Raw genomic sequence first — 129,222 nt, 5'->3', positions numbered from 1 at the left:
TCTTCTTTTATTAGTTTTGAAGTTAAAATGGATCTATGCTAGTTTCAAGCAACACACTAATAAAACGTTTGACTATAAGAGTTTTTGTGTTTTCTATGTGATTTATATAATATATACATAGTTGAGATTGAAATATTTTATTTGTAATTAACATTCTCCACATTAAAATGTTAATACATGTCATATTTGAAAATAGAAAACATATATCTATAGAATTTCCTCTCTTTATTATTATATATACCAAAAAGGAAATTAATATTTCTTTTCTTTTTTTTCAAGTACTTTATCTTTCTCATATTGGGTTGTAGAGTGCCTCTCAACTCAATCGCATAATATTAATAATATTATTTTTACATGTCATCTATTTTTTTATTTTTTAATTATGTCGATAAGCATATCTATTTTGGATTATGGCTTCCAGAATTTTAATTTAGTTATCAATAATTATTAAGTGTATGGTAGGTATATAACCTCTAGAGAATATTCTTAGTAGTATATTATAAAATATACTACTAAGGTTGAGATTCGTCTCCAAAGTAGTTATGTCATTTTTGTTCTTTTAATTAAATTGATTAATTAAAAATATGTGATATGAACCAGCATAGATCCATCTTAAATATACATCTAACATGAGCCGAGAGGGATCCAAGTTCTTCACGTGCAAATTTTTTTATGAGCCGGTAGTATTTAAATGTTTTGTATAGTTATTTAATTTTTTTTATTTTTAGATTTATTTTTATTTTTATTTTGGCCGACACCGGCAAAATTTCAACTTTGATGATGGAAAGACAAGGTTACACATCATACTGGGCTGTAGAATGAGCCTCTCAGCTCAACAAGTGTCATATGGAGTGAGTTATGGTTTTTTGGGCATGTGGTATTCATAAGTTATGGTATTGGACCATTGTATTGTAAAAAACACATTTACACATTAAAAATTTCTATGGTAAAGTAGGGTTAAATCTACATGGTTAAAAATCTTGTTCCATATTTTTTTAATGAGATATGGTGTTTTGAAGATGTGGTATTGATGAGCCATGGTATTCATCCATCATATTGTAACATGGTCTTTACAGATTAAGTATTTCCATGGTAAAGTGGGAGTAACTCTTTATGATTAAGAATCTTGTTACATGTGTGTGTATTTAACTTATATATCAGTTCTTTTTATAGTAATAATAATAATTCAAAATAAAGCTATAATTTAATTTAGCCCCATGGGAACAGCTCAATTAGTGATGGCTGTAAAAATGAAGTATTATGTTCCAAGTGATTATGGGTTCAAATTGCCCGAGTTTACTGATGGGCGTTTGCTAGGGCCGTGTGGTTCATCGAGGGGTTATAGTGATAGTTGTTGGAATCAACTTCATGTCACACGAGTACAAAACTAGCCTAGTTGTCAATTACTCTAGCAAAAGAAATAGTTATAATTTAATTTTGTTATTTTAACAAGGTGTATCATGAAGTGTTTTGACACTTAATATGGATAGATGCTTATAGGTGTTTACTATTCAATTTAATTTATATGGTTGTGTGAGTTTAATTGTTTATCCATAGGCATGTTTATTTTGGAATAGGCTTTCAAACTTTTAATTTGATTATCAATCATTATTAAGTGGATGATAGGGATTTAACTTCAATGGAATCTTTTATAATATTTTTAGTAAAGTCACATTTCAAAAGTTGAGATTTTTATCAAAAGTACTCATGCCCCTTCCACCCTTTTAATTAAATTGATTAATTTAAAAAAATATGCCATATGAACAAGTGTCATATAAAATGAGTTGTGGTTTTTTGAGCATGTGGTTGTATTGGCCCATAATATTGTAAGAAAGCCTATTTACAAGTTAAGAATCTCCATCGCCCCAAGGGTTATCTCAGTTGGTCGAATCTTCGTTGTTAAAGCACCTCTGTTATTGAGAGGTCACAGGTTCAATTCTCTCGAAACTCTCGAGATTACGTTGTGAGGTTGAATCGACATGAAGTGATCTCTTTAGGTGGATCTACTTGGCACAAATATTCCATAAGTGATCTCTTTAGGTGGATCTACTTGGCACAAATATTCCATAAGTGATCTCTTTAGGTGGATCTACTTGGCACAAATATTCCATGGATGTGATCTCCAAAACCATGTAAAAACAAAATTAAGAATCTTCATGGTTAAGAATCATTCCATAAGTGATCTCTTTAGATGGATCTACTTGGCACAAATATTCCATGGATGTGATCTCCAAAACCATGTAAAAACAAAATTAAGAATCTTCATGGTTAAGAATCAGCAGCATGTTTGATGTTTTGTATATTATTTCTTTTTATAATAATAATAAAGTTATAATTTAGTTAAGTATTATGACTTTTTTTTAATCTTGACAATGTGAGATGTACCGTGAAAATAGTGTTTTGATACTTACCATGGATTGATGTCTATTGGCATTTACTAGTCATTTGATTTATATTACTACACTTGTAATCATTATAGTTATTATTACTTGTTAGATGTAAATGTGTAATAATTTATCATCGATAAAAGTTAAAAATTAAAAATTAAAAAAAAAAAATGTTATAATTTACTAGTGATTTGCAAAAAGATAGATTTTCAATTTTATCATGTATTTATGAAATCATTACCATGTATTTTGATATCTTAAAAAGATAAACTTTTAACTTTTCAAAAAGAAAATTCAACTTTATTTTTTATTTTTCACATGTACAACATTGTATATTCCATATGAAGAATATACATACACTGTAAATTTTGTCAACAGAAGCTCCTCGATCAGGGTGGAAAATGGGGTGGGGTAGGGGGTTGTGGAGCAAGCCTACCACCCCACCTCCTCAAAATTCATTTCAAAGGAGGGTGGTGTGGCCAACCCCCCAAATGCAAAAGTGTGTGATGTCTAGTGCAAACCATGAATTGAAACACCAACTTCCCATTCTCATTCTTTCTCAATAGCAAGGCCTGCTCCTGTGTATACGGTCTTAACATGCATATCCCCTGCTACGGGTGGGATTTTTCGAACCTAGAAACATGGGGAGATCTGTGCATGGCGATGAAGACATTCCTGTGAAACTGCTCCAGTTAAATTGAATTGCATGATTTGAAGCATGATTGTCTTCGTTTATGGGCATGAGGTAGTCTGGGCTATCGATATGGTTACACTGATCCATGGCATATAGGTATGGTTAATCTAGAACGCTATATCTAGAAGACCCTCTGTAGGGTGGGGATTCCTCTCTAGCTTCATAATTTATGTGCACCTGTGGCACCCTCCAGACTTAGCTTTCATTTTGCGACTGGACACTATGATGTTGGCTATTTAGTTGCAACTCGAGCAAATGGCGACTCTGACAACCTCAACAATAGTAAAAAAATTGGTTTTTAATCTGCTCTCTCACCTCTCTGGAGCTTTTTACATGGTTTTTAGTTTTTGTTTGGAGTCATTTTGCATTGGTGGTTTCTAGTCAATTTCTTGGAGGGTCTGTCACAATGGTTGCCTTTATGTCTTACATGTTGGCCTCCCCTTATTTTATTGTCTCCCAGTGGTGGTTGTTTTTATTGCGCTCGCATGTTTGGGACACCCACTCCCTTTTGGTTTAATTCCTCAACTCTTTGTACTCCCTGATTTCTTCCTCTATAAATTTTGGTGCTTATTATCTAGATTTAGGTTTTATTTTTCCCTAGTCGTCATGCATCAACAACGCATGCACAACCACCAAGGAGGGGGTGGTCATGGTCGTCAAGGTAGACCACAAGCTTGGGCCCAATCTGAAGAGACAACAACAATACTACATCAGAAGTTTGGTATGGAATTCCTCACCTTGAATCTTTATATGTTGTTGGCCGACAAGCCTTTTCTTATTCTAACATCATTGATGAGGTTTCCCAATGGGTTCATGACCTTGGTAACACCAGGAGAAGACAAAAGTAATACCTCAACTTTATCACATTGCATTGGTAGTTGAAAACCATCCTAGGTTGAGTGTTAAAAGAAAAACATGTGGAACAGTGCAACATATTTGTAGCTCTAGATGATATCAAACATGCTCAGTGGAATCAACACTATTGTTTGGAGTGTTTGGATGCTCGATTAGCTCTCCTGAGAGACATATTCAATGTGAGGAGAAACACACAGTCCCCCTAAAATTTAACTCCAAAAATCATGCTCTAGTGACTTCATCTAAATTATTCATTTGATATGTATTTTTGTATTAGGTTCAATATATTTGTTTCAAATGGGACAATTTACTTATATAGAATGTTAATTTATGTTCATACTTTATCGTGGGTAGGTGATCAATATATGTGGCTTCCCAGGTGGAAGATTGAGATCACCTACGCTAGGATTAGTTTGACCATCAAAATTTTGTGGGATGTAATGATAGTTTGATTTTTGAGGCAATACAAAATTATTCCACAAAAAGAAAAAGAAAAAAAAGTAAAAAAAAATAGTAAACTCAATTGTAACAACAGCTCGGGAAAAAAAAAAAAAAAACAATCAAACAAAATATATATATATATATATATATACATATATATTGAGTTTCCATACTAGTGCCCTCGATCAGGGTGTCAATACAGTTGAACGTGTGCTACATGATTTCGAGGAGGGGGGACAAGCCCACCGTCAACTCCACAGAGGGAGGAGGAGTGGCCATACCATCCTCCACTAGACCAACATTCAAGATTGTCATGAAACTGTCTAGATGCCTCACCATGCATTCGTTTCACGATTTCATAGGGAAATCAAAGCCTCTTGAAATTGTTATGGGTGGTAAAAGGTATGGATAGGGAAGAAATCTTCCCATTCTTGCTAGAATGTGTTGACAACTTGCCGCTCAGTGTTTAGCATTTTTCGTTCTTCGTTGTTGTTTTGTTTTCCTTGTGGGGTAAAGTCTAGGTCCTCTTAACCAGGGCTTCCCATGCACTTCACTCTAAAGCCCGTTTAGGTCTACAATTCAGTAATAATTTTGAAATTCACTCGGTGGTGTTATCGATTCAAGCATGGAGGGTGGTGGATGCTCCTAGTCGTTGAAATCAACTGGTCTTCGAGAATGGGATTTGTGTTCTGGATAGGCACTCAATTGATAGGGTTGATCTCGCCGCCACCCTCAGTCAATCTTGGCACAAGGTATTTTGTCTTAATGTCTTGACCCTGGCTCAATCTAGTTTGCTTAGCGTCGTTTCTCTTGTCAATGTGTTTCATACTCTCTTTGCTTAGTCTATTTCAATGAGAAATTGCACTTTTAATCCTCCCGCTTGGGCTCCTAATATTTGTCTCCACTTTGCTTTGTCAAACTCTAAGTTTGTCCTACACTCTTCTCTGTTGGATGAGATTCCAACTCCTCTTACCGGCTTCATCTCGACATTTCCATCTTAGCTCCTACCTAGTGTCACCCATGTCAACCTCCACCCTCGTCTTGTTTCCTCAACCAATGTTGTCTCCCCTGTGTGGTTGTTCCTTGTTTCCTTTATCATCACATCCCTCCCAATCCTACCAGTCATGCCCCATCAAAGAGCAAGGAGTTTTCACAACTCAAAAAGAGCAAGAGACAGTGTTAGGGGCTGACAACAAGCTCACTCGACAACACAATGTTATCATGCCCAAACCTTGACTATATACAACTATAAATTGGCAATGCATCCTTAGAGCCCATGGATGATAGGGATGAATATACAAACATGAATATTCTTGCCTTAGATGTTGAGTGGCTCCCAAATCCTGGCCACACCCGAGGAAGTTTGAACTAATATTTATGTGTTGTGAAGTTGTATTGGCACATCAAGGCTTTTATTAGTAAAACTCTGTTGCGTAGAAACAACGCCAAAAGGGAACTATCTCTTCAATTGGATGACATATAGGTTGAGCATAAGGAAATGCCCTTGGAACATTAGGACACGACCCTTTGGCTGGCTCGAATTGAGGCCATTCTTTCCAAAGGAAAAGGCCTTGCTTCTCTTAGTACCCTTGAAGCTCCTATAGATGTTTCCACCTCTACCTAAGTTGTGTTATGGTTCTCCCCTTTGACTATGGTAGCTCTTTTTTTAACTCTTTTATGTTTTCAGTCATTATAGCTTGTGGGTAGCATAGTTGCATTTTTGTTAGGATCAAAACTATGTATTACAATAGCAAATCAAGAAATATTGATATGTCATGGCTGAGCTATGGTCATTTCCAGGATTTTATTACCTTTCAGAAGACACAGTTTTTTCATTGCTGGTTTGCTTTGCCTAACAACAACAACGACAAAAATCTAATATAAATGTATATGATGTAACACCTCTTGATTCACCAATAAAATTTGAGATTGCCAAAAAAAGTTCCCAACACTACTTACCATTTTTAAAACAAATAAACCTTCAAAGGAAAAGTCATTTCCTTAACTCCAAACTAGACACCAAAGACCTAGAAAAGGCTGCTTATTAATCCATGTCTCGCCAAGTACTATAGCATTCACCGCGCGGTCAAAGCGTGTTGAGTTGCATTGTTTTTTTGTGGTTTTGCAACTTTAACCAAAGTTTTAGGAAAATGATTAATATTTATATTTTCTCATAAATTCATAAATGTTTTTTAATATTTTGGAAATCATATTTCTAATTTTCTATTGGCTAAGCGAGCACTGATGGGAAAAAATTCCCCTAGTGGAGGGCGTTTTATTTTCGGTATTTGTCAGTGCCTCACAATACATTTTAAAATAAAATAAAATAAAAACTAATTTTGTGAGTGGCCATTCCGTCAATGAGTGTTTTAACACTGACATTGTTATGTTATTGCTCTGCACAATGATGCCAAAACTTATGCGGTTGCAGGTCTTTTATGTAGGTGGGAGGGGGGTGGTTGAACAAATTTTTAAATAATATTATTATGTTTCATTGTGAGGAGCTTCCTTGTGCAGAACTTTCACTGTGCGGAGGAAGCTTCCTCCGCACAGTGAAAGTTCTGCACACTGTGCGGAGGAAGCTTCCTCCACACAGTGAAAGCTCCACACAAGGAATTTTTCAATGACATGACTTACCTGAATGAATATTTTGTTGCTGCAGTTTTGACATATATCTAAAATGTAATGGCATATAGGAGTTGAGCTCATATTGTCCATTGTTGCAGTTGAAATGTTTGCAAATAATGATACCTTCTTGGGCTTTCAAATGTAAGTCATTTAGTCTTAGAACGATACATTCATTACAACTACTTGTAGAATATCCATTGCTCTCATAAATTATATTGATATGTGGTGCATAAGAAGCAATGTGTTACATGTATTTGTGAAATAAATGGTTCTCCTTCCATGTAAAAGAGGGCTTCCACATACTCCTCGTTAGAGCTAACGCAACATTGAGCAAAAATGTAGTATAGAACACCAAAACATTCTAGTCGTCCTTGCTATAACCATATGATGCTTATGAGTGTTGGTCAATAATGTAGCTTCTAATTTTCCTCATAAGATAATATTCTTGTAATGTCCTCCTCCCACATTTACCCAAGCTAACCGGTCCACTAGGGTAAACATGTGACAAGAGGCTACTATGATGTGATTCAACTCCCCAAGTACAGTTAAGGAAGTGGAACTGACAAAACACAACCAAACTGACCTTCCTCAGGAGCTACAGACCCTTCAGGAGGTAACCAACCCTTCCAGGTGCTTAACTCCTGATACAACTTATCCTTTTGTTGTCCTAGAGCCTTAGTCACTCCCATGACAAGGTATGCATGCGACCAAAGCCTTCAAGTTGCTCCCACAACAAGGCATGCCAACGACTGTGGACTTTTCCGGACAGTCTTGATCTAGTGACTGCGAATTCTGCGCCATATTTTAAGAGCCAGGACTCATGCCACTGTCCAAAAATTCATGAAACTTTCAGGAATGGTAAATGACACTAAAACAAAGGTACTGTTGCAAACACTTGAGTAAGGAGTTGACTGGACCCCTACTAGCCATGATAGGCATTTTGTCAAACATGTCACAAATATACAATCTACGGGTCATAATAACAAATCTAAGCATAGGGGTATCATACTTATCTGAGATTAGTAAAGAAGCATTGTTGCCTTATCACAATAGTTGAATTATCATTTATTAGGTCATATATTCATTGTACTTTCAACTACTAATCAAAACATGATGAGATCCATACATCAAGTTTGTCATAAAACATACTCATAACCAACATATAACCAACATAAATAATAAGGATATAACAACCATAAGAATCACATATGAACCAATATATTTACCTTATGAAAAACCAATGAAAAGGAACTCTTATTAATGAATGCAAAATCCAACCAGGTATGGGACTTCCACGAACCACCCAACCATAGATTGGCTGAACCAAATCTTTCTTTCAGCCAATCACCCCCGTGCCATATTCCAAGCATGAATGTGGGACTTAAAACCAAACCAAATCAGGTTTCCTCAGGCTTTACCGCAATCCCCACCGGATCACCAGGCCCTAAACAAGCATGGATGCCACCAGATTTCTCCACCTACACCGTGAGGAATTTTTCCTTCTCAACCTCTCGGCTTTATCGTATATCCTGCCATTACCGGTCAAGGGATTCCTAGGCCTACGAGGTCACCACCCTCTAGGATTTACCATGTGTTTCACCATTACTGGTCAAGCGATTCCTAGGCCCAATCAAGGGTACTCACTACTGAGATTTACAGTGTATCCCGCCATTACCAGTGAAGGGATTCCTAGGCTCAATCGAAGTATTCACATCCAGGCTTTATCGTGTATCCCATCCCGGGATTCCTAGGCATTGTGAATAATCCTGAGACCACCCCACTCAGCTTCAAGTCCATCTGACAATCCAACTCAACCAAATACAAGAGAACCCACTACACCATGGCTATCCGAAAATGTCAAGGCAAAGTTGAAGAACTTTGTCACACCTTACAAAATCCATGCCAATGACAACAAAATAACCAAAAACACACATGCATGTACCATGCATGCCAAATCTAGCAAGGAACTCACACATGCAAATCGATACCTGCAAGTAATCTCGTTGTAGCTACTTGATCCTGTTCTTCCTTACTTGATCTTTACTTCCCTTTGCCTTCTTTGTCATTCCTTTACTTTCCTTGATCAAATGCTAAAATGCTCTAAGTTTCCAAGAGCGTGGCGGAGAGAATAGAGAGAGAGAGAGAGCTCCAAAACTGAACTAACAAAAGTCTATCAATTGATCCTCAAAAGCCTTTTTATCACTAAGGCCTCTAATTTCTTCAATTTTCCATTATTTTCCTTCAATTTACTCCTCGCATGCAACCTGTGACCTTTCAACTTCATTTTCTCCTAATTTCATTTGTTTTCACAAATAAAATGCCAATTAATGCCTATTGCCTTTGTCAATTTCCTTAGCCATAATAAACCAAATGAACACCCACACTAAGATGTTTTGCCCAACACTCAGCTTGGAATACATGTCCCATGACCTTGGTTATTATTTTGCCTTTATTAACTTTATTACATGGAATTTTGACCAGGGTTGTTACAAGACCCTCCCCCTTGGGGGAACACTGTCCTCTGTGTTCAATGACACCTATAAACCAACAAACCGTTGAAAACAAAACATATTGCCTATGGAGCTTTATAACCCATCTCATTGCAGTATTTACAATGACCACTGTTGAAAACATGACAACCATATCATTTACTATAGCTCTATAACATAGGTCATTATGGTATTTACAATAGCCACCATATATACTTATGCACATTTGCTTCAACTAGCAAACAATCATATTGTCTATGGAGCTTTATAAATCCAACTCGATACAATATTTACAATGATATACACATATACATATATGCACATTTGCTCTAACCAACAAATAAAAGGATATGATGTATGCAACAAGGGAATCTAGAGGCTCACACCTCCACCCTCAAAGTAATACCAGAATTCTCCTCCTTCCCAGGAAGTTCAGAATCCACTGTCAAAATCAAATATGCATCTAATGTCCAGCGCTACAATCCTGCGTTTCTTTCCCTCTCAGTGAACAATTACCGACTCATTGTTCTAGGGCACACTCCCAATGTGCATTTGATTCCATTTGGCAATGCTAATGACCAAAACAAATACATTCCCCAACCTTCCCTTCTATGCTACATAGTCTCTCAAGAAATCCGGTCACCCCTTCTGTGCAATCACTCACCTTCGAAGTTCCCTGACATCCCCTATCCCAAGCAATCCATCCCATGGCAAGATTTCCTCGCATCAGAAGGCCCAAAAACCAAGGCATATCCTTGCCTCAAAACCATCATACCGGTCATAACATGCTCATGGAAATCAATGGACACTATTGGGTTCTAGTATCCCACAATGGCCCTGCTCCTAAAGTGCTTTACCAGCATACTGTTGCCTGTTCCAATTCCTTTTGTTGTTGCTGCTAATTTTTGTAGTCGATTTCAACCACCCAACCAGGGCATTTCATGCTTTCCTTTACCAAGCACATAATTTCCATTAGATTCAAAATAAATTGAAATAACTTTGTTTACTTCCTGTGACAACGAGTCAAACTAGTTGTTTGATCAAATCGTCATGTATAAACATATCACATCCAGATAGCTCAAAACTCAACCATCATAAAACAAAGTCATGAGTCACATGCAATCATCATAAACCAAAATCATAAATCACATGTAACCATCATAAATTAGAATCATGGATCACAAGCATAATAAAACTGAAATAAAATACGAATACTTATCCTCCAATCGATCCTTCGATTCTTCCTTTGTTCTTTTTGTACACACATCGGATTAGTTGCCGCCCAAAGCAAGCACCCAGTGCCTTTGCTTCTCTTCAATCACATACACATACACACAACGTACATCGCAACACGTATATCTACACACGGCGTACAACACCACACAATACATACACCTACACTTGATATACATCACGACACATACACCAACACTTTATATACATCACGACACATACACCTACACCCGGTGTACAACACAACACAATCCATACTCCTACATCTGATGTACAACACAATACACAAACGTACACATGGTATGACACAACGAATACACATGTCACGATACCGTGACTATACAATGCACATACATAGTACCGCATGTGCGCCACACAACATACATGACATGCACATAGTACCACATGTAGACCAGTACCCTATGTACAGAATGTACACAGTACCACCTATACACAACACCACCTGCACAATGTGTGCAAAACATCACATGTACACGAAACCACCTGCACAACGTGTACACAACACCATATGTACACAGTACGACATGCACGACATGTACATGACACCACATGTACACAACACCACATGCACGACATGTACACAACACCACTTGCACACAGCACCACATGTACAATCATGCACACAACACCATGTGTACATAAAATTGCATATACAACATGTACATAATACCATATGTACACAACACCACATATCCAACATGCGCACAACATCATATGCACACAACACTACATATCCATCATGTGCACAATACAATATGTACACAGCACCACAAATCCAACGTGCACATAACACCATCTATACCCAACGTTGGATATGCAATATACACAACACCATATATACAACAAGCACACAACATCATATGTACACAGCACTACATATGCTACATGTACACAACACCAGCACTGCACATCCTAATACCACATTGTCTCTAACAAGCAACCTTGCTTCCAATGTCTCTTCATCATCCATGCTTATCCTAGCATGTCGCGGATCATGATGTTTTCATTTTTCTTATGTATTTCTCAGCATTACTTGTTTATAACGTAAACATAGACATAGTATAAACACATAATATCAACTCATATCCACATGATATTGACCTCTTAAATTTGTCGAGGCTACTCTTCCCACTTTATTCCCCATAAGACCAGGAACCTCTTTCATTTCATTCACCTGCATAAGAAATCATTCCTCCACAAGAATGATCCTTGACAACCCTGTCAGACAGTGACATACATACATACATATATATAAACATTAGCATAAAACAATCATGATCATGTCAGACAATGACATACATACATACATATATACATATAAACATTAGCATTAAACAATCATGATTTCTAACGACCCTGTCAGACAATGACATACATGCATACATGTATACATATATAGACATCAACATAATCATGATCACAACATAATTACCAAATAGCATAAGGTCAAGGTTAAGAGAACTCCCTTTATCCATGCACAACATTCACAACATTGAGAACAACAGTTCCCAATTTAGCCAAGGCATCTAACGCCTCAAATCCATTTACTTTACCTTTCCTAATTATTTTTCTCATGATTGTCCTACCACCGTCCATTTACATCAATGGTCCCAACTAATCCAACTAGTTGTCGTACTCTTGTCTTCAACTTCCCTTATACATGCACCGAGCTTCATTTGGGCCTTACATCACTTGTTGGGTTTCATTCAGCTCTTCCCGAGCTCCATTAAATTCCTCCTTCCCAACCAATTCCCAAGGCAAAAACAAGAAACAAACAAGAAGAAAACTATGAAACACCAATAACATCACGACACCACAAACAAAGTGGAAAGGCCTTGCACCAGACGCAATCAAAACCAACATATCAACTCAACAACATATCAACTCAAACATAAATAAGGTCATGATGTCCATAACAATAACTAACTAATATGTTCACATCATAAACTCATAAACAATTGTCATTCATGCATAACAATCACATGCACAGTCAGTGTAAATTAGTATGACAAAATATCACAATATATTAATTGATACTTGAATGTCATAACCATAATCCTCTGCATAGGTCAATCCAAATTAGAACAAAACATAATAACATTAATAACTCAGCTACAACGACCATAATCATCAAGCATATTACCACAATGCATACAACAATAGGTTACTATAATTCATGACTATCTGATGCGTGCATATGACTACACTGATCAACTAGCATTTATCATACATGTAACCATAACAACAATAGAATGACAAGCATATAAGTAACCCTAATGCTTATAACAAACATTAACCACATACTTGCATGCCAAACATACAAACCTACATTATGATTTTCTCTTGCCTCGAGGTCCAGTGCTGCAACCTCGCTTTGATGATCTGCATCTCTTGCTTCATCTTAGCCAACACATTAGCATCATAACATATCAATAGCAACATGATGACATGGGACCACAACAATGACTCTCACAATGCATCTCTTACCTACTATACATGCTTAACCATGAACATGACAATGCATGCATAACAACATATAAACATTGACATGCATAACAAATGCATATACAACTGACATGCATTCCTGACAAACACATCCTAACAATAGCATCATCAACTCCTACATGGCAACACAACTGTAACAATGACCATTACCATGCATACATACAAGCACATATACAACCTACATGCATGTATGACAAACACATTTCGTCCATCTAGTCCAAGTGTTGAACCATGCTCTAATACCACTATGTAACACCCTCCTCCCACATTTACCTAAGCTAACCGGTCCACTGGGGTAAACATGTGATGAGAGGCTACTATGATGTGATTCAACTCCCTAAGTACAGTTAAGGAAGTGGAACCGACAAAACACAACCAAACTAATCTTCCCCAGGAGGTAACCAACCTTTCCAGGTGCCTAACCCCTAAGACAACTTATCTTTTTGTTGTCCTAGAGCCTCAGTCACTCCCATGACAAGACATGCATGCGACCAAAGCCTTCCAGTCACTCCCACAACAAGGCGCACCAACGTCTGTGGATTTTGCCAAACAATTATGAGCCAATGACCCTAGATTTTGTGCCACTTTTTCAGGGCACTACCCAAAACTTCATGAAACTTTCAGGAATGATAAATGACACTAAAACAAAGGTATTAATGCAAACATTTGAGTAAGGACTTGACCAGACCCCTACTAGCCATGACAGGGATTTCATCAAACATGTCACAAATATACAATTTACAGGTTATAACAACATATATGAGCATAGGGGTCTCCTACTTATCTGAGTTCGTAAAGAAGCATTATTGTCTTATCACAATAGTTGCATTATCATCTATTAGGTCATATATTCATTGTACTTTCAACTACTAATCAAAAAATGATGAGAGCCATACATCAAGTTTGTCATAAGAATAATCATAACCAACATATTACCACAGAAATAACAGAGATATAACAACCATAAGAATCACATATGAACCAATATATTTACATATGAAAAACCAATGAAAATGAACTCTTATTAATGAATGCAAAAGCCAACCAATTATGGGGCTTCCATGAACCACCCGACCATAAATTCGTTGAACCAAATCTCTCTTTCAGCCAATCACCCCTGTGCCATATTCCAAGCATGAATGTGGTACTCAAAACCAAACCAAACCAAGTTTCCTCAGGCTTTACCGCAATCTCCACCAGATCACTAGGCCCTAAACAAGCATGGATACCACCAGATTTCTCCACCTACACTGTGAGGAATTTGTCCATCTCAACCTCTTAGATTTACTATGTATCCTGCCATTACCAGTCAAGGGATTCCTAGACCTACGAGGTCACCACCCTCTGGGCTTTACCGTGTATCTCGTCATTACCAGTCAAGGGATTCCTAGGCCTAATCAAGGGTACTCACTACCAAGCTTTACCATGTAATCCACCGTTACCGATCAAAGGATTCCTAGGCTCAATCGAAGTGTTCACATCCAGGCTTTACCGTGTATCCCATCCCTGGATTCCTAGGCCTTGTGAATAATCCTGACACCACCCCACTCAGCTTTGAGTCCATCCAGTAATACAACTCAACCAAATACAAGAGAACCCACCACACTATGGCCATCTGGAAATAGCAAGGCAAGGTTGAAGAACATTGCCACACCTGGAAAAACCCATGCCAATGACAGCAAGAGAACCAAAAACACACATGCATGTACCATGCATGCCAAATCTAGGAATGAACTCACACATGCAAATCAATACCTGCAAGTAATCTCATTGTAGTTCTTGCTCTTCCTTGCTTGATCTTTGCTTCCCTTTTCCTTCTTTGTCCTTCATTTGCTTTCTTTGATCTAATGCTAGAGTGCTTCAAGAGTGCTCTAAATGTCCAAGCGTGTGAGAGAGAGAGTAGAGAGAGAGAGAGAGCTCCAAAACTGAGCTTACAAAAGTCTATGAACTGATCCTCGGAAGCCTTTTTATCAATGAGGCCTCTAATTTCTTCAATTTTCCATTATTTTCCTTCAATTTGCTCCTCACATCCAACCTGTGGCCTTTCAAGTTCCTTTTCTCCTAATTTCCTTTGTTTTCATAAATAAAATTCCAATTAATGCCTCTTTCCAAAGCCTTTGCAATTGCCTTTACCAAATTCCTTAGCCATAATAAACCAAATGAACACCCATACTAGGATGTTTTGCCCAACGCTCAGCTTGGAATATGTGTCCCATGACCTTGGTTATTATTTTGCCTTTATTAACTTTATTACATGGAATTCTGACTAGGGTTGTTACAATTCCACATGGTAAATTGATTGGGAGGTCATTGGGACTTTCTTTTTGGGTGAACTATTTATAAACTTTTCTTATTGGGGAGATGAGTTGTATCGTAATATTCTATTATGCCCGGATGATAAGATTCCACATGGAACAAAACCAATAGATAAAACATTGAGTTCTACTATAACATGTTAATGGGTTTCACAAAATTATAGCTTTATTTGCAGATGTCCTCATCGGAAAACCATTAAAATTACTTAAAACTTTTATAATTCGAACCATAAAAAATATTTAAACACGGTAAGGCTTAATCTTGGGCCACCATATGGCTGAATTACCGTGCAAAAATGTTGGCCCGATTTTTTATGACTTTGGTTATTATTTTTTTTTTCAGAGAGAAATCCTCATATGTCCGAAGCCTACAGATATTTACAATCGATATGGCCGAAGCCAGCAGAATACGGCATAGCCGTTACAAATGGCCGAAGCAAGGAGCAGAGAGAGCCACCACAGGATTCAAACACGGCTGGGGGGTGCGAAAAAAAAAAAAACATCTAAGTTAATCATTAAAGAAAACATAGAAATATGGAGTTGCAAAAAAGGCCAACATTATGAATATGAATATTTTTTGGCATTGCAAAACACTATATACCCATTTCCCAAAAACCTTTATACCCATAGTTCTAGCTACTACATTGTCAGCTACTATGCATGCCATTTCCGATATTATTGCTGACAAAACCTTATAATTTAATTTGTTACCGAAAAATATTCAGATCAATTCAAATGTGATGTCAAGCTCCTCGTGAGCAATTTGGAACAACCACATAAAAATGCTAGTGCTATATCCACATTTCCTTTGTCATTTTTGAACAACATTGAATGTCGGTAACCATTTGAATGTAAATGGGAATAACAGTAAGGTTTTTATATATATATATATAGCAACCACATGGCCCTTTGAATAACATATTAGGTTTGAATAACATATTAGGTTATGCGGACGATGTGTGTGCGTAAGTGCGTAGGAGCCCATGTCCAAAGGGGTAGAGAGCAAAGTTGCGGAGGCAAAGACGAGGGGATGAATTTTATATATATATACGAAAAAATCCACTGACCCATTCAGAAACCTCTTATAGTATTTCTCACACGACGTTACAGTAATTAAGGATCCACCCTCATCTCTCCTCCACCGATCGAATGTATGAGAAAAATCAAGGACTCTTTTGCTCTCCCTTTGGTCGAGCAAACTCATGTTTCCAAATTCACGTCTAGAGGTATTAGTGAATGTTGAGTCGGTAAACTTTAGCTCCATCGTCGTCGAACGCTGCATCTGGAAGGTCGAGTTCCCTGTCAAGCTCAATGCAAAGGAAACCAAGGATATGAGGAACAACCAATCAAATGAAATCATCCAAGCTTGCTGGAATGGCTAGGCCCACTGAAGAATTTGGTATCGTTGGGATCATTCATATATCTGGGTATCTTTTGTCTCTTAAAATGGTTGGATATATATTTGCATGCGATATTATGGTTAGTTCGCGGATCTGCACGAATTTGGATCTTGAACCGGTAAATTAAAGAGTATAACATGGAAGCGAGATTACGAGAATAATGCTCAGGTTCTATTAATCTACGAGCATTTCTATTCTCAGAAAGATATTGTGTCAGTTGTTCTATGGACATAATAAATAATACAACCTAATTATCTAGTTACATATATCCAGATTAATACGTAAAAGTGACATAGCTAATGATCGACCAACTTTGCGATATGTTCGTTCGATGCTTCAGTCAATGTGTTGTGCAGAGCCTTTCATTGTGCGGAGTTACTTCGCACAATGAAAACTTCTACTGAACCACTCATATTCCTGCTATCTAATGCTATAAAGGAGACATCATCCGTGTAAAATAGAAAACCCTCAGTGGAAGCGCATGAATAGTGATAGAAAGAAAGCGATGGGGATGTGCACAAGTGCGGCATAAATGATGGTTTTTATTTTGTTGTTTTAAAGCATTGTGCATAGTCCAATAGGAAAGGTGGAAGAAGAAGTCCTGCAACTATTTGTGTAACCTAATCAGAATCTCGTTATGAATTCTACTAACTAGAGCAATGTCGTGTTACAGAGGAAGTATCAGGCAAACTTCTTAGTATCCTGATTGCACGCTGCAAGTGGTAAGAGTAATTCGACATTCTTGAACCAATTAGTTGCAAGTGCCAAGAGTTCTTGTTGATTGAGGAGACATATTAACTCCTAGAGATCTGTTTCCTTGTTGGCTATGTGGTGGGAGGTGGCTCTGAAGCTAGTTGTAATGCCATAGGTGTTGGTTCTGCTTGAAACGTTGTTGGGCACCCACTGGTAGCTCCTCTTCACTCTCTCCTTGGCACTCTCCTCCTTTAGGACCATGTTCAACTCCGCCCTGCACATCATGACAGTTGTTGGTTTGACAACGAACTTGGTCAAACAGTTTTGTAACCGATTTAGTTTTTAGTTACGGTTAGTTTAGTTATATGTAACGGTAGCTGTTCATAGGTTATATTGAATACCATGTAATGAAATCATCATCGAATAAAACAGATTCATTTCAGTTTCTATTACTTGGTCTTCTCTCTCTGTTCTTGATTCTTTCTTTCTCTGCACAACAAGTGGTATCAGAGCCGAGCGAAGTCTGCTGCTGCGTGAAGGCTGAAAGGCGTGAAGGGTTGCTGTTGCTGTCAGAATGCCTGTGTAGATCATTGCTGCCTGCGTGAAGGCTGAAGGGCGTGAAGGGTTGCTGCCTGCGTCTGCCTGTGTAGATCATTGCTGCCTGCGTGAAGGCTGAAGGGCGTGAAGGGTTGCTGCCTGCGTCTGTTGCTGTCAGAACGCACAACTGAAGGCTGAAATTGCTCAGCAAACGTGTGTGGCTGAAGGGCGTCTGAAATTGCTCAGCAAACGTGTGTGGCTGAAGGGCGTGTTAAATTGCTCAGCGAACGTGTGTGGCTGAAGGGCGTGCTGGCCGGTGGTGCGGTGACTGTGAGCCTGCGTGGAGGAAGGGTGGTCTGCAGTGGCGTCTGCAGTGGCTGCCAGAACCTTGCCAGTTGCTGCAAGTAGGATCTGCGTGCTGGATCCGGGTATTGTTTTTTTTAAAGGAAAGATTGTTGCAGAATTTTTTTTTTAAAGACAGCAGAGAAAGAAAAGGTTGTTGTTGTGGTTTTTTACAGATTTTTTAAAGATAGCAGCAAAGTTTGTTCAGAAATGTTTTTTTAGACAGCAGAGAAAGAAAAGGTGGTTGTTTTTTTTTTCCACATATTGTAGAACAACAGAAGGGTTTTGCAATTTTTTTTTTAAAAAACAGCAGAGGTTGCAAAGGGTTGTTGTTTTTTTTTCAAATATTGGAAGAACAGCAGATTGAAAAGGTTGTTTTTTTTTATATTATAGAAGAACAAGTTGCAAAGGATTTGCACGAATGTTGTGAAACTAGAAAAACAAAAGGGTTTGCAAGAAATTAAAGGATTTGAAACCTGTCTTTCTGTTTGAATTGGGAGAGTTATTTGTTTTTTTTTAAAGACTGAAACCCTAGGAAGGAGGAAAAATGGCCAAGATGTCGAATGCAAGATTCGAGGTGGAGAAATTCACGGGAAAGAGCAATTTTGCTCTTTGGAAACTGAAGGTCAAGGATCTGCTTGTGCAACAAGGGTTGCACAAGGCATTGGATGGGGTTACTAAGAAACCCACAACCATGACTACTACAGAGTGGGAGGACTTGGATGCCCGTGCTCTCAGTACCATCCGGCTATGTCTAGCGGATGAAGTTCTCTTCAACATCGTTGAAGAAACTACGGCATCAGGTTTGTGGGGAAAACTTGAAACCCTTTATATGACAAAATCATTAACTAACAGAATTTATCTGAAACGACAATTATACAGTCTTCGAATGAAAGAAGGTTCAAGCGTTGCAGAACATTTGAATGTCTTTAATACACTAATTTGTCAATTAACAGATATGGAAGTAAAAATACAGGAAGAAGATAAAGCCATAACCTTGCTGTGTTCTCTGCCTGAATCATGGGATCACTTCGTAACCTTGATCAGCTTCAGCTCTGCTGATTCTTTGAAGTTTGAATCAGTCGTGGGAGCTCTTCTGTCTGAAGAGGTACGAAGGAAATCCAGCACTGATACAACAACATCAGAAGCCATGGTCGCTAGAGGACGCTCAAAGGAAAGAGGAGACAAACCAAGAGGGTCTTCCAGGTCGAAATCGAAGGGCAAAAAGTGTAAGGCAAAATGTTGGAACTGCGGTAAAGTTGGACACTTGAGGAAGGACTGTTGGAAACGGAAGGAATCCGAAAACCTGAAGAACGAAGCGAATCAGGCTGATTCAGGTATTGTAGACGAAGTTTTATCTGCTGAAGATTTGTGTACGATAGATGAAACTTCACCTGAATGTAATGTCTCTCATAGTTTTGATAGCTGGCTGTTAGACTCTGGTGCTTCGCATCATATGTGCCCACAAAGAAACTGGTTTACTTCGTATGAAAATGTAAACGGTAGTTCTGTGTTTATGGGTAACAATATGTCATGTCAGACTGTTGGGATGGGAGATATCAGGATTAAGATGTATGATAACACAGTTAGGACATTAACTAGTGTTAGACATGTGCCTGATTTGAAGAAAAATTTAATCTCTTTGGGAGTGTTGGATTCAGATGGTTATAAGTTTACAGGTCAGAATGGCGTTTTGAAAGTCTTCAAAGGTGCCCTTGTGGTTATGAAGGCAGAGAAGGTCGGGAATCTTTACAGGTTAAAAGGAAGTACTCAGGTCGGTGAAGCAGCGGTTGCGTCGGAAAAGGAAGAAGCAGGTACTCGTATGTGGCATCAGCGTTTGGGTCATATGAGCGAGAAAGGTCTTCACATACTGATGAAACGTAAATCTCTTCCCGGTCTGAAATCCTTGAATTTAGATTTCTGTAAACATTGTGTGTATGGGAAGCAGTGTAAACAGAGATTTAAAGTTGGTAATCATAATAGTAAAGATGTTTTAGACTACATTCATTCTGATGTGTGGGGGCCTTCCCCTGTTATGTCATATGGAGGTGCTTTGTATTTTGTAACGTTCATTGATGATTATTCTCGTAAAGTTTGGGTCTATCTGCTAAAAAGGAAAGCTGATGTATTTAATGTGTTTAAACAATTTAAAGTAATGGTAGAGAAAAGAACATGCAAATCTATTAAATGTCTAAGAACTGACAATGGCGGTGAGTTCACTTCTGTTGAATTTGAACAATACTGTAAGGATGAGGGCATTGTTAGACACAAAACTGCTGTTTATACTCCTCAGCAAAATGGTGTTGCTGAGCGTATGAATCGGACTCTTATGGAAAGAGCCAGAAGCATGATCAGCAATGCTAACTTGCAAAAGGAGTTGTGGGCAAAAGCAGTATCTACTGCTTGTTATTTGGTTAACAGATCACCTTCAGTAGCAATTGATTGTAAAATTCCTGAAGAAGTCTGGACAGGTCAGTCTTGTGACTATTCTCATTTGAGGATATTTGGCTGTGATGCTTATTCTCTTATTCCTAAAAATCAGCGTTCAAAGTTAGATCCAAAGTCGAAATGTTATGTCTTTGTTGGGTATGACTATGCAGTGAAAGGATATAGGTTGTGGGATCCTACATTGCGGAAGATAGTTATCAGTAGAGATGTAACATTTGATGAATCCTCTTTGTTAAAATCAAATGTTGAAAGAATTGAACAGGAACAGGTATCGCCGAGTCAACGAGTTCAGTTGGAGGCTAGATCTTTCGGTGACAGTCGAAAGGAAGGAGAGACTTCTGGAGACAAAGGTGTTGAAGACACAAAGGAAGCCGTTGAAGCTTCTGAACCAGAGCAAGTTTCTGAACCAGTTCAGCAACCAGTCGCTCTGAGAAGGTCTACAAGGGTGAAGAAAACTCCCAAAAGGTATGAAGATTCTGCTGCTTCATCTTTTGCTTTGGTTACTGAAGATGGGGAACCGTCTTGTTATCAGGAAGCGATAGATGATACAGATAGCGAGAAATGGAAAAAGGCTATGGAAGAAGAAATGGACTCCTTAGCCAAGAACAATACCTGGGATCTTGTAGAGCTTCCTGAAGGGAGAAGTGTTGTTGGATGTAAATGGGTCTTCAAGCTGAAACGGAAAGTTGATGGTAGTATCGAGAGGTATAAGGCGAGACTGGTAGCAAAAGGGTATTCTCAGGTTGAAGGTATAGACTTTCATGAGATTTTTTCTCCAGTTGTAAAACTTGTTTCTATACGTACTGTGTTGGCACTAACTGCGTTGCTTAATCTTGAGTTAGAACAGTTAGATGTTAAAACAGCTTTTCTACATGGTGATTTGAACGAAGAGATATATATGGAACAACCAGAAGGTTTTGTGCGAGGTCGCAGCAGAAGATTAGTTTGCAAGCTCAGGAAATCATTGTATGGTCTGAGGCAGTCTCCCAGACAATGGTACAAGAAGTTTGATTCCTTCATGGTGAGCCAGAACTTTATAAGAAGTGAGTATGATCATTGTGTGTACTTCAAAAGTTTCAATGGCATATTCATTATCTTAGCTTTGTATGTTGACGATATGCTTATTGCAAGCAAAAGCATGGAAGAGATCAACAGGTTAAAGGCTCAACTCTCTAGGGCGTTTGATATGAAGGATCTTGGAGCAGCAAAACATATCTTGGGCATGGAGATACACAGAGACAGGAAAAATGGTAAGCTTTGGTTATCACAGCAGAAGTATGTGGAGAAGGTACTTGAAAAGTTCTCTATGAATAATGTGAAACCTGTTAATGTTCCGTTAGCTTCCCATTTTAAGCTTTCTTCGGTTTTGAGTCCTAGAGATGATGAAGAAAAGCAGTATATGTCTCATGTACCATATGCAAATGCAGTAGGCAATTTAATGTATGCGATGGTATCTACAAGACCTGATATTTCACATGCAGTTGGAGTTGTCAGCAGGTTCATGGCAAATCCAGGTAAAGAACATTGGCAAGCAGTGAAATGGGTGCTTCGATATCTAAGAGGCACAAGAGATCATTGCATCGTCTTTGATGGTAGTGAAGGATCAGTCTGCGGATATGTAGATGCTGACTATGCAGGTGATTTGGACAAAAGAAGATCTACTACAGGTTACGTCTTTACTCTTGCAGGTGGAGCAATTAGTTGGATGTCAAAGCTTCAAGACACGGTTGCATTGTCCACTACCGAAGCTGAATATATAGCTGCTTCAGATGCCAGTAAAGAAGCAATCTGGTTAAAGGGTTTGCTCGATGAAATCGGAAGGACGCAGGAGAAAGTGAGTGTACTTTGTGACAGTCAAAGTGCTATTCACTTGGCCACAAATCCTGCCTATCACAGCAGAACCAAGCACATTGATGTGAGATATCATTTTCTGAGACATGTGATCGATGGTGGAAAAGTAGCTCTTAAAAAGGTCCACACACGAGAAAATTGTGCAGACATATTCACAAAGCCAGTTACAGTAGAGAAGTTGCGGTGGTGTTTAGCTTCTCTTGGCTTGCAGGAAAGATGATGAATGGGAAAGTTGTTGTCAAGGTGGAGTTTGTTGGTTTGACAACGAACTTGGTCAAACAGTTTTGTAACCGATTTAGTTTTTAGTTACGGTTAGTTTAGTTATATGTAACGGTAGCTGTTCATAGGTTATATTGAATACCATGTAATGAAATCATCATCGAATAAAACAGATTCATTTCAGTTTCTATTACTTGGTCTTCTCTCTCAGTTCTTGATTCTTTCTTTCTCTGCACAACAACAGTCACCTCTGCAACTATGAGAGAGGGCGAAGTTCCGTACTCCACACATGCATTCATAAACCAACATAGAACCATATCATTCATACTTTAACCAATGTAGAACCACAACACAATCTAATCAAGCAGTTTTCAAAAGATATCGAACTTTTTGTTTTTTACGCCAATTTAATGGCCATGACCCTATGTCAAATTTTATTCATAAATATATATCGTAACTACATCTAATCTCCCAACGACACTTTACCTAACCCTCCTTGGAATGTGTTATTCCCGAAAAAAAACCAAACCCTGTTTTAGCTTCTAGATTATAAAACTTTAATTATTAGGGTCGTAAACAAAATCGCCAAATCAAATTTTAATAAGGGCCACATGGTAGCTAGTCTGTGTGGCTTAGTTTAAATATAACTAAAATGCATGGAAATAGTTGCACACATTACCATAGCATCACTATTTTTAATATGTGAGAAAACGTGTGCGTAATCATCATGTGCATGTTGAAAAAACTTGACCATCTAAAATACTTTGTTGGTAGTTTTTAAAGCGGTGAACTTTCACTCATGCCAAATGCTTTTGGGTTTTGGGTTATTCACATGTTTTCTCACATTTGAAAAAAAGACAATCGAATAACTAATGAAAAGTAGTTTTAGATCATAATCCACTTATGGTGGTGGATGAATTCATATTTCAACAAATGAAATTAGCAATAAAGTTGTTCATACGTGCAAACAATGTATAATTACAATTTAACAATTACCTCAATTTACCAGTAAAACCTAAATTGACCATATTATAAACCTTAACACTAACTTGATTTCAATATTTTTACTTTAATTTAATTATATTTGAACTAAACTAAAAAAACTAACTACTATGTTATCTTGATGGGAAATGCTAAAATCACGTTAAATCAATGTATTGCATATACTTTAAAATAAATCCTTATAAATCATATAAATAATACTCTAATATAACAATATTTTTTATAAATAATATAAAATAACAATATGCTTGATAAATAATATAAATTATATTATTAAACCGAAAAAATTATATTATGAACCAGAAAAATAATTGTGATATTTTATTTATCATCCATATGACCGGCCTTTACTTACTATTTACATTTACTGATTTGAATATCAACTATCGTTATAACTTTTTGGAAACTAAAGTTAAAACATTTAGCAAAGATAAAATTTTATGTTAACAAACATGGAAGACAACACCTGCCTTTAGATTAAGTAGTTGTATTTAGATTTCATTGGTAGTTCCTCACGCTTAAGCCTGGAATCTTGGATTTATGAACCTGGTAAATATCTAGCATAACTGCCCCCTAAATTTATGGATTGAAAAATATATCGCCCTCAGTTTTTCTCGGCATTCGGAAAGCGAGTTCTCGGCATTCGGAAAGCGAGTTCTTCACCCAGAAGAGAAGGAAAGAGGACATACCTTTTGAATCCCTGAAACCAGTTAAGATCCCTATGCCCTCCAGTGATGGATGTGTAAAGTAATAGAATAATGTTTTGTGAATTGATTACTAGTATATTGTTATTATTATTATGTTAAGGGTTCATTAAATTAGGCAACTAACAATAACATGTTAAAACTTAATTTCTAATCAAATTATAGATAAACAAATTAAATTATTTTTTAAAAATAATAAATTCCCTTTAGATATAAAAATTTTGCAAATTTTTTTGTCAAACCCAAACTAATATGGTTTGACCAAAAACTCAATGTAATATTCACTGTCTACAACAAAGATAATAATAAAGCGGAGTTAATGTAAGTCTAATTAAGGAGCACTTACTATCTCTTGAGCATTTTTGTAGAAGTGTGGGGATGCAAGTCAATATCAACAAAACGAAAATAGTGGTTTTCTCTAACAAAATAAAACATAACCAACATAAGTTCTACTTTGAAGGCAACATTCTGGAAGAAGTTGCGGATTACAAATATCTCAGAATTGACTTCAAGAAAAATCTAAGCAGGAATGGTTGTAAAAAGAAAAGAACTTTGGGGGGTTGGAAAACATTTTATGCTTTTCAAAATAGGTGTATAGAGGCAGAGTTATCGGACTGGAAAACTACTCAAACTCTTTTTGGGCTTCTAGTGATTCCGGTGATTCTCTATGGTTGTGAACTATGGGTTAGAAATACATCCGACATGCAATGGAGACAAACTGAGAAAATTCAGAAGCGTTTGATTTTAAACAAATTCAAGATTAAAAGTGCAATTCCTTATGCTATTTTGTTAAGTGAAACAGGGACTGCTCCTATTGAAGCAATTGCTATGGTGCGAGACATAAGGTATTTAAAAAAAATTGAGCAAATGGAAGAGGGTAGATGGCCTAAAGTTGTCTTTAATGATAGATTGTGCAAGAGAAAAAATACTTGGATGCAACAAAATAACAAATGGTTTAGTAAATGTGGTATTTGCTTGAACGCGTGTCCCATAAACAACAAAGAGATAAAAGCTTTTGTTATGACAAAGTTTCACAAGCGTACTTAAGATAAGAAGCTAGGGAGAAAGAAAAGGTACTATATTGAAGTGTTTAATCCCACGCATAGTCATCAACCAAAAGCATACATAGAAGCCAATATCTCTTGGAGAGCCAAAATTCATATTTCTCAGTTAATGAATAATTCTCATCAACTCCGTTGTGAAACAAGGCGATTTAGAATGTGAGGCCTTCAAAGCTTTGTTTTAAAAAATGGCCGGCTCGAAACCGACTCGCCCGAGTTGGTCCGAGCCAGGACTAAATTATGCGACTCGGCCAAGGATTCGGTTTGGTTAGCCAAGCCCGCTCTAACTCGGTCGAGTTAGTGACAACGGCCCATATGAAACCCGAATCAACGATTAAAAAAAAAACAACAACAACAACAAAAAACTTTTTTGGGGGACTCCAAACCGGTTTTAATTTTTGCCTATTTGGTCTTTGGGGTCCATTCCCCTCTCCTAAACCCTATTTAACCCACTCAACCCCTCTCATTCTCTTACAACCATCTCATGCATTTGAGTGAGAATTTCAATGAGAGTTTGTGAGGAGTTGTTGATTTTGTTTTTGGAGCAGCAGTGAGGAGTCTTGGGCAAGCATTGTAGCTAGAGTGAGGAGCTTATTGGGCAACCATTTGGAGCAACATTGAGGAGTTGGTTTCTTGGAGCAAGCTTGAGGAGGCAATTTGTGCTTGGACGTATTTTGCTTCACTTTTTTTCTTTTGTTTTTTTGTTTTTGTTTTTTTTTTTTTGCTTTTGTTTTTGTTTTTGTTTTTGTTTTTTTTTTATCAGATTGTTTGCTTTCATTTCCAAGTCAAAAAAGGGCACCTAGAGTGAAAGATGTTGCTTGGGCGTATGTTGAAATGGTTGATAGTCAAATGCATTGCAAATTTTTCCATAGGAAAATTAAGGAAGCTTCCGGGGGCTTTAATAGGCTGAAACAACACTTGGCAGGGATTAGAGGCCAAATTACTCCATGTACCTCACCAAAAATTGGGGAGATTATGAAGGATTTGTTAGCCAACTTTGAGAAGTTTAAAGAAGATAAGGGTAGGCAAAAAGAGTTAGAGGCTGAAATTGGGAGGAAGAGGAATATACAAAAAATGCTGGCTACCAACCCCCATTTTGATTTTGAGGGTTCTTCCTCTATCCCTTGTACTGATGCATCCAACCCCTTCCGATATGTTCCTCCCTCTTTTGAGTCTATTCAAGAAAAGGGAAAGGGTAAAATGAAAAAGGGTGATATGAATATCAAAAGTTATTTCACTCCCTCCTCTCCATCAGATGCACATGGTCCTCAACCTAGTAGAAGTCATTTGCAGCCCACTTTAGATGACCATTGGAAGAAAGAATTGAGGGAGTCTACTTGTGATTACATAGCTAGATAGTGGTATGATGTTGATATCCCCTTCAATGCTTCCCGTTCACCATATTATGAGCCTATGTTTGATGCCATACATGCTACTGGAAAAGGCTTCAAAGGCCCTACTATGCATGAGCTAAGGGGATATCGTTTGCAGAAAGAAATTGCCTCCATTAATGAGTATTTGAAAGATTTCAAGGACTCATGGGCAAGAACAGGATGTACCATCATGTCAGATGGTTAGATTGATCAAAGAAACCGTACCATCATAAACTTTCTTATCTTCTGCCCACAGGGAACCATGTTTCTAAAATCAATTGATGCATCTGATAAGGTAAAAGATGAACAATTGTTGTTTCAGCTATTGGATGAGGTTGTTGAGGAGGTGGGGGTGGCTAATGTTGTTCAAGTCATCATAGGTAATGCCTCTAACTATGTTCTTGCTGGTAAACTGTTAGAGGAAAAGCACAGAACCATCTTTTGGACCCCATGTGTTGCACATTGCATAGACGTCATGCTTGAGGATATTGGCAAATTAGACTGGGTCAAAAACATTGTAGATCATGCCAAAAGCATAACACAATTTATCTACAATCATTCATGGATTTTGAGCCTGATGAGGAAATGCACAGGGGGCAGGGATATTATTATGCCTGTCATCACTAGATTTGCTACTCATTTTTTGACATTGCAATCTATGCTTTCGCAACATAGAAACTTGCAAAATATCTTTTCCAGTGAAGAATGGAATCAAAGCCAGTGGTCTCACAAACTGGAAGGCAAAGAATTGAAAAAGAAACTTAATGAAGAAATATTTTGGAGAAAGGCAGCAGGGATTGTGAAGCTTGCTGAGCCATTGGTTAAGGTGTTGCGGTTGGTGGATGGGGAAATATTGGCTATGGGCTTCATTTATGAGGCTATAGATCAAGCAAAGGAGCAAATAAAGAGGGCATACAAGGATAATGTGGCTAAGTATGGGCCCATTTGGGCAATCATTGATGAAAGATGGAACAATCAACTCCATTACCCTATACATGCAACTCGGCATTTTTTGAACCCACGGTATCATTATAAAGCTAAGGTGACAGGAGCTTTGAAGGGGGAGGTTAGAGATGGATTGATTGACTGCATTGATCGCATGATCCCATTGGAGTGTGATCAGCTGGAGATACACCAACAGGCCACAACCTTCAGCAGTGCCTCAGGTACCTTTGGGAAGAACCTAGCAAAGATTGCAAGGGAAGTAGATCAGCTAGGTAAACAAGGATTTCAATTTTCAAATTCTTAATACTTATTTCATTAAATCGTTTATAATTTGTAATTTTGTTGAATTAACTCATCACACTCCTATGTTTTTTGCAACACAATGGTGGGAGGCTTTTGGTAGCCATTGTCCTGAATTATAGAGGTTTGCAATTCGTATTTTGAGTCAAACTTGTAGTGCTACTAGGTGTGAGTGCAATTGGTCTGTCTTTGAGAGGATTCACGCAAAGAAGAGAAACCGTTTGGATAAAAAACGGTTAAATGATCTAGTCTATGTCCAATACAACCTCCGGCTCAGATGCAACCAATTGTTGAACAAAAGACCTGATTCAGATCCCTTTGTGTTGGATGACATTGGTCCAACATCAGATTGGGTAGTGGAGAGTCATCCAGCAGAGTTTGATTCTGATGAGGATCTTGATTTGGATTTACAGGTGGAGGCAACACTCGAACAAAATGTTCAGTTGAATGCAGATCCTGATCCACTTGTACCAGCCTCAGGGCCACCCCCAAGTCCTGTAGTTGCAGGCGCTTCTTCTTTGGAGCCACGACAAAAGTGCATATCTCGTCTATCTCAGCTTGCAGCGACTACACAGCTTGCTAGTGCTACCACTTCTACAGTTACAGTTGGAGATGATGATGATGAGGAGCCATGGGGCCCCCTCTCTGACTCTAATGATGATCCAGAGATTGATCCATGTGATCTCGGCTCCTCCAGCACTATCCAGTAGTACTGGACCACTGGTCAAAGTTTACTTTTGTTGTAGAGGCCATTTCTAGCCTCCTTGGTTACGTGTTTTTGTTTTGATCTCTATATCATGATCATGTATGCATTGGACAGTGCACTGGGTACCATTTTGATATTATGAATATATTCATGAGCCTACTTTGATCATATGTTGTCTTCTATCTATATTCTAATGATGTGTGTTTGGAAAAAAGAATGAAAATCTTTAAAATTATGTTTTTTTTTTTATAAAAATAAAATAAATATTTAATGTATTTTTTACAACGACCGAGTCACTGAAATTGAGCCGGTTGAGTCGATACCGAGCCAGACTCGGAGTCAGAGTCAACCCTCGACTGAGTCGGTGTCGGAGTCAGAGTTTTAAAACATTGCTTCAAAGACAACAGGGAAAATTACGCAAATATGCTGGCAACTAGCTCTTGGGATAATCTATTTAGCGAGGGGTTTGTCAAGAAACTGGGAGCATTTATTTTGAAACTTCACAGAAAAATGGTTGAATACATCAAGCAGATGAAGAAGAAGCAATATGAAGCAATCTGTCCCATAAGCTACATTTAGCTTCGTGGACGTTAAAATAATTTCTTTCTTTCTTTTTTTTCTAAGTTATAAATTGATAATTGTTCATTAGTTTTTTTTTTGCTTTTAAGCAATTTTTTTTATTACTTCATATTATTTACATCATTTATGCAGCCAATAAATGTGTTGACGGAGCATTGATGCACAAATTCGGGAGTGTGGAAAATAGTGATTTCTCCGCACTCCTACACTCGGTCAACCAACCATACAACTTGATCCATTCAATGTATATTATAAAAAAGGGTCGGGAGAGCAAAGCTCCGTAAATGCAGAGTTAGAGCAATGCCGAGGAGCTCTCCTCCGCATTGCATTATAATGCAATTTGCAATCTCAATATATCAAAAACTTATGGATAAAATTACTTATATAATAGATTTTTTTTTTTGCGACTTTCTCATGGTGAATAATATCCTCATATAACTAGCATTTTAGAGTTGAAATAACAAGTCAACCTCAACAACAGAAATCTTCAATGAGCAAGAAGGAAAGGGAAAAACATGACATGAGTGTAAGGATAAAATGAGAAGTGATTTTTCCATACAAATTTTGTTCATTCTGCAACTAAATTCAAAACTAAAATGCCCTTCCACTATGGACAAAAGCAATATTTGGCTTAGAATAATACTATCTACGAGTGTCTAGCAAACTATCTTCGATTGTCAATATCTAGGATACCCATGAGAGTTCAAATTTTTTTTAAAAGGTAAAAAGGATGATATAAATATTCAGAGTTTATTATTGGTGCAACTTGTTTCTAATTCGAAAATGTATGGAAGCTTGATCTTTAACAAAAACCATGGTGCCCTTATGTCTCTTCTAAAAGAGGAGAAAAATGTTTCCACTTATTGATGCTCTTTGTGTAAACAAATTAACACTTCAACATTTACCAAAAGAAATAAATTCATGCGAAAGGTAGAATGTTTTCATTAAAATGCATAGTTGCTAATGGACTTCTGTAACAACAGGAAAGAAAGAAAGAAAGAAATTATTTTAACGTCCACGAGGCTAAAGATAGCCTATGGGGCAAATTGCTTCTTCATTGCTTGATGTATTCGGCCCTTTTTCTGTGAAACTTCACAATAAATGCTTCCAGCTTCTCGACAAACCCCTTGCTAAATTCTAACCATAAATTGGAACCTAAAATATTAAATAGTTATCTTCCTTTTATTTCAATAATCATAGCTTTAAGCATACCAAAAACATACATTTCAAAGATCATGTGCAAGACATGACGTGGGCACATCACTCATGCTTTATCCAAAGAAAAAAAAAGCAACGATTTTTTTATCGATTTCTCTCGGCATCATAATCAATGGTGCAAACAAGGAGGCTCCCTGCATCCTATACCTAGGCTACGATCAATCAAACCATCTATCAACATTACGTTTTCCTTCACACTTTTGACAATAATGTTAACATCAAGTTCTTCAGGACGCTTAGCTTGGGTTTTAAAATATCTCCCCTTCAAAGTTTTAGGATCGCTATTGATCTGAAAATGGGGCACTTAGGCTTCTTGTCTAACTTACAAGAACCTCTCCCACTTCCAAAGCTTAAATTTTTCCCAAGTCTTTATGATTAACCAAATGTGGAATTAATAATGCTTGAAAATAGGTGTATGCTAGTCTGTTTTAAACTATTTAAATGCCTTAAATTCTGTTGTTTATGCTGATATACAAATACATATAATAGTAAATAATGCAGCAGTGAAATAAACACATAAGACAACAATTTAATTGGGAGTTCACCCAAAACTCTTGGGCTACGTCTCCGTGAGCTCTAGTCAACTCGACTAGGCTCTTTGGGATTATGGTATAAGTCATTTTACAAGCTCCTAGCTCAACTCCATTGGTTTACACAGAACACAATGGGTTTAGACACCATCTTATCCCTGGCTCTTAAAGCTCTTGGCTTTCTAGCTCTGCGCTCTGGCTCTAGCTCTCGGATCTGGCTCTAGCGCTGGCGCTGGCTCTGGCTCTTAGCTCTAGCTGTTGGCTTTGGCTCTTCGGCTCTGGCTCTTCGGCTTTTGCTTCTCTGAGCTCTCAGCAGTCCGCTTGACCTCCAAGTGACTATCCCAACAACTTTCTGCTCTCGGGTTTTCCACTTGACCTCCAAGTGACTCCAAGGCTCCCTCAGCTGCTCTGCGCTTTAGCTTTTTCCCTCGTTGCTCTCTTGCTTCTCTCAATTGAGCTCTTTGCCTCCTTTGAGGTACTTTTTCGGCTTTTCGGCTACCCCAACCATTTCTCTACATATCATCATCTCTCTGCGCCTCTGCGGCTTCCCTGCTCCTTGTCAGTTCGACTGGCCATCTGGCTCTGCGGCTCTATGGCTTCAAAATGCATCATTGCTTGTAAAAACTCCTGCTTGCAGTGTGGCATGATGATCAGGAGTAGTTACAGAAGTTTCGGGGTCTTCTCTCAGGCAAAAACCCGAAAACGGAGAAAATCCCATTACAAAGAGAATGTTTGCAAAATACACAATCGGGTGTGATTTTCGGACTTGAAATCCCATTCAATCGCCCCTAAAATCCCTATCGAGTCTACCATTAGGTGTTATATCGCATCACATTAAGTATTGGGCGAAATCCCAAATACACGGGAAAATGTGAAAAACCCGACAGAACTCTTTCTATTGGACTTGAAAATCTTTTGCATTCGCCCTATAATCACGTCAGGTCTGCCTTTGGCCGCTAGCGCAAGCCCCACCGTCGATCTACAGGATCTCCGATCCAATGGTCAATATGCAATTTCGGGTGGCTTAGGAATATGGAGGTTACCCACCCGAAAAGGCGGTTTTCCTCTCTCCTCCGCCAACCACGAATCGTTCATTGTATGGGATCGGGCAGCACCGGCCCAATATTGCTTACCACTTGAGGCCCGCCTGAAATCTCGCTTATGGAACTCAAATTTTATAAATCGCACATGTAATTCCCCTTCTAGTCTGTCTTTATCACTTTGGGCATCTTTTCTTTGTATTTCGGTTTTTACACCGAAAAGCGTTAATACACAAAAAATCCCTTTTATCAGAACTCAAATTTTATCAGGCCGGGTTTATAAAACCCATTGGGTCCGACTTGTAATTGCCCCTTTATATCATTGCAACCCGACATTGCGATGCGATATATCGCAATCACAAGTTGCATTGGCTCGGGGGTTCGTCCCTTATCTCATGCCATCGCCGATGCCGATCCGCCGATATCGGCGATCGCAATCACATTGCCCGGGGTCCCGCCATCGCACACAAGCCTATCTCCGACCCGATACATCAAAGATCGGAGATCGGGGGTCTCTCCCCTTTCCGCTTAAGTTCACCTCTTTGACCCTTCTCCGATGTGATTTCCCTTTATAAGGGTTTTTTGCCCATTTTAGGGGATTTTGCCTCTTTTTCCAAAGAACAAAGGGCATCTTCTTTCTGTGATAACTTCTGCATCCTAAGTCCATTTTTTCCCATTCAAGTTGCAGTAGATTTAGAATGAGAAGATCTCTACCATGGGGCTATTTCCAGGAAATTCCTTGGACTTTCATTTTCCTCTGTGAGGAACACTTAGACTTAGGAGTCTATCCAAAATCATTTTGGATCACACCTTCCCACTAAAGAACTTTTGGTCTCCAAAAGACTGATATATTGATATGAACAGTAAATGAGAGTAACATAACCCTCTTCTTTCAACCTCCACACACTTTCCTTGCATAGTGCCTTTGAACCAAAGCCTCTAACCACTTCCCTTCCTGGATGGGCTGGTCTTCCTGGGAAGAACTGTCTTCCTCCTTGCCTTCCTGCAGAACTCCTGTTGAAATGGTCATAGAAGGTAGTTTGAACTTTTTTGCCTTGATCATTGATCCAAGGTGGCTCAAACAATTTTGAAGTACATCTTTTCCACAAAACTTTCATTTGTACCTGCTTGACAAGCTGTCAACAACAACTGTTAACAACAACAGAAATACAGACAACAACTGGATGGCCTAAACTCCTGCTTCAACAAAAGAAACAGATTTCACATCTTGTGAACACCTCCATGTCTTACATCTGCATACAAATGATGGACTAGATAACAAGCCCACAAAACATGCCTTTAAAACAAATGACCCTTCAAGTTAAGCATGTAGAAAAAGACCATTAAGACTCTTTTTCAAAAGATGAAATACTTCATCATTATCTCCAGTTTGGAGACCAAGTTAACTTCTCCCAAGTCAACATTGCATCACATGCATGTCAAAGCAATCAACCCTTCAAGTTAATTACACATACATGTTCAAATACAAGGAAATCATCAACATCCCTGTGTTCATGCACAACATTCTCATGCATGCATTTCATCCTTCAACTTTCGCTTAAGCACATTGTACTTTCGAAGTTGAAATGAAATATAATGTTGCAGCAACAAAGTGAGTCTCCTGCTCAACTTCTCCATTCACCTACTTGGTAAAATCTTGCAACTTGCATTCCACTAACAAAGAAATGCAAATAGATGCATCAATAGACATGCAATCTTAATTGGATAAGAACTCTAATCATTCCTCACCAATCCCTTTCAAAGGTACTACCTTTGTCTACACATCAGCATCAACATGTGAATCATCCTGAAACACATCAATCATGGAATCTTCCTTTCCATTTCTGCCATCTTCTCTTTCCACTTTCTTCAACTTTTGTGGAAGCATTGCTGGATTCAGAGTCCAACACTTTTTAGCAAGATGCCCTTGCTTATGGCAGTAAGTGCACTGCATGTGCATCCTCTTGACAGCATGACTTGCCTTGTCCAATGGACCTTTGGCTTCTTGCTTCCTTTCCTTCAAAAGTTTCCTGTATGTGGCCATTCTCTTCCAACATCTAGAAACATTATGGTTATCCAAACCACAAAAGGAACAAGCAATTCTTTTCCCATATCTATGTGGAAATTTATCATGATTTGCAAAATCAAAGGAAGATGATTAGAACCAGATTTATACCTTTCTCTTTCACCTTTATTGCCTTCTTGAGGAGGTGAATCAAATGAAGAAGTGGCTCCCTTTGGAACAACATTAATCTCTTCAAGGCTTTTAGAGTTTCCACAACTCTCTGGTTCAAGTGTGTGCTTCTGAACACCTGCATCCTGCAAATGATGTTTCAAGCTATTACATTCCTCCTAAATACAATCTTCACACTCTGCAATGCAACTCCTTCTTGGAGCTATTTTAATGGCCTTCATGGCAGCTTTGGAACTTTCTCCATAAGCTTGTCCATAGCCAAGACCCAAATACTTAGGCCTTTCCTCAATTATTATTGGCTCAACAATACCTTGTGCATGTCTACCCAAGCCTTTTCCTTCATAGCCCATCTTGGACATTAGCTTGGAACCTATGCCTTTGGTATGTTTTTCAAAAGAACCGATATAAGCATTCTTAGAGGAAATCGAAGACAAACTGGAATTATTTACCTCTTCTTCAAGCTGATACTTGACCAAGGCTTCTTGTGCAACAAAAGTTGTGCCTCTAACTCATGCATCCTTTCCAAGTTCATATTTTCAATATGAAGTTGCCTCTCCATTTCCTGCAATTTGTCAGAAAGCAACTACTTATCTTCCACCACGGAATTCAACCGCTCTTTAAGTATACTGCTCTTCCTTTCATCCTCATACATTTCTCTCACCGTATCCATCATGGTGGCCAAATCTTCTTTCATGTCTTCATCAAAGACTCTTGTGAAGAAAGAAGAATTTGAGGACTCACTTGTCGAAGTTGTCATTATACCAATGAACAAAAGAACTCCAAACAAGATTAACAAAGAGCTTTACTCAACAACCTTTTGCAACAAGCTTACAATCAATCAGGCAATCAATCCTTGACTGCCCAAACACCTTTCAGACAAGCAATCTTTGCTCTGTCAATCAAGCATTCTAATATAACCTTCTTTGAAGGTAGGGTTGATCAATCTCAAGCTCTGATACCACCTGATCTGAAAATGGGGCACTTAGGCTTCTTGTCTAACTTACAAGAACCTCTCCCACTTCTAAAGCTTAAATTTTCCCCAAGTCTTTATGATTAACCAAATGAGGAATTAATAATGCTTGAAAATAGGTGTATGCTAGTATGTTTTAAATTGTTTAAATGCCTTAAATTCTGTTGTTTATGCTGATATACAAATACATATAACAATAAATAATGCAGCAGTAAAATAAACACATAAGACAACAATTTAATTAGGAGTTCACCCAAAACTCTTGGACTACGTCTCTATGAGCTCTAGTCAATTCGAGTAAGCTCTCTGGGATTATGGTATAAGTCCTTTTACAAGCTCCTGGTTTAACTCCATTGGTTTACACAGAACACAATGGGTCTAGACACCATCTTATCCCTAGCTCTTGAAGCTCTCGGCTTTTTGGCTCTGGCTCTCGGCTCTGTCTCTGGCTCTGGCTCTAGCTCTTGGCTCTGGCTCTTGGCTTTGGCTCTGGCTCTTGGCTTTGGCTCTGGCTCTTCAGCTCTGGCTCTGGCTCTGGCTTCTCTGAGCTCTCAGTAGTCCGCTTGACCTCCAAGCGACTGTCCCAACAACTTTCTGCTCTCGGGTTTTCCACTTGACCTCCGAGTGACTCCAAGGCTCCCTCAACTGCTCTGCGGTTCAGCTTTTTCCCTCGCTGCTCTCTCACCTCTCTCAATTGAGCTCTCTGCCTGCTTTGAGGTACTTTTACGGCTTTTCGGCTACCCCAGCTGTTTCTCTACGTATCATCATATCTCTGCGCCTCTGCGGCTTCCCTGCTCCTTGTTAGTTCAACCGGCCATCTGGCTCTGCGGATTCAAAATGCATCATTTCCGGTAAAATCGCCTGCTTGCAGCATGGCATGATTATTAGGAGCGGTTACAGAAGTTTCGAGGCCTTCTCTCAGGTAAAAACTCGAAAACGGAGAAAATCCCATTACACAAAGAATGTCTACAAAATACATTATCGAGTGTGATTTTCAGACTTGAAATCCCATTCAATCGCCCCTAAAATCCCCATCGGGTCCGCCATTCAATGTTAAATCGCATCGCATTAACGTATTGGGCGAGATCCCAAATACACGGGAAAACATGAAAAACCCGATGGAACTCTTTCTATCGGACTTGAAAATCTATCGCATCCGCCCTATAATCACGTAGAGTTCGCCTTTGGCCGTTAGTGCAAGCCCCATCATCAATCTACGGGATCTCCGATCCAACGGTCAATATGTGATTTCGGGTGGCTTAGGAATACAGAGGTTACCTACCTGAAAAGGCGGTTTTCCTCTCTCCTCCGCTAGCCACGCGTCGTTCATTGTATGGGATCGGGCGGAGCCGGCCCAATACCGCTTACTGCTTGAGGCCTGCCCGAAATTCCACTTATGGAACTCAAATTTTATAAATTGCGCCTGTAATTCCCCTTCGGGTCCGACTTTATCGCTTCGGGCGTCTTTTCTTTGTATTTCGATTTTTACACCGAAAAGCGTTAATACACAGAAAATCCCTTTTACATGAACTCAAATTTTATCAGGTCGGGTTTATAAAACCCATCGGGTTCGGCTTGTAATTGCACCTTTATATCGCTGCGACGCGACGTTGCGATGCGATATATCGCAATCGCAAGTCGCATTGGCCTGGGGGTCCGTCCCTTGTCTCATGCCATCGCCGATGCCGATCCGCCGATATCGGCGATCGCAATCGCATTGCCTAGGGTCCCGCCATCGCACATAGGTCTATATCCGACCCGATATATCGGAGATCGTGGGTCTCTCCGTTTCTACTTAAGTTCGCCTCTTTGACCCTTCTCCGATGCGATTTCCCTTTATAAAGGGTTTTTTGCCCATTTTACGGGATTTTGCCTCTTTTTCCAAAGAACAAAGGGCATCTTCTTTCTGCGATAACTTGTGCATCCTAAGTCCATTTTTGCCCATTCAAGTTGCAGTAGATTCAGAATGAGAAGATCTCTACCATGGGGCTATTTCCAAGAAATTCCTTGGACTTTCATTTTCCTCTGTGAGGAACACTTAGACTTACGAGTCTATCCAAAATCCATTTTGGATCAGCTATGCAATGAACTTAATGGTGTTGTCTTGCTTCGTATGGACCTCCGCGTTCTCGAACATTGAGGTAAGTTCATTTTGGAGAACTCCGTACTTCGTTGTTGCATATTTATGAGTCTTTAAACTATTGTTAAAGTTTATGCAAAGAATTTTCACTATGCGGAGAGTTTTCATTGTGCAAAGTTTTCTCTGCATTTTGCATAACCTTTAATTAATTAGTTAGTAATAGAGGCAGGGACTATGTTGCGTTAATAGTCCCCGCCTCTACCGCTAATTAATTAATTATTAATTGGGAAAATTTATTTACTTTTTCTTGCTTAGTAAATAAAGAAAAATGTAAATAGTTTTTTTAATCGTCAACAAAAAAGGTTGGGAATCATCGACATTAAACACTCCAATTATGTGTTCTACATGGATTTATGCAGAGAGTTTTGTGCAAAGAGCTTTCATTGTGCGGAGTTTTCTCCGCACTTCGCACAACCTTTAATCAATTAATTAGCACTAGATGCAGAGACTATGTTGCATTAATAGTCTGTGCCTCTGCTGCTAATTAATTAGCTATTAATTGGGAAAGTTTATTTACTTTTTTTTTTGGTAGGTAAGCACCCACGGGAGATTTGAACCAGTGACCTATCGCAAGGAGTGCCTTAACAGTGCACCCATTCACCATCAATCCAAAGCCTCGTTGGATAAGTTTATTTACTTCATCTTGCTATAAAAACAAATAAAAATGTAAATAGTTCTTTAATCATCAACAAAAAAACATTGGGAATCATTAACATTGCGGAGAGTTTTCATTGTGGACTATTTTCATTGGGGAGAGTTTTCACTGTGCAGAGTTTTCTCCGCATTTCGCATAACCTTTAATTAATTAGTTAGTAGTAGAGGCAGGGACTATGTTGCATTAATAGTCCTCGCCTCTACCGCTAATTAATTAATTATTAATTGTGAAAGTTTATTTACTTTTTCTTGCTTAGTAAATAAAGAAAAATGTAAATAGTTTTTTAATCCTCAACAAAAAAAAATTGGGAATCATCGACATTAAACACTCCAATTACGTGTTCTACATGGATTTATGCAAAGAGTTTTGTGCAAAGAGCTTTCATTGTGCGGATTTTTCTCTGCACTTCGCACAACCTTTAATCAATTAATTAGCAATAGATGCAGAGACTATGTTGCATTAATAGTCCCTGTCTCTACCACTAATTAATTAGCTATTAATTGGGAAAGTTTATTTACTTCATCTTGCTATAAAAACAAACGAAAATGTAAATAATTTTTTAATCATCAACAAAAAAAAACATTGGGAATCATCAACATTAAACACTCAAATTATGTGTTCTACGTGGATTTGAGAGGAGAAATTTCATTATGTGGAGAGTTTTATGAGGAGAACTTTCATTGTGTAGAGAGTTTTGTACAAAGAGATTTCATTGTGCAAAGTTTTCTCCACCTTCCGCACAACCTTTAATCAATTAATTAGCGGTAGAGGTAGAGACTATGTTGCATTGCGGTTATTATCCTTATTAATAATAAAGACGATTATTCAACATTTAAACATGCACATTTTTAAGTCCTTATTACGAAAAATCATGGACTTTGGTTCACATAGTTACAATTTAATTTTGTTTTTCATTTTATGCTCATGCTAGGTGGTGCAATGGTTGATTTAATGACTCCCATGTGAGGTGTTTTGGTTGACTTTAGCCGCTTCCATATAACTTATTATTTAAGATGCACAATTTTGAAATGATTGTGTTAGTCTAATTTATATTTATATTATTTTAAAATTTTTATGGTATTTTAATTAGTTAAATTATTTTTTTCCCCTAAGAAAAATCGTAATTTATTAATGAAAACAAGATTACATGTTGTAGATGCTTACAATGCATTTAATCAAGGCAACCGAAGCTGGTGTTCACAGAGACAAAAGACTACTCCAAAATGGAAGTAAACATGTTACCCTTTTCTCCATTTCTTCTTTTCTACCTTTCGTCATTCTCCTTGAGATGGAGTGGTTGTTACAAGTGCTAGTTGGGTCTCTTCATTCATTCTTGGATTTTCCTTATCTGAATCCGAACTTTCAAATACATGATGACATTTGGAACCCCTCGTCTCCTTTGCTTCAGGGATCATCTTCAACCATGATGTGTGTGCTGGAGTTCCTGAAACTTCATGATTTATTCCCCCCTTTTCTACGCTTTCTTGTGGATTATGGGTTTCTTCATTGGTAGGGGGATCCATTTCTTCATCATCCTCTTCTTCTTCAGGCAGTTGTTGTGGGAATTGCCATCCCTTGGGTTGCTTTCCTGGTTTCTTCTTCCTTTGAGGCGCTTTCTTGGCATCAAGACATGTATTTTGTAGATGTCCTGTTTGTTGGCATATTCAACATCTAAAAGTCGTGTTCTCAAAATCTAGAAATTGTGTCCAACACTGCTTGTTATGTGTCAAGAGGATATGATCTGACAATCCTTTGCTAAGGTCCACCTCCACACAGATTTTGGTGAAAGTGTAGATTATTTCTTTGACTCTTTGTGTATATATCTTTATGTATCGCCCTAAGAGGTCCCCAATGCCTTCTAGCACTTTATGGTGTTAGAAATGTAGGGGGAGATTATGCAATCTAACCCAAACTAGCATTCTTTATACCATCATTGTATTGAAATCAAATTCTAGGAACCATGGGGTGACAAAAAGACTCGCAGAACCCCAGATCCATGGGCCCTCTCGCAATATAAATTCGTGTTCCTCTGATGATGCAAATTTTACTACGAAAAAGCCCTCAGAGGAGAGGTGAATCTCACAATTATTGTCCAAGTTGTGAAAATCCAGTGGAAAAATCCATTAGTTTTGGCCAGAAACCATTGAAACTACATATAACTGCTTGAGATTAATATGTTATGCGTAGATTATTTGTTTCTGGTAGATCTACAGTCATTGCTGGGATTTGATTCAGTTGTTCCACTATATAGGGGTTGGGTATATTGTGTGTCTGATATGATATTACTGAGGCAACAAACTTCCCTTTGAGGATGTCTTTGAACGAAGGACCTCCATTTACTTGTCCTTGATTTGACTCTGTTCCTTTGGGAAGACTAGATTCGGACACGCCCCTTGCGCCCTTTGGATTGCTTGGTCCAAGAGAGCCTCCTCGAAGCCTCAAATTTAAGATGATGGTGGATGATGAAATAATGTTATAATATTGTAACCTCAGTTCATCCTGCATGGATTTTCCTTTGCAAGTAAGGCTTTGTAGGAGCATCAAAATACCCAAAATGTGCAAGATATTTTGCTTCAATTGTTTGACGCGCTTTGAGGCCCGAACCCAAAATAATATTGATTTTCCATCTAGGGTTTTAATAAAAACTTGGAAATATATCTTTGTTCCCAGATCCAGAGCCCATACTTGACAATCACACAAATCGTCAGCCGGATCTACGCAAAAGTAAGGATATGAGAGGAGTGGAAGGGGTTGTAGCGGAAAAAATGTCTTCATAAATGAAAGCCAGACCACCAAACAGGCACCCCAGATCTACATCTACTCCTCCATTTCGACAGCTTAATTTACTCAGAGAGTTGAGAACTTCCAAATCTGGTTGCTTTATAAATGAATCCATGATAATAATCGTTCAAGGTAAAAAATCCTCTTTTGAAACCGAGGGTCTACCTTCCGATCTAACCAATACTTCCCCCGTGGCAAAGAGCAGGTAGGGAATCGATCTCTGATCAAAGGTCACCACATTCCTAAACGGATCCAGACTCGGCACATGAATACGACACCCTTCACAACCATCTGAGCCATCATGAACAACAGGGGTAAGCAAAAACTCCGTGGCAAAAAGCTAGTGCGTGATACTCACGAAAACCTTGGCTATCATTCTCCTTCCCAACACAGGAAGTCGAAACCAACATTCAAACCATCCACAAGCACCCTTAATAGTTCATCGAGCAGTGTAATCTGTGATAAATAACCTCCTTCTAATCAGCAGCGGCGAGAAGTGCCGGTCTATGATCTCGAAATAGCCTTGATATCTTTCGCCCTGCCATGGCAGTGACATAAAGGTTGAATCTGAGATTTGAAAAAAACCGGCAACATAAGGGAAGCCAAGAAACTGTGAAACCCTAGCCATCGCGCTGCTCTCTTGGTATTCATTGTCCACATCAATATAACAATATTATTAACCATTTTATTAGTTAAATTATTACACACACACACATTGTAGTTTATTAAATTTAAAAGAAAAATAATTAATATTAAAAAACATAAGGAAGGCGTTTCAAATAAATTTATCAATGTAAATTTGTACACTTAACATAAGGGGATTTGAACTAGAGACGTGATGGCATGAAACTATCCAAATACACTTAGGGTTTTGAGAGCATGAATGAGCGCAAAGTTCTCAGTTAGGGCATATCATGAACAAACTCCAATTGTAATTAAGGATGAGCTACAAGACCTAGACAATGGTGTTGCGGGGGAGAGGGCAAGTTTGTCTGACTAAGAGGTTATATCAACGATGACTGCTTGGGTGCCTGACATGGGGCATACTTGCGGGTGCTAGAACTAATATCTATATACAATTGATCTTTCCTGCCATATGAAATCCGTTCTAGGCAAAGTCCCGTTAAACATGAAATATACTAAGGATGAGATATTGTTGATCATGGATGATATCATGGTACAATTGAAGAAGCAGGAGTTGTTCTAGGGCCGTGTCTTATCAGACACAACTAGTTTGGACCTGTCCCCATTGAGGTGGATGCCTCACTATCCTCTTATTCTTGTTCATGTCTATGCGCTCTTTGTTGTTTTTGCTTTTAATATTTCATAGGATGGTTGGGATAAACATAATTTTGTTTATGCCTTTATCAATGTTATAGCCCAAAATTTTGCTATTATTATTATTTATTTCCAGGCTAGACAACAAATGTTGGCTAAGATCCAACTCGTTTTGAACTTGTTAATATCTTAGACTAAAGATCACTAGTTCTTTCAATGGGCTGGTTTACCATGGGAGAATCATAACCAAATGCTATTTATATCTTTTTGACATTAATGGAAGCTTTTAACTTATTAAAAAAACAAAAAAATCAAAGCACATATAAACTTAAATGACCATCACAACACAACAAAATATAAATACAATCACACTATAATAAAAACACTAAATTTTAAAATTAAATCATCATGTTTAAAACAAATGCTAAATCCTTGCTAAATCCTTACCAACTTTCATTGCGTTGCTTTTTTATCTCTGGCCTCCATCTCCTCCCCAACCTAAAAGAGCATATAAATGTTCACAAGATTAGTTTAAATTCCATAATTTTCCCAAGCCAAGACTTTTTACGCAAAAAAAATAGTACCAACATAAAGATAACTAGCACATCCACATTGCTAATAGATTAAAAACATCAATATAAATGACAATTTTAAACATACTCAATAGTGGTTCTCCATGTTAAACCATATTTTGTAATTGGCAAACACGTTAAGTAACATCGCCTTTTCTCTTCTTCTTGACATCTTCCATGACCATTATTCTTGTGTAAAGCTCAAAAGATGACCACTATAGATTTAACCTGAATAGCCAAACAAAAGGTGAGAGCATTGGGTTTAGCAACACAAGTAATTGAACAATGGGCAATGAATTGATACCAATGGTGACAACTTATAAAATAAGCAAGTCAAGTCCAATATATATACCCATTTTTTTTTTTAAGTTAGCACTAACAGGGAATTGGAACCGGTGACCTATCACATATTGTGACTTAACAATTCACCCTTTATCGTCAAACCAAAACCGCATGAGTGACTTACCCATTCACATTGAAAGAATTGATAACTTCCCAAAAATAAATAAATAAATAAATATATTAATCAGATAACTTCTCTCCAATTTCAAAATATAATTCCAAAGTATAATCATATATATATAAAACAATAAAGTAAAATCGCCTAATAAATTTGCCCTAACCTCTTGAAAATTCTTTGAAAAAACGGAGTACAATATCTTCCAACAAATCACCTTTAAAAGCTGTTTAAAAAAAACACCCCCTAATTACCCTATATTTCTCAACTAACCATTTCCATTAATCCCTTTTCTTCAGCTTTGTGTGACCTTTTGAAATTATTTCTACAAGCTCCTCTCTAACCCACAAACTGTCCACCTTAAAAACACTACACACGAGTATAAATAAACAGCCAACATGACAGAGCATGGAGTATTTATAAAGCCGGAACAAGGGCGTTCAATCTAAACAGAAGGCAACTTGGTCGGGGAAAAATCACGAGTACAGTCCATTGTGGGGGAAAGCCATGGTTTATATACTCGCCCAGGTAAGCAATACGTGTAACATTTCTTGATTACTATTGGATATTCATCTACATAGAATTGTTTAATGGTTGGCGTTCAAAAAATGGGCGTGATGGACAGGAGCGTATTTTAGGAGCAGCCATGGGAGCTGCATTCGGAACAGGCGTGATTTTGTACCAGCAGACTCTCCTTTACAGGTCCACTGCCCAAGCCATTGAGTTTATCTCTGGAAAACCACCAGTGATCTCTCCTCCAAAGGTAGCAAATTCGACTTTCAAAAGAAAAACAAACTTTATGGCATTCCATATGATATATGATCAAACTTTAAACAGGTGGATTTGATTATTATTTGCAATTCCATATGGTTTAAAGCATCCATTCCTCGTGAATATAATCGGGGTTATATCGTTAAAGGCATAGGATTCATTAAGTTTTATATATATTGTTAAAGGCATAGAATTCATTAAGTTACATATAACTTGATTGATTGATTGTGTTGGGAAACATGTCCCCATATGTTTCACTGCAAAGAGCAGATACCCTATTCGGCTTAAGTGCAAGGTCTGACGGGAATCTATTATGAATATCTATCGGGTTTTGAGGCATATTTGAGGGCTTAAGTGCATGTTCAAGAGTTATCTATTATGAATATCACGTTATATTAGGGGGAGGATGCAACGCAATACTATCAGGCTATGTGACCAGAATACTTACTTTTTATTACTGTTTTTCTGCCCATGGTCATTCTCATTCCTGTCTTGTCTTTACCGTACAGTAGTGCATTATTAATTAATTTTATGTGCATAATATTTGTGCCAGGGAGAGGGGTTCACATTTCTTATCCCCCAAAGGCCTCTAGCTTTGTTTTCCATTTCCTATGCCATTTCATATTATCTACTTTTTGTAAATTGCGTACTAGAAGACAGATTCATGGTTTAAATTGCCCAAGTGGTTACCTCGATTCTTAACCAGTTGTTACCATGTGTTGGGCACTTGGCTGGTTCTGTATTAGCCGGTGCCTGGTTTGCAATGGTCACGCGGTTGGGGAAGTCGGCTTTTTCGCACCCCGCCCGTGATCGAATCTCATATGTTGCGCTGCGCGGCAGCCTATTATGTATCAATTGAGCATGTATATTGGTTTGAATGTGATTGATGTGATGGATCTGGCGTTTGTACATAATGTATATATTGTATATTGGGCCTAATACAAGCTTCTTAAGGGGACCTCGCCCTCCATATTTAAAAAAAAAATTCTATCCCCTAGGTTAGGTTCACTAGTTTACACTGACGAGTTTACGAGGGATTTCATCCATGAATGCGGGGAAGCTGCCGATGGGCTCCCACAAGGTTTTTCTTGGGAAAAAAGAGAAAGTTTGAGCTAAGTCCTGATGATGTAACCAAAATAGACTTGGCATTTTATCTTCAAACAATTGGATTACCTCTTGAACATCTGATAGGGAAAAATATTAGGTTCAGAAATTCAGTGAACTCTCTTTCTTAGAGAGTGAAATGCAATATGACTGATCACATCAAATCCCAACGCAAAGGTTTACAAACTTCAGAGCTTGTGCTTATTTTTGTAAAATTTATTTTCCACCAAATCGCCCAGGACTTGCACCTGGCCTCCTGCCTTTAAAGTCATGTTGTGCCATAGCAATGGGTATTTTAACACTGTCAACCTCACAAGTGAAATCAATGCATATAATTGTTCCATAGGGACATGTCCCTTAGAGTGGGGGCCATCCCCAGGGGGAGGGTGTCTGGGGAATGTAATGTCCCTGAGGGATTAATTGGCCCAAGGGACGAAGTAGCCTATCGATCCCCGCAGGCTCTATGTTAAGAAATTTACCCATGAACACAAATTAATTATGGAGAATTACTGAGAGAAACAAATATAAAAATAACCAGCAATAACCATAAACACATGAACACACATGTTTATCTGGGAAAACCCCAAATCCGAGGAAAAACCCGATTATAATGAAATTTCATTATCCTTGGCCAAAACCCTGGCCAATCCGGCCAAGTGAGCCTTCACCGCTCACCTCCAGGGCCTTGCATTACAATGAAGTCCTTCCAGCCTTTTATAGGCTCCATTACATATAATACCACGGGCAGAATACCATGGGTGCACAATACCATGTGCCCCAAAACCATCACTGTTTAACCTCCTTTGAGTCTATCCGAGTCAAGTTTACTTAACAATTCCCCCCTTAAACTTGACTTGGGGTTCTTTGACTAACTCCAGCCAAACCTGCTAAGTGAGACAATCCCGCTCACTCTAGCGCTTAACCCCCTCAGAGTTTTTACCCGGGGTATTGTTAACCCGACATCGCCCCTATCACCTAGGTCTAACCCAGACTTTACCGGTGATTACCCAGGGGTACACATGCCTTACTAGGTCTTACAGTAGTATGCCCATTTACATGCAGTAATTTTGACTTCATTTTTTTTTTTTTGTTTTGTTTATTGCTGCTGCTATTCTGACCCATTTTCTCTCAATTGCGGGCATCCTTGTTTTGTTTCTTTGCTGCCTTCTGGCCAAATTTAACTACCTTTAAATTCTGAGATGAATCCTTGAAACCCTCGCTTGGGGTGACTTCACCAGGAGGCCTTGATCTGGATCTGGAGCGTGATAACATGCGATGCTTAGCCGGCGAGCACCAGGCCACCGTCTCGGCGCCATCTGGAGCTGCTTTAGTAAAACTACCCGCCGAGGATTGACCCTTGGATCTCTCCAAACCCGCCTTCGAATCTTCTTTCTCATCTATAGACTTCTCTGCTTCGGTTTCTTTGGCGTCACCATCCTTACCATCGGATTTCTCGTTTTTCAATGCATCTGAAGAAGACACCAGAGCAGAAGCCAGGCCAATGCGCTGCATATACTCAGGCTCGTATATTTTAGCCAGCCCTTTCTCACTCTTATTCTCATCCAACTTGATCTGCTCCTCCCTTTTTTAGCTTTATGCTTGTGCTTTTTCTTTTTGCTCGCACACATTTCCTATCTTCCCGGGTCAACTCACCTTCATCTTTAACAAGCCCTTCACCTGTAAATAACTCTTCGGGAGCAAGCATAGATGCCTCTAAAATGGCCATAGGAGCTATATTAAATTTTCCACCATTGATGAGCTGTTCGTAACGGATCTCGTCCGTCCACGACCTTTGACACCTCTGGCCGCACTGATTTTCAGCTGACCGATCAAACATTTCCTTCATACCTGCCTTTGAGTAGTGCTGCCAGATCGCAGAGCTTCATTCAAGACAATCCTAGTTCGCTTGTTCATTCTCCAGCGTTGGCATAGTGGCCCATCTGAGCGTTTCTAGAACCTTGTTCTTGCTGCACTTAGATTAGATCTGCGAACAAACTATGCATCAATCTTTTCTATGTCCACCAGGCCAAATACCCTTGGCAACAAAAGCATTTTTCTGAAGCCATTACACAACCTTTGGCTCCGATACCACTTGTTAAGAAATTTACCCATGAACACAAATTAATTACGGAGAATTATTGAGAGAAACAAATATAAAAATAACCAGCAATAACCATAAACACATGAACACACATGTCTATCTGGGAAAACCCCAAATCCGAGGAAAAACCCGATCATAATGAAATTTCATTATCCTTGGCCAATCTGGCCAAGTGAGCCTTCACCGCTCACCTCGAGGCCCTTGCATTACAATGAAGTCCTTCCAGCCTTTTATAGGCTCCATTACATAAAATACCACGGGCAGAATACCATGGGTGCACAATACCATGTGCCCCAAAACCATCACTGTTTAACCTCCTTTGAGTCTATCCGAGTCAAGTTTACTTAACACTATAGTCCTTGATAAAGCGGAAAACCACAAAATACCCAATGTTTAGGCAATAGAGGGCAAGTTTTGGGGCAATTGGGCAAAAAAGCCCAAAGTTGGAATTTGGTGTGAACCCCAGTCAATTAATTAAGGAGACAAATCCCCTCAACGAAATCTCTAAATACGAGAGGGTTAGATTCATTTGATGAGGACTTGGATTGGATCATTCATCTCTGTTTTATCTCTGTTTGGTTGAGCTTGAGGCTCTGAGGGTTTAAGACCCCATTTTCTCTCTTGGACTAGTTTCGGTAGAGGTGATCCCACCCTACCTAGTCACCTTTTCTTGTTCTAGCACATGAAGCATCTATTTGAGGAAACAACAAAATCTTTCATCCTATTTTGTCTTTTGTTCATTTGTTCTAGCAACAGGGATTTAACTGTCCGAAGAATAACAAAGTTTTGGTAAATGATTTGAGGCAAATTGTCATTAATCTCTTGAGACAAATTTATTCTTTCTAAGGCAATATAGTCGAGATCCTTCTGAGGCTATGCAGATCCATTCTGGAGCAAACAGTGGAAAAATACCCAAATACAATTTGGGATTCCTGTGGAAAGGCAATCGTAATCCTTCTGAGTTCATGCAGATCTGTTATGAGGGAGAAGATCAAACCATCCTGAGGCGAAGGTGACGAGTTTTGAAGTAGACGACATCCTAAGACCAAGGTGAACTTGTGGCAGATCAACGAGAGTCTCCTGGGCCTAAACAAGGGGTTTTGGGCAGAATTGCAGTATACAGGGAGGGGCAGAAATGCAGTATACAGGGAGTAACCCTGAGGCACTTCGGCCTTTTTGAGGGCCAGTTTGGTTCCCACTCTAAAGCAAACAATTGATCGAGTTTCTAAGGTAGAACAAGATTCTATTTATGCGAAGTTACTTGGACCGAACAACGTTTTCTCTTCCTCAAGCAGTTTGAGGTATGATGAGCACATACGACATCGTGTCAAGCAAGATTGAGATCTCTTTGAGTCTATCCAATGGTTTGACTTATATTTGTAGTAGAATTCCCTGAAGCATTACAGTGGCCCTAAGACAAGTTTAGAGGAAATTACGAGGAAAGACGATGGAAGATCATGAAAAATATTCGATTGCCCTCTCACATATCCGTCCTGAAGTTATTCGGGTGCACTTTTGTCAAGGAATTATTTAGAATCTACAAAATTTGTATAGAATAACTCAAGTCTCAAATTAGGGTACCATTGTTTAGTAATAATTTTTTTTGTCAAATTTCAAGATTGTACTTGCATTGTGGAATTTGGAACTATACTAATGCTATTGAGTGGTTGAGATTATAATATTAGATTGAATGGTTTATTTTGTTGATTGAAAGAACAATGCCCTTACTAAAGTTATAATGCTTATTCATAGATATACTATTGCATGAATTATTTGTCTTTCATGAACAAAAAGGAAACTGGTGGAAACCCTAGTTACTTAAGAAACACTAGGGCAATAAGTTCCCCTAGGATATTACAATGCTATTAGAGCAAGCATCTTGTCAGCTTGTGAGCATATGAGCCTTGTATGCTTCCAGCAAATACAAGCAACATTACCATAAGGAGGAAGAGGAACACCCATCGTTAAACCATGGGAGATATAGCAGGGCAAGGAGAACAAGACCCTGATATCTTACTAAATGCCATATTCCAGGGGCAACAACAAATGACTGACATATTAATGCAAGGACAATGACAAGGACAACAATTGATTAAGGGGAAACAAGAAATAACCCGTGTATTAGTTCATAGACAACAACAATTTGCTCAACTAATGGCTCAACTCATAGGAAACCCAAACGTTGCTGGCAATAACAGAACCAACTTTGAAGGTAGCGGTAACCATAACCCTGGTCCTATTGTGCGCACTAACACCAGGGCAACTAGTGGAGGGAGCCTCAAACCCTTATTGCCACAATTTTTAAACTAACAGTAGACAGTGATCCAAGAAGCAACAAAGCAGAATAGACTCTTTGATGAATACTTTTGGGAGTATGCAACACTAAAACAGAACACACGAGTAGCCCTAACTTTCCGGGAATACAACAACATCAAATATCAAAATAGACCCATGGAACAACAGAATCCAGATTTGATGCGCAACGTAGAAAAGCTACCCATCCCCTCTTTTGATGGGGCATTAAAATGCTCAGCAAAGCCTTGGGTGCAAAAGTTGGATGCCTATTTCCGACTTAATCCCATGCAGGAAATAGATGCTATTCAATTTGCCACGCTACACCTAGAAGGAGAAGCACATGATTGGTGGTATAATGGATTGGTTATGTTGGGACATGAAAACATCACTTCTTATGTAGACTTTACGCAGTGGTTGATAGATAAATTTGATCGGAAGAACCTGGATATACACTATAGAGAGCTGGCACAACTTAAGCAAAACCGGATCGCATGAAGAGTACGTCGCAGAATTTGAATGGACTGCAGTCATGGTCACAAACATCGTTGAAGAAAGACTGATCATGTTTTTCATAGAAGGATTAGCTGAACCCTTATAGGGTTGGGGTAAGGCTTTCAAACCCGTAACCCTATAGGACTCCATCAAGAAGACTCGAGATATGGGAGGTGCAACACCAAAATCGAAGGCTCCACCCACTCCACCAGTCATTCCAAAAGACAAGGGCAAGAAGATATCTCTGGACAACGAAACCAAGAAGGATTAGTAAGATGAAGACACTCAAAACGAGCTTAGAAAAAAAAATCTTTGTTTCACATGCAAAGAGCCATGGGAACTAGATCACCGGTGTTTGGGAAAAGGTAAGATTCAATACATTGAAGAGTTGCCCAATAGCAACAGTGAGAGTGATGCAACACAACTGTCAAGCAAGGAGCTTAACATCTATGAAGAAGCACCACCCCTAAAAGCAATGACAAAGCCACTTCCGAGAATTGAAGGAAGTACTATTGCCACTCTCTTAGGAGTTCCTAAATATCACACATTCAAAATCAAGTGCACTATACAAGGGCAATGTGTCATAGCATTGATAGATGGTGGAGCAACATACAATTTTATCGATGTGGCTGTAGTGGTAAGGAGAGGCATCTCCATCCAAGAATTTGGGGGCTTTGAAGTGAGGGCAACTGATGGGTGTCATATGACATGCACCTAAGTAGTTCCACAATTGAGCGCCACTCTTTGTAAGTATACATTTACTGATGATTTTTATGTGATAGAATTGGCAGATACTAATATGTGCTGGTACTTTAGTGGTTGTACCCGCTAGGAAGAATTATGATGAACTACCAAATGATGAAAATGGAATTCTGAGACCCAAAGGGCAACAAGGTAGCTTTGAGAGGCATGACCAATGGTGGTCTCCTCGTTGTCACAACCCAACAAATGGAGGTTATACCCAAATAAAGGAGAAGTCAATTGCATGTCAGCTTGTAGAACTACACATAGTGGTGTACAATCTAATGAGGCTAGGCATGCGGAATACGAGACGTTCTTGAGAGATTAGAGAGCCCATCTCTTAGTAGACTACTCTAAGAATAAATTTTCTTGCGAAGTATTGGATGGACTCATTCATGATGACGGGTACATGGTGGAAAATGAAATCATCTTATACAAAGATGAGATATATTTTGTCCTCGAATCTACTTAAGGCTACACATAACAAACCACCTGAAGCTACAATAAGATCTCATCCACAAGACAAGGATGGATTAGACAATGAGAATTTAATTACAACAACAAGGGAAGAAAGGAATGCAGACACAATATCGAGCCAACGCCAATATTTCATATGTTGATTGGCTTGCTGTTTAACAAGTGGGGTCAAACAAGACTGCAACATCTTTACCAGGCATGATTTTGGACCAAAGAAAGCCCATTACCTACGAAGTCTATCTTGGTGTAAAGCATAGTTTATATGCTAGCAAACTTAAGGGCACAATGCAAAATATGATGCATGGGGCTGAAGATAATGGTTGTTTTTTTCTTGTTTTTTTGCATCTTGGACCACTTTGGGAGATGGTTAGGCGGAAACCTCATGGAAATTGTGTTGGAGGATATTTTTGGAAAATTGTGGAGCAAGGTGGTAGTCTAATTGAAGACATAATGGGTCATTTAATTGCTACAGAACAGGGAGAAAGATGCAGCCTACACATTGCTGAAATCACTGATGAAGAAATTTGATTGGATTGTATGTTGGCAACACGAATTTCGCATGTTGGAACCAATGAAGTTTGTGCCTCATGAAAGTGCAAAATTTGAAGCATATAAGGATCATCACTTTCAGGTAGCTAATGAAGGTATGGGCGCAGGTAGTAGAATACAACCTCTAATGAATGAAATGACATCTCGCAGTGTTGGTATGTTCAAAATGGTAACTGTCAAGTTGAAGGCAATTTTTCATGTTCAAGGGTTGATGCGAAAAAGTTGCAGCACCCAGATTTGTCATTGCTTGGGGACAAGTAATGTTGGGAAGGGGGGACTATAATGTCCCCGAGGGATTAATTGGTGCAAGGGACGAAGTAGCCTAATGATCCCCGTAGGCTATAGTCCTTGATAAAGGGGAAAACCCTAAAATACCAAATGTTTGGGCAACAAAGAGCAAGTTTTGAGGCAACTGGGGCATAAAATCCCAAAGTTGGGGTTTGGTGTGAACCTCAATTAATTAAGGAGAGAAATCCCCTCAAGCAAATCTATAAATACAAGAGGGTTAGATTCATTTGATGAGGACTTGGACTGGATCATTTATCCATGTTTTGTTGAGCTTGAGGCTCTAGGGGTGTAAGACCCCATTTTCTCTCTTGGACTTGTTTCATTGGAGGTGATCCCACCCTACCTAGTCACCTTCTATTGTTCTGGCAAAGGAAGCAATTAAGTCTTTCAACCTATTTTGTCTTTTGTTTATTTGTCTAAGGAAGCAATTAAGTCTTTCAACCTATTTTGTCTTTTGTTTATTTGTTTTGACAATAGTGATTTAACTGTTTGAAGAATAACAAAGTTTGATAAATGATCCGAGGCAAATTGTCATCAATTTCCTGAGGTAGATCGAGTCTTTCTAAGGCAATATAGTCGAGATCCTTCTGAGGCTATGCAAATCCATTCTGGAGAAAACAATGGCAAAATATCCTAATACAAGCCGACACTTCCCGTGGAAAGGCAGTCGTAATCCTTCTGAGCTCATGAGGATCTGTTATGAGGGAGAAGATCGAACCATCCTAAGGCAAAGGTGACGAGTTCTGAAGCTAACGACATCCTGAGATCAAGGTGAACCTGTGGCTGACCAATGAGAGTCTCCTGGGCATAAACAAGGGTTTCTGGGCAAAATGCGGAAGGTATATAGGGAGTAACCCTGAGGCACTTTAGCCTTTTTGAAGCAAACGACATCCTGAGACCAAGGTGAGCATGTGGCTGACCAACGAGAGTCTTCTGGGCATAAACAAGGGTTTTTGGGCAAAATGCGGAAGGTATATAGGGAGTAACCCTGAGGCACTTCAACCTTTTTGAAGCAAACGACATCCTGAGACCAAGGTGAGCATGTGGTTGACCAACGAGAGTCTTCTGGGCATAAACAAGGGTTTCTGGGCAAAATGCGGAAGGTATATAGGGAGTAACCCTGAGGCACTTCAACCTTTCTGAAGGCCAGTTCGGTTCCCACTTTGAAGCAAATTATTGACCGAATTTCTGAGGTAGAATAGGGTTCTGTTTATGTGAAGTTACCTAGACCGAACAATGTTTTCTCTTCCTCAAGCAGTCTGAGATATTATGAGCACAAACGACATTGTGTCAAGCAGGAATCGAGATCTCTTTGAGTCTATCTGATGGTTTGACTTAGATTTGTAGCACGCCGAAATTCTCTGAAGCATTATAGTGGTCCTCAGATAGAGTTCAGAGGAGATTCTGAGGAAAGACGGAGGTGGATCCTGAAAAATATTTGATTACCCTCTCACATATCCGTCTTGAAGTTATTCGGGTGCACTTATGTCAAGGAATTATTTAGAATTTGCAGAATTTGTATAGAATAGCTCAAGTCTCAAATTAGGGTACCATTGTTTAGTAATCAAAAACTCTGTTGAATTTCAAGATTGTACTTCGACCATGGAATTTGAAACTATATTGATACTATTGAATGGTTGAGATTATAATATTAATTTGAATGGTTTAATTTGTTGATTGAAAGAACAACTCCCTTACTGGAGTTATAATGCTTATTCATAGGTATATTGTTGCATGAATTATCTGTGTCTTTCTTAAACAAAAAGGAAACTGGTGGAAACCCTAGTTACTTATGAAACCCTAGGGCAATAAAATTCCCCTAGCATATTATAGGGAAACATCTTCCCACGTCCTCCCCTTTGGTGGAAACTCAGAGGAAAATCCACAACCCCCCCACCTGGTCCACCTGATTTTTTGTCCAACACCTCTTTAACATAGAAGAAATATAGGGGATAGAGTTTTGAGGAGTTTGCGACCTTGGTAATTGATGGTAATATGAATGTTATATTCTTAAGATAAAAGATCTCCTTTTACTTAAATTTAACATTACCATTAATTGTTTCAAGATGTTTCAAAGTGGTTCCAACCTCTTCAGACTTCATATGGAGAAAGTAGAATCTCATATCCCATTCAGAACTAAACAGACTTAACAGTTTCCAGGATTTAGGATTGGCAAAATTATAGCGTTTCCACTAAATTGTGCAATGATGAATCTGCTAAGGATGAATTCTTATTGTTGGGATTTTATCAATTCTATTTTTATTTTTTATAGTTTTAGAGGCAAGCACTGCTATGCTCAGGACTCCAACACCCTGATGTCTGCTTTGAATTTCCCTAAAAATTGGGTGTACTCCCACGTGTCCTCCATGTGCATCTCCCTGCTCCCACTCTACCTTGTCTCGAAAACTTGGTGGACCATTGATGCTCATTGATCCAATAGTGGTGGGTATTCATACTAGTGAATCTACCAACACTGATGAGGTCGACAGAGTGTTAAGTAGCCCATCAAGGTCTCTCTCTCTCTCTCTCTCTCTCTCTGCATGCACACACACACACCAAGGTCAAGTAAGGTTATTGGCAATGTTTCTAACATCGTCTTGGAAAATATACAGTCGAGGGTTTGGAAAACAACTTATCGACAACATTGGGGAAAATATCGACAAACCTCAAAAAATATAAAAATATATTCATTTTTTTAAACATTTGAAGAAAACTCCTCCCTCTAGGCCTCTTATGGGCAAATGTAATAGTGAGTAGCCCATTTTATTCTTAATCCCCTACTTTCCCTCTTCAAACTTAGGAAAAAGATCCAAAATTTCTTGATCTGGATGATATTTTCCCTTTTTAGGAAATATATTTTCGATATATTGCAATATATTCAAAATTGGGAAAAATCATGATTTTTTTGTGCGATATTATTGCTAAGCTAAGAGAATTGTGATGTATCACTGATATTTGCAACACTGGTTGTCAGTGATTATGAACCTTCATTAAAAGGTCAATGAACTTACCTACTTGAGCTATGAAAAGGGAAGGACCTAGAATATGGGAAACTTATTACTTACCTTCCTTTGTTGGAAGGTAAGGGACATCCTTTGGATCCAATAGAATGGGGGCAAATACTACACCCCCATCCTACAATTCACACATTACCAAGCATCCATGGGAAAGGCAGCAACGTGAAACCTTAACTTACAAGTTACCCAGTGTCTACTTTTTCTGAGAGGTATTTTAGTTGGCCTAGGTATTGATTTCAGAAAAATAGAAGTATGATAGGCTGAATTAGTAGTTTTCAATCCATTCAATCATGTTCTTAATTCAAGAATAGGAAGAAGATGATTTTGTTAGCATCCATGAATGACCAAAAGAAAAGTAGGAAGTGGGACAAAAAGTACATTGTAATGTCGTCTTCGGATTGAAGGCTAGTGAAGGACGAAATAGCCAATCCGACCCCATAGGCTATAGCCTTGTTAAAGGGGTAAAAACCCAAATTTTCCTATGCTGGGGCAACATTGGGTAAAATTTGGGCAGATTGGGGCTAAATTAGGGGTTGTACACACAACCACTCACATTATTGAAGCCCATAAATCTATAAAGAGAAGAGTGTTGAGATCAAATGAGACATCATCAATTGTAGATCAAATCATCTAATTTCTTGAGCAGGAGTTCTAAGGGTTTTAAGACCCCTTCTACAAATTTTGGTAGTGAAAGATTCCACCCTAATTAGTATTTTTGTTTGTTTGTTTGTTTGTTTTGTTTGTTTGTTTTTTTTAGTTTTTATGTTTCGGCACAGGGAAAATTCATCACAACAAGGTATCTGAAGTGAAGTTTGAAGGCTAAACAAACTCTTTGGAAACTAATCTTTGGACATGTCGTTGGTAGTTAAACCCCTGTGGAAATTTTTCTAAGCCGATCAAAATCTCTATGATTAAAAAGAATGAATAACTTTGGGCAAAGCAGATCTCCTATGGACAAATTGTAATGTTGGACAATGAATACATGAGCCTTGTATGTTTCTTGAATAAGCAAGCAACGTCACAGTAAGAAAAAAATGGAATACCCATCGTTCAACCATGGGGGATAGAACAAGTCAAGGAGAATAGGTGGCTCCACAGGATCCTAGTGTCATGCTAATAGCAATACTCTAGAGGCGAGAGCAAATGACCGATGCATTAATGCAAGGGCAACAACAAGGACAGTAGTTGATGCAGACATTGGCTCAAGGACATGAACAACATACTTAGCTAATGAGGCTGTTGACTCATCTCATAGGAAACCAAAATGTTGTTAGCAACAATAAAACCACCACTAGAGGTAGTGGGAATCATAACCTTGGTCCCCCTATACACATTAACACTAGGGCAACCAGCGGAAGATGTCACCGACCGTTACTTCCTTAATTCACAGATAATGAAGCAATGGCAAACCAAGAAGTCGTTGAACCAAATAAAATATTGAATGAATACTTTTGGGAGTATGCAACACTAGAAGAAAACATGTGAGCAACCATGAATTTCAATGAATACAGTAACTTTAAATACAAAAATAGACCCAGAGGACAACCTAATTCTAAGCTCACATGCAAGGTAAGTAAACTTTCCCTCTCCTCATTTGATGGATCATCTAAATGTTCAGAAAGAGTGTGGGTGCAAAAGTTGGACACCTACTTCAGGCTCAACCCTATGTCGGAGGCAGACGCTATCCAATTCACCACACTACATCTTGAGGGAGAAGCACATGAATGGTGGTACCATGGTCTAGTTACATTGGGGCATGCAAACATCACTTCTTATGAAGACACTACAGAAAGATTGATAGATTTGATTGAAAGAACCGAGACATATACGTTAGAGAATTGGCACAACTTAAACAAATCGGATCGCATGAAGAGTTCATTGCAGAATTCGAACGAATCACATTGATGGTGACAAATATATCTGAAGAATGATTAGTCATGCTTTTCACTGAGGCATTAACTGAACTCCTACAAGGCTGGGTCAAGGCATTCAATCTTGCAACCCTTCATGATGCCATCAAGAAGACTTGAGACATGGGAAATGCAACAACCAAAACTAAACCCTATCCAAGCCCTTCATTCCCCCAGAAGATAAGGAGAGGAAGCTCTTTGAACGTGATTGGCCATTGAAAGACAGGTTGGATGAGGAAACCCGAAGCGAACTAAGGCGGAAGAAGCTATGCTTCAATTGCAAGGTACCATGGGAACTAGGACATTGCTACTTAGGCAAGGGAAAGATTCACTACATCGAAGTGGTCTTTGATGAGGAGGAGGAAGTATAAGAACCCACTTCAAATGCTAAAGAAACCTTTCCTAATGACGAGCCTAGTAGTCCAAAGGAAAAACCACCATAGGAGGAAACTAAAAAATAGGAAAATCACAACGAGGAGAAGAAGGCCCGACCACAGGTCAAGATTGCTACTCTTTCAGGGACCCCTAGATATTACACCTTCAGGATCAGGGGAGTCTTCAAAGGACAACGCATCACAACATTGATTGATGGGGGAGCTACATACAACTTCATTGATGCAACATTAGTGGAAAAACGAGAACTTCCCACAGAAGATTTTGAAGGCCTTGACGTAATAGTTATAGATAGGTACAACTTGGATTGCACATGAGTAATTCCAGGTTTGAGCGTTACACTCAGTAATTATACTTTCACTAGTGATTTCTATGTAATAGATCTTGTAGACATCAATATGGTATTGGGGGTTCAATGGTTGTATTTGTTGGGAAAGCACACTATGGACTACCAAGCAATGGAGATGGAATTTAAAGCCCCTAATGGCAGTAAAGTAGTCTTGAGAGGCATGACAAATGGTAGCCCACAAGTTGTTTCAGCCAGAAGAATGGAGGCCATATTTAGGCATGGAGATGTAGTATATGCAACAGAATGTAGGATTACAAGCCAAAAGACTCCTAGCAGTAGCGAACCACAATACAAAACAAACATTCCATGAGTACTAGACAAGCATGGTCATTGGTCAAGTATTTGGTGATATTCTGTTAGGCCCCTATACTACTAGTGTAACCCCTTATTGTTATTAGTACAAACCACTTATTATATTGATGTACCCATGTAGTGCACATATTGTTACTATTGTGCCCCATAGAAGCCCACTATTGTTATTATTGTGCCCTTACATTATTATTGTTATGTCGGCTCTGATTATGTTATGACCCCTTAGACTCCTATGTATAGAAAGGAGGTCTTTTCATTTGTATCATCCAAGAATTGCTCATTTATGTAATGTAAAGGAGGTTGCCCCATCGAAGAGGCTGAATTCTAAGGCGTGGATCTCTCTTATCTATCTTTTTGTGCGCTGGTTTCATAACATTTGGTATCAGAGCTTTGGATTCTAGGGTTTCGCTGCTCCAAACAGGTCATCGTGGCATTTTCACTATAATTTTTTTTTTTTTGATGTTTCAGAAGCTAAAAAAAAACCCATTTGAGAAGAAATCGCGCTAAATCTCGGGTCCGAATTTTAGAGCTTTTCTCGCTATATTTGGAGAGATATGATCTGAGGAAGTTGGTCTTTTTGCAGACTTCTGAATTACATTCTAAACAGGTGACCTGGGGAAAATCGTCATAACTTTCTCTCTGAGCATCGGATTGAAATTTCGTAAGAAGGTACAGAAAGAGGACGGATTGTAGTTTCTTGTATATCTTTTTCAGATCCAAAGGTCGAAACAGTGACTCGTGGCACGTCGTACAAGTTCGCTCTACTGAACTAGTCTATAATCAGGTCATCTTGGGAGATTGTGCATAATTCTTTCTTGGAGAATCCAATTTGGATCAGACTGGTGGCATTGGAAAGAGGACACAGAGGGCTACTACAGGACGAAATTTCAGAACTTAAAGATCCGAAAGTACAGAGTTACAGTCGTTTCAAGATCGAGCTCCTAAAATCAAGAAAAAGCAAGATGAGGAAGTTTGATGGCAAGGATCCGGTAAATTGGATACTTCAGATGGAGCAATATTTTGATCTACATGGTGTACCACTATTACAAAAGGTATGTATTGCATCTTCATATTTAGAACCAGATCAATTTTTATGGTATGAAGGGCTTTGTTCTCGTAAACAACTTGTTACATGGTCAATTTTCACGGAGGAAATGATAGCACATTATGAGGATACAAAGAGCAACACCTTCTTTAGAGCAACACCACAACAATTGGGAAGAGTAAAAGGGCTTTGTGACATAGTGGAAAGCAAAATTATGGAAACCAGGAAGCATACCCCTCACAACTATAAAGATGGAAGTGTTGTTTCTCCTAGCCTTCCACAACCTACAAGGGTTACACCACAACAATTGGAAGAAAAAAGAGAAAAAGGGCTTTGTTACAATTGTGATAGCAAATGCACTAAAGGTCATAAGTGTGCTGAGAAGAAATTATTTTACATAGAATATGAAGAGGAGGAAGAAAAGGATCAAGAAACATCAAAAGAAGAAGATACACGCCAGGACCTCACCCCAGAGAAAGAAGAAATGAATAAGACCATATCTTGTAAAGCATTGGAAAGAATTACCACTCCTCAAACTCTCAAGATAGAAGGACATATCAAGAAGAAAAAGGTGCAAGAAGTGAAAGATCACATCGAGAAAGAAGAAATGAATCCAACCATATCTTGTAATTCATTGGTCGAAATTACCACTCCTCAAACTATCAAGATAGAAGGAAATATCAAGAAGAAAAATGTTCAAGAAGTGAAAGATCACATCAAGCATCAAGAAATGAATCCGACCATATCTTGTAAAGGATTGGAAGAAATTACCACTCCTCAAACTCTAGAGATAGAAGGACATATCGAGAAGAAAAAGGTTCAAGCAGTGAAAGATCACATTGAGCATCAACAACAAGTTCTCCAACTTTTAAAGGATAACGCCACTTCGGTGCAAAATCAAACGAAACAACAGGTAGATCAACATCGTAGTGAAAAATGTTTTGATGTAGGTGATTGGGTATTTTTACTGCTACATCTCAAGCAAGCTATTTATGAGAAGGAAATGTTGGCAATACTACATGCACTTAAAAAATGGTGACCTTACAAAATGGGAAGACTCTTCAAGGATGAGGATGTGGAAGCATTGTTTTGTGCTATTTCTATTATCCAACCAGATTGGATAAATGAAGTAAGGGATGAATGGAAGAAGGACGAAGAAGTATGGCCACTTATTCAAAAGTTGCAAAAGATCCCAATTCAAACAATATTGCCAGAAATTGAAGAGGAAGGAAAAATCATATTGGAAGCTGGAGCAGTCACAGAAACAAGAACTCGACAGCTACGAAATCGATCAATTTCAGAGTATCTCATCAAGTGGAAGAACTTACCCACTGAAGGTTCCACATGGGAGGACAAGAATTTTATACAAAAGCATCAAGAACTACTCAAGCTTTGAGGACAACGCTTTTTGAAGGAGAGGGGCATGTTAGGCCCCTATACTACTAGTGTAACCCCTTATTGTTATTAGTACAACCCACTTATTATATTGATGTACCCATGTAGTGCCCATATTGTTACTATTGTGCCCCATAGAAGCCCACTATTGTTATTATTGTGCCCTTACATTATTATTGTTATGTCGGCTCTGATTATGTTATGACCCCTTAGACTCCTATATATAGAAAGGAGGTATTTTCATTTGTATCATCCAAGAATTGCTCATTTATGTAATGTAAAGGAGGTTGCCCCCTCGAAGAGGCTGAATTCTAAGGCGTGGATCTCTCTTTTCTATCTTTTTGTGAGCTGGTTTCATAACATATTCCCCCGAGATCGCCACTAAAAAGAGGATTTGAATGTATTATTGAACTGAAGGAAGGAGCTAAGCCCGTAATCACCACACCATACTGACACCCAAAGAAATTTAAGGACAAGATATATCAGGAATTATTAGCGATGGGCCACACTAGACCTAGTTAAAGTCCGTTCGCTTCATTAGTGGTTTTGGTGAAGAAGGATGGCACGTGGAGAATGTGTATTGATTACTGAGCCCTCAACAAGAAGACCATCAAGAACATGTATCCTATCCCTAAGATCAATGAGGTTTTGGATGAGTTTCATGGAGCAATTTATTTTTCGAAGATTGACCTACGCTCAAGTTATCATCAAATTCGGGTTCAAGAACAAGACGCGCCAGAAACAATGTTTTAGTGCCACTATGGACACTTCGAGTTTCTGGTCATGCCATTTGGGCTAACCAGCGCTCTCGCCACTTTCCAATCTTGCATGACCAACATTTCCAACAAGTAGTTGAGGAAGTTCTTACTAGTGTTTTTTGTCGACCTTCTCATATACAAGACGTGGGATGATCACTTGGGGCATCTAGATGAAATTTTGAGCATAATGCAGGAACAATCACTTTATGCCAAGGCATCAAAATGTGAGTTTGGAATGATAAAAAAATATTTATTTGGGACATATAATTAGCACAAAGGTAGTATAAGTTCATTAAGAGAAGATTTAGGCAATATTGGATTGGCCCACACCTAAGAATCTGACAGAGTTATGAGGATTTTTCGAAATTTGCAGCTATTACTGGTGATTTGTCAAAATATCCTCTAAGTTAAGTGCACCATTAACAAACTTGACAAAGAAAGGAGCATTCAGGTGGACGGAAGAATCAGACAAGATGTTTAATAAGTTCAAAGGAGTGATGAGCTCATGTCTAGTCTTGGCCCTCCCCGACTTTAGTCAACCCTTTGTATTAGAATGTGATGCATTAGGAGAAGGAATAGGGGTTGTCTTAATGCAAAAGGGCCACCCCATTGCATTCAAAAGTCGGAAGCTACAGGATGCAAAGAGACTTTACTCCATATACGATAAGGAGATGCTGGGTATCATGCACGCTTTGGCAAAGTTCAGACAATATTTGGTGGGAAACAGGTTCGTAGTCAGGAAAAACCATAACAACCCACGTCACTTCTTGGAGCAAAAGGACCTGAACGAATGACACAAAAGTGGGTAATTAAGGTCCAAGCTTATGATTTTGATATTTAGTATGTGAAGGGAAAGAAGAATATCGTGGCCGATGCACTTTCCAGGAAACTGGTAGCATATACCCTTATGGAGCTTACAAAAGACTTGGAAGGCTCATCTCTTTGCAGAATATGCCAAAAACAAGTTTTCCTATGCACTGTCCGACATACTCATGTAAGATGGAAGGTACAAAATGGTTAATGATAATATTTACGGTAAGACAAAATATACTTGGTTCTTAAATCCACACTCAAGGAGAAGATTTTGAAGGTTACACATGACATTCCATTAGCTGGACATCAGGGGTTCTTCAAAACCTATCGACAAATTAGGGAACAATTTTTATGGAAAGGTCTCAAGGAAGATGTGATGAAATACGTCAAGGAATGCATGACATGCCAAAAAAATAAGGTCGAGCACACACATCTTGCAGTTCTTGTCCAACCTCTACCAATTCCAGAACAAAAATGGGAGAGCATCTTGATGGACTTCGTCACAGGACTACCCAAAACATAAGGCAAAGATCGTATCTATACAATGGTGGACATGTTGATGAAATTTGGACATTTCTTTGCAATCTCAACTGATTATTTGGCCAAACAAGCAACAGAATGATCCTTCAAAGAAGCCTTAAGACTCCATGGACTACCTAAAAATATAGTCAGCGATTAGGACAATAGATTTATGGGTGCATTTTGGCAGGAACTCTTCAGGCTAGTGGGAACACAATTAACCTCTAGCACTAGTTACCACCCACAAATAGATGGTTAGACAAAAATCGTGAACAAATGGATTGAAGGGTACTTATGTAATTATGTGACGGGTTAGCAAAAATCATGGATCAAATGGTTGTACCTTGGGGAGCGTTGCTACAATACCACTTACCAATTATCCATTGGGATTATGCCTTTCAAAGCACTCTATGGATATGATGCACCATCCTTTATCGACAGGATTTTTGGAGGCAACAAGGCACCCATTGCTAAAGACTGGATATAGGAAAGTTAGGACATTCTCAGGGTACTCAAGGAAAACATGTAGGTTGCTCAAAATTGGAAAAAGATGTACAAAGACTAACATCAAACAAAACACGGTTTTGAGGTAGGAGACCTCATTTTCTTGAGATTGCAGCCCTATGGACAATCTACACTCAAGAAAAATGGTGCAAAAAGGTTAAAACCAAGATTTTATAGACCTTACAAAGTTCTTCGAAGGATTGGCGAAGTGGCGTATGAATTAGAATTACTGAGCGACAACAAAATCCATAACGTCTTCCATGTGTCATGTCTTAAAAAGGCTATGGGACAACATGTCACCACCTCTATCGAATTGCCACCATTAGACAAAGAGGGACGACTAGAATTGATTCCAAAGACAATCATGGCTGTACGAGAAAAGAAGTTAAGAGGGTGAGTAATTTTAGAATATCTTATTAGATGGAAGGATCTACCAGAGGAGGATGCCACGTGGGAAGGAGAACAAATTTTACAGTGCCCAAATATGCAATTGCTTGAGGGCAAGCAATTTCGTCCAAGGGATTATAATGCCCTCTTCAAATTGAAGGCTAATGAGGGATGAAATAGCCTATTCGACCTCGTAGGCTATAGTCTTGTTAAAGGTGTAAAATCTCAATTTTTCCTATGTTGGGGCAACATTGGGTAAAAGTTGGGTCGGTTGGGGCTAAATTAGGGGTTGCACACACAACCCCTCACATAATTGAAGCCTATGGAAAATCTATAAATAGAAGAGGGTTGAGATCAAATAAGGCATCATCAATTGTGGATCAAATCATCTGATTTCTTGAGCAAGAACTCTGAGGGTTTTAAGACCCCTTCCTTCTACTAATTTTGGCGGTGAAAGATTCCACCCTAGCTAGTTTATTTTTATTTTTTTCTATTTGTTCTGGCGCAGGAAAAATTCATCACAACAAGGTATCTCAAGTGAAGTATGAAGGTTGAACGAACTCCTTGGAAACTAACATTTGGACAGATCGTTGGTAGTCAAACCAATCTAGAAATTTGTTTAAGCTTGATCGAAATCTCTATGTTTTTAAAAAGAGCGAATGACTTTGGACAAGGCAGATCTCTTGTGGACAAATTTTAATGCTGGACAGTGACAGTGCTTGAGGCTGAACCCTTTGCAAGATCAAATTATTCTCTGAAGGCTGAAACCCTCCTACAAGAGCCAAACCACTTGGAATCGGAAGCACCGAACGGTTTATTATCTGAGGCAGGGTCCGAATCAATTAAGCTGGAACAAAGCAAGATCCTTGGAATTGTTAGCTGACCGAATATCTAGACGCATATGATTATTTGCTACTCCTGCGTTAATCCACAGATTTTAAGTTTGGAAACTAAGTGCGAGTCATATACAAGAAATAAGGGCCTGTAATGCGATAGAAGAACTACCTGAGGAAGTGTGAGGACCCTGATTTGATTAGAATCGAACTGTTGCAGTGATTTGGACAGAAAGAGGGGGCACGATCCTGAGGCAAGCTAGGGTGTTAGAATTTTGTAGTATAATCTGTTTAAAATTAGATCTCTGTTATGTTGTTGAATTCATCAAGATCTATTTGGACTACATTTATTGCTCTAGTTGGTGGAATCATTGGATGATACCGTTGGGACTTTTTCATATTAAAAGTCATTATTGCTTATTGAGAATTTCATTGCTTGTATTGAATTGAATTGTTTGTATAAAAGTGAAACTTTGAACCCTAGTTATTGAAGGAAAATTAAAAACTAGGGCAAAATGTCCTTCAATATTACATACAATTTAGTAGTGACAAATTGTGGGAGTGCCAAAACAACTCGTAGAAGCTAAAATATATAATGAAATAAACTTAAGTATTGAATAAGAGAAATGGCCAAAGGCATATACCTAAATATAACATGATAAAGGGTTGCTCATCATCATTAGTAGGTGCAGCATGAGAGGGCGAAGAGGAAGCTCTAGTGACCACATTGGACATAGAATTGGAAATAGAGGACAAAGATGAAGAGATCCTTGTTGTACTGCCAACCACAAAGAAGGCCCAGTACATTGACTGACAATGTAGTCAAGGGAGAGTCCAGGGTTGAGAGAACTTGACTGTATAACCCAGGGAGGAAGGGAGCCAGATACAAACTGTCAAGACTCTCCTAACACTTGAGGCCATCGGAAAGAACACGGTGATGAAAGATTGGTTTCCCAAATGGGGAGACTGAGCAACTGGATTGCCCTCAAAATGGGAACTTCTCAAAGGCCTTAGGGGGTGGCTTAGCCAACTGAAGATGGAGATGAGATGTGTGGTCTCACTAATCTTGTGTTGGGTGTGTCATGTGTCTCTGCATGTTGCTTGTTACTACCAACAATCAGAATAGAAGGAAAAAAGGAAGTGATCCACTTGATGGGTCCATCTTGGGAAGCCTCCATAAGATTTGTTTCTTGCTTCCTAACTTCTAAGAGCTCCCTCATAAAAAAAAGCTACTCATTTTTGGTTGAGATAGAAGAAGATAGTGGAGAACCTCTCAAGTCCTAGTGCAGGCAATAAAACCTCATTCCAATTTGTTAATAAATGGGGCACTTGAAGATGAGGTGCTCTTCCTACTCAATGTCCTATAAGGGACACAATTAACAAAGCTTCTCCAACACAGAATGTGATGATTCGCCTCAATTCAACACTAGTGAGAGCCAAGCCTAAATTGTCCAAGAGGAATCCTAAGGTTATGCATCTAATGACTCTGAGTGTGTTTGTGGGTATATGATAATTTATATGTTTGTGTTACGTGATGTTGGAAATATTGAGAGGAGGGTTGAATCAATATTTCTTTATAATTGTTATATTATGCCAGTTAAGATCATTAATTAAACCAAAACACAAGATGTACAACAAAAAAATAATTTTATTAATAAAAATAATGAGGACTCCAATCCTCTTACAAACAACCAGGCTCCAACCTATACAATGAAATTCTAACTCTTTCAAGGCTCCAACCTTGGTCTCAACGAGGCTCCAACCTCTTATGATAACTCCAATCTTGAAAGACAATCCAGGCTCCACTTGGTTTCCTACAAGGCTCCAACCTTGTACGAGGACTCCAATCCAGTAGGGCTCCAACCCTCTCAATTTACTTCAATCCTTCAAGGTAGCTTCAACGCTGCTTCAAATATTCCAAATGCTTCTTCAACAAGACTTGAAAGAACTCTCCAACAATACTTGACCAATCTTCAAGGATGTCTCCAATATTGCTCCAACAATGCTTCACATATTGCTCTAAGATCTACTTCAACAAATTCTTCTAGAGCTGCTACAAATGGCCTCCAAGATACTTCAAAGTTTGGTTCAATTCAAGGTCAGCTCCAGTAAGGCTTCAAGATTCATTGAAAGTGTCTCGAACGTTCGACATGTTTTAATAGGTCCCAACAATACTCCAACAAGGTCTTCAACATGATTTACCAGGGTGTTCTTCAACAATGCTTTACAAGGGTGTTCTTCAACAATGTTCAATACTCCAAGAATATCTTCAAGAATGCTCCTAGAATGTCCTCAATGATGCTCGAAGTGTAGACAAGGATGTTTCATAAATTCTCCAAAATGTCTTCAATAATGCTTCAACAAGGCTGCTCCAAAGATGTCTTCAATAAGCTTCAACAATGCTTCAATAAGGCTTCCAAGAATAGCTCCAACAATGCTTCAACTCAACTCCAAAGGATCAACTTCAAGAACCAATTCCAATCTCTAAAAGATGCAAAGATACTGCCCTCAAAGGTTTGCTCTAAGAGTGTCTCAAATTTGCGAGCTACAAAAAGTCGCCTTTTTGCGGTCTGCGAGTTACAAAAAGTCGATTTTCTCTGAGGCCTGCAAGCTACAGAAAGTCACATTTCTGTGGTCTACGAGCTATAAAAAGTCACTTTTCTTAGATTGAATTCCTTGTCTTCTTGTCTTGGCCGAGTTGGATGGTTGAATGGAGGATGTATTGCTTCTATTTATACTCATTTGACCATAATTTGAATAGACATGTCTCTTGGGGAGGCTGACTTGAGTTCATGCACGCCAACATGAAGGGAGACAAAAAATATGGTTCTTTAACATGGAAATTCAATATCTCTTCAACAAATAAAAGTTAAAGGGTGAGTAAATACTCATTGGAAAGGGCTTGAAGTCCTCTACAAGCATATGCCACAATCTTCTCGGGATGGTGTCTCCTTTGACATCAATAACACGAATTCTTCCAACAATCTCCCCCTTTTTATTGATGGCAACAATCTCCTCATATATTGCTCCTATCATTGTGCTGCTCCCCTTGTCATTGTGCTGCTCCCCCTATCATCATGCTACACCCCTTGTCGTATTCTCCCCCTTTGACATTAATAGCAAAGGGATGCTCATTTTGACCTGTCAACTTCTCCCCCTAAGCTTGTGCTTCTTGGATAAGCAACACTTTTGTCTTCTTGGATGCCTGCATATTCTTCTCCTTGTGATTTTTCTGCTTGTTGCTTTCCTAATTATTTTATCTTGTAATTTGGAGGTCTTTTCCATGTCACTTTTGTGGAGCATTTCCCAAATTAAGTGCTTTGTCATCCTTTCATCATGGCAAAGTTGTATAACAGTGATGAGCTCCCTTAATTCAGATTTGGATGATTTTCTATCTTTGGTTCCGCTTGATTTCTTCTCCAAACTTTTGTAGGAATTTTAGATGAATTTTGTTCTTTGACTTGCTTACGAACCCACTTCATACCACTTCGACAGTCTCGTGCCATGTGTCCAAAATTGTGACATTGAACTTGAATAGTGGTGCATCTGAACTGGAATAACCATTGGGGTTTCTATCTTGTTTTCTTGCAATCTTCTTCCTAGGGCTTTGATGATAACCTTTCCAATCATCCTTGCAGTTTGCTCTACAATTTCTAGCCTTATGACCAAAATTAGTGCATGAATAACAATAACTAGAAAATATTCTTATGTACATGGATGAATAGCATTCTCTTGACGAAAATTTGAAGTTGCTCTTTCTTGAAGGAGGCTTAGCCCTTTGCTGATCCTTATAGGTGAAGTGGTTCTTCCAAATTCATCTTGATTTCATCTCTTGCTTTCATTGTCATTAGAGCTCTGAAGGATATGGTTTTCAGACTTAGGGTTTTTGCATGAAGTCTCACCTGTATAGCCAAGACCTGATTTGTTAAATGGTGACCTTTGGCAAATGAGGATGTTATCTAATACTTGAGATCTTTTCAAATTCTTATTGAGCTTGTCCACTTCATTTCTTAAGGAAAATATCTCTTCTTCAAACATTTCACAATCTTCTTCTTTCTTCATTAGCTAGATCTTCATCACCTCTTCTGCTCTCTTTGCTTCTTCTAGCTGAGTTTTTAGGGAGTTTTCTTCTTCATGTCTCCTTTCTTGTTGATGTAATCTTGCTTCAAGCTTGCTAAAGTCCTTAGATATTTCTTCTTTTTGAAGCCTTAAGAGAACAACTTCTTCCTTTGTATGGTCAACTTTCAAGGTCTTGATTCTTTTCTTCATGCTCTTTGTTTTCTTTTCTTAATTTATTTATTTCTTCTAGAGCAGCCATTAGTTCTGCTTCAAGGTTTACTTCAACGTTTTCTTCAAAGTCTTTTTCATCTTCATTGTCTTTTATGTTTTTGGTGTCTTCATCTATTTCCTTTGATTCATGATCATCCTTGTGCTCTTGTTTTGGTTCAACAAGCACATAGCAAGATTCTTCATCGAGTTTTTGTTCCCAAAGTCTTTTAGCTGAAGAGCATTGACCCACCTTGCTTTTTACACAATCTGATAGACTACTCAAGATTGCTTCCATCGCTTTTGTATTGTATTCTTCTGACTCCTTGGTAGTTGTGTCTCCATTAATAATTGATTCCCATACCTCATATCCTAGGGCCATCAAATAGAACTCCATTTTTTTGCTCCATAGTACATAATTTGTTCCATCGAACAATGGAACAATGGAGCTTTTCCAACCTGAGCTACATCAATTTTCATGACTAGGGAGGAGATATCTTTAGAAGGTTTTGAGCCTTTCCTTCTTGACTTTGCCATTTGTGTTCGTAAGATCTACCTTCTAGCTGTTAGGTTGTGCTTGAAGGTACTGACTCTGATACCAATTGTTGGAAATACTGGGGGGGGGTGAATCAATATTTTGTTGATTTGGGGTAGAATCGGATGTGCTCTAGCCACGAAATTTGGTGGAGAGGTTGGGGCACATGAGATCTCCAATACCCAGAAAGGGTTTGGGAAGATTCTAAACAGATCAGGAGATATTAAAATAATTAATATTTTTAATGGAGTCCCTAAGTCTAAACTTAGGGAAAATAAAATATTAATGTGTATTAATATGAATCTGTGTTAGAATGGTCCAAAAGATATGGATCAAGCCAGATCTAATTTTAGCCGTTGATTAGGGACTTAATCTCGGCCGTTGAGATGTCAACAGGAAAAGTATAAGAGGAGGCTTGAGGGTCACTTGGAAAAGAAGACACCAGAGTGATCAATCATTCTATTCTCCAGAGCGGGGTTTGCTAAGAGAGATAGAATCAGTGATCGGGAAAGCAGCTGAGGGGCATTGAGTACAGAGAAACAGAGAAGGTAGAGATTGTGTCGGGAGAGCAGTGCAACAGCTAAGGAGAGTGATGCAGAGGCAGCAAGGGCTCACGCAGGGCCACGCAGAGGCAGCCAAGTGCTGCGTAGAGCACTAAAGAGGTCAACGTGTCTGACGCAGGGCCTCCTGGGGCTGACGCAAGCCAAGAAAGGCTGATGTAGGGCCAACGTGAGACAGAGAGGGGCTGACGCAGTCCAGATTGGGCAGACGTTGGGGTTGCAGAGCAGTTTTGTGCTGAGGAGCTACCAGAAGGATTTTCTGGGGTTTCAGCCAGGAGATTTCTCTCAAATTGTGAGGTATAGTTGCTAAGGAAATTCTCTATTAGGTAGGCCAGTTTCAGCACCTAGAATGTACTCTGATATTGCTTAATAAGAAAACCCTCAGATAGCTGCACCGATTTTCCCGCATTGGGTTTTTCCAGGGACATTGGTTCAAAAATAATGGTGTCATGTGGTGTGTTTGTTCTTGTTTCTTTTAGTTGCTGATCTGTAATATGTTGAGCATGCACTGGTGTTTATTTTCAGTATTTACTTTGTAAATAACTTGTTAAAGAAAAATAACAAGTAGGTAGGAATAAATCAGAGAAAGTGCATGAAGGGTTTCTAAACTAAGTAAACTTAGAAACTTCAACATATTTCTTTACAATTGTTATATTATGCCAGTTAAGATCATTAATTAGACCATAACACAAGATGTACAATAAAAAAATAATTTTATTAATAAAAATGACGAGGACTCCAATCCTTTTACAAACAACTGGGCTCTAACTTGTACAATGAAATTATAACTTCTTGAAGGCTCCAACCTCTTATGAGGACTCCAATCCTCAAAGACAATTCAGGCTCCAACCTTGTATGAGGACTCCATTCCTCTAGGGCTCCAACCCTCTCAATTTACTTCAATCCTTCAAGGTAGCTTCAACGCTGCTTCAAGTCTTCCAAACACTTTTTCAACAAGGCTTGAAAGATCTCTCCAACAATACTTCAACAATATTCAAGGATGTCTCCAATATTGCTTCACACATTGCTCCAAGATCTACTTCAACAAATTCTTCTAGAGCTGCTACAAATGGCCTCCAAGATACTTCAAAGTCTAGTTCAATTCAAGGTCAACTCCAGCAAGGCTTCAAGGTTCATTGAAAGTGTCTCCAAGGCTCTTCATGTTTTAATAGGTCCCAACAATACTCCAACAAGGTCTTCAACAATGCTTTACTAGGGTGTTCTTCAACAATGCTCAATGCTCAATTCTCCCAGATATCTTCAAGAATGCTCCAAGAATTTCCTCAATGATGCTTTACTAGGGTGTTCTTCAACAATGTTCAATACTCCAAGAATATCTTCAAGAATGCTCCAAGAATATCCTCAATGATGCTCTAAGTGTAGACAAGGATGTTTCAAAAATTCTCCAAAATGTTTTCAATAATGCCCCAAAATTTCCTTCAATAATGCTTCAACAAGGCTACTCCAAAGGATGTCTTCAATAGGCTTCAACAATGCTTCAACAAGGCTGCTCCAAAGATGTCTTCAATAAGCTTCAACAAGGCGTCCAAGAATAGCTCCAACACTGCTTCATCTCAGTTCCGAAGGATCGAATTCAAATAACAATTCTAATCTCTAAAAGATGCAAAGGTACTACCCTCAAAAGTCTACTCAAAGACAGAGAGTCACATTTCTGCGAGTTACAAAAAGTCACCTTTTTCTGAGGTCTACGAGCTATAGAAAGTCGTCTTTCTCTGAGGTCTGCGAACTACCGAAAGTCGCCTTTATGCGGTCTGCGAGCTACAGAAAGTCCCCTTTCTCTATGAGCTACAAAAAGTCGCTTTTCTTTGAGGTCCACGAGCTATAGAAAGTCGCTTTTTTTTGAGGTCCGCAAGCTATAGAAAGTCGCCTTTCTGCGGTCTACGAGCTGCAGAAAGTCACTTTTCTTGGATCAAACTCCTTGTCTTTGGATGGTTGAATGAAGGATGTATTGCTTCTATTTATACTCATTTGACCATAATTTGAGGAAGCATGTCTGTTGGGGAGGCCGACATGAAGGGAGACCAAAAAATTATTGTTTTTTAACTTAGAAATTCAATATCCCTTCAACAAATAGGAGTTAGAGGGCAAGTAAATACCCGTTGGAAAGGGCTTGAAGTCCTCTACAAGCCTATGCCACAATATTCTCGAGATGGTGTTTGTTATTGACATCAATAACAAGAATTCTTCCAACATCTGCTCTATTGTTAATGTTTTAACTTTTTTTTTTGTTTTTGTTTTAGGGGGGGGGGGCGTGTTAGTTTTTGGCAGCATCAAAAGTGCTCTAGCCTTGAAAATTGGTGGAGAGGCTAAGGCACATGAGTTCTAAAGAACCTAGAAACCGTTTGGTGAAATCCCCCCCGGATTGTATTTTATTAAAAGAATTAATATTTTAATGGAGTTCCTAAGTCTAATCTTAGGGAAATTAAAATATTAATGGGTATTAATCAAAATTATGGGTGAGAATGATCTAGAAGGTGGATCAAGTCATGTTTTAATCTTAGCTGTTGATTAGAGAATTAATCTCGGCCGTTGAAGACTCAACAGGAAAAATATAAAGTGGAGGCTTAGGGTTCATTTGGAAACACACACAGAGAGATTGAGGAAATCGATTTTCTGAGGTGAGAAGTTCTCAGGAGGAAAATCGGTTGGGGAGATCTTGTCGCTGAGGGGAAGAGAGAATCCAGGAGGACTCTCCAGAAAATACAGAACAGATAGGCGGAGAGAGCTTGCAGAGAGGCAGCGCAATAGCCAGGAGCGCTGATGCAGAACACTGCCTGTCACGCAAAATCCAGAACAGGTGGAACAACCGAAACTACCGGAACTGCTGGGAATTGCTCGAACAACCGAGAGAGATGATGCAGAGGCAACATAGTAGTCGGGAGAGCTGACGCAGAAAAGCTGCCTGGCACGCAGAATCCATAACTGTGGGAACAGCCGAAACTGTCGGGAATTGCCGGAACAACTGGGAGAGATGATGCAGAGGGCAGAGAAGGTGACGCAGAGCCAGCGCAGAAATAACCGGGGTTAGCCAGTCTTGTGCCGGATCAGTCGGAATTTTGTCGGGTGAAGTGAGGTAAAACTCACTCAGATTTTCCGCCAATATTTTCTCTGTAAAGGATTGCTAGATGAGCATCCTAGATTTGTATTAAGATATTTCTCTTGCATAATAATAAAATCCTCAGAGCTGCTGCACCGATTTTCCCGCATTGGGTTTTTCCAGGGACCATTGTGTCCAAAAATAAGTGTGTCCTATGTATATTTTTCTTTTCTCTGTTTTCTATTTCATGAGATCAAATATTTAACTAGTGTAGGTTGCAAAAGTAATTTGCTTCAGTATTCAAAAGAATAATTTGATGAATGTAATATAAAAAAAAATCAAGTAGGTGAAGTAGATTGAGATTTGCTGCAGTAGGGGTTCCTTTAGAGTGTAGGAATTTTCACAGGGGGGTTAAAGCTTCCTTTCTTTTTGATGAAAATGTTGCATGCATGGGCGTGCGTGGGTTATTTTTGTGGGGGAGGGGGGGTGATTGGTGCAAGATGGGTGTGACTCGTTGTCGCTCAGATTGTACAGGCACGGTGCGACAATGACTCAGGTCGGGGTCTGTCACTTTGATCCCTGACCTCTTCGTTCTAGCTGTCTCCTAACAACAAGCTATGGGGGGTAGTTCCTATGGAAGATAGAAATGCAAGACTTATTGACAACCAACAAGTCTGGGAGACACGATTGAATGGCCTAGCCACTTGGTTGATTTTAGCAAGCTTTTGGAGATTAGATTAAATTACTTATGAGACCAGTGCCTTGTGGAGTCAACTTGCTTTAGATCGATTAAGGACCAGGTGACCAGATAAAGAACCGTTGCTTGAATGCTTAACTATCTTATATGCTATGCAAATCCTATGACTTAGGTGTGATCCAAGAATCTCGATTGCTTTTAATTAGATGCCTATTCTAAGTGTATCCTTCCTCTTGACTATTTTGAAGCTAGTCTCTAGAGTAGGTTGTGAGAAAGAGGCCAAGTGGAAGCAAGCAGAGGCTTGATTCACGATACCTCCCCTTAGGTACCAGCCATCCGGTGTCTCCGGTGTTGCAGAGACTATGGCTCTGGTGACTGCAAGGTCTCCGTGTTAACCACTAAAGAGGTGCTAGGCTCCTCAAGCTAGATGAGAAAGGTGGTCCTATTCTCTATCAACCAAACTTATGCTTTGAGGTAAGTTATTAAATGCAAGACTAGCTCTTAGGATGCTAATGCATGATTATTGAGTGTTTTCTTAAGGTGAGATTATTTAAATGTTACTTTAAGTACTTAGTTATGATTTATCTTAAATTATGACAATAAGTACTTAGCAATGGAAAAAGAGACAATCTCAACCACAAGAGTACGTGCCAATTTAACAAGTGCCAACAAGATACAAGATATATCCACGATACAATTGCTTAAGTGTAAATGATGAAATAATCACAAGATAAATGCTCTTTAGAGGAAAAATCACCAATAGGCTCAACATAAAGTTTTCATCCACAAAGATATTAACCGAGAAATGATGACAATGATAACAAGTAAAGAAACTAGAGCTCTTATCCACTTTGAACAATTAGCGAATGAGGCAATAGAAAGATGCCAAGATTATCAATGTTCTTGTACAATTAGAAGCCTTGCAATTAGATTCCTTAATGCCATTTATTTCAAAAGATACTCAACAAATCCTCAAGTTAAGAACACTCAGATATTAGATGCCAATATTGTAATTAGATCACAACTATTACCAATTAGACTCTCAATTGACCAAGGCTCTTTGATATTTATAGATCACAAGTTGCTCAAGAGACAGTCAATGATTTTCTTTAAACACAAATTGGAACAAGTTACTTAAATGCCAATTAGGGTGATAAAGACAATTAGGATTAAGTGATTAAGTGCTTTAGAGAGTGAGGCTATTAGTGAAAATTTGGAACTTATTGAAACTCACAAGAGGCAATCAAAGAGTTAGTATCCTTATCCAATGCTACCAATGCTAACAATCTTCCTCACGATAGCATAATGAATAATGAAACAAAACTTTTCCACAATGAAGTACTAGAGCATGAAGTTTGAACAATAGAAGCCTTATGTTCCAATGTCATCCAAGTGAGCAATAAATGGCTTATGACAACAGTGAGCTAGATTATTTTAGAGCCCTTTATAAGCAAAATGTGAGATGCATATGTATGCAAAATGCAAGTGAAACAATCCACTACCAAAACCACTTTGCCAAGACCAAATTCATGAATGAGTTGAGCCCTCTTATGATGCTAATATCACTGTTATAGATCAGACTTTTATATGCTCGTAACGATCATCCAAGTTTCATGAAATAAACCAAATTATGAGTGCCCAACTTATCCAATTGATTTATCAATGCTTTAGACCATGTGCGAGTTAATTTTATGTCAATTAAATGATTCAAATGTCACTGTTATGAAATGATTATCTTGCTGTAGCAAACAGTAAGGAGAGAAGGGTTTAGAGATCAAACCCTTAGGCCTTGATGCCTTGAAGAAACTAGCCCAATCTCTCCCAATTTTTTCCAAGATCTATGCCATTTGAAAACACAAACCTTGAATCCAAAATCTCTGCAACAACATTAATTGCTAGCTCAGAATTTAAATGATCACCAACAGTGAGGAAAAGAGGGGAAATGAGGCAAGGAGGAAGGCTAAGGAGAGGGCAGCAATGCCTAGTAGGCCTACGGCTCAAAGAAGAGAGTCAAAGATGCTCACGGTAGGCTTTGAAAGGGCTGCAGCTTGGGGAAGGGCTGAGAGGCCTTAAAGGGCTGCGGCCTAGGGTCTAAGGTCCTTAGGGCCTGCGGCAACGCTGCCAAGAGGGAAAGAGGCAGCACAGAGGGCCACGAAGGGATGACGAAGGGAGAAAGAGAGGGGCTGAGGAGGGATAAGGCAAGTTGAGAGGGAGGTAAGGCTAGCGGATGAGGGAGAGGCTCACGATAGGCAAGGGTGAGGCCTCTAAAGCCTGCGACTAGGCCAAGAAGGACTAGAAAATGCGACGACAGGGACAGGAGGGCCACACTAGGGCCTAAGAGGCTGAAATAGGCTTGCGGCCTAGGGTTAGAGGGCAAACAAAGGTTGCGGCTAGGCTTGGAGGCAGATGCTGGGCCTGAGGGCTTTAAAAAATTTGAAACTTTAGTCAAAAAAATTAAATTTTCTTCAGATCTACAATATTCGTCAATTTCACTACAAAATTCCTTGATGTTGGCCCTACAAAAAAATTGGAGACTATCTTACCCTCAAGGGCCTAGATCTAGCTCAAACCCCAACAAATCTTCTTGAAGCTCACCTACACAAATGAAAAATAAAAATACCCAAAACCCCAATATATACAAAAATTTGAAATAAAACTCCAAACCCCAATTTGCTGCAAAACAAGGGTTAGAAAATTTTATTAAAAAAAAAATTCTACAAAAGTAATTTACAAATATATTTACAAATGTACATTGCTTGAAAATAAAAATATATTTTGAGAAATGATTATTTTTAACTGATGAATACTGACAATAGATCAAATGTGTCCAAAGTTATGGTATTGCCCATAGCCTTAGTGAAGTAAGAAAACCAAACAAATTTCTTGGAGCCCAAACAAGGTCGGCTCTCCTCCAAAATATGTGAACTTGGAGCCCAAGGGCCAGGGAATCTGCAAACTCTATATTTTTTTCTTCAAGAAAACTTGTTATACATATGGTGAATCAGATCACCTAAGATAGACCCAAAATCTATCAATAAAATGTTTTTATCACCATCTAATGAATAAACAAGCTTCTAAAATTTTAAGCACAATATAGGAAAGCACATACGCAACACATACCACAAATCATCAAGCAAAGAACACCATGAACTGAACCCCAAAGTATTTTATTATGATATATCAAACATTCCCAACAAATCAGTGGAAAAAACCAGCTTTACAAAATTACATTGACTAGAGTCGGAGCTTTCATCACTATGACTTGAGAAGCAAATAGCTTCTAATTTATAGATAAATCCTCCAAGTGGAAAATAATGGTTAGTTGGCCCGTCAAAATAATCTCGACTGTTGATAAATATTTGATTATTTTTTAATCTCTGCCGTTGAAAATATTTATTTTTGAGGAATTTTGGAATTTCTCATAAAAACTATTTTTTAGTAATCAAAAAATTGATTTTTGGATTCATTTCCTCAAAAATTTGACTTTGACTTAACCACCAAGGTCCAAGGGCTCATTTTTTTTTAAAATATCCATTTTTGCCTTGGTGGGGGACCCCCAAAAATTAACTTCTTTTTGACCCACGAAGTTTTTGGTCATTTCTCAGTTGGAGAAATTAATTTCTCAAGAATTAATATTTTGATTCTTAATTAATAATTTTCTTGCTTAGGATTTTATTTTATTTTGCCAAAAAAATTAATTAATTGACACTTGAGGGGATTAATTATTTTTCCACCCTCAAATACTTTAGCCATGGTGTTTGATTGCGAGGGACCATGAACTAAAATATTTTTACATCGGATAATTACACATTCGACCCGTTGAAAACTACGTGTCAACTAGCCATAGCAGTACACCCCCTTTTTCGCAAAAGGGATAACACTTGATCGATGTGTTCCTGCCATCTAGCTATCATCATCAGCCTGAGGATCATCTCATAATGTAAACCCAGTTTGCATGTGTATAATGTAAATAATCTCAGCAGATCCATGTCGTGTATGTAATCACCTAGGTAAACCTAGTTTTCTGGTAACGATCTACATTTCGGGAGGTTTTTTGTCTCATCGATCCATTTTCGGATGGTTGACAGAGTTTTCCTTCAACCTTACCCCAAAGCCGGAATGGATTTTGTCACTGGGATCTTAGGGGAGTCCTAGTGTTCTAGATCGAGTCTATGTAAAAGTAATTTGGGAATAATCCTAACTATCTGGTTGAGTTATTTTATTACAAATTGCTTGATCTGTTAGATTATATTTGTGTCGCAGAAATGGGTAGTCTGTGAGGGTCTTGTTCGAATGGGTTTTCCCCCTTGCGATGTAAAAAATGTAAAAAAAAAATCATGATGTAAAATGTCTTGAGGGTTAGAAAAATAATTTATCCCCTCATAGGTCCTAGGTCCTAGGTCCTAGGTAAATTTAAAATTTTTAGAGGTAAAATTCGTGGATCCTTTAAAAAACTAAATCTTAACTGGTCTAGGGACTAAGGTTAATTGATTATTTTGCTAAATTTTATGTTTTAGGTCCCTGAGGTTAAGTCAAAGTCAAAGTTTTGAGGAAATAAATGCAAAATTTTAATTTTTGAATATATTAAAATGCATTTCTTCAATATTTAAAATTTCGACGTTTCATATTAAAATAAATTTTGATCCTCATCAACGGTCGAGATCGCTTTGATAAGAATCACTCGAACTAGCCATTGGGAAATTTATCTTTAAATAAGGGGTCATTTGTCAGTTGAGATCATCCGATCTTTTGATTGTGTACTAAGCGAAAAGCTCTCTCTTGTAATCTTTTTATGAGCTATAAAGAAAGACTTTGGAGTTAACTTCTGCTGGTGTTACTCTTCATGGAAATGCTGTAAGATGTATTATTTTCATGCATATATTTCTTTTTGGCTATTGATATAGCTTTTTGAAGAGCGATTTGAGTACAGGTATCTTGCTCAGTCACTGGGGTTTGAATGGTAATTTAGTTTTGAATATAATAGCAGGTATCTCTATTAGATCTGAATTTTATTATCGTTTTTTCACTCTATGTTGATGGCTAAATTGAGTTTTGCAAGGAAATCCTTGATTATTAGATCATCGGGCGTTTGGGGAAGTTCTTGGCTGAACCAACCAACTCTCGATTCGTGTTTTCTAAAGAGCCCAATTTGAATTTGATCCCGGGCTTATCATAGATATTTTTATTGGGTGATGCAGGAAGGGTTTCAAGCTTAGTACCCCTCTAAAAGTCAATTTTTTTTAATTTTTCTACGCTAAATCGTTAGATCTGGCTATTGAGAGCCACAAATCATCAGATCTGGGAGCGGAGTCGGACTCACATTCCCTAGATCTGATAGATCTGCCATTTTTGTATATAGATCCGTAATTTTCTTTAGTTTTCTGACTTTGGGTTTCAGGGTTTTAACGCTTTTTGTGTCATTGTGTATATCGTTTGGGTGTTTTTTGTTGTATTGCAGTTGCAAATCTGAAGCTGAAAGCTGTACAAAGTCCAGATCTAGGCCCTGGAGGGTAAGATCTAGATCTTTGGAGGTCCATCAGCATCATTTTTATAGGGAATTAATTTAGTTTTTCAGATCTGGAATTTCAGTGAGGGTTTCAAGGTCAAATCTGAAGCAAGTTGATTCAAAATTTTAAATCAAGATTTCTGGAAATTTGTAAAGGAGTTCTGGTAAATTTTAAGGGGTTTTTCGGCCACCTGTTTGCTGATTGGTTTCTAGGATTTGTTCCCTGGTGGGGTTTGTTGTGCATTTTCAATTTTTTTTAGGAGCCCTTGCTGCCATCTATCAAATCTGTGTCTGCATCTGCGGCTCCCATCACCAAACCCTCGCTGTCTCAGTAATTATCAGCATTCTCCCGTTGCCAACCACCTACGTTTTTTTTTTTTAGGCAGCTCCAAGGCAGCCTTTCGAAACCCTTCCAGCTCTCCCATCCACAACAAATTCCTCATCGCAACAAACGCCCCATCCTTTTGCTGTTTCAAGTCTCCACGCTTCCCTCCTCGCTATCCACGCAGCCATACTCCTCGCTTCACACCCCGCAACTCCTCATCCCCTTTTTGCCTGCATCCTCTGCTCCCGTAGCTCCTACCCACGCATTTCTCTCTTCATGAAATCTACCCTCACTACCCACCATTGCTATCAGCGTTCCATTGAAACTATTATCCGTTGCAACCTCCAGATCCGTCCAACCTATCCTCGTCCGCAGTCATATCTGTCTCCCACGCAGCCATATATTTGCTTCTCCCTTGCCCACCCACCATTGAAACTATTATTCCACGCTTCTGCCTGCTCCATCGCTCATCCCCACCAGCATGCTGCCATCCCTCATCGTTGTCCATCTCCTTCACGCTGCTGCCATCGACCCTTCTTCGCACACCTGCACACGATAACCAAACGATTTCTTTTTCGATTTTCATTTTTTTGTCTAATGTTAGGTTCTTAGGTTGTGTCTTTTAAATTCGATTTGTTTGGGGTTTTGGTTAGATACATATTTTAGGTATATGATTTTAGTTGTGTAATTTCCAATTTTGTTTTAATTAAAAATACAAACATTTAAAAAAAAATTCTAAACATTAAAAAATTAAAAAAATTATAAAACTTTAAAAAATCCTAAAGAGATTTAAAATTTTCAAAATATAAAAATGAAAAAACTTTTAAATTCTAAACATTAAATTTTTTTTTTTTAAAATTCTAAAAATTTAAATTTGTGATTAAGGATTTACATTAAGAGTTTTTTTTTACTTAACGTTAAAAATTTTAAATGTGGCTTATGGCCCATTAAAATTTTGATTTTTGATTAATTTTAATTTCCTTAGTGTCTTTTGGTTATTAAATGCATTTCTCATGATTTTTCTATGGTCAGGGCGCGATAGATCATATTGACTGTTCTAGATCTTGTCATTAATAGTAATCATTTTTAAATCTGGAATTCTCTTGCATGCTGCAGTGTTGGGCATTTATATGGATTATCGTCACTTTTCGTCACATATTGAAAATCGTTCTGGGTAGCTTGTTTTATTGATGGTTAATTCAAATATCGAAGGCACTGGTCTAAAATTGTTTCTATCTTGTGGTCGTGTCTTGTTTACTTTGGCGTTTAATCTATCAATCTGATTTAATCATTTAAATTCATCAAGTTATCCATCATTAAAATCTCCTAGAGTCTGTTTTTCACAGGCTATCCTCATCTATTCACCTAGGGACTACCCCCCTTGACTTGTCTAGGAGAGAGTCTAAACGGAGTGAGTAAGGATTTAAGAGTGACAGCCCTTACTCTGAGTGTTGTCGCGCTGCCTAAACAATCTGTGCAACAACACGACCCTTAAAGGGGGAATACCTATTCATTATAGATCCTCATAATTTTTACTCAGTTCTGCGACACAATATCATTTAGTAGACCAAATGATTTGTAATAAAATAATTTAGTCAAATAGCTTAAATTATTCCCAAATCACTTTTACAATAGACTCGATTAAGAACACTAGGACTTACCTAATGCTTTGTCAATAAATTCCACACTAGCTTTGGGTATAAGCTGGAGGGAAAAACTCTGCCGACTATCCGTGTTTAAAAACACACATAATGTGGTGAGACGAAAAACCTCCTAGGGTGAAATTTGTCGCCAAAATCATAGGCTTACCTAGGTTGTTACATAACTAAACGGTCGTACTAGCATCATTTACATTATAACTTGCAGAAATTGGGTTTACAGTGACATGATAACTGGCTGGCTGATGATTCTGAATTTCGAAGATTTTTGTATCACTGCTTCCTTGGACTTGTCACAAAATAGGTGCAACATGACCCAAATACATTAATGAAATATATCCTCATTATTCATTAATCTATTTGAGTCACGCATGCCTGATGTGAGTGGCAATCTTTTTTAATCTTTTCATTCTATTTGGTGAAAAATTAATCCACAGGTTTGTGTGCACACGTGTATGGGGTTGTGGGGTCGGGTTGAGGGGGAGCAGGCGTGTTGATTGTGGCAAAAATAATTTTTTGACTGGGTTCTTGGCAATGTTGTTAAAAGCGCGAGCGGGATTAAATCGGCGCCGGGAAAAAAACGGAAAAAATCGGCAAAAGCGGAAAAAAGCGGGAAAAAAGCGTTTGGCACAAAAATATTCATTTTTTTTCAATTTTTTTAATATCTAAACCATCTACAACATAAAATAAATACATTGACACATAAATATGATAAAAAAACTAATATATAAGATGTTTAATATCATTTCTAGCGCTAAAATCACACATAACATTGAATCATGTCCTGAATAGTAAGTCCTGAGTCCCAACTCAGCCTCAAAATATCAACAAAAAATATGATAATGTATCTCATCATGTCATAATGTCATATACAATAAAATGAAAGTCTAAGACTCTAATCCTATTGATTTCCTCTGCCCCTCTTGCGAGAAAATGTCACTGCTTTCCCTTTCCCCCTAGATGAAGATGCTGGTGCCTGTGCTGGTGGAAATGGCAGTGGAGTCTGACGTGCTCTAGAAGCTGAAGAAGTTGATCCAGGTGGATGTTGGTGGCCACCCACCAACCCATTTGGACCCCCACAACTGTCTCTTTCAGTCTTTTCAGTTTCCTAAATTGTAGCACAGTTTACTATTTTTAGCAGTTTTTTCGGGTCCCGAACTTCCAGAGCCGTTTTGAGGCCCTAAACGACGTTTTTTTTGGGATTCTGGGGCAACATGGGTCGTAGACCAATGTTGCCTCCCAAAGTGGTAGTACTCGGATAGATCTTTCTAACGAGCTATCGTACGCGTCAAACGGAGATCGTATGCCAAAGTTACGACCCCGGGAAATTGATGTACCAATTTACCCAAACGGGGCCCACAATTTGGCGTTTCATCTTCTAGGGTTAGGTTTCGGGATGTGAAGGGTTTTCCATTGTTTCTCAACAATAAATAGGCCTTCGAGCCTCATTGTAATAGAAGTTCGGAACAGTTCAGAGGCATGTAGCCATCACATCTCTTCTCAGAGATAAGCTACCATCGCCCTAGCTAGTTTATTGCCATTTCTGTTTGTAAGCATATTTCAGTATTTTCCATTAATGAAATGAAGTATTATTTCCGCTGCATCTTTGTGTATATGGTTATCTCTGTAATTTGTTGCGTTCCTGTTTAAATCCGGATCAGTGGCATCAGAGCGGTCTGCTTTTTCTCTGTTTTTCTTTGCATGTCCCCAACAAGGTCGGGATATAAGGAGTTAGGGCTTGAACTGGTTGAACCTTTGCAAGACCAGCCTCGCAAATCCCGACGGCCTCCCATGGCGGACGAGAAGAAAGACGAGGGGGCAGGAGATCCCATCAAAATCTTGCTCGAAGAAGCGCTCGAGCGACAAAGGAACGCGATGATGGATAGCTTTGCGCAGATTCTTCAGCGGCTACCCAGAGGCGACGCATCGGCTTCCAAAAGCGACTCTGGAAACGCCACACCCTTCAAGGTACAAGTTAATTTTGAAATCCCCATCTTCGAGGGTCAAATAGACGCAGATGCCGTAGATAAATGGTTAAATCTGCTAGATGGGTATTTTTCTGTTCATGAATTTTCAAGTCGGGAAAAGATTGTTTTCGCTCTTCTCAAAGCAGCCCCCCACGTCAAGGACTGGTGGGAAACCTACTGCGAGCAGAAGGATGAAAGTACAGGCTCACTATTTTCGGCCGCACCAACTTGGAATGACTTCCGGGATGCCATCAAGGAGCAGTACTACCCTGTCGGAACCTATGAGGACAAATACATCAAATGGACCACACTGCGGCAGGGACGAGACCAAGATGTGCCGGAGTTCACAAACATTTTTCATACCCTTCGCACACAGTTGGGTATCAAAGATTCTGAGCTGCATCTGGTACTCAAATACCGCGGCTGCCTACACAGATACATCCAGGAAGAGATGGTGTTCTTGAACATCTCCTCACTCGGCACAGCATACCGATATGCTGTCAAAATCGAGCAAAAGTTCAAACAGAAGAAGCGAGACTTTGGATCTGCAAATCCGAAGCCCAAAGGACAAAGCCAAGGCGGGGTGACCCAAGACAACCCATCAAAGCCGCAAGAAAAGAACAACACCACGAAGCCGAAGAAGGACACAGGAAAGTGGTGTGAGTTCCACAAAAGTCCCACTCATAACACAAGTGAGTGTCGGACCAAGCAGTCGCTGGTGGCCGAGTTGAAGGCTTCCGAATCAGATGCATATTCTGATCCTGAGCCAGAACCCGACAAGGGGAATGGCAAAGGGAAGTAGATCATTGATGCGGATCCCAGCGCCACTGTTGCCACTGCCAAGATCCAGAAAGATGAGCCCGAAAATCCAGAAGAAGGGGAGCGTCTTTTCCACTCACAGATGTGGGTGAAGGGTTCGCCGCTACAATTCATTGTCGACAGTGGCAGCCAAAAGAACCTCATTTCAGCAGAGGTCGTGAAGCGGTTGGGCCTACCGACTACACCGCACCCGCAGCCGTACAGTATCGGGTGGCTTCATGAAGGGCGAGATCTGAAAGTTCGCCAGCAGTGCCGCCTTCCCTATAGCATCAAACCCTTCACAGACGAGGTATTGTGTGATGTTACACCTCTGGATGTTTGCGATGTATTATTAGGCCAGCCATACTTGTGGAGGCGACATGCTGTGTATGAGTCAAGGCCTCGTGCTGTCATTATTTCTTTGAATAATTCATTATACAGGATACCGGAGGTAGCCCCACCTACCGCCACATCTTTAATCACTACCAAAAAAGGCAGCAAGCTCATATCACAGACCAGGAAATTCATCTGTCTGGTTCACTCCCAAAGTAAGGGGAAGATCGTTGCTACATCCATGACCCCTGCAAAGGGTTCCTACACGCAGCAACAGCAACAAAGGGATACGGTCATGACAGAACACAGGAACAACTTCTCCTCACCCACAGGGGTACCACATAAGTTTCAGGTGGGCAACAAAGTTTGGTTACATCTGCAGAAAGAACGCCTTACAAGAGCCCATCAGAAGCTCCGACCACTCCGACATGGTCCTCACAGCAGTACCAAGGCTATGGGCAACAATGCTTTGAAGCACAGCATTCCTCCATTCCTTCGCTTGCACCGAGTATTCAAGGTGGACCATCGTCGACCATGCTTTCCACCATCACTGGACACATCAGAGATTGCAGGACAAGTTCAGCAGATGGAGGAACTCAACGCAATGGGGACCATTGCTTCCTAAGGGGGGAGGAATGATCCAGGTGGATGTTGGTGGCCACCCACCAACCCATTTGGACCCCCACAACTGTCTCTTTCAGTCTTTTCAGTTTCCTAAATTGTAGCACAGTTTACTATTTTTAGCAGTTTTTTCGGGTCCCGAACTTCCAGAGCCGTTTTGAGGCCCTAAACGACGTTTTTTTGGGATTCTGGGGCAACATGGGTCGTAGACCGATGTTGCCTCCCAAAGTGGTAGTACTCGGATAGATCTTTCTAACGAGCTATCGTACGCGTCAAACGGAGATCGTATGCCAAAGTTACGACCCCGGGAAATTGATGTACCAATTTACCCAAACGGGGCCCACAATTTGGCGTTTCATCTTCTAGGGTTAGGTTTCGGGATGTGAAGGGTTTTCCATTGTTTCTCAACAATAAATAGGCCTTCGAGCCTCATTGTAATAGAAGTTCGGAACAGTTCAGAGGCATGTAGCCATCACATCTCTTCTCAGAGATAAGCTACCATCGCCCTAGCTAGTTTATTGCCATTTCTGTTTGTAAGCATATTTCAGTATTTTCCATTAATGAAATGAAGTATTATTTCCGCTGCATCTTTGTGTATATGGTTATCTCTGTAATTTGTTGCGTTCCTGTTTAAATCGAAGGCCTATTTATTGTTGAGAAACAATGGAAAACCCTTCACATCCCGAAACCTAACCCTAGAAGATGAAACGCCAAATTGTGGGCCCCGTTTGGGTAAATTGGTACATCAATTTCCCGGGGTCGTAACTTTGGCATACGATCTCCGTTTGACGCGTACGATAGCTCGTTAGAAAGATCTATCCGAGTACTACCACTTTGGGAGGCAACATCGGTCTACGACCCATGTTGCCCCAGAATCCCAAAAAAACGTCGTTTAGGGCCTCAAAACGGCTCTGGAAGTTCGGGACCCGAAAAAACTGCTAAAAATAGTAAACTGTGCTACAATTTAGGAAACTGAAAAGACTGAAAGAGACAGTTGTGGGGGTCCAAATGGGTTGGTGGGTGGCCACCAACATCCACCTGGATCAGAAGTAGAAGTAGCAGCTACTGTAGGTAGACGGAGACCACGTCCTCTACTGGTGGTAGTGGTAGCCCGGGTAGGCGGTGTCACCTCCTCCTCCTGCTCCTCCAACTCCTCCTCCTCCTGCTCCTGCTCCTCCTCCTGCTCCTCCTCCCCCTCATCCTGCACTAACCAATCATCAGTGGGATCCATGAGAGGCCTCTCGGTCTCAACCCTCCATTCAGTAGTGGTGTCAATCCCATCCAATGAGATGGCTTCCATATCAGGTGTCTTCTCTAGTTGCCTCACCCACAATCGAAGATTGTAGTAGACATAGACCATGTCATTAAGTCTATGGGACTCCAACCTGTACAAAGTTCATGAAATAATAATTAATAATTAATATTATAAAAAAAATATTGTTTAATGAATTCAAAAATTTATTTGGAAATTTGCAATATTTTAAATGTTTAAGTGTTAAGTTGTTAACCTATTGCGCTTCTTGTTGTGTATTTTTTCAAATACACTCCAATTGCGCTCACATCCTGAGGAGCTGCATGTTTGGCTGAGGATGCGTACGGCAAGCTTTTGCAAAAGGGGTACTCTGCCACCATACATCTTCCACCATGCGTCTACAACAAAATTACAAATAAAATTTTAAATAAACATAAGAAAAAAATGGAATTTGAAGAGACAATGAAATTTGAAACAAAGTTACAAAGTACAAACTAAAAAATACCTGGCATTTTAATCGTCCTATCAGTGACAGCCATCTCAAAGCCAAATGTGCCACCTGACATCTTATATGTCTCAATTTGTTTAGAGATCTCTATACGTTGTTCTGGAGATCTCACCATCTTCTGGACACAGGTTAATAATCCATCCACGATCTCAGCATCAAAATCAAACCCACATGCATAAGAAAATGCAGGGTTCAGGAAAAGCCCAGCAGCATGAATGGGACGATGGAGTGTGTTGTTCCATCGCTCATCAATCACTTCCCATAGAAGGGGTTGTCTCTGAAACCCATCATCTCCCTTATCATCATAGTAGGACCGAAGGCTTCTTTGGCCCTGTCCATGGCTTCATACAAATAGCCCATTGCGGGCTTCTCACCATCAACCAACCGAAGAACCTTTACCAAAGGTTCAGTAACAGCGCACACCTCCTGCACTCCCGCCCAGAAGTCTTCCTGGTATGAAACTAGTCTGCACACGACCTCTCCTTCTGGTTTGCGGCTCATTGATGAAGCACGCCACTCCTCTGAAAGAAACATTCTCTTCAAATCCCACATAGAATTCAAGAGGGATTGAAGAGATATGAAACTCGTCGCAAACCGTGTAATGGCGGGGCGCACCAACTCTTTGTTGTTGGTGCATTTTCTCATCAAGCTAAGCACAGATGTGTGATTGTAAATAAATTTTGTGATGCTTTTTGATGAGTCAACAACATCTTTGACAAAGGGAATTTTCCCTATGTCCTCTAACATCAAATCAATACAATGGGCAGCACAAGGTGTCCAAAATAAAGTAGGATGCCTGTCCATAAGCATTCTACCAGCAGCAACATAATTTGCAGCATTGTCCGTTATGACTTGGACAACATTTTCTGCACCCACCTCCAAAATAAACACATCCAGCAAATCACATAAAGTTCTTGCATCTTTGATTTGATGAGTTGCATCAATAGATTTGATAAACATAGTCCCCTTGGGACAACTAACCAAGAAGTTTATAAGGGTTCTCCCCTTTTGGTCAGTCCAACCATCTGACATAACAGTGCATCCTGTTTGTGCCCATGATGCCCTAAAATCCTCCAATCTTTGGGTGCAGTCACGCTTTTCCTCTTGAAGAATCCGGCCTCTGAAATCATGAAGAGAAGGGATTTTGTACCCCGGGCCAACACTGGCAATGGCATCAACAGTAGGTTGGAAAAATGGATTATTCCTTACAATGCTGAAAGGAATATCACTCCAGAGGAGAAATTTTACCATCAACCTATCAGCTTGTTCTTTTTCAGTTCTTTTTAGCATTGAACCGATAGTTGGTTGTGAATCAGGTGTGGTTCGAGGAACAAAAAATGATGATGCAGCTACCGGATTGACTGACGCTGCAGTAGAACCAGTGCCACTTGGCCCACTTCCTTCAGCTGACCTTTTTAGTTGCCTTTTGAGTTCTTCTTTGGCCTCTCTAGTGTGCTCTAATTCTCCCAATACTCTCATGGCTCTTTGGATAATTTCAGGATTTGTATTTATACAGGGCCCCACATCACGTCCAGGGATTTGTGCAAGGTGGAACTTCAACCTGTACACCCCCCCGAATATCTCCTTTCCACACAACTTGCAATTCAAGTTTTGTCTATCATTCGGAGCTTTAGGTTCACCATATTCCCAGAAAGGATCCAATTTCCTTGGCATGTTTGTTTTTGAATTTTGAATTTGCAAACCTATGGAAAAATAAGGATTAGGAAATAGGAATTTAGGATTACAAATTACAATTTAGCATTTACAAAATTACAAGTTACAAATTTACAAAATCCCAAGTTACCCAACCAAATGGCAAATGCCAAAAAACAATGAAAATAAAAAAACATAAACAATGTTTAAAAAAATGAAAAAAAAAAAAAAAAATTTGGTTCCCATAGTCATACCAAGTTACCCATCCCAAATCAATGAAAAATTACAAAAAAATCTTTAAAAACAATGAACATTGAAAACAAATGGTGCCCATATGAAATTTCTCAACCAAAAACAATGAAAAACAAAGTTTATAACAAGGAAAACAAAAAAAGTTTAATCTACATACCGTTTTTATGGACAAATTGGTGATCTTGTCTTGGATTTCTCCTAAAACCACTTGGATTCGCTCCCAAACCCTTCAGCTCTCCTCCACAAGGCATCTCCTCCTCCTTCGCGCGGCGAAAGTCAGAAATGACTAATAAAAAATCGATTTTCATAACTTAAAGCCCGCTGCCCCGCGCCTCGGCGCTTTTTTCAATAAAAATTGCGATTTTTTTCGGAAAAAATCGTTATAAAAAAAAGCCCGCGATTTTTTTAAAAAATCGCGATTTTATCGCGATTTTAACAACACTGGTTCTTGGGGCCAGGGTTACTGGATTTTGTGAGTAATAAAACATTAGGTTTGGGACCTTCCATTATGGAAAAGAAGAAGAAAACTGTATCATATTGTTTTTAGTTGGATATTGCCACCATAATAATTTTCCTTTAAAGTTTTCAATTCTCTGTTTTTCTAAATTATTGTTTTAACAGTTTTTAACTTTATTTCTATTTCAGAAACAAGGCTCAAGAGGATACTAGAGAGTTTATAATATTCTCTCATGTTTTATGGATACATGTTATTTTCTTAGAGTTTTCCCATGGCTTTTGCCCTTTACAGATTGCCTGTGCATGACAAGTTCCTAATTTTAGTTCTCCAAATACACTGGTGCTGTCTAAAATCCCAGTTAAGTTAAGCGGTGCTGTAAAGATTTAATTTCACCATATGTTGTCAAAGTTCAGCAAGGAAAATATTACCTATTTATAGCTCTGGCATTGAAACGCTCTAATCGGGGGACTTCTCTTTTGGTTGTATGATCTGAAATGTCATTCACTATACTTTTGAAATGTGTTTCTTGTCTAATCTATTGCTTTTATATATGTATGATTGATGAGGTAATAGACAATAATATCTTAACATTCCAAACCAACTGTTAACTTTCCATTTATGATAATGGAGGGGTTAAAGCCTATTTATTATGCTGATTATCCAAGTTATGTCATAAAGAAAAAACCTCTCCTTCCTGAGTCTTGTTTTGTGATATTGGTCTTCCACACTGATATCTGTTGGTAACCTTTACATGTCTATGCCACTTGTTGTACTCTGATCTCTGCCATAAAATATGTGGCAGCATCCACAACTTGAATTGGCCTTCCCTTTTGAAATGATGTTGGAACTTGGATATTAAGCATTCTTAGAATAACTTTTTCTTTCCTTTTTTCTTTTTGAATTCACACTTGAACAAAGGTAGTCCCTAGTTGGATTGTATTGTGGTTTAGAACCACGGTTAGTAGTTGCCCTGATTTGTTGATACAGTTGTTGATAACTGTTGTAGAGGTCATTGGACATCTGAAATTTAATAGCTATTGTTGTTTTGGGCTGGGCACTTCAGAATTATATGTTGTTTGTCTTCAATTTCCTAATCTGTTAGAGCAGTTTTAGGGGTGGTCTACATTCTAGTTTTCCGATGCAGATTGTGTAAGTTGTCTCTTATCTGTTCTATTTGTTTACTGTTCTGTTTGATAAGTTTCTTGAGATGGGCTAATATTAGTTTTATTTAGATCATTTTCTTACTAGCCTTTTCTTATCCATTTTTCAAAGGGGTATTTCTGCGTATCATGGGCGTATATGGCTTTGTCTTTTTGAAAGTACTTCAATGTATTGATGATCTAGACAAGAGGTAGCGATCCATCCCCCCTTTTTTAAAAATGCAACGTATATTACTTCAAATATGCACCAGAGACAAAAATTACATGAAGATCTTCTTCCCCTTTTTGTCGAACAACCATTAGCCTAAACTTGCTAGATCTTGTTGTTCTCTAGGCTTTTTTTAACTCAATTATTGGTGATCTCTAGCCTATGTGCTTTCTTTCAACAAGTAAATTGTTACCATCCGAACAGTTTGCCATGTTTTGTAGGCTTCCTTTCGTGTGTGTAAAACTGATCAACTTTTATCTAAAGAGATCTTGCAACTATAGTCTCAGTTGTGAAATCATCAATTTACCTTCAGCTCTTAATAGCCCATAGAGAAATTGCTTGATCTATTATAAAGCTCCTTTATACGGGTATAATCATTGCCCCATATCACCAACTGATGATATGAAACATAGTTTGTCCTGAAAATATTCCGTGATCAACCAGTCATGGACTTGACTAGACTTTGGGACCACATCCAAAAGAGATACCCAATGTTACATGGGGACACATTCCTGAGAGTAGGATGCATGTTCCCCATGCTCCCTGTGTTGAAAATTTGAAATACCATTTCTGATCTATAGATAATTACTTGTGATATTATTTACCATTAGTTTAGCTTAGTCAATTTTCATCAAGTAATTATACATAAAAAATTCAACCAATGGCAGTGATAAGAAAGTAGAGATCATAGTGCACAAAAACAAGAGACACCAATATTTAGGTCAGAGACCAGGGGAAAAACTCCTAAGGGGGAAAACCCAATCAAACATTTACTTAGAGAGATCCTTCAATAGTACATCAAGACATGGATAATACTGACCACAAGATTGCTTCCACAAGTGCTAAGATCTCCTCCACAATGTCTGCTACATAATGTCCAACAGGATCACCAATGAGAGGCTGATCCTCTCACCATACCATAGAAGACAAGGCTCAAATTACAAACTTCTGAAGTGGCTCAGATCTGGATCTGTGGAGGCAGATCTGAGTTAGATCAGATTTCAGATCACAAGAATAAGAGAAGATCTCATTCTACCAGGCTTTAAAGTTTAGATCATGAGTATAATGAGCAGATCTTGAACCAATGGGTTCAGATCATAAGTATAATGAGCAGATCTTGAATTACTGACTTCAGATCATAAGTATAATGAGCAGATCTTGAACCACTGACTTCAGATCATAAGTATAATGAGTAGATCTCGAACTACTGGCTTCAGATCATAAGTACAATGAGCAGATCCAATCACTGACTTCAGACCATAGGTATAATGAGCATATCTCGAACCACTTGAACCCTTCTTAGAATACCTTTCACATAGGAAAACAGATGAGTAATGTATTTGTGATTTGAGTTACTTTTCAAGGAGGATGAATGGAGCTCTTTATATATCCATCATGAAATCCGAATGGGTGCCTTTCTAGGCAAGCCAACTAGCCATCATGTGATCTGGATGAGAGAGTTTCAAGGCAAGCCAACTAAGCTATCTAGAAGGGCTGACTTAGCACTTGTGGAGCCACTTGAAATTATGAATAAAAATAATATTTTTCTTCTTTTCAGAAATACATTTTTGACCAAATCAAAAGCATGAAGAACATGCTAGAAACAATAATAATTTTGTTTTTCTAAAGTACAATGACAATAAATAATTTTATGAATACCGACCATAGCTACAATTTCAACTCTCCTTCTTAGCTTGGGAGGTATTCGCAATCATAGTCAAGATGTCATACAAGTTGAAAAGGTTCTCTAAGGAAAGGTCAAGATTTAGATCAACATCAATAGTTTTGTTGAGAAATCTAAAGGGCTACAATTAGGATGATTTTTCTTAAACTTGATCACTGCTTGTGATGTATTTTAAATTTTTCTTGATTATTAGCATTTTCTCTTATTATTAGGTTGTTCTTATCATCAAACAACTACCAAAACAAGAAGATCAACAATACACAAGAACACATGATGTAGGCTGCAAGTTAGGGCCAAAACCTCTCCACTTGAGAGGAAAACCCACAAATCTCTTCTCTTCTTGTAGATTCTTCAAATGACGAATTCTAGGACTTATAGACCAAGACCAATGCCCTTCCAAAGACCAAGCCAAACCTTCTTGATAATGTGCTTCTTTAATCCAAGTCAAACTCAATGAAATCTCTTCCAGTTGCACAACTTCGACCTCCAACTACAAAATTTCGGCCTCCACTACAGGTCTGAAATTTTCGGCCCCTGCAACAGTTACTGCTTCCACACATGTGAACAATTTTATGGCTTCCAATACTTCCTTTGACCTTCGCTTGGGTTGCTTCTCCTTCTAGGGCTTGTAAGTGACCTAAGAGTCCTTTCTTCGACCTTCTTTCTGCAACTTTCACAACTTCGACCTTGCAGCTGCAAAACCCTAGCCTTCCTTTCACACATGAGAGAGAGAGAGAGATAACCCAAGAACTTCGTCCTTCGTCCTTCTATCCTTCTTCGCTTGCCTTTCTTCTGCTTCTCCTTCGCTTGGATGATGAGAAGTGAGTGAGTGTCCATAGGAGGTCGAGTTCCCTCCTATATATAGGCTTCCAAGGAGGATGACATGCCCTAATGAGGCCGACTTCTTAGCTGCCAGACCGACTTGGTCTTGGAGGGTATTTTGACACTTTTAAATACAAAAATAATTCTTTTGACATGTTACAATGTGCCCAATGGGGTCTTCTTCATATGACAATGACTTTATTGACTTCTTGACACTAGGACAAACCCTAGAAGCACTCAATGGGTGCTTGACCTCTAAATAAAATGACCTTGAGCATGAAACCCATGCTACAAAAATAACAATAATAATTTTTCTTTCTTTTTACAATATACAAGAATCAAGAGTACATTTCATATTTATGAAGATCGAACCTAGTTACACATTTCAACACTCCCTCTTAACTAGGGAGGTATTCATAATGGTACATGGACATTCTCAAACTGAAGAGATCTCATAAGAAGAGTCAGATTGGTAAGCCATCTTATAAGCTATCATTTCAACTTATCTCTTTGCATCTCATCATACCAACCAACATTGTCACATAGCAAGGCCTTGATTAACAACTCTATCTCTCCACAAGATCAGAGCACAATGCTGACGAAACCAATGACTGATAGACACCATCATCATTGTCTCTCAAAACACATACCCCACTCGGGTGCTCAAAGGGTATGTCCTTTTAGGACGATTCCTATCTTGGAATAATACATCCTCAAGGAATTTTCTCTTCGACTACTCTTACCTATTGGATGCCCTACCTCATCCTCAAAGAGTATTGGAAACTAGATGCTTACCAATCCTCCATTCTTTCTTCACAAAGTGAAGACAAGAATGATGTGTCTATCTCTCCCTCTCAACTAGGGAGGATATATCAACCAATCCAAGCTTGTCTCTCAAATACACAAGCTTCTTATTAGGAAGAGATTTTGTCAAAATGTCAGCTACCTGCTCATCGGTGGAGATATACTATAGTTGCAACACTTCATCTTGCACCAAATTTTGTATGTAATAATACTTGTTATTTATGTGCTTTGTCTTTCCATGGAACACTGGGTCTTCAAACAACCTTATGCAGCTAGTGTTGTCATAATGTATAACTATATGATCCATTAGTCCTTCAAACAAGTCGGACAAAAACTTCCTCAACCAGACAACTTCTCTACTTCACATGCTGCACTGTATTCAGCCTGAGCACTAGTCAAAGCAATGGACTCTTGCTTTCTACTCATCCAGGATATCATGGAGGATCCCAAACTAAAACATCCTCTAATAGTGCTTCTCCCATCCGACTCACTGCCTCCCCAAATCCAATCAAGTGGACATCATTCTTTCTATCATACTTCAGGCAACAGTGGGTTTTTCCTCGCAGATATCTCAGTATATGCTTGGCTTCTATCTAATGGTCATGCTTGGACTCTACTTGGAACTGATTGAAAATATCTACTGCAAAACAAATGTTTGGTCGAGTATTCACCAAATACATTAGAGAGCCAACCAATTGCCTATACCTTGATGGATCCACAGTGCTTGAATCATGACTTCTTAGCCTCTTCAAATTTGTGATCATAGGGGTTGTCATACATTTGCAATCCTTCATATTAAACCTTTGCAGCATCTTAATCGCATATTTTCCTTGACCTAGATATATCTCATAAGGTCCTTGCCAAACTTTGAAGCTCAAGTAATAGTGCTTCAACCCTAGATCCTTCATATCGAATTTTGCTGCCAATTGCTTTTTGCACTCTTGAATACGACCTTCCACACCTATCATGAGAAGATCATCCACATATCGAAGGATGATTACATGCTCACCCTTCACAACCTTGATATAGAGATTCAAATCAACAGAACTCTTCGAGAAGCCCAATCTCTGTAGATATGTGTCCATCCCAACATACCAGGCCCTTGGAGCTTGCTTAAGGCCATAAAGTTCCTTCTTCAGCCTGCAAACATGAGCCTCTCTACCGTTTACTTCAAATCCCAAAGGTTGTTCTATATAGACCTCTTCATTGACAGTACCATTCGGGAACGTTGTCTTGCCATCCATTTGATGGATGTTCCATCCCATTGATGCTGCCAAAGAGACCAACGATTGAATAATTGTACACCTAGTTGTAGGTGCAAATGTATCTTCATAATCGATGCCTTCTTGTTGGAGAAACCCCTAGCCACAAATCTTGCCTTATATTTACCAATACTTCTATTTGCTTCACGTTTGATCTTGTAGAGCCATTTGGAAGTCACCAAAGATTTGTCTTTAGGCCTAGGAATGATTTCCCAAACTTCATTTTTCATTATTGATTGATATTCTTCATTCATGGAATCTTTCTATTCTTGATGTTTGACAACATCTTCAAAGGTGGATGGTTCTGCTTCAATTAACTTTGTCATATAGGTTGCATAACTTGAATATCTTTTGGGCTTCTTACTTTCCTGAACGTACCTTTGGCTGCTCCATGTCCTTCCACATCTAGAAGAGTAGACTTCAACTAATTAGGTCTCTTTCTGCTTTCAGGGATGATGACTTGTTGCCGAGGTTCACTGGGACCTTATTCTTCAAGATTTGAATCCTCTTCCTCCTTAGGGCATTCTTCAAATATTGGAAGTTCATCATCAGAGTCAATCAGGAGGTCCTTCGATTTCTTGAATGCAATACTTTCATCAAAGATCACATCTCGACTTACTTCTATTCGATGCCCTTCCTTTATGTAGATCCTGTATGCATTTAAAGTGTTACTGTAGCCAACAAATATTCCCTTCATGCATGTAGGATCCAACTTCTTTCTCTTATCCTTAAGAATGTGAATGTAGACAGGACAACCAAATATTTGGAGATGGTCTACACTTGGTTGCTTCCTAGTGAATGCTTCTTCAGGGGTCATGTTGTCTAGTGATCTGTGAGGACTTTGATTTTGAATGTAGATAAATGTTTTTGCTTCTTTACCCCACAAAAATTTAGGCAAGTCTTGATCATGTAACATGGCTCTAACACTTTCCTCAATCGAGCAATTCTTTCGTTCTACTACTCCATTATGCTATGGATTATATGGAACTATCAACTTCCTCTTAATTCTAGCCTTCTTATAGAAAGCTATGATCTCTTTTGAAGTGTATTTTCCTCCATTATCAGATCTTAGTACCTTTATCCTCTTTTCTGTAAGGTTTTCTACTTACTTTGAATTCTTGAAATTTTTTGAATACTTCATCCTTGGACTTCAACAAATAGATCCAAGTTTTCCTTGAGTGGTCATCAATGAAAGTTACATAATATAGATGATCTCCAAGAGACTTTGTAGACATAAGACCACAAACATTAGAGTGAATGAGATCCAAGATTTCTTTTGATCTTGAAGCACTGCTTCCAAATGGTTTCTTAACATTTTTACCTAATGCACATCCCTTGCACACTCCTTCATGATCCTCCTTAAGTTCAGGGATGCCATTCACCATTGAATTTAGAGTTGGTAAGATTTTGTAGTGAAGGTGTCCAAACCTTCTATGCTAAAGTTCACATGGACTTACTTCAATGTGAACCAATGCTTGAGAGAGAGGTGTCAACAACCTGTAGAGTCTTCCTTCATGAATCCCAATGAATTTTGCATTGTTGATGCTAGAGTCTTTATCCCATACCACAAACTTTCCATCTATGAAAGTGACTTTATCTCCCTTATCTTCTAGACGTAAAATGGAAAGTAAATTATTTTGCAAACCTGGTATGAATAAAATGTTGTTGAGATGAATGTTTCCTCCATTCTCCAGCTCTAGTGAGGTTGATCCAATTCCTCTTACAAGATAGCTCTTTAACAGAGTAGGAATATTTTCCTCTTGATAAGGTCTTTAGTTGTTTGTGCTCACCTGTCATATGTCTGGATGCTCCACTGTCAATTACCCATATATTTTCATCTTCAAACATACCTGTAAGTGCTGAGAATAACCCTTTGTCCTTTGTAGAAGTCTTGGTCATACGATTCTTGATAGATAATAGGAGATTCCAAAATGCTTTGATGCCTTGCTTGAGATGACTTGCCACCATAGAAAACTGCTTCAATGACTTCTTCAAAGATGTAGTGATCTTCATCATGCCCTTAAGCAACCTTAGCTCTGATACCATGTTGAGAAATATAAAGGGCTACAATTAGGATGATTTCTCTTAAACTTGATAACTGCTTGTGATGTATTTTTACTTTTTCTTGATTATTAGCTTCTTCTCTTATTATTATGTTGTTCTTATCATCAAACAACTACCAAAACAAGAAGATCAACAATACACAAGAACACAGGATATAGGTTGCAAGCCAGGGCCAAAACCTCTCCACTTGAGAGGAAAACCCACAAATCTCTTCTCTTCTTATAGATTCTTCAAATGACGAATTCCAAGACCTATAGACCAAGACCAATACCCTTCCAAGACCAAGCCAAACCTTCTTGATGACGTGCTAGCTTCTTCAATCCAAGTCAAACCCAGTCATATCTCTTCCAACTGCACAACTTCGACCTCCAACTACAGAATTTCGGCCTCCACTACAGGTTTGAAATTTTCGGCCCCTGCAACAGTCACTGTGTCTGTTAATCTAGGTTGTCATTGATGTCAATATAACAGTGTTTGTGATGGCAAATTCTTTGATACATGATTGCCCATTGATGCACATTGATCATAATGCTCATGGTGATGAAATTTTGATATATGATGATATGATGAGATGGAGGACCCAAGTGGATTGAACAGTAGGAGGTCAATTGAACAACAAATGACACAGGAGGTCAATTGAACAGCAATTGAATAGCAATTGAACAACAAATGACGCAGGAGGTCAATTGATCAACAATTGGGCAACAATTGAACAACAAATGAACATCAAATGACGCAGTAGATCCAGTAAAGCAACAGGAGCAAGAAGCCAAAGAGTAAGATGAAGAGTTTATCGAAAGCCATCAAAGAAACAAGTCATCGGAGCAAGAGAAGTAGGTTATCGCATATGCCCAAGGGTAAGTGTTATCGAAAGAACAAAGAGCAACAATGATAACAGAGGAGTAAAGAAGAAAACTATCGGAAGAGCGGAAGAGTGAAGAGAAGTCACAAGAGCAACAACTATCAGAAGAGCGAGGGTAGGAAAGTACGGACTTCCTTGATCGTCGCTGACGTCCCGCACTCAATCTTAGACGTCGATCTCATAGTCAACCCTTAGATCACGGTCAATTGCAGGGGTTAAGGCCGTTTTTAATCCATGTGCCAGTCGAAGTCCCGCAAACCGTCGATTGTGATAAGGTTGTGGACTCGACGGGTTTATTAACAACTGCTTAAGATCATATCGCATCCACTCTGTCGGCCGTAGGGGATCGACTATGTTATGAGAAGACCTCCGAAGTTGCGATTGCGATTAAAGGTGATGACATGGCATGTGGGACCTCCATATGGGTAACGTATCTCGGGCATCTATCACAGAGAAGAGGTAACAGTTCACAACTCGTGAACTTGAAGGAACAAAGGAAGCCGGAAGGTCAAGTGAACGAAAGAAGAAGTCGAAAGGTCGAGAAGCCAAAGGTCTGGCAAACGATGAAGGTACAAAAGAAGCTGAAGATCGAGTGAGAGAGATGTAAGCAGAAGGACAAAAGTAAGCCGTAGGTCCAGCAGGACAGAAGGAAGCCGAAGGTCCAGCAGGACAGAAGGAAGCCGAAGGTCCAGCAGGACAGAAGGAAGCTGAAGGTCCAGCAGGACAGAAGGAAGCTGAAGGTCCAGCAGGACAAAAGGAAGCCGAAGGTCCAGCAGGACAGGAGGAAGCCGAAGGATGAAGCAATTCTGTTGATTGGGTTAATCTTTGAAAGGCTCAGACCTGTGATGAATTAATCAAGTACATAACGCAACCTGAAGAACAATTCTGTGAAAGGGAAAAATAAAGTTTCATCTAACATTGTTTGAAGGGAGCAGTAGCCAGCACCAACATTGAAGCATTTGTGAGTCTGGTTTTGGGAAGTAAGAGATCGCGATAGCAAGAACAGTGAGAAGCAGTCACGCTTGAAACAGTTACCACAACAGTAAAGAACAGAGGCTTGAAAACAGAGAATTGCTTTTGTGCATACATTGAGGCTTAGCGCAGATATCTTGTTGGAAAGCTTCAACAAATCTTGGAAACATTATTGGAGATCATGATGCCTATTTGAAATCATCATGAGGTAACTTTGCAAACTCTGTTAGGGCAATATGAAGAGTTGTGAAGACTCCTTCATATGAAGACAAGCTGTCATTGATGTAGCAGTGAAGGTGTAGATAGACAGAATTCAGTGAAGAAGATGTTGGGAGCAGAGAATAACTATCAAACATATCTAGACAATATATAGCAGAGGGTTGGAGCCCTTGGGGTTGGTGCCTCATAATTGGAAGGATTGGTGTCCTTGGAGTTGGTGCTCCTAAATCCAAGGTTGGTGCCTTGACAAGACAGGGTTGGTGCCTTGGAGGTTGGAGCCTCACAAAAAGTCCAAGTTGGTGCTTGGAAACTGGTTGGAGCCTTATATACATTGTACTTGATTTATTGTAAAGATTATATTAATAAAATCATTTATTCCTGTTGTTCATTTTGTGTTCTAATTATAAATGATTTAACTAACAAAAATAACAATTGAAAAAGAATACTGATTCACCCCTCCTCTCAGTATTTCCAACAACTTCCACATGTGTGAGCAATTTTAGCACTTCCAAGACTTCCTTTGACCTTCGCTTGGGTTGCTTTCTCCTTCTAGGGCTTGTAGGTGACCTAAGAGTCCTTTCTTCGACCTTCTTTCTGCAACTTCACAACTTCGACCTTGTAGTTGCAAAACCCTAGCCTTCCTTTCACACGCGTGAGAGAGAGAGAGAGAGAGAGAGAGAGAGAGAGAGAGAGAAATAACCCAAGAACTTCGTCCTTCGTCCTTCTATCCTTCTTCACTTGCCTTTCTTTTGCTTCTCCTTCGCTTGGATGATGAGAAGTGAGTGAGTGTCCATAGGAGGTTGAGTTCCCTCCTATATATAGGCTTCCAAGGAGGACGACATGCCCTAATGAGGCCGACTTCTTAGTTGCCAGGCCAACTTGGTCTTGGAGGGTATTTTGACACTTTTAAATACAAAAATAATTCTTTTGACATGTTACAATGTGCGGGTCTTCTTCATATGATAATGACTCTATTGACTTCTTAACACTAGGACAAACCCTAGAAGCACTCAATGGGTGCTTGACCTCTAAATAAAATGACCTTGAGCATGAAACCCATGCTACAAAAATAACAATAATAATTTTTCTTTCTTTTTAAAATATACAAAAATCAAGAGTATATTTCATATTTATGAAGACCGAACCTAGTTACACATTTCAACAAGCTCATCACCACCAAATCAGCATGGTACTATCCATGGATGGTCTCCCCAAGAGACATCAATCAGTATGGTACCATCATATCCATACATAGTCTACCAAAGAGACATAAATCAATCAACTAGTACTTCAGAACTAGAGTACTGCCATATCCATGCATGATAACAACAAGCTCTCTCTGAAATGAGATCCGAGCTAGATGTTGGGAGGCTCCTATCCATTCAGGTGGCCTCTAAACCCATTTTCCTATACAGGTCACTGTACTTGACACGGACTTCAGCTCTATACAGGTCAAAGTACAAGGCACAGAAAATGTCCATCTTCCTATACAGGTCAATGTACTAGACACAGGGACTATAGCCTTAGACAGGTCAAAGTACAAGACACAGGGGCTATAGCCCTATACAGGTCAAAGTACAAGATACAGGAAGATGCTCACAGGACCATTCTCCCTATTCAGGTCAAAGTACAAGACACAAGGATAATATCCCTATACAGGTCATAGGATAAGACACAGGGAGAATGTCTGTCCAAAATGCTGTTTAATCCATCAAACCATTCTTCCTATACAGATCACATTGACACAGGGACTACAACCCTATATAGGTCAGTGTGACACGGGAAGAATAACATGATCTAGGAAGATCACTGCTCCCTCTCAGTGAGAGAGACATGCTCCACAAGTCTCAGCTTGTCTTTGAAGTACACACTTTCCTTTGGGGAGACTTCGTCAGAATATTAGCTGCTTGCTCATTAGTGGAGATGTACTAGAGCTTCACTGCTCCCTTCTGCACCATGTCACGAATATAGTGATACCTGATGCCAATATGTTTTGACTTGCCATAGAAAACTGGATTCTCTGACAAATTCATACAACTTTGATTATCACAGAATATTACTGTAGCTTCCAGCATCTCGTCAAATAAACCGGTAAGCAATTTCCGAAGCTAAATTGCTTCTTGAGTCACAACACAGGCTGTCATGAATTCAGCTTTCGCAAAACTGAGTGCGACATAAGACTGTAAACCATTGCGGAGTCAAGACAGAAACATTCATTGGTTGTACTCTTTCCATAGTCAGAATCGGAGAATCCTTGCAATCTGATTTCCTGCAACACATTTTAGACAATAATCAACAACCTGCTCATTAGCAGACATGTATACCAGATCATAGAAACCAGCAAAACAACTTCCGAAGCCCAATTGTTTCATAAGTTAGCTATGCAACAAAAACATTCATGTTACTCAGGCTCTCATAGTACTCGGAAGTGCCTCTAGCATCTGGTCCAAATAAAGTCAACAGATTCATGCATCAAATAATTTAGTTAATCACTATGATTTATCAAGTCGGCAACAAAGTCTTCAAGCTTCTTCAAATTCTCAAATATGGAGATGTCCATGGACACAGTCCATCCTGCCAGTTTTCAAGAAGGATTTCACCAAGCTGCATATTTTCAATCTTGGGTGAAGACCAAGATTAGCTCCCTCTTACACTAGGCATAGAGGACCTTAGCTCTTATCAGACACAACATCAGCATATAGTAGATTCGGATCAACATCGTTTTTCAAAACTTCTAGCTCATCAAATGCGAAATGCCAAACATATTGATCAAGACATCCTTGACAATCAACAACAAAACAATTCTCAACAATGCCAAATCCTTTCTGCAACATATACTCAATCGAGCATTAAACCCTAGCTCAAATGCTAAGCCATATTCACTGTTCAAAACCAATCTCACAATTTAAACATGAATCCATCACTGATCTATGAAAACACTCTCACTCAGCCAATGTCAAAACCCTCATCAAGACAATATATCTACAAAACCCTAATGGTAGCATTGACCTTTCACCATACAAGACATAACAATATTCAAAATGCTAGAATCATCAAAATCAGGGCAACATACTGATCTCAACCTCACTACAACAAGGAACATACATCATAGTAACTCAACAAGTAACAGGCACAACTGTCCCCTACGCTCTGTCAATGAAGATCTGGCAATGAAGCTATGCTCAGTCTCTACACATATCAAAACTCTGTCAACAGGCCACCATACAAAGGACAAGTAATTTTTTTATCAATCCCTGCATACAACTTCAGAGGACATGCAAGATCATGCATATCGAATTCATGAACCTCTGACCTATCAAGACCTCTGCACTGCGTACTCAAAAATGGGTCAATGTAAACCCATACAATCATTCGCTGTGTGATCCAGATTATGGACAACTCTAAACTCAGAAGCAAGTGATCTCTGCATACAGTGCTGATCTCTGTCATAGATTCTGCATCTATCTTCTTCTGCAAGACAAATAGTGGTATCACACATATCCCATTCAAATATGAACCAAGCAATGTATGTAAAGGCACTGCTCTGTGTATTCAACAAGTCAACAAGAAACTCATTATTAGATCAGTCATTAGTTTCTGCTAGATGAAGACTTATCAAGTACCCGCTTAGGACTTTATGATCACAAGGTCATTGAATTCATAAGCAAGTAATTATAATCAAAACAAACTTCTGTCCAAAGCCCTAATCTCTGTGCACCATAACTTTTGAAAGACAGCCTTTTATCATTGCGGACCCTTTTATAACAACAACAAACAAGCATGTAGTGTCACCAAGAATACAAAGGCAGATCATGTAGATTGATCAACAAACAATGAACATCTTCAAAGATGTCGCTTTGTCACTTCAGCATACAAGGAGATTGTTTCAAGTCTCTGTAAACTTCTTTGGTCTTGCTGATCTGTGTATTGATGGTCTAACATATAGACTTAGTGCACTCATTTAGATGTGTATGCTCCTACAAACAAACAAAGTCTCTGCATATCTCTGCAAGGAACCTCTGTCTATCGACAAATGCTGGCCCATAGATTAGTACACCTTCTAAATGCAAACTCAGAAAATAAATGATCAGAATGCTCATTCAGTAAAGGACTTAGATCAAGGACCTTCAATCTATGCATATATCCATGCACAATTGACTAACATCACCACACATCCATGAAACTGGAAATCTAGCTCAGAATTTGTTCTATGTGTAATCGATCCAAGCGAGAACAAATAAAACTTATACACCACAGAAAACACAACCTTTAGACTTTCTTTGGATCATTCAATGTATAAAATAGCTCGAACCTCTGCGTACATTGTGTGATCTAAGTAAACCAGATGTGCCATAAACTTTAGAACCATACTAGCGCACACTCTATGTAACTATGTTCAGAAAATACACCACTAATGCCCTCTTTCAGGCAAATGATCCATTCGTGTTTCCCTTCTCCGTTCACAAAATTATATATATGGTGCACAGATAGACTAGTGATTATATGGTGCACAGATAGACTAGTGATAGACAGATAGACCAGTCATTAACAAAAGAAGTCTTAGTGCTGATCAAATAAACTTACTCTGGACCGATGCATATTCAGATCTGCAGTCTACAAGGTGTTCAACTCTCTGAAAAAGGCTACAGTAACATAAGTGTGCATACAAAAGGATATCATTGGGCTCTATGGATAGATCCCTGGGAAAACCTTCAAGGCACAGAGCTTCTCAATCACTTCAGCTTCGAAGACAGCTATATGGTGCGCACAAAAGAAGGAACATGCAGAACATACAAAGAACCTCCAACAAGCATAGGATTTGGTTGATCAATCTTTTAATGACCAAGATAAACAATAGAAAATAAGCATCTAATCTCTGTGTGAATTGACAAGCTCTGCAAGAGACATTGTTAGTAATCATACCAGCCTTATCAAAACCCAGTTATCACACTATCGAAACATGCACAACCTGCCATGCAGACTTACAGAACTCCTATGTATCAAATTTCTCACCCATACAAACATAAAACTATGAAGATTCCTGGTGTCAGAGACAAGACACAAGCCTTTCAAGTGCACAACAACTCACCCATACGCTGATCTGTTCCAGAACAAGAGATACATCATAATAAAACTCAGATCAATCATCCTTTGAGAACGCCTTTAACCTGTGCTAGAACAATGCAAACAATAAAGAATGATCGTTGTTCTCACATACATCAATTAGAGATCTTCATCCTAGATCCATATCCCAAATGCACTGTTGGAGAGATATTTATAATGTTTGAGGCGAGATTTACCATTGGCCATTACTGTGGATAATTTTATGGTATTTTCATGACCAATCAACCACACCTTCAACCATTAAATATATTTTCACATTGAAATAGCTCTGATACCATGTTGAAATATCATCTCTGATCTACAGATAATTACTTGTGATATTATTTACCGTTAGTTTAGCTTAGTCAATTTTCATCAAGAAATTATACATAAAAACAAGAGACACCAATGTTTAGGTAAGAGACCTGGGCAAAAACCCCAGAAGGGGGGAGAAATCCAATCAAACCTTTCCTTAGAGAGATCCTTCAACAATACATCAAGACATGGATAATACTGACCACGAGATGGCTTCCACAAGTGCTAAGATCTCCTCCACAATGTCTGCTACATAATGTCCAACAAGATCACCAACGAGAGGCTGATCCTCTCACCATACCACAAAAGACAAGGTTCAAATTACAAACTTCTGAAGTGGCTAAGATCTGGATCTGTGGAGGCAGATCTGAGTTAGATAGATCAGATTTCAGATCACAAGAATAAGAGTAGATCTCGTTCCACCAGACTTTAGATCACGAGTATAATGAGAAGATCTTGAACCACTGGCTTCAGATCACAAGTATAATGAGCAGTTTTCAAATTACTGACTTTAGATCATAAGTATAATGTGCAGATCTCAAACCACTGACTTCAGATCATAATTATAATGAGCAGATCTCGAACTATTGGCTTCAGATCATAAGTATAATGAGCAGATCTGGAACTATTGGCTTCAGATCATAAGTAGAATGAGCAGATCTCGAACTACTGACTTTCAGATCATAAGTATAATGAGCAGATCTCGAACCACTTGAACCCTTCTTTGAATACCTTTTGGCATAGGAAAACAAATGAGTAATGTATTTGTGGTTGAATTAATTTTCAAGGAGGATGAATGGAGCTCTTTATATATCCATCATGAGATCCAAGTGGGTGCCTTTCTAGGCAGGCCAACTAGCCATCATGTGATCCGAATGAGAGAGTTTCAAGTCAAGCCAACTAGACCATCTAGCTGACTTAGCACTTGTGGAGCCACTTGAAATTATAAATAAGAATAATAATTTTCTCCTTTTCAAAAATACATTTTTGACCAAATCAAAAGCATGAAGAACATGCTTGAAACAATAATAATTTTGTTTTTCTCAAGTACAATGATAATAAATAATTTTATGAAGACCAACCATAGCTACAATTTCAAATTTTCAACACCCTAAATGAGGATATTCACTATGTACCCTTTTGTGGTGGGCGAGGAAACTCATAGGGAGACGTTCCTTGAAGAAAGGGGACTCTTGGACATTCTCCTTGAAAAATCCTACAACATAACTTCAAAATAGGAAAAATAAGAAGAAGAAGAAGAAGATCCCAATCGCCCAACTATCTATGATCTATCTATGCCTTAAATTGGGTTTCAAGAATGGCTGGTGTTGAAGGGTTTGGAAATGCAGGGTTTGTAGCGATTTGGAGTTCAGATTTGGAGAGTTTCCCGATCCTGGTGAAACCAATCTCAGGGGAATCCTTTTGTTTGTAGGTTTCGAACTCAGATCTTGTTTTCTTGCTTGTGAAAAGGTTACAGGAGAAGATGCACATTCCTCATGAATGCTTTTGGCTCATTCATGAAGGATAGTAGCTTCAGGATCAAAAGCTCCTCAATGAATATAGCATTACCAAGGATTCCATGATTTACACAGTAGCAAGAATTCAAGGTGGAGCCAAAGGGGGAGGTGCATCCACCTCAGCCCCACCAAGATCGTTTAAAGATGTTCTAAAACCAGGGCCTCCTTCGCCAAACCCTAAAGATCTATTTGGATCTACATTTGTGGTGGAGGAGTTAGCTGAAACCCACTAAGAGCGTTTAAAGATGTTCTAAAACTAGGGCCTCCTTCACCAAACCCTAAAGATCTATTTGGATCTACATTTGTGGTGGAGTAGTTAGTTGAAACCCCTTCTCTTGAGGTGAAAAATATTGCAAGCTGTTGCATAGCTGCTAATTATGAACAAAAAGCGTTGATTTGCAGTTTCAATGGTTTTTGGCCTTCTTCATAGACTCTCAAGGAGTGGGTTCACTAGAATTGGTCTCTAGATGTTGCGGTTCATTTCCATTCAAAAGGATTTTTTAATGTTATGTTTCATAAGTTAGAGGGTCGGAAGAAGTTTTTTGATCAGGGACCTGTTGACTCTGCCGCCTACACCTACCTACAAGTCAGTGAGAAAAGCCTTCAACCCCACAAGGTGTGGTTGGTGGTAGGGAACTCAGAGAAGGCGCTGTCACACTAATCCCGACTCTCTCCGTTTAAGCTATCTCCTAGGTTAGCCAAGGGGGGTGGTCCCTAATGAAAAGTTAAGTTAAAATATGTGAGTTTCTAGGAGAGTGTTATAGTGAAAATGGATTACTTTAAAAAATTTATGGACAAATATGAAGTGAGCAACTTGAAATAGCAATGCCAATCTAATATGATTAAAAAACCATAAAACCAGTGCCTTATAAGGAATTTGCTCAACAATTTAAAGATATATTTGTTCAAAGTAAAATGCAATGCTCTCAAAAGAGAAAACAAAGTAACCCCGAAATGTAAATAAGAATCGTTATCACAAGATATGTAAGATACAAAATGCTTTTGAGATAATCAACTTTATAAATCAAAACATGTGAAACATATCTTGTCAAAACCCAAAAATTAGTAATTAACTTGGAAATGTAAAAGAAAGGAAGTGCTAAACCAAGACATCAATATGCAATTAGACTTGAAACATGAAAAGAAAATAGTTGTTTGAAATGATTACAATACTTGCTTTTGAAATAGATTTGCATATGAAAACTCAAACCATCAAGAGACAAGTAAAGTAAATGTAATGGAAAGTGCTCCTGGTTAATTTTATTAATTAGCTCTACAACAAGATTACAATTTAACCCTTCAATCCTCAGATCTCACCCTCGCCCAATGATATGGATCTCACAATGAGGAGTCAATAGAGGAGTAGAGGATCCCTAAGATGTCTACTTCAAACAACTTATGTTGGAGGTAAAATTTTAATGAGGCTTGGGGCTTTCCTACACTAAAATGCCTTAGATGAAATGCAAATTGTGTTAATTCCCCAAATTAAAATAATGATACATGCAAATGCTTCAAAGATATTGATTTGCAATGCTTGAAAATGAAATAGTGTTCAACATAAGTTGCAAATATAACTTCAATTGGAGGAATAAAATTAGCTTACAAGTGTTGCATTTGTTTCATCAATGAATTAAAATGATACAAGTAATTTGTTTGAAAGTAAATTTTGTTTCAAATAGACAATGACAATAAATTGCTCCAATATTCAAGATAACAATGTAGCATAAAATTGAATCATGTATTCAAGTGCTCATGAAACAATTTACCAAGATAAATGGAAATGATTTAAAGTTTGTTAAGAATATAAAATGCTTGTATGTAAAGGATGAATTGCCCAAAGTAAAGTGTAAGCTTGTAGCTCCAAGCAACAATGAGAAAGAAAATGCAAAGCTCAAATGAAATTGTAACAAACTTTAACTTATTGAAATGTGATAGTGAGGTTGTGTTAATTCCCAATTAAAGCATGCATGTAAGTGAATGAAGTATGAAAGCTTAAACAATGCAAATGTCAATCCACCCAAGAGAAGCCTCCCTTTAAATGGAGAGATAGGATACCATGGGAGAAATCCCAAGCTCCCACAAGAAAATTAGATCTTTTATTAATATTACAATGAGAAGAGGGCCCTTCAAAGTTTTCAACTATACTTCAAGGAGAGTCCTCACAATAACTGCTTGAAACTTGGACGCTAGACCTCCTTTCTTGAGAAAGTAGTGACAAGATCTCACAAAACTTATGCAAGGGAAACAAGGTGTGAGTTTCCTCCAAATGCCTTCGACTTAAAGAGGAAAATGGGCAGCCCTCTAGTGAACTCGACTTAGCCAAAATAAGCCTCAAAAGGGCTCACGACATCCTTGGAAATCGAACCCCCAACACTCACCAAAGGACCTGCAAACACGTGTTAGATGTTGCGGGAAGTTGCTCTTCAAAATTTGCCACACAAGAGTTAGCAAACAATCCAAACAATGGTTGCAAAATAAGTTAAGTATTAATGGAAAAATTAGCAAGATAAAATGTATATGTACAATTATAATTTACAAAAGGCTAAGCTAAAGAGTGAAAGTAAACTCTCGTTTTTGCTTAGCCATCTTCAAGCTCTTAGATAGTAAATGAAAGAAATGAAGTACAATGTTTTTTTAAAAGAGATTTAAATTTAGAAGTTCTCGGCTTGTGTACGAGCTATGTGCCGAAATCCCTGCAAAACCACTTTGTAAAATAAGACTATGAAGGTTCAAAGAACAAATGAGAGCTCCTTTAAGAATGTATCAAGAGTGGGTTGTTCTCTCCAAAGACTTCCCCTCACGCTTGATTTTGTAATCCCAACAAGATGTTCTATTTATAAAACTTCAATCAAGAATTAGTTCCATATAGATTTAGCAATAAACAATGATAAGAAACTCTAGAGATTTATTTAAAACCAACTAGAACATTCTATACCTAGAGCATACTTCTAAATCAAATGTCAATGCAAGATAGCTCTACATTAACAAATCTACAAGAGCATATGGAATCAAATTAGATCAAAACATGAGTAAAATGAATTATACCAATGCTCAACAATTCATCACACTTGAAAAGGAGGAACACCTCATGAATGGAACCCCAAAGTCTTTATTGATATTTCCAAAAGTGTACAAAGTAGCAGCGCTTCCGCAAGCACAATAGCTAGTAACAATATTATTCAATGTGAGAGCCCATGGCTCTATTATATAGAGAGTTGGGAGCAAATCCCAATGAAGAATGACAATGACAAATGGCATTGGAGCCAATCCTAATGTAGAAATGATTAAACAAGTGGCATGAGGTGACAATCCCAAAGATAAATTTGAATTTGTTGAATGGAGCTCCAATGCCAAGTGTAAAAATCGAATTCTGGGAAGTGGACATCATTTTCTTTTTCCCTTATGTGCCAAATTCGAATTTTATGGTGGAATGACAAGTGTATATGGGTGGTAACCCATGTGGGGACACTTTCCCACAAAAATCTCCACCAAATATTCTCCAAAATCCTCCCAAATGTGCATTAACTTTACAAATTCGAATTTTCAAGTAGCTTTTTCATTTAATGCCAGAAATTCGATTTTATTTGAGCACATGTCCTTTCCTTGATTTTAGGAGTCCACATCACCTTGGGACTTCACTTTAACTTTCCCATAATTTTCCACCTCATTTCCACAACATTTAGCATGTGTGGATATTTATTTTTCTCCTTTTATTTAATTTCTGGCTTAATTAATTGTCAGATTTCCCACTAAACTAAAGAAAAGTGGGTTTTGAGGGTCCAAAACACATTATTAACCCCTCAAAGTATGTTATAGTAGAAATTTGAGGGTGAAAGGTGTAATTTTGATTACTCATACCCCATAAAACTTATCTAGACTACACTTATTACAATTTAAATACAAATTTTGACCTGCGAGAAATCTAAAAAATTAAAAAATGACTACCTAGATCTAACCAAATTCCAATTTTTTTTGTGTGTGATCTAGTATGGTAATATACATCGATTCTAGGCACTAAGATGTATCAGGGGCTCAACCTTCAAACCATCACCCCGGTTTTGGGGTAAAACGTGAGTGAAAAAACCTAAAAAATTATCCGCCTCTGAAAAAGAAGGGATAATTAACCAGATTAAAAAAACACTCCAAGGTGTACTTGTTTGCTGATCGAGTCCCAACATCCTAGGCCTGTTACAAACTCAAAACTCATCATTACTAGTATCACTTATTATAATTCCCAGAAGGGTGTGGAATCTGGGTACAAGAAAGATGATGAGAAGATAGAAGTAGAGTTAAAAAACTCTGTTGACTGACGATATCTGATGGTACAAGTGTCCTCTGGATCATCCTTGGGCATGGAGTCTTCATGTAATCATCAGGTGCCACTCCAGTGGTCAACAGGACCCTAGTTTTGGGGCCGATCTAGTCTCTCCCTTCAACCCTGGTTTCCAGATTTTAATCCTCTATCTATGTCAAATCTGGCAACTCCAATATGGGTGAGGTTTCCTAATTTGCCCATCCATTTGACACATCCAACTACCTTAGAAGATTTGGGAAATTTGTTAGGCTACTTCATCAAAATTGACTTGGAAAGGATTATGAAAGGAATTCACACATTTATTCGCATTTGTGTTGAAGTGGACCTCAGTAAAGGATTGTTGGATAAAATCCTCATTAAATGGGGAAATAGGGTTTATTCCCAATCAGTTGATTATGAAAATATGACTTTTCACTACAGATCTTTCTAGCAGGCCAGACACCTACAAAATGTTTGCCCATATTCACAAGGCACCTCTTCGCACCTTGAAGCCAAGAAGAAAAATCATGGATGGCAAGATCCAAAAGGACCCAATGGTTCTAAGTCCACTATGGCTCATGGGTCGGGTAATTCTTAGAATCAGAAGACTCTGTTCCTGCAAGCCCAACTCAGACTCATGATATGCCATATAATCCATCAGGGGAGGAAGCTCACCTGTCAATTAGTACAACACAAAATCCGGCCATAATTTTGGCATATGCAAAGAGTGGGAAAAAAACGTACCCATGAATCAGACCATTCAGATAGTGACAAGGAGACAATAAATATGCGAGCACTCGGCAATGGAAACATCTCAGGGAAAGGAAGTAGTTGTCTCAGACAATCCCTCAGGTTGGATAGATGTTTGGAAGAGGAAAGGCAAGAAAGACAAGCCAATGTATGATTATCCTATAGCCTAAGTCTAGGAATGAAAAATGTAATGTTTTGTAGCGTGATTAGGGGAAGATTGATGTACAACGATGTGATTTAATTCATTTTTAACGAATCAATAGAATTGTTAGACTTACAAATAATAATAATAAAATCCAAATTCATCTGCCTCCTAAACCCTATTTGCAGCTTAGAAAAGCACATAAACACCAACCCACGTTCATTTTTCATTTGCATTTCCTTGTGAGAGTGCTGGAGCATAAACTATTAGAATTGAACTCTAAACATTGAATTACGAGAGCTAAACTGTGACACCCCGAACCTTACTACTATACTGCATGAATTCTGTCTACAACAAGCATAATATTATGGTATGTATCATTCTATTTTGTATAAGAATATAATTTATGTATCATTTATTATCTATGTCATTATTGTGGATGTATGTTATGTATCAATGTATCATCCTTTATGTGTTTGATTTGTGATTTGATTCAATGATTATTGATCAATATTGTGTATTATTTATGTTTAAGTTTTCATATTATTTAAATTATAAATTGTGAAAATTCTATCACTGCAACGACTGATTTATTTTACCTACTCATTTGCCAATAAATTATTTACGAAAAACCCTTCAGTAAACATTAAAATAAATTCTGCTGCAGATATCACACCATAATACAGAAACAAACACATGCACAAGAATCAACACATCAACACAGATATTTTCGATAAATGTCCCCGGAAAAACCCAATGCGGGAAAACCGGTGCAACATAGGAGGATTTTATTATTCAACAATTCTTCAATACGACTGGGTGCTAAACTAGCTTACCCAACAGAGAACAATTTCTCCAACACTTCTCACAACCTCAGTGTCAGGCTTACTGGCCTCTACGCAGTTCCCAAAACTACTGCGTTAGCCCCTGCCTCTCTGCATCAGCATTGGGCCTCTCTGCGTCACCCACGCATGCCTTCTAGTGACTGCGCAGTCTGCTGCCTTTGCGTTTGCCTGAGAGGCTCTGCGTCTGCCTCTCCAACCTCTGCGCTGGTCTTCTGGTGCTGATCCCGACTCTCTGTTCTGTACCCGCTGCCTCCTATTGCTTCCCAGACCACTAGTTCGAATTTCTCAGCTAACCCCTCTCCAGAAATCAAACTGACTTGTCTCCCTCAGTGTGTTCTCCAACTGACCCTCAAGCCTCTCCTTCAATGTGTTCTCCAACTGACCCTCAAGCCTCTTCTTATACTTTTCCCGTTAGTCCTTCAACGGCCGAGATTAAATTTCTAATCAACGGCTAAGATTAGATTTGGCTTAATCCATGACTTTTGGGACCTTCTAACCTAGTTTTATATTAATACCCATTAATATTTTATTTTTCCTAAGCTTAGACTTAGGAACTCCATTAAAAATATTAATTATTTTAATATCTCCCAAACCGGTTAGAATTTGCCCAAACCATTTCTGGGTCTTGGAGATCTCATGTACTTTAGCCTCTCCACCAATTTTCATGGCTAGAGCATATCTGATGCTACCCCAAATCAACATAAATTTTTTGTATTTGAAGTAGGCTTTCCTATGTCAGGGACCCCAATGCACCCTAAGATGTTCATTATAATTTTGTAGCCTTGTAGGGTATCTCTACCTGACCCTCAGACATGTTCTTACATCCCCAAATCCTGGAAATGCGGTGCAGCATCGAAAATAACTCCTAAAAATCTTTATGGAAGGAGACGAGTTGTTTGAACAAGTCAATGTTTCCTGAAACGTTATTTTGACTTTGGACTCTCTCATTTTAGCTGCACAGTTGTCATTCACTAATCAATACTGTCAACTGCCAACAACGCTGCATCTGATTATCTGTCTTTGGGTTGAAGTTTCAAGCCGACGACTAAGACTAAACTTATCAGGTAAACAGATTTTGTGAATTGGTAACATGATCTTTACCAATATATCTTGTCTATACAGACACTTATATACAATCTGTTCTTTGGATTTAAACAGACGGACTATTAATAACAAAAATCAAATTTATAGTCACAGCCTAGCCGGATGCCAAATTAACCATGATCAGCAAATTCACATTAACGTTATTTGCAAAAGGTTTAACTGTGTTCGTTTTGAGACAGCTTGATTACTTGTGCTGAGGCTGAAAATGAAAAATGGTTCTGAATTTCACAAACTGCCGGCTATGCAGGTTCCGGAGCCACTATTTAATAAAAGGACTCGTGCAGAGATTGCTCATGCTTGGAATGTTGGCATTGACAAAAGTTTGGGTGCTTTGATTGCATCTCTCAGCTCTCGAGGATGGTAGCGACAATCCCTTCCTGAGAATATTTTAGAACATATGATTTAATGGTTTTTTATTTATGTAAAAGCTATCAGTATGATGAAAACATCATTGAAGCCAATATTTTAGAATGTTGTCTTAATAACTTGGCCCACTCTTCATGTTTGGGCATATTTTGAACTTGTCACTCCTGTAGCTATTACCACAAGATAAATTTGTAATCTAAGGACAAACAATTATTATTCTAAATTGCTTTGTTAGTACAATGATTTATGCCTTATGGCAGCTTTCCTATAGCAGATATGCTCGGGTAGAATAAATCAAATCATTTTCGTTGTGATGCTTTAAACAAAATCTAAAATATTGCTTTGAGTGGAATTGGCAGCTACTTTTTGGGCAAAATACTTATTTGAAAGGTTAACAGATTACTGTGCAGAAGCACAGTTTCCTAATCACACTGCTTTTTCAAATTAATTTTCTTTATTGACCAATGAAATGGTCTGAATATTCATGTAATGTCCTAGAGCATTTTTTTCCTAGGGATTCTTATTCCATCTAGGGTTTCCAACAGAAGTTTAATAGATATTTATGCTTTTTACACTACAGCAAGCAAAATACACAGATTATTCAATAACAGGTAGGGACAACTTATTCAACAGCAATTACTTATCTCCGTAATGAAAAGGATTAATTGTCCAATGAACCAATGATATACTCTACCAATACAAATCCAATACTGTCTGCGACAAATCAGATTCACCCACTTGACTGAGTCTATAACCAATACACAGAACTTGGACTACTCGCTTAACCTACCGACTGAAGGACTGTCTACAGTAGGCTCGGTATCTGTAGTTGTGGCAGGTCCGCAAATTGTTCAAATGGAAAACTTGGAGAATGCCTCACCAAGTTCTATCTGCCTCACAGCGTGACTGCAACCTCAGAGAAGATTATCAATTTGCCTCAGGAATTTGCCACTGTCTGCCCAGGTAAGTCTTGACCTGCTTCAGGAAATCCGCCACTGTTTTTGCCTCAGGAAGGTCTCAATCTGCCTTAAGGTTTTGTCACCTTGATCTCAGAAAATCTCGGCCTGCCTCGGGAAATATATCCTATATGCCTCGGAAGATTTTCACCTGCCTCAGGAATTTCGTCCTGTCTGCCTCAGAATACTTTCAGCCTGCCTCAGGAATTTTGGCCTGTCTGCCTCAGAAGATTTTCGGCCTACCTCAGGAATTTTGGCCTGTTTGCCTTAAAAGAGTTTGGTCTGCTTAGGAAATTCATCCTCAGAAGGGATTCAACCTGCCTCAGTGAATTTGTCTAGCCTTAGGATGATTTTAATTGTTTTTGGCATTTGCCTTCAGATTTCCCACCAAAGAATTTGCTGTCCTCTAGAAAGATAACTTCCCTGTTTGCCAGAACAGAATAGAAAATATCGATAGGTTTACTAACTAAGGTGGAAGTTTTCACCACCGAAATTAATAGATAAAAAGGGGTCTTAAAATCCTCAGAGCCACAAGTCAGAAAATCAGATGTATTTGATCCAAATCGATGATCCCACATTGATTTCAATTCTCCTCTATTTATAGATTTTTCCATGGGCTCCCAAATGTGGGGCTGTCAGTGCAATCCCCAATTATGGGTCTTTTTGCCCCAGCCGACCCAACTTTTGCACAATGTAAAAATTGGGTTTTTACCCCTTTTAACAAAAATATAGCCTATGGGATCAGATAGGCTATTTCATCTTTCCGTAGGCAATCAATTCATCTCACTGTAAATGGCACCGGTCTAACTTGCAACTGGACATTGGACACAGATAACCTCAATAGTGGAGTTCTTGCAAAAGATTATCCAAGAATGAGGTGTTTATCTAACAAAAGAACAATGGTTAATATCTTTGATAAATATGAATTTCCTCATCAGTTTTAGGACCATTTTCTCAAGATTTCCTTTCTTGGCTATTTCTCTGTGCCTGTTTGGTAAAAATTGTATACCATTTTGTAAGCTGCTTGAAGGCATTATGGTAAAAGTAAAATAGCTTAGCAAGTTTTAGCACTGGAAGGATAAAACTGAAAACTAACTTGTTCCATAAGTATGTTCATTAACCAACAGAGCGTGTGAAATGCCATGTCAATGAGGGAAGCATGTCAAAGTGCTAGCATGATGTGCAACAAATTGAAACCTAACCACTGGTGTTCAAAGTGCCATGGCAATAAGAACACATTGTAAATTTTGTAAAAATTCAATAGAAGTTTTAAAACTTTGTAATCCTAAATAGCATTGATACCATTGCAATCAGGGAAACATGTTAAAATGTTAGCCTAGGTTGTACTTATAATTAATGACCAACTTGTTCTGTAAGTATGTTCCTCAAGAGATTTTGACATGTGAGATACCAGGGCAATAAGGTAAGCATAAAGTGCTAACATAAGCTGTTACCATGGAGTGCAAAAAATTAAAATCTAGCTTGTTTCAAGAGCAATGTTCCTGAAGTGTCTTGGTTTGGGACCTCGAGGTACCTCTGGAGTATATGACAGGAAGTCAAAGACCGAATGGCAGTCTAGTTCCAATATGTCAAGAGGGATGCAAAGTAAGTAGTGAAGCTAATGGCCAACTTGGCAATCAAAGATGGATTTCTTGGCCAGGTCAATAATAGATTACCCCCCTTGGACCTTACAGAGGTAGGGGATTGGAAGCTTAGGCTTAAGTCCTTAGTTATCAATGTCTGTGAGGAGAGCAGAGTGATGAGCTTGTCTCATCATTTTACTTGGTCCTTATTCAAGCCTTAATGAAAAGGTTAAACAACATATCAAGAGGAGACTTTTCTGGAGGCAGGACATATCAAAGTTTAAATGGTTTGGATGTGCAGTTTAAAAGCAAAGTAGGATATAGATAAGGTATCGTTTCAAAGGGTGTCAAAACATTTCGAGGATGCAAGAATTAATACCTTCCCATGCCTCCGCTGGCACATAGGTGAAGCAGTATGTTGGGCCGTATACATAATGGCTTGCAAAGTAGAAATGTTGAATCAAGATTTGAACAAACACTGCAAGTGTACAGAGAGCAGGAGCTGTTATTATTATTACTCTGCAACTAGTGTGAAATGGGACTGTCACCCACCACTTGTGGGTGACACCCATAGGAGAATTTTTTCTCCTTGATTGTCTTCAGCCGACAGCCAACAACTCCTTGCAGTGCCTAGATAGCTCGATGTGCCACCATCTCCGCCACCTGAGTCAGCGATTATGCACTCTTGCCCATCTATCATGATCTTATGTTTGAAGGTAGGCCTTCCAACACCGAAGGTATGGCTTTCATTATGTAGTTGGGTATGGTTTGTACTCTTGTCCCCTTGTCCAACTTGGTGGTTAACCTTGTATCCTAGTCCTGTGGGATCTCCTTTATTGACTACTAGCTTTAGGAGTGGCACTACATGGGAAATCTCGATTTTGGTTGTGTGGTCCCACTTCCCGACATCACATACATCACTCCCCTCCGCTCATTATAACTCCTTTTCACATATTTCCCATCTGGGTCCACATTTATCCATTGGGTCCACAAGGAGTTAGCCTTCCCCTACCCTTCTCCATACTTTGGGTTAGGCTTGGAACTATGCCTCGGAGGTCGATGTAGCTAAAAAGAAAGTAAAAAGCATAATTTAGCCACTCTCAATAAGAAATGTACCATAAAATGCAAAATATGGCTAGGAAAAACAAATTTAACACGTGGGCAAAAACCAACATGAGCTTACCCCATCATCATGGCCATCCCCCTGGTTCCTAGGGCCCCTCATATTGGCCCTAGGAACCTATTAAAGAACCCATGATTGTCCCAACCCCTAGTGGGCGATGAACTGTCCAACCCTAAGGGGGTAATCACTGTTATATCTTACACATCAAGCTCTCATTCCCTAGGGCCCCGAGCAATTATAGAAGAAAAAAATAAATAAAAGGCAAAAGGCATATGCAGAAGCGTGGAAAAACAAAGGTCGGGTAACTCATGTACCACGATTGCTCCCTCATACATCTATACACCCAAGTGTGGGCCTCCCAAATCATAGCTACCCTTGTACCATGGCATGTGGTTGGGAGCCTTCACCTGATGCCCCACTCTGTTCCATCATTATATCACATGACACTAGCCATGTGACGGATGTACCATGGACCTATCACTCTCTTAGAGGTTGAAACCATTTAATAGGGTCCTTGATTAGCCTCCTTCTTGAACTTGGAGACGCTTGTACACTCTAAAGCCCATTATGGAAGGGCATGCCACTATTAAGTGCCCACATGGTTCCATGACCTGTAAGCTCATTTGCTCAATTACACTAATGATTTGTTGTACTGGAAGGTGAGGAGACGCATTGGATCTTATGCAGGATTGCATGTAGGTCTTCATCTTGGGGTTTGGTTTCCCTATACGGGGTCCTGTTGAGAGATCAATGCTAGTAGTAATCAGGGTTTGATTTCTTCTTCTTGATAATTACTTGTGAATTATGTTGGCTTCTTTTACTTTATTATATTATGTTTCATCAAGCAATTACCAATTTATGTGTATATGAAGATCACAAGAACAAGAGACACAAGATGTAGGCGGACAGCCAAGGCAAAACCCCAATAAGGGGAAACCCAGTCAGAACTCTTCCTTCAGTGGATTCAAAGACAAGATGAGATAGTCCAAGACCTTTTGACCTAGACACATACTTCCTCCGATCACCAAGTCAGCCCTTCCTTCTTCTCCAAGTGTTTGTCTTCTAGCAACAACTTCGACCTATAGTTTCAACTTTGCAACAACAGAATTTCAGCGTCCCTAGCAGCAGAACTTTGACCCAACAACAAAACTTTGACCTGCAGTAGAATTTAGAATTTCGCCCCAGCAAGAGTCCAATAACTTCGCACGTGTGAGAGAAAGATAACCCAAAACTTCGATTTTGTCTTCTCTTGCAATCTTCTTCCTTCTCTTAGCAACTTCGCACTTTTTCTGCCTCTCTTTCTTATGTATCGAACTTGTTGAGTGAGTGAGCAAATGGATCGAACTTCCTATCTATATATAGCCTCTTTTGTGGGTCAAATTGCCCTAATGTAGGCCAACTTCATCATCATAGGGCCAACTTGGTGTGGAGGTGTCAAATGACCTATTTGACTAAAAAATAATTCTTTTTACATGATACAAAAGCCCAAGAAGGGTCTAATAAAATTGACAATGACTCTATTGGTTCAATATAAAACCTAGAAGCCTACAATGGAGGCTTTGACCTAAAAATGATGACTCAAGCATGAAATCCATGCTTTAATAAGTCATAATGAAATTTATTTTGACAAATAAATTACAATATAAAATTATGAAGACTGAACCTAGTTACATTCTTCAACACTCCCTCTTAACTAAGGAGGTATTCACACACACACACACACACATATATATATACAAGTACATGGAAGATCTCAAAAACACATGAACTACGAAGAGTTTAGGCACACTCAGTGCCACAGACTAGATACTTGATTAGAGTTGTCTATCTGGGTGGGACTAAGATGGACTAATTTTTTTTGCCAGTCTAGGTACCATCAGGCTTACTAACTAACCATCAACCCAGGGATCTAGGTGCGTATCCAAGTTGAGAGCTCCAAGACCAACGCCACCCTCCCTCTTAGGGATTAGGGAATCAAACACACATAGGCTGACTAGGTGTCCTCCCAAGCATCCACCATTAGATGCTTCATCTCTCCTTATCAAGTAAATCTGCAATGTCAACCAATCCAAGCATGCTTCTAAAATACTCAAACTTCTTATTTGGAAGAGACTTTGTCAACACATCAGCTACATGTTCATCTGTCAGAATATATTATAGCTTTACGACCCCATCTTGTACCAAACTCCTAATGTAGTGGTACTTATTGTTGATATGCTTCGTCCTTGCATGGAATACAGGGTCTTCAGACATCTTGATGCTGCTTTGATTATCACAATTTATCATAGTAGGATCCAAATATTTTCTGAATAAACCTGACAAGGGTTTTCTTAACCAAACAACTCCTTTCGTACTTCACATGCAACAATGTATTCGACTTCGGCACTACTTAATGGAATAGGATCTTGTTTCCTACTCACCCACGAAATCATTGCAGACCCTAAACTGAAACATCCACCGGTAGTGCTTCTTCTGTCAGTCTCAGTGCCACCCCAATCTGAATCTACAAACCCTGTCAACTTAACTACCTTTCCATCATACTTTAGGCAATGATGTATAGTGCCACAAAGATATCTAATAATATGTTTAGCAACTATCCAAAGGTCATGACGAGGCTCCAACTGAAATTGACTAAGAATATTTACAACAAAACATATATCAGGTCTTGTATTTACGAAATACATTAACGAGCCCACCAACCTACGATAGTTAGTGGGATCGACGAGACTGGAGTCAGAGTTTCTCAAGTTTTTGAGATTAGTGATCATGGGGGTAGTCAAGGGCTTGGAATCCATCATACCGAATTTCTGTAAAATCTTGATTATGTATTTACCTTGACCTAGATATATTTCTCGAGGCTTCTGCCAAACTTCCAAACCCAAGTAATGCTACATAAGTCCCATATCTTTAATTTCAAATCAGCTGCCAACATCTTCTTGCATTCTTGTATTCTGTGCTCCACACCTATAATAATCAAATCATCTAGATAAAGTAGTATAATGACTGGTTCATTGTTCGTTACATTAATGTAGAGATTTGGATCTGCAAAAATTTTGACGAACCCAATTCTTAAGAGATATTCATCCATCCTTGCATACCATGCCCTAGGAGCTTGCTTTAAGCCATATAGGGCTTTCTTAAGTCTGCAAACATGTGCGGCCTTGCTATTTATTTCAAAACCTTCCGGTTGTTCAATGTATACTTCTTCATCAATGGTCCCATTTAGAAATTTTGTTTTTACGTCCATTTGATGAATATTCCATCTCATTGTAGCAACTAGCGAAACCAACGATCTTATAGTAGTAAATCTAGCATTAGGTGCAAAGGTTTCTTCATAGTCTATACCTTCCTTTTGAGAGAAGCCCCTTGCAACAAATATAGCTTTGTATTTATCTATACTTTCATCATTAACATGTTTGATTTTGTAAATCCATTTTGAAGTGACAACTGATTAATCACTTGGCCTAGGAACGACTTCCCAAACTCCATTCTTCATGATGGATTGATATTCTTCTTGCATCGCCTTCTTCCATTCTTCTTGATGAGAAACTTCTTTAAATGTAGTTGGTTCAACTTCTATCAATTTTGTCATGTATGCTGCATATCCTGAATATCTTTTTGGTCTTTTGCTTTCTCTAAAAGTTCCTTTAGCAGCTCCATGTCCTTCGGCATCTTCAAGAGTAGCTTTCAACCAATTTGGCCTCTTCTTTGGTTTGAGTATGATCATAGTTTGAATTGGCTGACTTGGTCCTTCATATTCTCCTTCTTGGTTTGGAGTTGTCTTACCATGACATTCTTCTTCTTCAAATAGTGGTGTATCTTCGCCATCAGAATCAATTTGAATATCTTTGGATCTCTTGTAGGCATGATTCTCATCAAATATAACATCCTTTCTTACTTCAATTTGTCTTCCTTCCTTAATGTACATTCTATATGCCTTTGAAGAAAGATTGTAGCCAACAAATATCCCTTTAATGCTTGTAGAATCTAGTTTCTTTCGCTTGTCCTTTGGAACATGGATGTATGTGGGACACCCAAAGATTCGAAGATGGTCCACACATGGCTTCTTCCCTGTGAATGCTTCTTCAAGTGTCATATTCTCAATAATTCCATGAGGAATTCTATTTTGTATATATATTGTTGTCATAACTGCTTCACCCCATAGAAACTTTGGAAGATCTTGATCAAATATCATAGTTCATATGCATTCTTCAATTGTTCTATTTTTCCTTTCTGCAACTCCATTTTGTTCGGGATTGTAGGGAACAATGAGCTCCCTCTTAATACCTGCTTCTTTACAATATGAAACCAATTCTTTTTAAGTGTATTCCCCACCATTGTCAGATCTCAAGGTTTTTGTCTTTATTTCAGTTAAGGTTTACAGTTTAGATCTAAACTCCTTGAATTTTTCAAATACTTAATCCTTTGTCTTGAGAAGGTAGAGTCTTGTCTTTCTAGAGTGATCATCAATGAAGGTCACATAATAAAGATGGCCTCCAAGTGATTTGTTAGACATAGACCCACACACATAAGAATGAATGAGGTCTAATATTTCTTTAGACATTGTATCATTGCTCGTGAAAGGCTTCCTTGTATTCTTTTCCAAAGCACATCCCTTACATACTCCTTCACGATTTTCCTTGATGTTAGGGATGCCATTTACCATTTGATTGAGAGAAGGAATGATCTTGTAGTGTATATGCCCATATCTTCTATGCCATAGTTCGATGGGATTGGTTTCCATGTGAACTAGGGCTTGAGGAGATGGTGTTATAACTCTATTTAGTCTTCCTTCATAACTCCAATAACTTTTGCCTTTTCAATGCTTGAATCCTTTCCCCAAACCAAGACTTTACCGTCTACAAAAGCAACTGTATCTCCTTTATCTTCTAAACAAGAAATTGAAAGTACATTCTTTTTCAAACCTGGAACAAAGAGTATATTATTGAGGTGTAGCTTTGCTCCATTTTCTATCTTCAAAGATGTAGATCCAAGGCCCTTGACTGCATAACTGTTATTGTCTCCTAGCTCCACTGCATGAGATGATTGCTTCTTTGATAGAGTATGAAGTTGTCTGCTTTCTCCTGTCATATGTCTTGATGCTCCACTATGAATGATCCATGCATTGTCATCATCAAAAGTACCTGTAAGTGTAGCCATGAGTCCTTCGCTTTTGACCTTCTTAGATAAGTTGTAGATGATCCTTCCAATCCAACTTCCTACAATTCTTATGATATTGAACCCCATCTTCAAGTAACTTGTTATAGAGATAGTAGTTTTCACTTTCAAGCCAACAAAGTGATCGCCAACCTTTTTCGACCTTAGCTCTGATACCATGTTGAGAAATCAACATTAGTAGTAATTAGAGTTTGATTTCTTCTTCTTGATAATTACTTGTGAATTATGTTGGCTTCTTTTCCTTCTTTATTATATTATGTTTCATCAAGCAATTACCAATTTATGTGTATATGAAGATCACAAGAACAAGAGACACAAGATGTAGGTGGACAGCCAGTGCAAAACCCAATCAGAACTCTTCTTTCAGTAGATTCAAAGACAAGATGAGATAGTCCAAGACCTTTTGACCTAGATAGAGACTTACTCCAATAGTCAACCCTTTGTTCTTCTCTAGGTGTTAGTCTTCTAGTAGCAGCTTTGACCTTGCAACAACAAAATTTCAGCCTCCCCAACAGCTATACAGATGGGATTACCAATCCGATTCTTCTTATGAGAAATTCTTCAGATTGAGAATGACCAAGTACCATTATAAATACCTCCCTAGTTAAGAGGGAGTGTTGAAGAAAGTGTAACTAGGTTTGGTATTTACAAAATGTAATTTTGATCTTTGTACTTGTCATGAAAAAGAAATATTATTTTTGTAAATTATAAGAATGAGTTTCTTGCTCATTCCATAGGTCTAGGAAAGTCAAAGAGTCAAAGACATGTAAGGAGCTCTTCATGAGCCCATGTAAAATATATACAAGTCTAGAACAACCCTCCAAGACAAGCACAATCCTCCAAAGACAAGCACGAAGAAGACTGCGTGCAAAATGATGAAGAGATCAGTTAAGTCGGCCTCAAAATGTATATTGAAGAACAGTCATGTCGGCTCAATTAAGGTGACATATCTATTCATGAATACAAGTCGGCTTACATACAGGACATACCACTATATATACCCAATAGGGTCTACGCAAAAGTGAGAAGAGATAACTCAGATTTTCTCTGTAATTCTTCGTGGGTACAGTTACAGGATCTCAGACTACTCAATGATAAAGACCTCGCAATCTCAGAAGGTATCTAATTCTTTGGATGGACAATCTCAATGACTTCATCGTAACTAAGTCTCGGTAAGCACAACGAAGGATAGTATCTTGGCATACGATCTCGGTGAATACTCTATCTCAGTGAAGGAAGAGAATACACTGTCTCGACATTCTTGTGATCACAGTTTCAAGTTTCAACGCAATTACAATCTCAACATTATTTCTGAGTCAACGCATAACCTTGATCACTGATATAGTCTCTCTCTCGGCATAATTACAGTCTTGGATTAATTATGGATCACAATGTATTCGTTATGATGTGACTCAACTGTGATACTCTATCTCAGCATAATAAATAGTCACAACATACCTATAACAACGAAGATCTCAATACATGAAGGAAACATAGTCAGAGACTCGACATATATATAACAAGGTTACACTCTGTATCAGCAAGTGTTTTGGATGATGGTGATCATGATCTCAGTCATGATCCTCAGGTCATAATCTTAACAAAGATCTCGATAAAGAAGAAGTAATGGCCTTGGTGTTGCAGCAGTAATGACAATCTCAGTGATGCAGTAAAGATGGCTTCAGTGTTGCAACAATAATGATGATCTCACAACAAGAAGAGGATTGGTGTCTTGGTCTTGGAGTGGCCTGGCAGGTCAAGGGTTGTGGTCTTGGTATTCATCAATTGGAATCACTCTAAGAAGAATTTTGTGCGGGTTTTCCTCTCCAAGAGGGAGAGGTTTTGGCCCTAGCAACATGCCAACATCTTTTGTTCTTGTCTCTTTGTTTTTTTGGTAGCTATATGAAAACACACTCTAATAATAACAAGTGAAGAAAATGCTAAGAAGAAAAGTTAAAAACACCTCACAAATAGTTATCAAGTTAAGAAGAATCTCACTAACTATAACTACCCTAGATTCTTCAACAACAAAAGCCCAAGAAGGGTCTAATAAAATTGACAATGACTCTATTAACTCAATATAAAACCTAGAAGCCTACAATGGAGGCTTTAACCTAAAAATGATGACCCAAGCATGAAACCCATGGTTTAATAAGTCATAATAAAATTTCTTTTGACAAATAAATTACATTATATAATTATGAAGACCGAACCTATTTACATTCTTCAACAGGTCCAAGCCCTCTAGAGGGTCATATTGGCATTTATAGGGTGTGCGTTGAGAGCCATGGGCCTCCATTATAACAAGGAGCAATAACCATGCCATGGGATCCTTCAGCACCACTCATTGCTCGCTCGTGTTCCATTTATTTGATGATGATGATGCACCTGGACCACCTTGCCTAACCAACCACACACTTTCACCTCACACTTGGCAGTTGATTTAGGGCCCATATGGGGTTGTGTCTGTTAAATTATACAACTAAGGTCAAATTCTACTTTGGACAACTAATTTGATGAAGATAACCATTGCATTGAATTTCTATTTTCGAGAGGACCGAAGTTGACCTAAAGATCACTCAAATCGGTCAAGGAGAGGTGCGTTTTTGAATTTAAGCCCTCACATGTGCAAATTGTCAAGGTCGGCTTCAACTTCATGTAGGCTCATGAAGCCCAAATGTCATGTCTTTTCACCCTCAACGATTTGTATAAATAAGAGAGACCTCCAACCTCATTTGGCACCTCACTCACTCATTCATATCTTCTCTCTCCTCATCTGATTGGTTTATACAACTATTGGGCAACCTTATTCTCTCACACGTGTGGCAAGAAGGAAGACAAATTGCAAGGCCAAAATTTCAGAGTTTGTTGTAGGTTTGATAAGCATTGACTAGGGGTGTTTTGACCTTATTTTGCTGCGATTTTTCCACAAAAATTTCAATCTTTGCAGGCCGCATCTATTGGCACAAAAACCAAGAAGTTCTGGGCACATTGACTGAGGCTAACTGCAGGCAAAAGAATAGACTTTGACCGAGTTTGACCATTTGTTTTGACTAATATTTGACCAACTTTAAAGGCCGAATTTGACTATCCTAGACCGAGCTGTCGTAGCGCTGATTTAACCGTGATCTGTTGACTGGTTAGGGCATTGACTGTTGTTGTTGACTGTTGTTGATTGGGATAGATTTGCACTTGAGTTGACGGTTGTTGACTCTCTTTCGTCTCTATTTTGGATAGTGGATTGGATGTTGGATATTGAAATTGGATATTGGATGATGTACTCTTTCTCTGCTGAACATTTGAAAACAATCTAATAGAAGAAGATGGGTTTTCCCCCTAATGGGGTTTTTCCCTAGTCATTGACCAAATATTGTGTCTCTTGTCTCTTGGTTGTTTAATTGTTCTATATACTATTGCTCTACTGCTATTGCATAATTGAAGAAGTGAAATTGTTAAATTGGATGCTATTGGACGTTGTTGAAGTAATAGTTGCAACATAGAACAAATTGATGAAAATTAACAATGTCTCACCATGGGAGATGAAGGGAGGGCTTGCATCATTGTTCTAGCCCTTGCAGATGGGATACATGCTTGTTTGATTCAGTTGGAGACGCATGAGGATGATTGTGTGCCCCCACAACCACTTAGGGGCACCACAGGTCATTTATTGGAGATAATGGGGCCATCCCCTTCATCACATTTTTTGGAGCCTTTTCATTCATTTTGGCACATGTTGGACTCCACTTGGCCTCCCAACGATCCTCCTAGCTACTTGTCTATCATTTCAACCCACTTGAGAGGCTTATTTTTCATATTATGGGGCTATTTTGGTGGGCTTGTCCCTAAACTGTTGTTATTTGTACATTATTTTATTATTAGGGGCATCATTAGGCCTAATTATGCAAGTCGAATCCCTTAGAGGATCATATATATTGATGAGAGGTTCATTTCATTCCTCGTCATCACTTGGATTTGTATCTTTCTCTTCTTGAGATTTTCGCACTACCTATTGAGGGATGAATTAGAGTATTTTTAATGCATTTTGATGTTTGGATTGTTATTATTCTATCTTGGAGCTTCTCTCTCGCAAATATGATGAATGGATATATATATATTTTTTCCATGTAAGTTTATCTTTTATGCGAAATTTTCATTTTGTCTAATGTATGGAATACTGCATCATGATGTTGCTTGTGCTCTAAATTTATGCAAAAATCTTGAATCACTTGGTAGTCTTGAACTATTACATGCGATACTCATTGGGCAACAAGAGTGAATGTTCCTAGGGGTTATCTTTGAAAGATTCAGCCTTGAAACTCCATCTAGCTAACGAAGTGTAAATTCCTTGTAAAAAGTACAAAGATTAAAAAATATTAAAATAATAAAACTACTTTTTCAACTCGTATTTTTAACTTATATCACTAAGGTTTTACTCAAATTTTGAGCGGGAGTACTCGTTGGATGCAAAATTTAATTCCTCATCCAAGGAGTACCCATGTTTCATACTTTCAAGGGACCCAACTACACGAAAAATGAGAAATACATGAAAAAACGTGATTGCAATCACGTTTTTCATGTATTTCTATTTTTTCATGTAGCAGAGTCCATCAAAAGTATGCAACATGGGTAATCCTTGGATAAGGAATCAAATTTTGCATCTAAAGAGTGTTTCCACTCGAAGTTTGAGTAAACCGATAGGGAGCTAAGTTGAAAATACGAGTTGAAAAAATAATCTTTTATTTTTTCCCTCTAAAATTTGATGATGTAATCTAATATTATTTTATTATTTCCACATTTATTTTATAATTTCCTTAGGAGGTCCATTTTAGACCTCAAAACTCCCCTAATGCACTGCATTTTTGAAGACGATAACGTTGGCCATGAAATACAGTATCTGTTCATCATCATCAAAAACACGCAAATTAGTGATGTTGTCAGGGATAGATGGCTTATACAAAATTTCAATAGTAAATCTATCCCTAAGTGTTGTCATCCCAGCAGCTGCATTTGCCAGAGCATCTGCAGTTGCGTTGAGCATTTTTGGTACATATATGATGTTAAAATCTTCAAAATTAGAGATAAGCCACCATACCTCTTGCCGGTAACTCTTAAGATGAGGTGAGATACATTGTCTAGTGTTATGTACATGTTGTACCACAATCTTTTAATCACCTACCACTTTCAGCATAGCAAGGTTGACACTGAGGGATTTCTTTAAACCCAAGACAAGTGCTTCATATTTGACAGTATTGTTTGTGCACTCGAACTCCAAGTGGCTTGAGATTAAATGTTTTCTTTTCCTTGGATTGATCAAAACACACCTGGCTCCAGAGCCATCCTGTGTTTTGGATCCATCAAAATACAAGGTCCACAAGTCGTCTGTACAAGGACTGCTTGCCGCTTTAGTACCGTTAACACTACTACTATTGTTACAAAGTACTGTACAAGTTTCATTTTCACCAGTTGGGCAAGGAAGGACACCCAAATGTGTATCTGGTGGGGTGGGGCTTGGTTGTGCAAGATAACACCCTAGTTACGTTTCCAGAAAGCAATTGTCGAATAGAAGTTCTGCGAAAGCCAATGGTTCATTTTGACCATTCAAGGGAGTAACGTTGTGTTTCATGTATCTCTCCGACAACACTTGAATCTGGTTGTTTCTGCCCTGGTACGAAAGCCATAAGTGTGACCAGTCTGTAGAAAAATATCCTTGCAACTTGTTGGACTAGTCTCTGCTGAGCAGTAAGCCATATGCTTCCGGGATGTCCACGATCACAATGTTGATGCACTGGTGAACTCATCCATTGGATGATAACCGAATGATCACATCTCAGAGTTCACCAATGGTTGGTACACATGTTTAGTCAAGTTGGATGATCTGCGCGATTGTATTGCTCCATTGCACATTGATTTGTTTAGCAATGGAGAGTGGCATGACATTGATTGATGCACCAGAGTCAACCAAACAGTTGTGGACATTGAAGTTGAATATTTCGAATGATAACAAAAATGGTGGGCAGAGCGAGTTCGCTTCTTCCATGTGAAGCGCGTTGAGTACAGATGTGAGTGATCCGGGAGACTTACTCGGTCCCTTGCTGGAAGAGGCAACATTGTCTGTGGAGGTTTGCCCCAGTGCGCGCAAAAGAATATCCCGTTGACCCTGTGAGTTTGGTAACTTCGTACAGAGAGATGTTCACATGGGTCTTCTTCATGTCTTCAACAATATTGTAATCCAAAGCGGGAAGACTCACCGAGTTGTCTGGGGGAAGACTTGTGTTTGTACTGTCCGGTGGAGTGTTTTGAAGTGTGTTTCTCATGGACGTATCTTTCATTGTGGTTGTCTTCCTAGACTTGCTTTGTGTTTTCTTTGTTGAGGATGTCGGTGGATCAACTGTTCTGAACATTTGTTTGAATTTCTCTTTCAGTTTCTCAATCACAGCAGGAGCCCCTTGACTTCTCAAGTTGTATTGACTTGGGGGCTCCTTCTCGATAGTTGTTTTCTTCTGGGCATCATTTAGATATTGATACATGTTAACCACATGCCCAGAACTTGGAGCTTCATCAGATGCAACATCCTCTTCATCATCTTCATCTCCCGGCTAAACCTACTCACTGGTGTAAAAATGATCATTCATCCTTGAAGCCATAGAGCCCATAACTCGGTTCCAATCTGGACAGGTCTTCTCTGAATGTCGTGTTTGGTGGTACTCACAGAAGCTATCCTTCCCAATCAGGTCTGTTTGGAACACAACATTTGAACTATGCGCAAATTTAGCCAGGTGACTACTGCTACTACCTGATCTCACATTCTTCCTGCGCGTAAAACCCGG

The 129,222-nt window shown here is 38.8% G+C and overlaps 1 protein-coding gene across 1 annotated transcript; it reads left to right on the top strand.

The window, feature by feature from the left end:
- Positions 1–43,920: 43,920 nt before the first annotated feature.
- LOC149225560 (zinc finger, C3HC4 type family protein) lies at positions 43,921–113,809 on the top strand. Its single transcript, XM_089375115.1, has 3 exons — positions 43,921–44,091; positions 44,189–44,326; positions 113,437–113,809. The coding sequence occupies exons 1-3, from the start codon at positions 44,071–44,073 to the stop codon at positions 113,551–113,553; spliced, it is 276 nt and encodes a 91-aa protein (XP_089231241.1). The 5' UTR covers positions 43,921–44,070; the 3' UTR covers positions 113,554–113,809.
- Positions 113,810–129,222: the final 15,413 nt, after the last annotated feature.

Source organism: Pinus tabuliformis, chromosome J (genome assembly GCF_031772625.1).
Source record: "Pinus tabuliformis cultivar Carrire ecotype Pingquan chromosome J, CPIR1, whole genome shotgun sequence".
Classification (NCBI taxonomy): Eukaryota; Viridiplantae; Streptophyta; class Pinopsida; order Pinales; family Pinaceae; genus Pinus; species Pinus tabuliformis.
This window is presented reverse-complemented; position numbering and strand designations above follow the sequence as displayed.

Coding starts and splice junctions, on each gene's coding strand:
- LOC149225560 (XM_089375115.1), top strand. CDS start 44,071: ATGGTTTATATACTCGCCCAG. Junction 44,092..44,188: donor TGGTTTATATACTCGCCCAG/GTAAGCAATACG, acceptor CGTGATGGACAG/GAGCGTATTTTAGGAGCAGC. Junction 44,327..113,436: donor CAGTGATCTCTCCTCCAAAG/GTAGCAAATTCG, acceptor CCGGCTATGCAG/GTTCCGGAGCCACTATTTAA.